At 39.3% G+C, this 143,057-nt stretch overlaps 9 protein-coding genes, 1 long non-coding RNA gene and 1 pseudogene across 17 annotated transcripts in view; 4 read left to right on the forward strand and 7 right to left on the reverse strand.

The window, feature by feature from the left end:
• Nucleotides 1–13,208: 13,208 nt before the first annotated feature.
• LOC104439623 (cytosolic sulfotransferase 5) lies at nt 13,209–15,561 on the forward strand. The gene is made up of 2 exons (XM_039309686.1): nt 13,209–13,433; nt 14,455–15,561. Exons 1-2 carry the CDS (start codon nt 13,209–13,211, stop codon nt 15,358–15,360), a joined length of 1,131 nt encoding a protein of 376 aa, XP_039165620.1. The 3' UTR covers nt 15,361–15,561.
• Nucleotides 15,562–18,802: 3,241 nt separating this feature from the next.
• Nucleotides 18,803–19,633, forward strand: LOC120291347. The gene is made up of 3 exons (XR_005549350.1): nt 18,803–18,876; nt 19,379–19,440; nt 19,552–19,633. It is a non-coding gene; the product is annotated as an uncharacterized LOC120291347 (long non-coding RNA).
• Nucleotides 19,634–45,721: 26,088 nt separating this feature from the next.
• LOC104437510 lies at nt 45,722–55,396 on the forward strand (annotated as a pseudogene).
• A 4,396-nt stretch (nt 55,397–59,792) lies between these two features.
• On the reverse strand, nt 59,793–62,439 carry LOC108958191 (TMV resistance protein N-like). Its single transcript, XM_039309687.1, has 5 exons — nt 61,922–62,439; nt 61,261–61,669; nt 60,944–61,130; nt 60,104–60,132; nt 59,793–60,020 (listed from the first exon to the last, which is right to left on the reverse strand). The coding sequence occupies exons 1-5, from the start codon at nt 62,437–62,439 to the stop codon at nt 59,793–59,795; spliced, it is 1,371 nt and encodes a 456-aa protein (XP_039165621.1).
• Nucleotides 62,440–74,864: 12,425 nt separating this feature from the next.
• On the reverse strand, nt 74,865–87,716 carry LOC104437517 (disease resistance protein RPV1-like). 5 transcript variants are annotated; one of them, XR_005549796.1, is made up of 8 exons: nt 87,183–87,716; nt 84,989–86,090; nt 84,532–84,810; nt 84,164–84,443; nt 82,599–83,563; nt 78,485–78,957; nt 76,975–77,003; nt 74,865–76,899 (listed from the first exon to the last, which is right to left on the reverse strand). XR_005549796.1 is itself a non-coding variant. In XM_039310084.1 (6 exons), exons 2-6 carry the CDS (start codon nt 86,075–86,077, stop codon nt 80,765–80,767), a joined length of 2,685 nt encoding a protein of 894 aa, XP_039166018.1. In that variant the 5' UTR covers nt 86,078–86,090; nt 87,183–87,716; the 3' UTR covers nt 80,558–80,764. The 5 variants fall into 5 exon arrangements, 3 of the variants coding, with proteins under 3 accessions (XP_039166018.1, XP_039166017.1, XP_010048789.2); XR_005549795.1 differs by having other exon boundaries at nt 76,975–77,937; XM_039310084.1 differs by lacking the exons at nt 74,865–76,899; nt 76,975–77,003; nt 78,485–78,957 and adding an exon at nt 80,558–80,836.
• LOC104439789 (TMV resistance protein N-like) lies at nt 87,179–87,714 on the reverse strand. The gene is made up of 2 exons (XM_039309688.1): nt 87,512–87,714; nt 87,179–87,422 (listed from the first exon to the last, which is right to left on the reverse strand). Exons 1-2 carry the CDS (start codon nt 87,712–87,714, stop codon nt 87,179–87,181), a joined length of 447 nt encoding a protein of 148 aa, XP_039165622.1.
• A 6,785-nt stretch (nt 87,717–94,501) lies between the features above and the next one.
• LOC104439787 (disease resistance protein RPV1-like) lies at nt 94,502–100,787 on the reverse strand. 2 transcript variants are annotated; one of them, XM_039307930.1, is made up of 7 exons: nt 100,217–100,787; nt 98,575–99,674; nt 98,154–98,435; nt 96,130–98,057; nt 95,302–95,479; nt 94,847–95,206; nt 94,502–94,758 (listed from the first exon to the last, which is right to left on the reverse strand). In XM_039307930.1, the coding sequence occupies exons 2-4, from the start codon at nt 98,944–98,946 to the stop codon at nt 96,573–96,575; spliced, it is 2,139 nt and encodes a 712-aa protein (XP_039163864.1). In that variant the 5' UTR covers nt 98,947–99,674; nt 100,217–100,787; the 3' UTR covers nt 94,502–94,758; nt 94,847–95,206; nt 95,302–95,479; nt 96,130–96,572. The 2 variants fall into 2 exon arrangements, with proteins under 2 accessions (XP_039163864.1, XP_010051103.2); XM_010052801.3 differs by having other exon boundaries at nt 98,575–99,678.
• LOC120291892 (disease resistance protein RPV1-like) lies at nt 98,981–100,725 on the reverse strand. The gene is made up of 3 exons (XM_039309689.1): nt 100,217–100,725; nt 99,170–99,678; nt 98,981–99,027 (listed from the first exon to the last, which is right to left on the reverse strand). Exons 1-3 carry the CDS (start codon nt 100,723–100,725, stop codon nt 98,981–98,983), a joined length of 1,065 nt encoding a protein of 354 aa, XP_039165623.1.
• A 644-nt stretch (nt 100,788–101,431) lies between the features above and the next one.
• On the forward strand, nt 101,432–106,736 carry LOC104454827. Its single transcript, XM_039309690.1, has 4 exons — nt 101,432–102,715; nt 103,156–103,880; nt 103,966–104,633; nt 106,345–106,736. Exons 1-4 carry the CDS (start codon nt 101,432–101,434, stop codon nt 106,734–106,736), a joined length of 3,069 nt encoding a protein of 1,022 aa, XP_039165624.1.
• A 17,443-nt stretch (nt 106,737–124,179) lies between these two features.
• On the reverse strand, nt 124,180–131,893 carry LOC104437587 (disease resistance protein RPV1-like). 3 transcript variants are annotated; one of them, XM_039310197.1, is made up of 4 exons: nt 131,171–131,893; nt 128,958–130,059; nt 128,506–128,783; nt 127,196–127,315 (listed from the first exon to the last, which is right to left on the reverse strand). In XM_039310197.1, the coding sequence occupies exons 1-3, from the start codon at nt 131,701–131,703 to the stop codon at nt 128,565–128,567; spliced, it is 1,854 nt and encodes a 617-aa protein (XP_039166131.1). In that variant the 5' UTR covers nt 131,704–131,893; the 3' UTR covers nt 127,196–127,315; nt 128,506–128,564. The 3 variants fall into 3 exon arrangements, with proteins under 3 accessions (XP_039166129.1, XP_039166131.1, XP_039166130.1); XM_039310196.1 differs by lacking the exon at nt 127,196–127,315 and adding an exon at nt 128,276–128,417; XM_039310195.1 differs by lacking the exons at nt 128,958–130,059; nt 131,171–131,893 and adding an exon at nt 124,180–124,459 and having other exon boundaries at nt 126,573–128,417; nt 128,506–128,709.
• Nucleotides 131,894–137,902: 6,009 nt separating this feature from the next.
• LOC120291893 (disease resistance protein RUN1-like) overlaps nt 137,903–143,057 on the reverse strand; it is a 6,953-nt gene continuing 1,798 nt past the window's right edge. The window contains exons 2-7 of the mRNA XM_039309691.1: nt 139,935–140,454; nt 139,276–139,422; nt 138,815–139,102; nt 138,513–138,727; nt 138,276–138,347; nt 137,903–138,131 (exon numbers count right to left, since the gene is read on the reverse strand). Coding sequence (XP_039165625.1) covers nt 137,903–138,131; nt 138,276–138,347; nt 138,513–138,727; nt 138,815–139,102; nt 139,276–139,422; nt 139,935–140,454 — 1,471 coding nt within the window. The remainder of the gene's footprint in view (nt 138,132–138,275; nt 138,348–138,512; nt 138,728–138,814; nt 139,103–139,275; nt 139,423–139,934; nt 140,455–143,057) is intronic.

The following is a 143,057-nucleotide window of genomic DNA, read 5'->3' on the forward strand; positions in this document are numbered from 1 at the left end:
GCTTAGAAGTGGTGCCGCTTCTTACGAAAGTTAGGGTTGCTTTCTAGAGAACTCATGAAACAAGATCAAGCACAAGGCCATAATAGTGCGGAGTAATATAGAATTTCTCGCTGAAACAAGAGGTTAGTGTATGTGCGGTATGTCCGGTTCCATTACATAAAAGTACAAGTTTAAAGCCGAGCTACTTGTCACTTCGATAGAGTTTTGAGATGCTTGCACTAAGTAAAGGTTTAACTCGAAAGAGACCTTTATGTATGTATATTAATCTCACAGAAATTTTGGCTGTATATTTCTAACGTTTTATTTATTATTTTTGTTTTATAAACAAAAATGGGGGATTGTTGGTAATTTGTTTATAAAAAAAAATTGAGAGGTGCCTTGTCCCACATCGAAAAGATGTGAGTGCGCACGTGGACGAGATTTGGTACTAACGACGATCATTAATTTTATTTATTAAAAAAAATTCGGATTTATTTTTATTAAAATTAACTATAGAGTCTTGTTAAAACAGTACGATTGTTCATGAAAAGTTTCGATTATTTTTTATTTATTTAATTCCGAATTTTTTTATGTCTTTTCAACGTAACTTTTGAGACGTATTTGTTCATGAAAGATTGTCTTTGTTCTTTTGCAACCTTTTCAAGGGTTGTCTCTATTCAAAAGACAGATAAGTACGTTTGTTTTGAGATCAAACATATATCTTCTTCTATTTTTTCGTTTTCTTTCGAGAGAAACTACAGCCATTGTTTGTAATTGTTTCCCATGAAAGACCCTGGAGAAATACTAGAATTGATATCTAGTATTTTCACTTGAGACTTTGTTGTATCCTGGAGGAAATTTGCCGGTTAGCAACGTGGGGCAAATAAATCTTTAAAGAAAGTGATATCACGCCTCAAAGTCCGACTTGAGTACTCTAAAGATCCGACTTCATTATTCTACCCAATTCAAAACCATATTTTACCAATACACCCTACTCTGCTTCTTGAAATTTTTAGGATTTTCTCGATGAACAATTGCCCGTCCCAAGTCTCTCAATCGGTCATGCATCCAAAATTTGTCGTTATCCTTTATCTTTATCAAAGACATTTCAACAAGGACATCAATTTCCGAGGTAGGATCAAATCCACAAGCCTCCCACATGTATTTGGCATTGATCATATCCTCATTGATGAAAAAGCATGCGACATCAAGAAAAATTTCGCGCTGACGATAGTTTAGGGCCTCATAGCTAATCATCAACTTCTCTTGTACACGTTTATGGGGCATTTTCTTTAACTGGTTTAATGTATCCTCCCATTTCGCTTTGGGCTTTCCAAAAAGTAATGAACCTATAACTTCTAGAGCCAAAGGCAGACCCCAGTAGTATTAACAATATCTTTTGAGAGGCTGTCAAAATCCTTTGCCTTAGAGTTATCAACAGATGCATGCCTCTTGAAAAGTTGGAGTGCGTCGTCAAAATCCATCCCCTTCATTTCATAAGGCTAAATACGAAGTGCATGGTCAGAATTCATCTGCTTCCTTTCACGAGCCATTCTTTGCTCAATAATCTCCAATATGCTTGTGTTCCTAGTGGTGATAATTACTCTTGTCCTAGGATGCAACCAATGTTGTCCAATTAGATTCTTGATTTGTTCTTCTTCATCAACATCATCAAGAACAATGAGAACTTTCTTCCTGCCAAGTGTTACCTCTATCCTCACCCTTCCATAATCAACATCATCAATAATTTCTGCTGCTTTAGAACTAACAATTTCTGTTAGTAAGTTTTTCTGTAACCTGAGTAAACCCTCCTTCTTTGATGTTTCTCGAACATCAGCAAGGAAGGCGCAACACTTTTCAAAGTGAGAATGAAGTTTATTGTAGATGACCTTAGCTAGAGTGGTTTTACTGATGCCCCCATCCATAAATTCTGAGGAGCCTCACATCACTATAGTTAACATTTAACTGTTTTAGTACTTCTCTTACTAAACTGTCAAGTCCAACTAAATCTTTAGTCACAATCTTAGATTTTCTCTTCAGCTCATGCAAAACCTCTCGAACTGCCAACTTCATAAGTTCTGCTTTGCTGCCACAAATAGAAGCCAGTTCATTAGTTACAAAAGCTATTTCGATCATGTAAATTAACATGTATGCCTCCAAATCCAAAAAAAGGTTTACTCCTTTTATTTATCCTTAATAACCCTTGCGCATGATTTTACCTGTATTTTTTTTTCAAAGATGTGAAGATTTGTTAATTTGTTTATCTCACGACGACCCTTGTATACGATGGGCTTGATTCTAAAGCCAGAAAGGTCAGGGATCTTTAGAGCTTACCTTTTACATTTTGTCAACTCCTAGCCCTTGATTTTATCGATCTTCTGAAGAGCGCCCTCCCAAGATTCTCCTTCCCAGTATTCTCCCAGGAAACTTCTTCTTGTGCTCCTCCTTGTGCTTCTCTATGGCTGTTGTGTATAATGAGGTCTTCAGGTCAACATCATTTGGCTCCACATCGTAAAAAATGGGTAGGATTTTTTTCTCCTGTGACCTAGATATGTTATTTACCATCCTCACGAGCTCACGGAGACACCATTTGCTACTAGCATAATTTCTTGAGAAGATGGATATGTAGATCTAGGAGTTGTCAATTGCTTGCAAGAGCTCTCCACCAATTTCTTCGCCAACTAGAAGCTCTTCATCATCTGTGAAGACATGAATACCATTCTCTACCAACTCTTGATAAAGGAAGTCGATGAATCCATTTCGAGTATCTCGGCCACAGAAATTTAAGAATACTTGATACTTGCCTCCTCCTGCATTGCTGCCGCTCGTTCCAGCATTTGAATTTGCCATGGCAATTTCACTTTGCAAATTAAGGTCTCTCTCGATCTCTCTCTCAACGTTCGCCGTTAAAATCAAGTAAAACGAAATGTACAGAGTACTTGTTGACAACTCGCTGATCTTTATCTAGTCGTCATGGATCCTCTTTTCAACGACTTTTCTTGGAGAAAAAAATCTGGGTAACCAGCGCGTGGGTGTGTGCTAGTGCGCGTGAGTAGTCAGCGAAGAGAGAGTGTGGCAGCGGGGAACAGACGCGCACAGGGTCAGACGAAAAGCGAAGCTTGAAAAGAGTGGCTTCGCGAGAATTAATTAGATAAAAATATATCTAGTTTTACAAGGAACTCCCTTTATATCAATAAAGGGATATAAATTAAATCGAAAACAAAGTACTTGGGTAGGGGTGAGCAGCGGTTTAGGGTCGACCCTGAACCGACCCCGGACCGGCCCAACCCTGCCGGTCCTGGTCTGGTTCCCAAGGGGACTGGGTCGGTCCTTGGTCCTGAAATTCTAGGACCAACACTGTGCGGGTTGGTCCTCGGTCCTAAGAGTTTTGGGTCGGTCCAACCCTGGACCAACCCTGTATATTATATTATATTATTTATAATTCTTTTATATATTCAAACCTAAGTAAAATGTCTATTATATTATAATATATTGAGATATTCTATCAATAGCACTAATAGTAATTTCAATTTAAAACTTTTGTTAAGTATTAATTATGTGTCGTTTGTTTTGTTTTCAAGTGTTTAGAAGTTCAAGTGAATTAACAAGATGTGAAGTTATATATTCATGGTTTATATTAAGTATTTTGAACTTTTTATGATTAATTTGTATTTTACTAATGAATTTCAGCTGCACTTTGCTTTTCAATTTGTGTCAAATGATAGAAGTTTTTGAAGAGTAGAGTAGTACTGCAGTTGCTACGGTGATTTGCTAGTCAAGTGGTGTAAAGCTCATTTTTTGGTTGAGTAGACTCTACATGATTAAATACTAGTCAAGTGGTGCGAAGCTCATTTTTTGGTTGAGTGGACTCTACATGATCAGAAAAACGCTTTTGCATATGGTGTTATAAATATTAAAGATAGATGATTACAAGAATTTTCTATCTTGTCCCATATCTCGATGAGCAGTTAGCGGATATGAAATTTCTATTATTGTGTCATCTTAAATTTGCTAAATATGTATTGGTATTTTATAGTTTAGTTGCACAATACCGTATTGTTGATGGATGTGTAATTTGAATTTGTAGGTTTACTTTTTTAGGAAGTATAAAAAATAAGACGAAAAAAATTATCGATCGGTCCTGGGTTGACCCTGGAACCGGACCGAACCCATTGCGTCGGTCCGGTCCTTGGTCCCAGCTCAATAGGGTCGGTCCTCGGTCCTAAAATTGAGGACCGACACTGTACGGGTTGGTCCTAGGGTTAGGGGGTGGCCTGGACCAACCCGGACCATGCTCACCCCTAGTACTGGGTCCATAAAGTATCCCCATTCTAATAAAGTTGAAAAAAAAAAAAAGAAAATTCAAATTTTCACTCAAGGCTTCCTTTATTTTATAAAAATAAATAATATTTAAATATATTTGTAAAAATGATTTATAGTTTATAAAAGTGAATGAATTAAAAATAGTTTCATCATACGTAACAATGTTTAACTGAATTCTCCGTACATGAAAGCTATTTCTTGTGATTACAACTGCTAGAGAAAAAGGAAAATAAAATTTTAAAGAACGAGAGGACACAAGCATGGCGCCTAATGAGTCAGCCATTATCTTTGTGGAGTAAGCTTTTTAAGGGCCTTTATTTCCATTCTTCTACATTTTTACAAGCTAACAAAGGCTCTCGCCCATCATGGGGCTGGCAGAGCCTACTTTGCGGAAGAAACTCAATTGTTCCACACGTTAGTTGGTCTGTGGGAGATGGAAAAAGCATCAAGATAAGAGAAGACATATGGCTTCCTATGGGTATTCTAGCTGGACCTAAAGCCCCTGAAGAACCTACACTAGTAGCTGATCTTATTGACCCCACTACCAGTTCATGGAGAGTTGATTTATTATCCAGGTTTTTTGATATGCCAATCATTCAACAGATCACAAACATCCAACTTCGACCAAATTTCACCATAGATGCACTTATCTGGACAGCAACCAAGCAAGGCACATTTATAGTCAAGTCGGCATATCATGCACTTACTCACTCACAATCAGATATCTCAACCTTAAGTGTATCATCTTCACACCAAATTCCTACCTGGTTATGGCGTTCTATCTGGAAAATGCCTGCTGCTCCCAAAATCCGTGCCTTCCTCTGGTCCATCTGCAATAATGCCTTGGCGACGAGAGAGAACCTGTATCAAAGACACATATTAGACAGTCCTTGTTGTACCTTATGTAAAAAAAAAGACTCCAGAAACTTTAGAGCACTTACTCTTACTCTGCTCGTGGACTCAAAAGGTCTGGACTCATCCCCACATTCGGGTTTCAATCGATCCCATCAACATCCATCGTCTGGATTCATGGATCACCTCTACGATCGAGACAGGAATCGATTACCTCGGCTGGCCTTAATCTCTCATACTCTGTGGCAGATCTGGCGGGCTCGGAATGCTTTCGTCTTCCGAGGTACCAATCCTAATCCATATCAGGTGGTAGAAACAGCACTGACTGGCGCCCAAGCAGATCGATTATCTTCACCCTCGAACCTGCATCAGAACAGATCGGTCACAAACAGATCCCATCTATGGCGTCCTCCAGATCTCGGGGTTTTGAAAGTTAACGTCGATGGCTCTTATCATCAAGGCAGTAATAAAGGAACGATAGCTTGTATTTGTCGGGACCATCAAGGCCGGCTTACCGATGGGTTTTCCTTAGGAGTAGTGGCCGCCTCTGCTCTTCAGGTTGAGATCCAAGCTTTATCATTATCGCTTCGCCATCTTCTGCATCAAGGCCTTCAAACTGCAACAATCGTGGTTGAAACTGACAACCTCTCTCTGGTCAAAACCTTGAACAGTCACTCACAGCCGCCATGGTCGGATCGCTCTCTATTTGCTGAAGCTGCTTTCCTCCTAACCCTATTTCCCAATCTCACGCTAGGGTTCTGCCGAAGAGAAGCGAATTCCGTCGCTGACTGGGCTTGCAAGGCCCATAATCGTACCTCTTTGTCTTGTAATTGGGCCCTCAATCCCCCCCTGCTCTCTTGAACTTGCTATGCGCGGACGCTCTAGCCGCGGGTTGTATGTGCTTTTCATCTTAATGCGATGAGGGTTTCTGTTAAAAAAAAAAAAAAAGTTGATTTTCAGCTTTTATTCATAATTAGTTTGTCCACGACGAATAGCAATAAAGACAAATTTACGGAAGTCCTAACCAAGTCTTCCGTTAAGGTTTCAATTTTTTTTTTCCTCACCTTGGAAAACGAGGTTTGGTTCCTTACAGTTATAGAGAACACAAATTCAAATTTGCACTATCCGAACACATATTTTATTACAATATTTCAAACCAAATAATGTCCAGCCTTTATTGATAATACCCTTAACCAAAGTTTCAAGATATCTTTATGTTTGTGCATTTAACACGTGTAGTCGTCTTACATTAAAACAATCAGGCGAAAATTATAAAATATTATTAAATCATTTTTAAGCAAAATGCTAGGATTTGTTCCTCAATTATCATGTCCTTGTTAAATGTTGCTTCTTTTTCATGGTGACAAATGGCGATTATATGTCTTGTAATCCTCTTGCATACGAGTATAACATAGAGTCCGACAAATATTTGTGATTATATATTGATCTCGCCTGCAATTGTTATTTTTACTTGTAAATTTCTCTCAAATTCGTGAAAATAATGGAAAGTTAAGATCAAGACCATGATCATGACGAATTTCTCGCACTCTTTGAAGATCTCATGGGTGACCAACGGCACCATCCTTCCTATTTCTTCGCTCCACCTTCTCGGACAAACATAATGACTCAATCAATTAGTCAAATAGTCAACAACTCAAGGGCAAATGGAAACTTGCTATTAGGATCAAAAACCGTACTGATACAAATTTTGTTCCAATGTTATTATAAAGGACAAAGCAAAGTGCAAGGGAAATATAAGAGGGTGCATGTATGACGTACAAAGTGAGAATTTCTTAATGTCATTAAGGCAAAGAAAAATAACAAAAGCTATTTTGTCTTTCTCCGAACGCTGTGGTAGTCATTTCGGCTCTTCAAATAAAAACAATTTCCCCGCAGATGAGAGAATCAATTGAAAATATAAAACTTTGACCCCCATTATTGGAGGTGGATAATTATAGCGCACGTAATTTCCGCGACATTTCAAGGAAGGTGCGTGGAACCCAACGAGTAATACTCTCATTTTCACATGCAATATTGACACATACTTGATTTACATTTTTTATTAATATAAAAAGAAGTAAAGTTTAAAATCACGAAGAATCCCAAATTGATATATATATATAAATAATTCTCCAGTAGTTTCCATCAAATGATTGGTTAGATAACACACGATAATTAATGAATATATGAATTTGAGGTTTTATACTATATTTATCACGTGTGTACTAGTTTGTAATTTTACATAAAAAATATCTAAATGGAAAGTCAATTTATCATAAATATATTAATTTATGATTTTTTATAGTCTAAAAATTAATTTGTAATAAGTTTGAGTTTAGTTTAGTCTGAGATAAATTTATTATAGGCATATCGGTTTAATTTTTTTCTGGTAATATTAATTCAATAAATAAAAGAGAAAACCAACGTGTATTGTAGATGCTCCCTACTCAAGTGGGTATCTCCATATTCTCCACCAAAATTTCGATCAAAGTATAGATTGCCACAATGCGTAGTCAGTCTCGACTCATGTACAATTGTGCGTGGTCAGTTGCTGTCCCATCCCATTTGTAATAATATCACCAGGGTAATAAAAACCGGTCCTCTTCCCTAGGGGTGATCGGGTCCAGGGTGGGTAGGGTCTAGACTTGGACCCTGTTCCCGACCCTATTATAACCGGGTCTCTTTTTTTGGACCCTGTTCCCTACCCTGTTTGCATTGGACCCTGTTCCCGACCCACCTTGTTTTTCCGGTCCGGGAACAGGGTCAACCCTGTTTATATTGGAACCTGTTTTGCAAAAATTTTCTGAACGTGCACATTTCACATCTTGCTAGTAAATTGCAATAAGCAAACTTCACCAGCTGTATCAAGTTTAACATATGGCTCAAGAAAGGATTTTAGTTCGCTCATAACTAGTAAAGATCGAGAAAGACTTCAAAGACCTACGATTTGATTTTCCCTTTCCGTTTTTCTCCGCATACAATCTAACTTTCCTTGAAGAAGTAAAGGACGAAATACACAAAGGAAAACTCCAAAATTTTACTCAACCTAATGCTATACAAGGAACTCTGTTCTTCACTTCTCGGTCATCTAAATTGATCCCATCTTCAATCTCGTGCTCAACATCATCACTTCATGAGCTTGGAGTCTATGCTGAAGCCATTTACACGTAGGCATGTACTCAGTAGCTATTACTGACGTATCAATTGAGCTAACTCCATTATAAACCATAAATCTCCGTCTTAACATCTCATCCTGCTGCACAACAGATCTTATTAAGTTACAGCAAGACCAAACCAACTTCAAACCATACTCCATGTTTAAAAAAATTTAGGGCGAACCTTTCGATTAAGAATGAGAAAGCTACAACAAACGATGATCAAAATGCTTCAGCAGTTGACCCCATTTTCATGGAATATGAAAATGAACAAGACTTAACCTACCATGCTCTAACACCCTACCTTGTATTAGTCATCAAAAGATCTCCTTTGACATAGTCTTATATACTAATAGCACGAGACAACTAAAAAAGAACCATTCAGAAACAGCCCAGAGAAGAAAAGGGAAATATAGTGGACTTCAGATCTTATTAAGTTACAGCAAGACCAAATCAACTTCAAACCATACTCCATGTTTAAAAATTTTTTAGGGCGAACCTTTCGATTAAGAATGAGAAAGCTACAACAAACGATGATCGAAATGCTTCAAATAGTTGACCCCCATTTTCATGGAAAACGAAAATGAACCAGACTTAACCTACCATGCTACAATACATCATTCTACAAGCAACATAATCTAATGTTATTGGTATTATCTTTAGCTTGCTCATGCTTCAACGAATCTAACAATGCAGGGGAATAAAACTCTAAACAACCAAAGAAACAACAAGAGCTTTCAAAACTCTCCAGCACTTTTTAATTGCAGAAAGATGTCATCCAAATAACAGAAACAGCTATAGAGAAGCTTCATTTCAGGCAAAGAGAGAGGTAAACCTCGGAGCAGATCTGTCGGGCGTCGAGCAGAGGAGGACCCAGCAGCAAGGGCAGCAGTGGCTTTGCAGGGGAGGGCAGCGCAGGCGAGGCGCTGCAGCAGGGGGCTCGGTGGGACGCGGCGACGTTGGGTCGACGCAGATCAGCTCGCAGTGGCTTCGACAGCCGCGGTATCGCGGCCGGTGAGGGCGGCAAGGATCGACGCGGCTTTAGCCGGTGTCGCGAGCGAAGCGGGAGGGCGTTGTTCGGGCGGCGGTAGATCGGTAGCGAGGGGAGATTTGCGGACGCGAGATTTGCGGGTCGGGGCGTCGGCGAGGCAACAACAACAGCGGTGGAATGAGGCGATCGAACGGAGGCGGCGTCGGTGCTCAGGTGCGAGCTCGGCGGGGGTCAGCGGCTCAGCGGAGCTTCAGATGACCGGCGGAATGGCGGCGGTGGTGCGAGCGCGAGGGGGCTGACGACTGACGAGAGCGGTAGAGGCGGCATCGGTGCTTGGGTGCTTTGCGATTTCAGGATTTCGGCAGAGATAGAAAGGAAAGGAGAAAGACACAGACATATTAGGTTTTGCTCGTGCATTTTGGGGGCTTCAAACCGGTTCTCCAACTGGTTCCCAAACCGGTCCGGTCGATCCGGTTCCCGGGTGGGTAATCACTCGGAACCGGTTCCCGGACCGGTTCAAACAGGGTCTAATATTTGGGAACCGGTTCCCGGACCGGTTTCAACCGGAACCGGTTCCCGACCCTGTTTTCCGAGTGGGCCGATCCGGGAACCGGTTGACCGGACGATTGCACACCCCTACTCTTCCCGAAGTTGCACCATCCGAGTCCAACTAGATCTTTTTTCTTTTTTTTTGTCAAAAACTAGATCTTTCAATCGTAACATGTTGCAAGGAGGCTTCTTGGAGAAGCAATGTATCTCCTCAGTCCTAAAACCCTTAAACCCAAATTGCACGGCGTTCTTGCCATCCAACGGTCCAAGACTCTTTGTGCCGATCGAACGGCTGCTACGCGTGCTGCATGGAAAGCGCAAAATAAGTGCCCGAAGTGATTCCCTGCAGCACTAATATGCAGGGCGGAAGGTGCGTGGAAAGGACCTCTGCGGGGCCTTTTTGACTTGACTTGCTTTTTCCAATTAATAAACAAAACAGAAAAGACAACCAACGAGCAATGCTCCTTGTTTTATGACGGAGGGAGAAGGTGAAGAAAAAGGAAAAGAGAGGACAATTTTTCTTTTCTTTTTTCTTTTTTTTCTTTTTATTCTTCCTTTCTTCCTCTTCACTCAATCACCATGCCTCGCAGAAGCGAGGATGGGCAAGGGCAAGCGTCACCGGTGTAAGGCAAGGTTGTGCTCAATGGCTAGAGGAGTAACAAGGAAAGGAAAAAGAAATTAAAAAATAATAAAATATTATTAAAAATCATTTATATCAAAGCTAGTTATTTTATATGTAAAGGTCGGCATTTATGTCAGTGATTTCTGATAAGATATGAAAAGTTCATAATTGAATTGAAAAAATTAAAAAAATTAGAATTGAATTTATTAGAATAAATTTAGGACGCAACCAACTCTATTATGCGTGCTTGAACAATGCTGCACTCTTACGATCCAACGGTCCAAGACTCTTTATGCTAATCAGACCGCTGCAATGCATGCCACACGGAAAGTGCAGATAATGGCACGCGTACTTTCCTGCAGCAGTCGGATGCGGGACGGGAGGTGCGAGGAAAAGAAGCTCTGTGAGTTAGGAACTGATATATTCTTCACAAATACTTTTCTATTGCAGCTGAGATGTCCGTTCATTGCTTCTGACTCTGCATTTTGAAAGAATTTATCCTTTATGAAGCCCCAGAGTGAAATTTGTGGATTTCCTGATTTGCCATCGAAGCGTGTCGGTTAATCTTCTAAGTTCTAACATAAGCTTAAATGACGTCCTAGAGTGATTTTGTAGAAGACTTCCCATAACAATGAGAAATCACGAAAACAAATTGCATGAAATGCAATAACTTTTAATGGATTGTTATTTTAAATCAAGTGTAATTTGATTATAGCTTATTGTGTTAAGTGGGTACATCACACTACAATGGTTTACTTGATTTAATTATTGAGTAAAGTGAAAGATGAAAAAAAAAATATTTGTCACTTAAAAAATACCTGCCCTTCTTGCAATATTCAGATCCACTTAATGTAAATTCACAATGAATCAAATAGCGAAAATATTGAAAAAACACGCACAATTATATACTAATTGCGTTCCATGAAAACAATCTTGTGAAAGTCATAAAATACCCTAAGCAAAAGGGTTTGTTCCTCGATTATTGTGTTATCATTTACTTTTGCTTCTTTTTTACTGTAGCAATTATTCGTCTCATAATCCTGTTGCTTATGAGTATAACACAGAGTCCGATGAATGCTGATGATTATGTATTGATCTCACTTATATCTATTATTTTTACTCATAAATTTCTCTCAAATTTGTGAAAATAATGGAAGGCTAAGATCATGATCATGAAGAATTCCTCACTCTTTGACGACGTCATGCTTCATTATCTACACTCCTTTTATAATAGCTTTGCTCGCACAACAACCAACTGCACCATGCTTCTACTTCTCCACTCCACCTTCTCAGACAAACACAATGACTCCGATCAATCCATCAATAGTCATGGCTAACAACTCTAATGGACAAAGGCAAATGGACACTTGCTATTCAGGTAAAAAAATGTACCGATACAAATGGTGTGCCAATGTTACCATAAAGGACAAAACAAAGTGTGAGAGGAATATTATAGCATACACATATGAAGTGGAAAATAAGAATTTCTTAATTTAAATAAAGGAAAAGAAGAATAACAAAAATGGCATTTCAAGAGCTAGTTTGTCTTCTCCCAACCACTATGGGCCTGTTTGGCAACGTGCCAAACAGTGCTTGCATTTCTAATTTTTTGTTCCCCGAATCGCTTTGGGACGAGAATCGCGTTTGGTAAATTTTTTGTTCCCGGGAACGATTTTGGACAAGATTTGAGAATAAATAAAAATTTGATTCTACGTCCGAGAATTAGAAAAAGAATCAAAATGTAAAACCCTTGGTTGCCATCCGCCATCGCCCGCCGCCGTCCGCCACCGCCCGCCGGTCGCCGGTCCGGCGAGGTCGCCGGAGGCTCACCGAGCCGGGCGAGGAGCCTCGGCGAGGTCGGCCTAGCCACCGGCGGGGCTGGGTGAGCCTCGCCGGGCCAGGTGAGCCTCGCCGGCAGTGGCGAGGCTCGACCTCGCCCGAATCGGGCGAGGTCGAGCCTCGCCGATGGCTGGGCGAGCCTCGCCCAGCTGCTGGTGAGGCTCGCCCGGCCACCGGCGAGGCTCGCCCGCCCGCCGGTGGCCAAGCCGGCCTCGCCGAGGCCGGGCGAGGCCAGCCCGCCATCGGCGAGGCCGGGCGAGCCTCGCCACTGCCCGGCGAGGCTCGGTCGACGAAGGCCGACCTCGCCGAGGGTCGGCGACACTCCGTGAGCGTCGCCGGCCCTCGTCTGGCCGGTCGCCGGTCCGGCGACCGGCCAAATGAAGAAGAAGAAGAAGAATAGAAAAAAAGGGAAAAAAAGAAAAAAAGTAAAAAGTAAAGAAATTATTTAAAATTTATTTAAAAATCAAAAGAAATTAATTTGGAACATAATCAATTAATACGGTACCAAACGCAATTCTATTCCGTAATCAAAAAATTTAAATAGTTACCAAACGCGTTTTTACTTAGAATCGGTTCCCTGGAACAATCAAAATAATCATTTCTAGTCGAATTAGCTCTCGGGAACAAAATCGTTGCCAAACGTTCCCTATTTTTTTTCGTTTTGGCTCCTCAAATGACAACAATTTCCCAGCAAATAGGTAAATCAATTGAAAATATAAAAGTTTGACCCCCATTATTGGAGGGGAATAATTGTTGCCTATATTGCACATATACATTACACGTGCTTCCATGTCGTGTCCAATATATGTCGGAATGTTGGACACGTCAACACGCATGTCTGATTTATTGACATGTGGTCAACTTTTGTGGATACATTTCGACACGTGTCCAAAATACAATGGAGGGTGTAGGCGAGGGCAAGAGAGCAGGGATGAGGCCGCGAGCAAAGGTGAGCCCGCGACGGCGAGAGACAGCCAGAGAAAGGGCAGAGATTGAGGCGAGGGCCGTGAACAGGAACTTCACGAGGGAGGCGCTCGTGAGGGAGGGCGGCATTGTCGAGTGGGGCGGCAAAGGGGACGAGGAGGAGGAGTTCGTGGCGGTGTGCAGCCTGCCGGCGCAGAGGGTTAGCGCGTTCCATCCCTGCTAAGCAGAGATCGAGAGGAAGAGGAGAAGAAAGGCGTCGTGCGGCGAGGAGGAGGAGAAGAAGGCGCTGCTAAGGTTCTGAGAAGGAAAATAAAAGAATATAAAACGGACTTGGCGTGTTGGAGGGAGGGGGAAGTGACAGGAGCTGTTTCTCCTGTGCATCATCACTGTCAGGGAGTTAATGAGCCTCTCCACAATTGGACATCGAGCTTTTCTGAAGCCCTCAACTGAGCACCTACCAGCACTGTGCGGAACACAGGTGGCGTGCTTCGCAGGCGGGTTGGACAGTAAGTTAACCATTCAATGAGAGGTCATTCACCCAAAAGCAATAACTGGAGTTGTCAAAATAATGTTAAAGATGGAGAGAAGGAAGATGGAGAAGGGAGGGGGAAGTGACGGGCTGATAGCCTGTCAGGTGGAGGGAAAAAATGTGAAAAAAATTTGGGGGTGGGGAAGGAGACGAGGGAAAAAGGCGGTTTGGGTATCGCGGGGGCTCGAGGGGTGGGGTTGGGGTGGACCATGGAAAAATTATTAAATAAATTAAAAAGTAATTTAAAAAAATAAAAATATTATATGTTAAATGATTAGTGTAAATTTATTATAAGTTTTTTAATAATTAATTAAATTAATTAAAAATAAAAATATTCATTTAATATATAACATATCGAAATTTTTAATTTTAAAAAATGATGTATCGTATCGTGTCGTGTTACGTATTTGTGTTGCGTGTAGGTGCTGCCTAGATGAGGACCATCTCCATTTAATGTATAAATTATAAGAGACATCCAGCACCATTTTCATGTTCTTTATTTAGACACCCAATCATTCACTCCAACCAGCCTCCTCCTCCACCTACACCACCACTAGCACCACCATCACCATACGCCACGGCCGTTGCCGCCACCATGCAACCCTCTCAACCTACTCCTCTCAATGAAAATTACTTGCGAGACGACGTCAAGTCGCCAGAATGCGAAGACTTGCTCTCCTCTCTCCCTTAGGAAGAGGGCTGGTTCCAAACCTCTCTCCGCTTGTACCAGGGCTCCTGGTTGCCCTCTGGGCACTTGAACGGCGTCGTCGCTTGCCAAAATCACTTCCAAGCTCACCCCTCTGACATCCTCCTCGTCACCAGCCCGAAATGTGGCACCACTTGGCTAAAGGCCATCCTCTTTGCTCTCTTGAACCGTGCCGAGTACTCTGACCCCAACCCACAACAACGGCACCCTCTCCTAACACAAAACCCCCACGACCTCGTGCCCTTCTTGGAGATCAGGCTCTATCTCCAGAATAAAAATCCTGATCTCACTGCTTTTACATCCCCGAGGCTCTTGGCCACCCACTTGCCTTATTCCTTGCTTCCACGGTCGGTGAGGGACTCCAATTGCAAGCTGGTTTACCTATGTAGGAACCCTAAAGACACTTTCATCTCGATGTGGCACCACTTCAACAAGTTGAGGCCCGAAGAGAGGGGCCAGCTTCCACTCCTGGAGGGGCTCGACAAGTTCTGCCGAGGCGTGAGCGGGTATGGGCCTTATTGGGACCATGTGCTGGGTTACCACAAGGCGAGCTCGGAGATGCCCGAGAAGGTGTTGTTTGTGAAGTATGAGGAGATGAAAGCGGACCCGAGCGTTCAAGTGAGGAGGTTGGCCGATTTCATTGGGCGTCCATTCAACGAAGAAGAATTGAGAAACGGGACCGTGGAGGGAATACTGAGGATGTGTAGCTTTGACAATTTAAGCGCATTGGAGGTGAATAGGAGCGGCAAGTTGCCGAGTGGAATAGAGAATAAGTGGTTCTTCAGGAAAGGCGAGGTTGGAGATTGGGTGAATTACATGAGCGCTGAGATGGGAGAGAGAATTGACGGTGTCATGGAAGAGAAGTGGCATGTTTCTGGTTTGAAGTTTTAGGACATATGAACCACTCGTTCAACAATTTCCGGGTGTTACGTTTTAGTTTTGAAGATGTTTGGTTTGATGGTGGAGAAGAAAAACGTGTAAAAAAAGAACAAAAAAGAAGCAGACACGATTCGACTATTCGCACTTTTGGGGGGTCAAAGTCTGGTTGGCCAATGCAAGCGTGTTTCTCATGCTATAGGAGGAAAGATTTTCAGTGGCTCGGGGCTTCGTAAAAGGCTGCCTTGCTACTCCCTGGGAGCCTATGTATGTATCTTCTGTTATTCTTTTTAATTCCTTTTTTTTTTCTCTTGGCTGTGTGAAGATTCGTGGCATACGGTATTAATGCAAAAGCAGTTATTTAGTTAGGTTAAACTACAGATTATATTTGTTAGATGGAAAATAAATTTGTTATTAAGCTTATCGGTCCAGTTTAATTTGTCGGTTTTCGAAGTCATAAACTAAAACCAAACGAAAAACCAAAGAAAAAAAAAAATCCTAAACCAAAATTAAAACTCTAAACTGCTAAACTGAGCTTATCAATTTTGTTCGGCTCGGTTAATCGTTTTATCTGTTTTTCATGAACAATCCAACCAGCATAGATCCTTGCCGAAGCTGGCTATGGTTGGGCTGTGGTCATACCCATGCGGTTTATTCTTTAAAAAAAAAAAAAACTTTCTTTCATTTTATTTTTTTAAGAATTCATTAATTTTCAATTGTTCCTCTTGTTTTTGGCTCTTTTAAGTGTTTTGATAAACCAGCTTGTAGTTTGGTTGACCACCTTTTTATAATGTATTAATGAGAATAAAAAATTAATTGTCATGTCCTTTAATTTACTTTGCCACTTTATTTACGAACCCATTTTCCTTTTTTAGAGGCTTCTGTCGAGATTTTATGAATCATGTATAGATAAAATTTAAAAATATACGATGAAAACAAAGATGATATATTTTAGGCTGCGATGCAATGCTGCAGGGAAAGCGCAAATAATCGCGCGGAATTCCCGCAGCAGCAGCATGCGGGAGGCGCGTGGAAAAGAGCCTTTGGAAGAGACAGAGGACTTTTTGACTTGGACTTGCCTTTTTCTAGTGATGAAGAAAACAGAAAAGAAAATAGAACCAACACTCAATATCTACCACTAAGTAATTCAATAAAAATATTAGATTCTCTCTTTTTTGCTGGATGGCATTGTCCGGTCCAGTTTATTATAATATCACAAAGGTCCCCGCCGGTGCATGTTTGCGCCTAATGATGATGGTACGTGTGTTGATTGTTGAATTAATTAAATTAAAATAATTCCTATGCGGGACATTAAATGAAAATGCATTTATCTTGTAGGAATTTACGAGTAATGACTTTTTATTGACTAAATGAGTTGTTTTTTTTTTTTTCATGTCGTCAATAAGTCATGCTCATAGCACGAGTTAGAAACAGTTGTAATGAAGTGCGCCTCTCGTAATCATTCATTTACTTTTTCACTATTAATTCAAATTTTTGGTGAATCAAATGACTTTTTTTTTTGGTAATCAAATAAATTTTATGTATTAAAAATTGAGAAATAAAAAGAAAATTTAAATTTTCACTAAGGTTCTGTTATTTTCGCGGAAAATAATTTTCAGAAATTTTTCATAAAGGAAAAAAATCTTTTCGAATAAGGGAAAATGTTTTCTACTTTTCAATTAAAGGAAAACATTTTCCTCACTCACTCTATCTTATCTCACACCTCTATTAGCCTCAACTTTTTTATTATTTTTTAAATTTTTTTTTTGTGATGGAGGAACCGCTTTGATCGACAACCACCACGTAAACCTCCAGATGATGTTAGCGGGGAAAACACCACCTTGGCGCCACGCGTCAATCATCTAATAGCCCACCAGCCCCCCTACAACTTGCGGCTTCGAACTCTTGACCTTCCGTCAAATGATCAAGCCTACCCAGCGGAACCACCACGGCCGATAGTATTATTATTATTATTATTATTATTATTATTATTATTACTATTATTATTACTACTACTACTACTACTACTCTTGTCATTCATTCTTTTCTTTCCGCTTATGAACAAATTTAAATAAGGGCTCTAAGTACCATCATTTTCTCAAATAATTGCCTAAAGTAGATTTTATTCAAGTAAGGGCTTAAAATAGTTATGATCATTTCAAATAAGGGTCTAAAGTAATCATGGTCGTGCTACTACTAATATGAACAAATTTAAATAAGGGCTCTAAGTACCATCATTTTCTCAAATAATTGCCTAAAGTAGATTTTATTCAAGTAAGGGCTTAAAATAGTTATGATCATTTCAAATAAGGGTCTAAAGTAATCATGGTCGTGCTACTACTAATATGAACAAATTTAAATAAGGGCTCTAAGTACCATCATTTTCTCAAATAATTGCCTAAAGTAGATTTTATTCAAGTAAGGGCTTAAAATAGTTATGATCATTTCAAATAAGGGTCTAAAGTAATCATGGTCGTTTCAAATAAGGGCTTAACTTCGCCACTCACCAGCTGTTAAATATTCCGATCGATCAGGGGCGTTTTTGTCCAATTACAATTTTAATCTTAAATTATTTTTTATTCTTTTCTTTTCTTTCCTTTTTTTCACCTTTTTTTTAGGCAAGGGCCAGTAGTAGTCGATGAAGGCTTGGTGACCTTCGTTGATTGTTGACGAGGCAATCCTCACCTAAGTTTGGCAAGGGGTGGCCTCACCAATGGCTGAAAGAGTGACCTCCCTCAAGGCAAGGGTCGCCAACGACAAATGAGGGTTGTCTAGGGGTGTGCAATCGGACCGGGTAAATCCGATTCCTAGACCGGTCCACCTGGAAAATAGGGTCGGGAACCGGTTCCGAGGGATTACCCACCCGGGAACTAAATCGATTGAACCGGTTCGAGAATCGATTTGTAAGCCAACCCAAAAGTCCAAAACCCTAATTTGTTTCCCTGTTCCTTTGTTGCGCCATCGCCAGCTCCCTCTCGTGCCATGGACAGATCCAGCTCCCCGTTGCGCTGCTTCCTCATCTGCGTTCATCTGCTTCCTCATCGCACCATCGCCAGCTCCCTATCACTCTATTTCATCCATCGCATGCAGAACTCTCACATATTTTTGAAAGACTATCATATGGTTTTTCTATGAAGTTTTGGATGGTGGAAGTGAGAATATCTGAAATATTGCTTTGGTTAAATTGATTGTTGTTATGGCGATAGATATGCAAATTATTATGCTTAATGTTTCACATTTTGGGACCATAGGCCCACAACCGACTGGTTAGGGGTGGACTGAGTCCCTGCTCCATGGAATGGAAAGGAAACCTAACATTAATGAAAATAAATCATGGAGAAATATCCACTAGCATTTTGTGCTGTTTACCTCTGCATCAGTCATGTCTGTTTAATTTTATCTCTTTATTTTGTTGTACCTGAGCATTATCATCTAAGACTGTCGGACTGTTTCCTCCCAGGTGTACATTATTGACTACTGACTTGCTAAAAAATACAGGGATCTTCAACCACACAAGCACATTCCATACAGGTATTGGAGATGCATACGTTTAAATTTGACAAATACTGTTTATATCTACATCCAGACAAGTGTATGCTTGTCGGTTTCATGCACATAAGCTAAGCTGGGACTTGGAACTGTAACTACCTCTGATGTTTTGTTCTTCATTAAATTTGTTATGCTAGTTATGCATACAGATGATATCTTCTTTCCAGGAGAATGTGCACTTATCGGGTAAAACTAAAAATTAGTTGGGTATCTGAGGAAGTAAAACAGTCTTGGTTGCAAAGACAGTTGAACTTTCTGCATTTGTTTGGTGCCTTAGTGCTGTTCAAAGTATCTCTTGCTTCTGTCCGTCTAACGCATCAAAGTCTATTGACTTCTTTTTTATGCTTTCAACTGTTTCTGTCTTTTCACTGAAGTGGCAATACACATGCCTGAAATTGTTTTCCCTGTTTTAAAACTTTCCTGTTCTCTTCAACAAGTCCATAGGCGGGAATCATTGATTACATATTTTATCTTCCTTTTGCAGGGAAAACAAGAATCTTACAGGAACAGCTCGCTATGCAATTGTCAACACTCATCTTGGAGTTGGTCAGTGTATATTTTGCATCCAACAAAGGCATTTTTAAATTTTGCGAGCTGTTTAGACAAATTTCAAACATTATGATTGTGTAGAGTGACGTGTTTTTATTTTTTATGCAGAACAAAGTAGGAGAGATGATTTGGAATCTCTTGGTTATGTGCTTATGTACTTTCTTCGAGGAAGGTTGACAGCAAACTGAGATGCTTGTTTCACCTAAACTGTTATTCAAGTTATACTTTGACACTTCTTTTGTTTTCCATCTTAGCCTTGCATGGCAGGGCTTGAAAGCAGGCACTGAAAAGCAGAAATATGACAAGATTAGTGCTTAATGTTTCAATATAAATTAGAAGAATTATATTGTTTTCTCGCGTATTAATATAAAACTCGAAGTCGTATAGGATGGGCAGTTGCAAAACAGGTTCCAATATAAACAGGGTTAACCTTGGAACCGGACTGAAAAAATAGGATGGATCGGGTACATGGTCCAATGTAAATAGGGTCAAGTATAGGGTCCAAAAAATGGAAATTTATTATAATAGGATTGGGTACAGGGTCTAGCTCTGGAACCTACCCACCTTGGACCCGATCACTCCTAGGGTTGTTAAGCTCCTAGGCGAGGGTAGCCTTGCCGACAGCTGGTGAAGGTTGGTTGGCCCTCACCAATCTTTACTAGCGGTTGGCGAAGGTGGGCCTCATTAGATCAAGCAAGGGCGACCCTCACCTAGCCCTTTTTGGCATCGCCCGTGGCTGGCTACTGGTGATGAAGAAAGCAAAAACAGAAAAAGGAAATAAAGGATAGAAAAAAGGAAAAAAATGAAAAACTTAAAAAAAAAAGAAGGTAAATGACTAAATTGCCATTGACCAATCAAAATGTCGCTTTTATTTAAAATAGACATAGTAATTTTAGGACCTTATTTGAAACAAGATCCATTTCAGGCCATTATTTAAGAAAATGAAGTACTTTAGGCCATTATTTGAAAATTTCCCTTATTATTATAAAATTCAAATTTTCTTTTTCTTTCTTTTCTTTCTTTCTTTCTTTCTTTTTGCTTTTCTTCTTTTTCAACACACAAGAGAGCTTAGGCTTGCGAATCTAGCAAGGCCCGAGACTAGCGAGCGAGAGCCTTTGGAGGCCTAAGGCTTGCCTAATTAGCGAGCGTGAGCCTCACCACAAGCTCGAGCTCGCTAGCCTCAAGCCTCGCAGAGGCTCTCACTCGCCAATTAGGTGAGCCTTGAGCTCGATGCTCTAGTCGCTATCCATCATCATAGTTGATGATTGACTGAAAAAGAAGTTGGGGAAAAGAAAACATAAAATAGAAAATAAAAACAATCAAAAGAAAAAAATCGATTTTTAGAAAAATAAAAAATAAAATAAGGAAAATAATTTTTTTATTAAAATAAGTACAGGGAGGAAAATCGAATAAATTTTTTCATACTAAACGGTGGAAATTTTTTTTGTTGATTTTCAAGTTTTAGTCAAATATTGAAAAATATTTTCATTTTCTTTGTCGCAACTTGAACTCCTCGAGCGCCCCAAGATGAAGGAGAGAAAAAAAGGTCAAGTTTAGGGGTAATTGACCACAAGAGTTCTCTCACGGTTCGCATCCATAAAGGCATAATTACCTTGTTTTTCGGGATGAACCATTTGTGAGTTCTCTCATGCGTGATCACGAGCTTTCCCAAGCTTGTACCTCGCATGATAAATGAAATGCGTCGTGATTCGTATCCACACGAGCGACACACCTCAAAGAAGGAGGTTGAGTGTGAATATTGAGTTTTGGAGTACCTTTACCACAATAGTCCTTCCAATAGTACTCTTTTTTTCCAAAGATGACATCACTTCATCCATTAGGAAATCTCCCCAATGGGTACGCTAAACTATGGTGAGTCTCTTCGAGACTCATACCCCTCGCGACGAGTTTAGTTTACCATTCGATCTAATTGTCTATAACAACCTAATAAGAACATGAGTTGCCACTAACCTCATTTTTTAGGGTTGACTAGAAAACCCAATTAAGGTTGAGAGTTGTCTCTCAATTTTTACACAATTATATATCTAGGTTTAGGGACTCGAGTTACGCTAATATTTCTATTAGCGCTCTTTCAACACCTAACAGTGTGTCTTGTTACCTAAGGTGATCATGTGTGTCCTTTTTAATTTTTTTTTTCGAGTTAATGAATCTAAACTAAAGTGATCGTGCATGAATAGGTATTTACATACAATTCTATTCCTATGAAAAAGAAAGAAATCACACAACTGAATTTACAGACAAATCGAAAGATAAACAATCAAGTGAACAACTAATGAAAAACAATAAATTTAAATGAAAGACAAAACTATAGCAAAAGAAATAAAACCTGCACATCGTCGGGTGTTTATATAGATAAGGAAAACCCAAAGCATATATAGGGAAAAATAGGTACAAGAATATGGCCAGAATGGACATCAACCTTCCACCATCTTTATATTTTGATGAACTACCACCTCCCAAGACCTAATCTAATTCTAAAATAAGAAATAAAACTAGGTACATGCGGTATGAAAGAAACAATCATTCAAGACAAAACAATCAAAGCATAGGAAACAACCAAGATCAATCAAGCAAATGATATCATATGCATAAATGAACAAATGGAGCCTCGGTGTCGGCTTTTGCAATTCATGCATCAGTTCCTCTAGATGCTTACCTAAATAATTTTTTGTGAGTTATAGCCATTAATGATCATTTGTGTTCTTGCATGGCTCTTAACGCCTCTAAGTCTGTAGGACACGTAGTAGGTGAATCCAAAGCTATACCCACGAAATCAGGCATCGCACCTAACATATATCAAGAATTCACATGCATTGCGAGAAATAAATATGCAGCAGGCTCTTGAGTCTTATTTCTCAAACAATCAATCAATTTGAGTGAACCGTCGGTGGTTCACTTATTTATTTGACAGGCGCCAATAGCAATTACGAGAATTTTTAATAAATGGAATGGTTTCAGGCATGTATGTGGTTCATGTGATGCTTCAAAAGATTTAAATGTATTTTGAAACATTGAGAAAGGAAAACTTTGGACAAAAGAACGTCTTAGCTATAGAGCATATTTAATTTCCAAGGCTAGTTTGGGGCTCGCATATCATGCACTCACAGAAGTCATGGACATTTCAATTGTGGTCCAAACCTTGACAATCTCAATGTCAAATCAAGCATTTCAAAGGTTCTAAAAATTAATGTCAGAAGCATTACATGTACCAAATTCGCTTTGATATGCAAGATTGAAATTTCAAACCAATTTTAAGAAAATATGATCAAAAGATCATTTTACTTATTGAAATTTTTTTATAATGAAGATCCAAAAATTTGGAATGAAGGTGATGAATTATAATTCCACATGCAAATCATCCTAAAAAAAAACTAATAGAAAATCATAACAAGGATTTACAACAGAACATTACAGACAAGAAAAATAGAATCAACAAAATTGAAAGGAGCAATTGATCATTTGTCCTTAAGAAAATCACACAATGTATGTGACATCACAAGGAAAAAACTTTGTTGAGAAATTTTTCTAAAAAAAAGGTGCACATGAATTTTACAAAAATTCAACAATGCATATCATTGTATTGGGAAATTGACAAAATAGCAGGACATCATGGTATTACAACTGAGATTTGTCCTATAAAAGAAGCTCTAAAAAATGTGAAATTTCACCATAAGATAGACCAAAGAGGGACAATCAAAGTTTATTAAAGGTCAAACTCAAGAATTTCTACCAAAAAAATCACACAAAAATAGCAAAAGATTAACTAAACAGGGATAAAATAGGGGTTCTGAATTTAACCCAAGTCAGAATTCTAACCTAGCTTGATAAAAATGGAAAATGGATCAGATGATAAGAAAATTGCATGAAATTAGCAGTGTTTTAGAAATCTAGATGAGTCTTATGACTTCTTAGACGGGTCCGAGTTCAATTGAGGTTCAACTTAAGGTAAAAATCGACGTTTGTAAACGCGCGCATGTCAGCCGTTAACAAGACAAAACATGATGTGTGCTCATGAGTTCAAAAAGATCATTTAAACAATGCATAAACGGCATGAAATTCGCATAGAACAAAGAATTAGATGCGATAATAATTTGGGTAAAATATCTAACCCTAGTCAATGCGAAAAAATCATACAGTCATTGACATCACAAAAGGATTTAAAATGACGTGCTTGATAATTTTCAAATGCAACTAGCCCAATTAATGCATGATATTAACATATCAAATGATGTTTGATTATGATATATGATATGTGAAGCGAAACTTGTAATGTGCACTTCTAATGTCGAGAAGGCATTGATACAAGATTTGATCTTTAAGACACCCAAATGAATGTGTTTAAGTGACTTCATGATAAGCCACTAAACTAATACAAACGTCACAGAACATGCTTGATTTTTATTACCTAATGATGTTTGAAAAATCTAACGAAAAATTCTATATGCAGAACGTGAAATGATGGACATTTTTTGTTGAGACTTCAAAACCTAATTGATATCACGCAAATCTAGGTGAAAATAGCAAAACAGATGCATGTTAAGGAATGTCCTAATTGCAGCAGTACCTAAATACATTTAAGCATGCAATTAGCGTACCAAAAAATGATCAGTTTGCATGAATCTTACTTTTTTAGAATCCTTACAATATATATTTTAGGTCTCATGAAGGTCACGAGGTCAAATGAACTCATCTACAAGCTCAATTTCACACAAATGCAATTCGGATTAGGTGGAGGGCAGAACAACATATGGTCGGTTTTAAAATATTTTGACTGACAAAAACACGTTTAAAAAATCTACAAAAAAATGTATGTCATAGACAAGACAATTTTGAACAGATCTCGTGAAGGAAATTTTTTCAGAAACTGATCATAAAAATCAATACAAAAATAAGAAAATAAAAAATCAGAACAAAAACGGAACACAAAACCGACCTAAACTACTGCAGAATCGACTGTTTTCCGAGGTATTTTTCGATGACCGAACGTCATCCCTTTGGGACGTGCAACCTATCAAATTGAAGGTCTTAAAGTCAATTTTCTAAGTCTAGAAGGACTAGATTTCAAATAAGCTAATCTAATACCTCATTTCAGCCCAAACAATAAGCTACTCACAGAGGTACAACATTTGCAGGCTAACACTAATCACATTCAAACAATCTCAGGTTCATCTTCAATGGACGTCAAACCTCCACAAATCATCAAGCACATTCATCAACATCATATCTAAGTATATTATATGATCTAACCTTGAATCCTAACTTTGATTGGATAAGCCGATCTCGCCTCATTGGATTTGAGTTTGAGATGTTTACCTTTTTGCGTTTTTCTTCGAAAAGAAGCGCAATCGGACGAAATCACCTTCGTCAGAACTTGATTGGCCGAGGGATAGATCGGATTGTTGCGGATTGCCAAGGGATCGGCTAGACTGCTTGTTTGATCTGGAACAGGAACCAATTCAATCAGACTGGCCTTGGGTACATCGGAGAAATTAGGCCATCGGAGTTAATCTGATGGCTGATCTGTTGATCCCCGACCACAACAAAGTTGGGGATGGAGCTGGGGAGAGATCAATGGTGGCTGCTCCACTAATTAGGGCAGTTGGACCGGCGATCAAGCTGGTTAATGCAAAAAAAGGCTTGATCGGCGGTTTCCTCAACCGGGGAGGATCCACCGATTCGAGCTGATCGAGCGGCTGTCGAGGGGAGCACAAGCCATTGAAGGATCGATGAAGAGGGAGAGGATCACCAGAGGGCTAGGTGGGAATCGGTGGATTGCCGACATGAGGCCGGTGAGCGGCGGCAAGGGCCGAACCGGCGAGGGGTGGTTGGGGAGAGAGAAAAGGGCGGGAAAAGAGAGAGAGAGTTTTTGGTTTTGAGATAGAAAATTTTCTGCAAAATGAGCCCTCGTGAAAATTGGAAGGAATTTTTTTTTTTTTTTATACCAGGTCCTAATCGATGAATCTTGGCCGTTGGTCCAATCCGACAATTAAAAACTTGCTTTAATGGCCAAATTAAAATTTTAAAAGGCTAATCACACTTAAGATGTGTCACATGACCGATCGAATAGATCTTATTCGCAAAAATAGGGATTTAAATCGGAAATTGAACTTAGGACCTAATTAGGGGCTAAATTGAAAATTCCCAAAATTCAAGGGTTGTTTTGCAAAATCTATGAAATGTAAGGGCATGAAGACAAAATATATTCAGCGAGAATCCTAGAACCAATCAATGGAGTTTCAGAATTGGCTAGCAAGGGGCTGAACCGGCCTACCTCACTAGCGGCTAGTCGAACCGATTAGACTAGTTCACGCTGGTTTAACCAGTTCTTGACCGATTCTAGCCAGTTTTCAGCTAGGTAGTCTGTCACGCCCCGATCCTCGAGCGCATGCTCATCCCTCTTTGGTCGATAAAACTATGCGACTTCCCAGGACGAGTCGCCGACCCTTTTTTTTTATTGCACATGCGGAAGCAATTAACAAATCCCCTGACAGTAACTATCTCGGGATAGAAAAGCAAGACATCACATTCACAAACAAACCACACTTCATAAACATACCGAGTCTTTTACACAAGTCTATAACCAAAAGACTAGTTCTCAAAAAGAGGTGTTCTATCGACCTACTCTTCAGTCACCTCGCTCTCGCTCCAAGTCCTCCCTCTAGGGTCCTGAAAATTTTAAGCCCACGACGGGGTGAGATATAAATCTCAGCAAGTTTACGGTCTAAGCCCCGATTAGGAGGAAATACACCTAGAAGTGTCCTAACCACACAACCACTCAATTGGCACAGAGGACTTACCTTGCCTCAGTTTCCTTTCCTGCACGTCAGTATAGTTCATATCGCAATGCATATAATCAATGCATATAACAACTGGAACACCTCATCAATTCAATTAATCACCGGGGTCCTGATTATAAGGCCAAACCGTTATGACACGTCCCATTCCATGTCACACAGTTTTGGTCTCATAATCGGGTGCATCAAACTCAATAATCATGCGTTCCAATTGTTAATTACACCCCTCAAGGGTACGGCCAACTCTATTGGCGGTCTTCTGGCATTGCCAGGCGTCGTCTCACCCCTTTGAGCACGGCAACGTCTCTCAATTAGACGGCTTCCCCGAAGGGGCGTAGGTCCAGAATCTACTGCGACCCGAGTCCCAATGAATGAGTAACATCCGGCTTAATAGCCCAGGATGGTTTCTCTTAACCAACACACGACCAATCAATCTCGGCTCAGGACACTGTGCATTGCACTCAAATGTCTAAGTTAAAATAGTGAACCTGACCTATTTTCTTCGTATTAGAAATACACGATAAAATAGTCGTGTGTGGGTACACGGTCAATTCACACTAGAAAAACTGATATCCTCCAATTTAAAATCCCACTGGTTTATATAGTATATAAAACCATTTTCGGTGTTAAAACCCGATACCCGGGATTTTCTGAATAAATAATGAATTTCACAAATTTTGGAATTAAATACTCAAAATTCCAATCAGCACTCAATTTGCACAAATTAACATCCAGTTGCAGAAATCGAACACACCATTGCAATCAGCACAAAATTCCGGTCACCGGCTATCCCGGCCTAATTTCCGGAAAATAATTAATAATTAAATAAATTATAAAAAATTAAATAAATTACAAAATAAATAAATTTAAAGCATTTAATTGAATTAACCTAAATTAACTAAACTAAATAATCTAACTAACAATTAAATCTAACCATCCTATTTAATTTAATCTAAGTGCACTAACTAAATAAACTAACTAATTCCTAACTAATCCACCTAACTAAACTAATTACACTAACTAAATACTAACTATATGCTTAATCTAACTAAGCCATCCTAAACCTAATCAACATAATTAATCCACAAATTAGCTAACTAACACACCTCTAAGTGTCATTAGCCCACTAATAAAGGATTAGAACGCAACTCACCGGTTAAGCCCGAAAATCGGCTCACGGCGACGGCGGAGCAACGGCGGCCGAGACTCGAACTCACGGCGAGACCAAGGGACGCTCGGATCGAGTGAAAACGGCCAACGAACTTGTTGTTCGGGCTAAGAAAACCGGCACAGAAACTGCTGGATTCGGTCTTGAATCATGAGGGGTTGAAGCGGGTCTTCGAGTGGTTGGCTTCGGATGGGCTTGGGCCGCACGAAGGAGGGAGAGGCGAGCGGCTTGCGGTCAACACTGGGAGCTCCTGCTATGGGGAAATCGACCGAGCAAAGCCGAGACACCGAATGGGCGGAGATGGCTTCGGTGAGATGAAGAAAGGACAAAAAGTGGGGGACGAATTAAAGTTGCAGGCGTTGAAGAAATCCGGTCAACAAAAACTTGAAGAAGGAGAATTCGGTGGGTTGCTGTAAGGGAAATGAAAGCAAAACCAGAATGAAGGAAGCATGGGCTTTGGCCTTCGGTGGGAGGAAGCAGCTCAACCGCTGCTGGTCGTGAGACGCACGAAGGAAAGAAGACGCGTGGAGTGGACGGCTCGTGCGTGGATGAAGAGGAATCAACAGCAAATCTCGCTAGTTGACTGGATGAAGACAAGGCTGGGTGGAGAACGGGGGCTGTTCGATGAAGATGGATGCAAGAAGAGTATTCGGGAAAAATGAAAGTAAGACAGAAGCAGAAGATGTCGCGCGAAGGGAGAGAGGCGGTGGTCAGGCGACGTGGAGGGATCGGCTCCGCGGAAAAAATGAAAGAGGAGCTCCGCCCGAGGAGAGCAGCTGGCCTGGGGGAAAAGAAGTCAACATGCTTATCTTCTCCATTAAATCCTTGTCCCCCTAATTCTTTCTAACCAACATAATCTAAGAATCAACTAAATTGATGCCAAAAATCAACCCTCAAATCATAGCTCCGAATTTCACTGATTTTAGAATTCAATTTCATCCTCAAATTCTCAATTTCGAAGTCCAATTTTGTCGAAGAAAAATCCCACGAAATTCCACAATTTCCCATCACTCAATAGCTCGGCTTGCACATCAAAATTTCCTTCAAATGAGCCCGTCCGAATTCCCGTTCATTTCCGAATCGATTTTCCGTAAAAATCTCTGGAATCTCCGAAAAAATTTCGAAAAGAGAGTCGACGTTCCTAAATGAATCGTGACACGGCAAAACTTTCAATTTCCGAAATCGAGCTCAATTTCGCGGTTAATTTCAAATTCGACGTGATTTTAGTGCGTCCCACCTACTGAGTAGCTTTTAGAAACTTTTAATACAATTGACCCGTGGGTTCGACACATTGGCAACTCTCGATTGTCGTGAAAATCTCGAGATTTCAAATACGGACACATGGTACAAAAACGACAGAAAAATCGGTCTAGTGCCATTCGACAGAAATTTTGCAATTAGGTGGAATCACCCATGCACTAATCACATATTTCTATCGAATCGACCTATCTCCGGTCTCTGATTCATTTTGATGGTGCCGTAATGACCCATGCAGATTAGCACGGTCGAGCAGTCGATTCCTGGTCGAATTCTCATGTCTATTGTATTTAGATTCCTTAACGGCTTTACCTAATAGGATAGTTAACTCGTGAGTAGCCAACTCAGAGAAAAATGCTATAGACACGTCGATGAAAAACCCTACTCGTCTTATCGAAATCAGACTCGAAAATCAGGATGTCACATAGTCCCTATTGTTCGAAGTTTGTGCAATTTGGTCCCTTAAGGACCAAATTGAAAAGAAAACTTGTCCGATTTAAGGAGAAATTGTCCGATTTTGATCAAATTAAGCCAATTAAACTCTGCAGAGTGGTTTTACCAATGCCCCATGCCATAAATTCCAAGCAACCTCACTTCATCACTACTGTTAACGTCTAACTTTTTCAATACTTTTGCCACTCGATCATAAAGTCCAACTAAATCTTTAGTCACAGACCTATGTCTTATCTTCAGCTCCTGCAAAACCTTTTCGACTACCGAGTCCACAAGTTCCGCTTGGCTACCACAAATAGAAGCAAGTTCATTAGTTACAAAAGCAAGTTCATAAAACCCTTGACCCAAAATGCATGGCGTTCTTGCCATCCTATGGTCCAAGACTCTTCGTGACGATCGAACGGCTGCTAGGCACGTTGCACGGAAAAGTGCAAAATAATTGCCCGTGTGATTCCCCACAGCATCGGTATACGGGACGGGAGTTGCGTGAAAAAGAGCCTCTATAGGGGGAGGAGCTTTTTTGACTCTTTTTTTTTTGGGACTAATAAGCTGAATTCATTACTAACTGAGATTCCGAGCAAATACAACATGAGCTTAGTACAAAGCAAATCTAAAAGAGCAGAGGGGGGATTGGTAATCCAGTTCCTAGGTAGACAGCCCATACGATGGGTTTTGGCTAACCAATTGTCGCGACCCGATCTCGTCGCCCCCTTGAAATGGTATCCAAGGATGGGAAAGGTCGGGTTTAGGGGTACTTGATCTCGAGATCACGAACTCTCCCAAGCTCGTACCGCGTGACGGGTTGTCGCGATCCATACCCACATAAGCGACACACCTAAAAAAGGGAGTCGAATGTGAATATCGAATTTAAGGGTACTTTTACCATGGTAGCCCTCTCGATAGTACGCTCCACCCATTAGGATGGCATCACTTCATCCTTTGGGCTACCCCCACATCGAGTATGCTAAACCATAGTGAGTTTTATCGAAACTCATACCCCGCGTGACAACGGATTTATTTATATGATCTAGGTATTTAACAACCTAAAAAATATACAGAGTCGCCACTAGCCTCAACTTTGGGGGTCGGCTAGAAACCCAATCGAGGGCCTGGGTGTTCCTCGATTCCTACGCAACCGCATATCTAGGTTCGGGGACTTGGGTTACGCTAATATTGCTATTAGCGCCCTTTCGGTACCTTACCTAAACAAGGTATGTTGTGCTTTTCCTAACATGTCCATGCGTTTCTTTTTATATTTTCGGGATCATCAATTCCTAGGCTAAGTGATCATGCGTGGTTGATCATTTTCATGCTATTCTATTTCTTAAAAAATAAAATAAAAAGGAAAACAACCAATGAAATTGAAATTACAAAACATGAAGTAAACAATCAAGAAAAGCAATTAAACCTATCAGGGCAGTCTAAAAAATAAAAGAGAAAACAAACGAGAAAGAAAGGAAACCCGCAACTCGTCGGGTTTTATACAATGCATAGAACCCGAGACATATGTCGGGAAAACAAAAAGTACATGACAATGGTCGGAATGGACATCGACCTCCACCATCTTCACGCCTTACACCTTCTCCATCTTCGGGGTCCTAATCTAAACCTAGCTTAGGAAACCTCTAGCTAAATGCATACAATGGAAAGAGACGAGCAAACGCATCAAAACAATCAAAAGCAAGACATTTTTTATATTCAAAAAGAGTGACTAAAGTCACAAGGTCTCTGGATCAAATTCTAGGTGATATCCCAAGATTCATCATTATTATATGTCACATCTAAATTCTTCATCACGAAACTAGACACTCAACATAGGCTCAATAAAAACGCAATCAATGGCTATCTCATTCTAAAATTTCTATGGCGGGTGAATCAAAGCATATGAGGAACAAACTTCATGAAGAAACATTCTAAAATTCTAGGCACGTGAATTTATAACATCCTGGAAGAGATCAAGGTCAATCAAAAGTAGAACAGAGCGGCAAAGCAAACATACAACTCTTTTTTTTTTAATTTTTATGTGAAGGACAACTTTCATGAAGGACCTAATCCCAAACTTCTCGCAAAAAATTCATACCAAATTCACAAGTATTTGAAGCTATAAAAACAAAGCATGTGTTCTAAATCAAGAGTATTTCCAAATTTCAATATCAGCAAATTCACGCATGAACAACAAATATCAATTGCAATTAGCCAAATGGGTGCATGATATTCACATCAAACGGGGTTCAAATATGATAATGACTCTCATGAAAGATTCAACTCCAGCAAAACATGTTTACTAACTCAAATTTGAACACATGCATCAGGTCTCAAACAGGACAGATTCTGGACTGAACTTTGGACATGTGAAAATCATATCAAATGAGATTCAATCAGGGCATTCTATAGCTCATTGGAAAGATTTTCGAACCATCTTCGACTTGCATGAAGACTTCGAACACAGAAAACCACAACAACCAGCTCATATTAAGTCATTTGCACAGAAGGTCAGATCAGCAAAAGAAACAGAATATCAGAGCAGAATCAACAGACTTTGTAAGTGGTTTTCAGCAAGCAAACGACGTCAATTATGGGCATGTGACATATCAAATCGAAGCTTGAGAAGTCTATTTTATATGTCTAGAAGGGCTCGAAATCAAAAAGACTCGTCTAACACCTAGTTTTAGTCAAAACAGTAAGTGACAGATCAGGTATACGAAATTGCAGATCAAGACAAATCAAGCTCAATCAATCTCAAGTTCATGATCATTGACTATCAATTCACAGAAAATCATCCAATATCGTTGTATAGAAGCAATGAACCAAAGGAAGCACTCACAAGAGAGGCAAAGTCAGCAAACATAACCTCTGTTCAAGTATACTTGGAGTTTCCTCAATCAAGCATGTCAATCACTGTTAACGATATAAAAGACTCATTCACTACCATCCAATTTTCATTAAAGCAGAACCATCAATATATTTGAAATGGATATACAGTTGATGAATCAATTAGTAACACGGCGCACCCAAATGAATGTGTACATGACGACTAGAGCAGCAACTTAATGCTCTCACAGCATGTATTCGGTATTTGAGATGGTAGCATTCGCTCAATATGCTTGTGATCTCAACATGTATAAAGAACCAACCCAGTAACATTTTTTATAATATGTTTGCAGTTGGACACAGTAAACATAGATCGATATATTGTGAGGCATAAGAAGGGAATGTGCATGGATCAATTCATTTTCGTTCAAGATGCTATTGGTCTAAGTTCTGGAATACTTAGATATCAGATTTATTTCAAGTACACGTTGGATATGCACCTAATCCAAGAATTTCAGTAACAAATCCTAAAAATGAATAGCTACTAAACTCTGAAACAAAAAGAAACGAAATCTGAGTAAAGTCTATACGACAAAACTAATGTATCAATCAAGCAAAGTGAAGCTCTCAATCAGAATCTGAATTGAAACACACATTGATCTAATTCATGAATTTTATCAAACAGATGGTAGATATTTCCGTCAAATGAGCTAGATGCAGAAATTAGAGAGGCGTCTTATCACAAAGAGGCAATGCAGCATGCTCAAGGTCATTAGGAAAACCTCACACGTGACTAGATTTCGCTGGTGGAATTGAGTATTCGGTTTTTACCTTTAGCAGAAACAGAGCATGTGGATTTACCTTGACGAAGAGTAATATCTGACCACGATTGGAGAATGGAGGTCCTAAACACGTCGGCACCTGTAGCTTGAGCGAAAGATCGGAAACCGTCGCTCTAGTAGACGCTGTCGCCGTTGGCTTCAGAGCTCAATCCCTGGAATCGAATGGATTCCTCTGAACTCAGCGAAGTATCGAAAACTATCACTCTCCGAGCTCCTCGATTGGCTGTTCCGTCCTCTAGGGTTTGAGAGAGCTCGGATCTGCAACTTCAACGGCGGCATCAAAGAACGGCACTCGGATTCGGAGATCCGCTAGGCTGAACATCAGGTCTGGGCCGAAGTTTCGGAGACGGGGCTGCGACGGATTCGATGCGCTCAACCACTGAAATCGAGTGTCTGCAGCAGATCCCTAAAGCGAGAGCGAGAGGGAGAGGGAGCGTCCGTCGCCATCGTTGCTATCACCGCCACCATCTTCGTCGTTGTCGCTGCGATGAGGAAAAAAAAACCCTCGCGAATCTCCGGTGATAATCCTCACTGATCGAGCTCAGATCCCCCCCGAACTCCCTCAAACCAAAAGCGATCAAGAAGTAGAAACCGATTCCAGAAAGAACCCCCTTTCGAGAGAGAATCCTCCGCGTCCTCAGATCCAGAGAGAGAGTTTTTTTTTCGAGGAGCTAGAGAGAGCTCGCGGGCGTAGAGAGCTTCCGAGTGAGAGAGCCCGTGGACAGAGAGCGCCTGTGAGGAGAGAGAGTCCTTCCGAGGAGAGAGAGTGCGTCCGTGGAGAGAGAGAGAGAGTGTGCGAGAGTTTTCCCCCCTTTTTTCCTTTTTTTCCTTTTTTTCTTTTATTCTTTTCATCCCTCCTTTTTCTTGTTTTCTTTTTTTTTTCATTTTCAGTTTTTTTCTTTTGCTTTTCATTTCGTTTCATTTTTGTTTTGTTTTCATTTTCATTTCATTTTTTTAATCTTTTGGGCTCTTTATTCTTTTTTTTTTCCTCTTTATTCTTTTCTTCTTTTTCCTTATTTCTAATTTTTTTTCATTTCAAACAATTTTTTAAACTTTTGCGAATTGAATGTTTAAAATGTCGACAAAATTTCGGGTGTCAACACCAATCAACCACTTTGTTGGTGGCGCAATTAGAGTGGGCTAAACTAAGTCCCGAAATATTCGCCATTTTAAGCTTCGCTCGGTCCACTAGAGGTTGCACAGCCCAACTTAACAGAGCTGAGGAGAGAACACTCTCCACCAGTGTACAACAATCAGACTGAAGCAAAAATTCTTTTTCTATACTATTCGGGTGTTGACACCTAATTTTGGAAAAATAAAATTGCATTTTGAAAATAAAAAATAAAAAAGGGGAAAATTGATTTGATTGATTATGCATGGAAGTTTGAAATTCTGATGAGTATTCAAATTTTGATAAATGTAGAAAGAATTGAAAAATCAGGCGAACAAAGGGCAAGATTTTGACAATATGGAAAGAATGGACACTCACTCCAATATTGGGCGTTCATGCGCAAGTGAATGAATCTGGACACATTCACGGCAATATAAGTGAATCAGAAAAGGAAAAGATTGCGAAAGAAGATGAGGGACGCATACTTGAGAGATTTACGGTGACAAATCGGGGTTAAGATTTGGCAATCCCCACGATCAAAGGAGCACTGATTCTGACTTTCCAGTGTTAAGTGGAAGTCTTATGCTATAAAAAGAGACATGTCGAGTCATGAAAAAAAGAGAGAGGGAGAGACACACCCTCAAACATCTCATGTCCACTATCCCGAGAATTCGCCGAATTGGACTATGGCGTTGGTAGTCCTCTCAACGTGCCGCGTTCATCTCGCTTTGTGGATATTGACGACAAGCATAAAGCTAAGTCAAGCTTTTTTTTAGTTTGATCACTTGAAATTCTGTTTCGCTATTTAAACCTTTTAACTCATTTATTTTCGTGTTTTTCACTTGCTGTCTAGGTTTAATTTCTCGGTCACCGTGGGCTTTCACGCCTAATCTACATCAACATCTCACTGCCATTCTTTTTTACTCTGCGAGAATTCATGCACAAGTCCACACTTGGGACACCGCAGAGAGGGGGACCGAGGAAATTTGAGAGAAAAATTCAAGAGCGGAGAGCAAAAAGGAGGAGGCCACATTTATTGAATACACGGCCACGATTGAGAGCATAGAGAGAGAAGAAAGCGTGAGAAAGAGAGCGGTGGTCGGCCAGCCCTGGATAGGTGACAAAATCCTGAAGAAAGAGATTTTGGATGCTCATCTCGCAGACACGAAGGTCACCCGCAAAGAGAAGAACGGCCCGGCTTGTCGCCGAAACGGTTCCCGTCAACGGACCTCCTGGGCTTAAATTAAGCGAAGGCTAAATTTTCTAGCGACGTCTTTGCATCGCGTGTTGAGGCAACGACGTGTGGTTTCCTCGTTCGATCCGCGGCATCACTACGTGTGCTTGCTTCGAACTTGCTACGACTTGCTGTCCCCGAGTCCACTTCGAGCAACCAGAACCGACGTCCCAGCTTTCAGACAACGTCCAACCGTTGCATCCCAAAACGCCACCACCACCATTCTTGGTGTGCCGTTAGTCCTTCAATTGAGAAAGCAAGTTTTGGGGCATCGATATGCAATACGAAGCCAAGTAAAGAACGTGATCATGGGGGTTCAGTAAGTCAAAGCTTGGGAATTAGTGAGGAGACCGAAGGGAGCGGATTTGTTCCTTGGGTCAAAGTGAAACTGAAGCGGAGCACCTGGACAACCGGGCAAGCACTCAAGCACGCCCACTTCTCAGCGCACGGTCAAGGAAAAGATGGACACCTGGAGAAAAGGATATAACATGCAACTCAGCAGAAATTCTCTTTAATCTCCCTCGGCGCCACGAAGAATCCAAGCATTATTGCTTTTGTTTCGATTTCTATTATTGCAGGTCTTTCTGGTGAGACATCACCGCGAAGTAGTCCTTTCTCAGTCGCATATCACCCTGAATCGCCGGTCATTGCTGTCCGAATCATCGATCGTGATCCGCTACCCTATTTGAATTTGGAAATCATATCCTTCGGGTTAGGTGAAATTCTCATCCCAAATTGATTTGAGTATCTCATTGTCTATTTGATGCTGTTGATATCTAATTAAATATATTCGAGTGATAGACATTCTCATTTAGGATTTATTTCATGATTCGCAACCGCACCTGAATTTTTATTTCATCTATAAGGTGTTAGATGAAATAATTAATTAAGCGGGAATAAAATTGATATTTTTGATTTTTAAGGCTTAAGATCAATTTATTGATTTTACTAGCGAAATATTATCCCTCGATCTGAAGAATGTAGGATATCTTTGGTTTGGTTTGTCTTGATTGCTTTGTTTATTTTGAAATATGTTTGAATTAGAATATTGCATGATTTAGGGTTATCTTGCATGCTTAGGATAGGAGTTTTATTATTTCGAAATTAAAAAAAAATAAAAACAAAAAAAATCATCATGCATATGTCGTGTAGAATTATGGCATATCATTGCATATTAGGGTAAAATTGCACTTAATTTAGTTTTAGATAATACTTTTCTTAATTCATTATAAGTTTAAGTATTTTCTTGAATAGATTGCATTTTAAGATTATTTGGATTAAGATAATATTTTAGTTTAAATTAGGATTTATCTTTACCTAATTCCTAATGCAAATTAAATAGAATCTTAATCTAGTTAAGTAATTTTCACATTTCACCAAATTTCGAATTTCATGAAAAAATACAAAAAAATGTCATAGAATAAATGAGTTTCAATCTTTAGGATACATTGTATTCTTTTAAGAAAAAGAAAATAAAAAATGTCATGTGCATGTCATTAGGATTAGGTTCATGAAATGCATGCCATTTAGTGGTTGTTGCTAGGTCCTTTCAATTAGAAATTGCATTGCATTAGAACTAGGTCATTTAGTTAATATTGCATTGCATATTGCATGATTCTCATTAAACAAGTGAAAACATTAAAAAGAGAAATTGCTTGTTAATTAAAAATCATATCTAGGGTTGATGATGTGAATTCTGATCTAATGACGCAAATGCTTTCGTTGCTACAGGGTAAGTCTTATAATTTATTCATTGCTTTCTTGGGTGTTAAATTGATGGATTGCGTAACCGCATGATCAACCTCACATATTAGGGAAATAAATTTAAAATCAATTTAAGCTGCCTGCCAAAAAAAAAAAAATTTCAAAATAAAAGAATGGCACCGAAAGGGCATTAGAAAAATCTAGTGTAACCAAGTCCCCGTACCCATAATCTCTGGTTCGCAGGAGTAAAATAATTCTCCCTTATTTTACTTGGGTTTCTAATTGACCCACCAAAAATAGATTAGTGGCGACTCTTAGATAAAATCCATTTGCATGTTAAAAACTTGAACCTTAAGTCGCGAATTGGTATGGGCTTGGGAGAGCCCGAGTTAAGTCTAGGCTTAACAATCCATTAGCCAAAACCTAGGTGGTCACACCCGAAAAATTGGTCGCGACATCGGGGAAAGCTTAGAAGAAATAAAGTCTAGGTTTCAACCAAAACTACGGGCCTTTTTGACTTGACTTGCTTTCTTCTATTAAGGGAAAATGTCACAAATGGTTCATGAATTTTCATCTAATGTTCAATTTCATCCATGAACTTTTAATTTGCTCAATTTGGTTCCCGAACTATTAACAAATGTTCCATCTAGTCCCGACCATTTGAAAATTAACCAATTTCGTCATTCAATTAGTTAAAGTTAACGGAATTGGCGTACATGGCTTTTAGTCTCTTTTAGTCTCTTAAATATAAAATAAAAAAGGACATGTGGAATATTCACGTGGAAATTACCTTTAAAACAAGTCAAATTGTGGTCACCATCCAAAAAAAGATACAAAACCACTTATTCTCGATGCTTTTGTGATCGTACTCTTATCTCTAGTTGACCCCTAATTTGTTTTCCTTTTTAAAGATATATATTGACTCATAATTTTAGTAATCCAACTTAGTTCCACGTCATCATTTAACGATTTGAACAAACGGAAGGACTAGATGTAACATTTGTTAATAATTCAGGGACCAAATTAAGCAAAGCGAAATTCAGGAACGAAATTGAATATTAGATGAAAGTTCATGAATCAAATTAAGTAAAGCGAAAGCTTGTGGATGAAATTGAACATTAAATTAAAGTTCATGGACCATTTTTGATATTTTCTCTTCTATTAATAAAGAAAACAGAAAAGACAACCAGCAAGCAAATGCTCCTCATTTAATGATGGAGGGAACCACCGGGGGTTAGCCCTAGTGGCTACCCTTTTAACTTGGAAGAAGGAGGTGGGGGATTCAAATCCTCACATTCTCATGGGGGATTAGGGTGGGGACGATTTTATTTCAAGAGTGGGTTTCGCGCTCCCCCGGCAAGGGAGCGGGGACAAAAGTCTAAGAGTGAGTGTTAGAGTGGGATTCGAGTAGGACCGACCAAAAAAAAAAAAAATGATGAAGGGAAAAAAAATGAAAAAAAGAAGAAAAAGTACCCTTCCTTTTCCTTCTTCCTCTCTAGCTGGCAGCCAAAGGTAGGGGTCAGCAAGAGCAAGCGTTGCTAGTGGCAAGGTGAGGCGCGTACAAGGCAAGTGAGGTTGTCCTTGCTGGCTACAAGGAAGAAGAATGAAAGGAAATAAAATTACCGGCCATGGTGGCTCTGTTGGATAAGAGCTCCATTGATCCTTCCCCAAAGGTGAGGGGTTCAAAAGCCAGTAAAAATATTTGGTGTCTTAAGTGTGGCGCCGAGGTGGTGGGTCCTCCGCTAGCGTCGCCGCAGGATTTGCTCTCTGACTACCGGATGTATGGGCTTCCCTAGGTCATCAAAAAAATAAATAAATTCGAAGAAATGTTATTGAAAATTGTAATCATGTCATGTTAAACGGTTAACATCCACTTAACTTTTGATCAAACTTGATTGTATAGATTCAATTAAGAAAATATGAAAATATTTATAATTTAATTGGTAAAATTAAAATTTTAAAATTGAATTGATAGTAAATTTAAGGCTTTTTAGATTTTTTTTTTTCTTGACACAAAATGCACTCTACTGTACATGCTTGAACAATGCTGTGTTTTTGCCATCCAACGGTCCAAGACACTTCATGCGATTGAATCGCTGCGATGCATAGGCCGCGCACGTTTCCTTGCAGCAGCACTACGTGGGAGGTGGATGAAAAAGCAGCTTTGCTGGGATAGGGGCCTTTTTCACTAAACCCGTATTTTCTATTAATAAAGAAAATAGAAAATAATTGATTGAATTAATTAAATTAAATTAAGTCAATTCCTTTGCGGGACATTACATGAAAATGCATTCATCTTGTAGGAATTTCTGAGTAATTTTTTCTTTTTTGTCGTCAATAAGATATTTCCATTGCATGAAGTAAGGATCGGACGTAATGAAGTGCAACTCCCATGATTATTCATTCATTTTTTCACTATTAATTCAAAATTCTTGGTGAATCAAATAACAATTCCTTTTTAGTGAATCAAATAAATTTAATGTAATAAAGTTGAGAAATAAAAAGAAAATTCAAAATTTCACTAAGAGTTTAAAAGAAAAAGTTCTCTCGTTACTTTGCAAAATGCGATTGGTTTAATCGCCAGAGGATCCTTTTTCCTGACTTTTCTTGGGCCCCATCTACAAACGAGTAGAATAGTCAAGGACATCCCTCGCGCGCGTGGGTGTGTGCGGTGGGTGGGGAGACAAATGGTTGGCGGGAAACTCGAAGAAGAAGCTGGACATCATAGCGCAGTATTGGCAGCTGAATGCTCGTCCCGACGATCCTCGCTCCGGCGACTATGGTTACTCCTAGTCTGATATGCTCCGATTCGGGACTGATTTGGATCGCGGTGTTTACAAAGCCATCGAAGATGCCGCTGATCGGAATGTCACTATCAGGTAATTGCGGATAGTGCTTGCTCATGCCCTTTGCATATGCTGATTTGTTGGTGTACAGCTGCTTTGGTAGCAATTGGAGCTTCGTGTTTGGATATTTGCAAAATGGGCGATCGAGGCTACCTTGATTTTTATATCTGGTAGCTTGCATAGTTTTGTCTCTCTTGATCTTTAACCAAACTTTCTGTTAATGTGTCAAATGTCTTCTTATTTCAAGTTTCTGACACGTGTTAAGTAATTTGCTTAATGTGTTCTCTTGAGTAAACCCGAAAACGGTCTATCTTGGAGAACTGCGCGAATTCTAAGTGATGCAATTACATTTGACTTCGAGATAGTAGAAGTTCCTTCATTGGAGAACCCTGCTCCTCCAAAAGCCCCAAGGAAGCCTCAGGAAGGATATTAATCCGACGGATGAAGATATTGAGCGACTGTAGTGCCAGTATTAATTACCAAAGCAGTGAATAAATCATTACTTTTAGAGAAGCTTGACGTCCGATGTTAAGTTATGTAGGAATTAGAGCAAAATGTCTATGCTGCATTAGCCCGGACTCATCTTCTTTGGGGCTTCTGCTTTCATATATACCGTGTCTATTACAGATTTTCTTATTTACTTCTTGCGAACATCAGCCCTCCTCTGAAAGATATTAAACTTCACCAGGCTTTTACAGCACTCACAAAAAAACAAATGACCTTGCTTCAGGAAGGACAAACGTCAAGTCTCTTACTCTGTTATTTGCCAAATGTTGGGGCTCAGGCATAGTTCATGCGAAAGTGTGGAACAATGATTGGAAGTCCCTTTCTCCGGTACTCGCTTCACCTAAGAAGTCCCTTCCTCAGGGATATAGTATAGCCTTTTCTCCATTGATTGTTGGTGAGGATATCGATCGACTGGGCTAAATAAATTTTGACTGAACAAAAGAAAGGTGTGTGTTCTCAGCTATAAGCGTGTCCCATTCTTGTTGGCAAGTAAGATTGTAGAAGATTTTGCCACATTTACACCATTATAAGACATAACACCTATTTTTCATCTCTTCAACCTGTATAGATTTGTTTGTGCATTCGAGCCATATAGAAGAATTATAATGGTAAAATCTTTACAGGTGAAGGAATTTGGGATATACCTTGTTAATTGTCCCAAAATAGCAAAGAAGGTTCAATCCTACAACGACAACCCATGGAAACTTTCCTCTCTCAATGCTTCGGCTTACGCAAAGAATGTCTCGGATCAACAAAGGCAGATCACCAGAAAAGTCCCCTGTTGATCACATTTGCTTGAATCCGAAGAGCAATGCAAGTATGACAAAAACATCCATATTGCACTTTTTCTTGTGCCTCTTTTGCCTGCATAATTTGAGACTTTGTGAATCGTTATGCGCTTCTTATTTTTTCCCCCAGGCATTTGGTTGTATTGTTCATATTCTTTGTTTCTTTGGGTGATAGAAAAGTTCATTGTCATTTCATAAAGCATGTCTCTCCTCCACGGGATTTTCTGTTGTTTCACCTTTAGTCAAGGAATATTCTTTTCTGGTCTTTCAACCATCAGAGGAATTATAGGCTCACGTTTGAAACTCCTGAGGTTATGCTGATAGACAAGTGATTCTGCTATTTGTTAAGATTGTTTTTGGTGCTGCAGCTTAGAGATTCTAATGGATTTTTTATTTTCATCTTTGTTAGAGTTCTTTCCAAATGGTTATGAAAATAACAACAAACCAAGTCTTATCCCACTACATTGGATCAGCTATAAATGCTTGCCAAATGCATCTTAAAAACTTTTTCCTGGCGTTTGCTACTAATTTTTCAGTTATGTTTTCTCCTAGATGATTGAATGATGTGAGCAAAGAGAAAGCAGAACAGTTCTTATGTATTGTAAATAGCTTTTAAAAGAAGAAAAGTAGAGATACCGGATTGAAAGTAAGAGATTGGATATTATTTTCAAATTGCTCATTTTGGAAATGCTGTTCTGTGGGACTGATGAGTAAGCAGAAATTCTCCATGCATGGTACATAGCCTTTAAAAGAAGAAAGGAGTTTCTAAAATAAGAAACAGACAAGATTTGCTCTCTTGAGGACTTCTAGTTGGATGCCTGTCTATAACTGGACAGACATGGCTTACTCTAGTTTGGCAACTCCGACGCTTAGAATTGGTCGCAGGCTTCTGTCAAAAAGCTAATCTCAAATTTAAAAGCAGCAGCTTATTCTTGGTCTGATATTAGCCAGTGATGTGTTGTTGTGACCATTCGATCAGTTTGGTGCTCCACTGAATGGGTTTGCGCTTGATTTGCTTTCAGTTCACTTGCCATCATAATGATCCGGTGAAGGTTAATGTTAACATTTTCCGAGTCCACTCATTGTTGTCAGCAAATATGTCATGGCAGGTCACCTTTTCCTTGATTCGTGGAGGTTCCTCATGTAGCAGGCTGTCCAGTCTTGTCACATCCTCACATGTTTCGTCTTCCATTAGATACTCCTGGACGTAATATACATCTTCACTATCTCAACTTAGCTATCTTTCTTTTGCTCTACCTGAGGTAACTTGTCCAAAACCTATCTATTTGACATTTTTTAATTTTGTCTTAATATAGAAACTAAGAAATGCATATGGACATCATCAAAATATTAGCCATTACAGGTTAGACTCGTTTCATCCCATTACAGGTTAGTCTTAATATAGAAACTAAGAATGAATGGTTGCATTTTAAAATGAATTTAAGTTTGTTGATTTGCGATATCAGAGTGCTGGTTTGTGTGTTCAATTAAAATTTGACTAATTGACCCAGTTCAGTTGTCTATTATTTTCTATCCGATATCTTTTTTTTTTCATTTCTATCCGATATCTTAGCAAGTAAACTTTTTCAGTATGGATTCCATTATGACTAGTGAGGTTGCTCAACTTTTAAGTTGGTTTGAATCACATTACGATTGCTCTACTGGTCCTTTTGGAGGATCCGCTCAGTTTTATATTTCAAGCTTCTATCTTTAACAGACAATATACTGCCATTGCAGCTGTCATTTGGCAAGTTCTAGGCTGATGAACAGGCTTGGGTTGACACAATAAAATCAGTTGGAAGTGGAGGCACCGTTAGGATCAGCACGATGGACTGGCTTGGTCAATCACAATATGTTGAGAAACTGTTTATTGGTCATCCATTTCTTCTGCTGTGTCAGAGGTATGCTCCTTTCTTCAACAGTTGCTGCCTTGTTTGTACATGCAAATCCAAATCATCTGATGCAAGTCTATATGATGTACATTTAGAAGCATTGCAGTCTTGCATCTACCAGATTCCATATTCTTTTATGGAGATGGACTGTGACTTGCAGGAACATTCAAAGATTGAACCAACGAAGCATTTAGTGGCACCACAAATACTGAAGTTTGATCACCGTCGTTGGCTTCTTGTTCTTCAGAGTTGTCTGCTTGGAACAGAAAAATGACAATGCTTTGAGCTTATCATAGGCAGTAGTATTTTCCTGCTATCATCATGTGCCACTTTGGTTTCTAAATGATTGAAGGAAAATGGGTAAAGCCTTTGCTGTGATGAACTGCTTACTGACAAAATGGTTAATGACACAGGCTCTTTGTGATTTATCTCTTTTGACCAACTTTGTTCCTCCCATATGTTGTTACTGGGAACATGTTTTCTGAGGTGACAAATAATTTTCAGGTTGTCACCCACCCCACCGTGGGCGTGTTGGTTTGGGCCTTTCCCCCTCTAATTGCGGAAAGGGGAGGTTTGAGTCACCCCGTGCGCATTAAAGCGCGACTTAAGCGGAGCACCGTAGGAGGTGGATCCCTGCGCCAGTGCTCCCCAAGGGTTTACGCTGAGCGCCCGCTGTGAGGCGGTTCCTCCAGTTCCCAAAAAAATAAAAATTTCAGGTTGTCTTTTCCAAGCATGCCAAAGTGAAGATATTGGTAGCACATTGGGCGCAATTCATAAACAGCACTGACGTTTACCTGAAATCTCTCCTCTATTCCAATGTCCTCTGCTCCTCTTTGAAATACAACGATTGTTCTGGCAAAGTCGAGATCAAGTACTAATGGTGCTGGGTTTTACGCGACTGGAGCTGCGATCAGCAATGGACCAGCACTGGGAATAAGTATCCTGGTGACACCTCAACCATGGGAATTATGCTGTCAGCGATGTGGGCTGAGAGCCCACATCGGAACGAGCAACCTCATATGGGACGTATGACCAGGACATAATTTCTCAGCTTCAAGAAGTCTTCGATGCTGATTGGGATTCACCTTAAGCTGTTCCTGTGGGAGAGTCCAAGGAAGAGCTATCATTTTCGAGCTGACTAGTTCCTACACATGAGGTATGGACTGGCTACAGTTAACACAGAGAGGGGCACGGCGACAAATCAAATGAAGTCTTCTAACGCAATGGGAACGGCCAATAGAGTAGCGCTGCATCTTGAGACGAGGACATTGTTTGGACTTAATTTCACCAGAATGATTCGTTTGTAGATAATCAATGCAATAAAGCATTTCTTTCCACTGTTTAAACTCAGACTTCTCCTTGACGATTACAACAGGAAAAGAACCAGCTTCATTGCTTTTGTATACACTATCTTAAGACGGCATTTCTTGAAGCTACACCAACATCATCAACACGAGATGAAAGCGTGTAGAACTTATTAAGAACATAAAGTTGACTCTACCTTAATGTTAAATGCTGGAAGACAAGCATGAATTTGCAGAAAAATTAGAGGGGAAAAAAACTCAAGGACTCATAATTTGGTAATAGGACTAAATAAAAATCCATGAGATAATGACATAAGATTCTTGAACTTTAATGCAATGTGAACTTTAGTCTAATGTATGATATTGTTCCTTAATTTTTTTATTTGTTCAATATGATCCTTAAAATTTTGATATATGTTTAATCTAATCCTTGAACTATAAGAAAATATCCAATGTTGTCCCAAAACTTGAACCGATGGAAGAATGACGTTGAACATATTAATATAGTTCAGTGACTAAATTAAAAATATATCATAATTTTAGAGACATTAAAAAAATTAAAAGTTGAGGAACAACATTGGACATTAAGATTAAGTTCATGGAGTATTTATGTCATTTTTCCAAAATTCAAGGAGGAGTTATTGTTGTGGGAGCTAGGCGTTACGGTCCAAATCTTAGACTGGATCAGACCGGTCCATATAAGCCCAGATGACAAAAAGGCCAATCTTAGCCGGAGAATATATATATATTTATTAGAAATAGTTTTTTTCTATATCTACTCCAGAAATAATTTTTGAGTAAAATAAGGTTTTTGATAACTACATAAAATTTTTATTCTTGAAATAGAAAAATAATAGAAATGCATATGGTACGAAACAATTTCTTTTTTGTATTTATTCGTTTTTTATTTTTGTTCACGAATCACCGACCGGCGACCGTCACTAGCAGTCAGCGGCAGCGGTAGCGGTCGGCGACAGTGGCAGCGGTTAGCGGTGGCTCCAGCCGTTTGGAGGTGGCCGCGGCAAGAGAGAGGAACAATAGAAAAATAAAAAAGAAAATTGGCTTATTTCTAGAAATTGTTTTTGAGAATAAGAACCTACTTTTGTTTTTCTTATTTTTGTTCCAAATCTATTTCCGGGCTACTTTTCTATCTCGAAGAATAGAAAAATAAGTTGGCGTTACCAAACGGATTTATGTTCTTCTGTTTCTCGCCCGGAGAATAGAAAAATAAGTTGGCATTACCAAATGGATTTATGTTCTTTTTTTATTCCGAGAAACAAAAGAACGTAAATCGGGAGGAACAAAAAGGTTATCATATGCAGGCCCTAACCTTCCCGAATGGCCGCTTGATCTTTGTTCTGCTCTGTCCTCTATCTTTGCCTTCCTAGCGTATCACGTTCACTTTCAGCGTTCAGCCGTTCGCTTCTCGTTTTGATGGGGGAGGCTGGAGCGACGGGTTCAGGCATTGCTCCGGAGAAAACGCCCTTCGAAAACCCTTTTATAGAACGTTCTAACAACTGCAAGTGAAGGAAGGAGAAAGAGAGAGATGCATAGCTTGAAGGCTTTGGTGAGAGCCAGGCATTCACTTCCCAAGCTCGGCGCTGTACCTCACTGGAGAAGTTTCTCTGCTCAGCCCCATTACGCTAGCTACTACGAAGTCCAAGACCAGGTATGTGTTTCGGTTTGTTGTTTGATGCAACTTGTCCAGGCAGTCAAAATTTGATTCGTTCAGGAACTTGATGGTGTCGAGCCGCAGTGTCTACTTTGGGGATAGCAAAGGGCGGGTTTGTTTAGATTGGGAGCTTACATTTCGATTTCTGTATGTTTTTGGCGTCAGGTTTTGGTGGATGGAAGAGCCAACTGAAGAACTGCGATATTCAACCGGCGATCTGCTCTTAATACTCTCACTACCTCATTGGTTTGGTTCTTCTCCTTTCTCCCCAACTCGACATAATTCCTCACTGACCCTCACCGACCCCAATCAGAACGAAAAGCCGTTTCATTTTTCGTCTTTCCTGGTACCCCGTTCGATTATCTTTTCTAGAATAATTAAAGCTTGAAATTTTATGCTGATATTTTCTACAGGTGGCCAGGCTAAAGAGGCTTTATGAATCATGGGAAGAGAATCCAAACATCTGGTTCGTGTTGATGAAGGTGCTGATAGTTTTGAATGGATCCTGGTTTTGTTTTGTCTAGAGTCTATACAGAAGGAGAAATGGATTCACATTTCACGCATTCCTTTTATTATTGTCAGGGTTCGCAATCTTTGAATTGACATTAACTTTTTTGTCTGATCTGAAGGGTAGGGGCAAAGCTTTCTGCTCCAGTGGAGATGTCGTTACCCTTTATCATCTGCTCAATGAAGGTTGGTCGGTGATTGTTATTATTTGGCTTTCTAATTCTAAACATTTTTTTCTCTGATTGTTATTTTGTTCTTTTTCTTTGCTATTTATTTAATTAGTTATTAGAAGTAGAGGATTGGTTCAAGGGCAAGAATATCATATAGGTGACAATGTTGAGGTGTTAAATATCAACATGTGAAAGTAATTTTATAACTGGAGACAATACCCAATAGGGGATTTGTGGCTGTAGAAGAAAGGTCCGATTAGGAACTAGTGTGTTTGAGTGAAACTAAATATTGAGTCGGGTGGGATATTATGGATAGATTAAGGTGGAAGGTGTGAAATAATGGCCTTCAAGTGCTGTTCAAAGAGCACACAACTTTGCTATCAATCTGCTTTTGTTCCCTTGATTATGATCTTTTGGTTCCTTTACTTTTGTATCCTAATTGTTGTTTCTAATCAAAAAGTCAAAATATATGCAGGGAACATTGAGTAGTGCAATTTTTTTTTTTTTTATGCTTTAATAAGTTCGTTTACCTGCAAAACATATTTGAAACCACATGTAAGTACCTCATTTTAAAGTTTATAAACTGTTAGCTCTTTTGAGATGTAGTATCAGTCTACTGTGCAATGGATAATTGCAGGGCTTAGATATTCCTCTGAATTTCTCTTAGTTTGTGTACAATATATTATTGGCCAGACATCATAGAGTAGGGTATGATTTCTCCTGGCTGGCTGAGAACAGAACTTTCACCCTAGATTCCTATGATTTTGATAAATTATATAGTTGATAGTATAAGAATCTCATATTATAGTTTTGCATTGATGCTTCAAGTTTTGTGAATAAGTGGTTGAAATATATTTGAAAGTTAAGGGCGCGCTTGGCAACCAGTCAAATAATAAAAATTTCTATTCTTTTGTTCTCGAGAGTAGATTTGGAACAGAAATCCGTTTAGTAAATTTTTGTTTCTGGGAATAAATTTCTATCATTTTGTTCCCAAAAATAGATTTAGAACGGAATTAAAAAGTAAAAAAAAGTTAATTCTTTCTTCCCGAGAACAATTCTAGAAGCTAACTCATATTTTCTTTTTCTTTTTCTTTTCTTCTTTCCTTCTTGTTTTTATTTCTTTTCTCTTCTTCCACCATCACCACTACCACCACCGCCGCCCACCGTTGCCAGTAGCCGGCGACTGGTTGGGAGAAGTTCGACGAGCTCGCCGGAGACTCGCCCAGCCACCGGCGAGCCTCCCCTGGCCAAGTGAGGCTCAGCCGACAAATCACGGCCTTGTCGGGGGCCGGCAACCCTCTGGCAAGGTCGCCGGCCCTCATTCGGTTGGTTGCCAGTCATTCTAAGGAGGGTGACTGGCTAAGGAAGAAGAGAAAAAAAAAGTAATAAAATTATTAAAAAATTTTTAAAAAAATCTCCGGCAAGATTGCCGGCCCTCAATTGGCCCATTCGGTCATCCCAAGGAAGGCGACCGGGCCGAGGAAGAAGAGAAAAAGTAATAAAATTATTAAAATATTAAAAGAAAATGATTTAAAGTATAAATTTTGAGGACAAGACAAACGCAATTCTATTCTCGAATAGAAATTTTAGACAATTACCAAACACCTTAAAATGCTAAGAAATTGTTTTCGGAAATAGCATAAAAAAGAATTATTTCGATCGAAATTGGTATTATTAAACGTGCCCTTAGTTTTCTTGTCATGGATGAAAAGCTTGAATCTCACATCTTGCGGTATTACTGGATTTTAGTGATGTAAGATTGCTAATATCCCTGCAAACTATAACGTATGTACACATGCTGATATAAGATATCCTTACATTGTCGATCGCTAAAATTGGCAATTTGAACAATAACCAGTTTTCTATATAATTAGAAAGTCTTTACATGAACTTTTGAAATCTTGGAAATAACTAGGATGAATGATTATAGTAAAATCCTTACCCAAAAAAAAAAAAAAAAATTTGATTTTAGTAAAATCAAATTAAATGTTTCTCTAAACTCGTAATCATCCGACAAAAAGTGGCAAAAGAAACTTTCTTTGTTACAAAGTGAGTGATGGTGGATGAATCCTTGGAGCTCTATAATGATCTAAATTATTGAAATTAATGAACTTACTAGTTGGATATTGTGCTTCTTGACATGTGATCTAGTCCATTTTGCTTCGGCACCAGTTTCCATAGCATAAGCAATCCAGGTCACTAAGGTGGACATACTTTGTTACAGATGAATCTTTAAGTAGATGAGATACCTCCGCATTGGTGGCATGATCAGTAAAACAATCTTTGACTAATGATCTGCATGACCACGATCTTTATGTGTAATTATGGTGAGATGAGAGGAGAAAGTAAGTCCTTGCGATTCTTGACATGATTCTTCTCTATGCTTAATTAAGTAAGAGAAACAATTAAAAATCATTTACATTTTCCCTCTTTGTCCCTCGAGTCAAATGTAAAGTGACATTTACTGCAATTGGTTTGTAGTAGTCATCTTATCGGCCCAATTTCTTCCATGTCAAGCGGGATTCCATTTCTAAAATTAATTGCATGATGTACTCCGAGTTGCTTTCGTTATTTATTATTTGGCATTTAATATTCAATCAAAGTGTTTGGACATCAACTTGTAGACCCATTTTCACAGTAAAAACTGCAAGCAATAACCATTTAGTAGGTGTAATATTCAATTTCTAGGATTTAATTTTTAGTCAATCGAAGTTGTTTGAATGTCTCAGCAGTTGTGTTAGTTTCAACTTATGAGGCGGTCACTTTTTATTTACTTCATTCTTGGGCAGCTAGCTATCCTGGACAGTGCCGCTATGGCAAGTGGAGCTGGGATTTCTCTCCCTGGAATGTTTTGATTAGCAACTGATAAATCTGTATGTGGCTTTCCCTAAATACTGATATAGATGTTAACTGCTTTCATATATGTGCTCACTGGGGTTGTGTTTATTCAACTTCCTTTGCCAACTTATTTCTTATCCTAGTGTAAAGTGAGATTCAATGCCATTGGCTGTCATTATCTGTGAATTTGTTTTTGAGCTGGAACATAGGTTTCTGCCGAAACCAGTGAGCTAATTTGTCATGGGATTGGTATCAACACAGATTTTGTATATGGGATAATGATATGGGAGGTCCTTGGACCTTTTCAACTTGCATTGTCATCCCTCAACTTTTTTTTTTTGGGCGCTATCAAGTCCTTTGAACTATGTGTTTGTTTGTTCAAGTTAGTCCTTCCATCAAACAGCTAGTCTGAATGCTGATATGCCCATCCACATCATCATTCTTCTTGAGCAAATTTCTGAGGAGAAATGAAAAAAATAAAGCAAAGCCTAGAGAGGGAGAAAGAGAGGATGGGGAAGGTCAGGGTAAGGGTGACTGTTCTTTTCCGTGGTGGGTGTGGCCTGCCGGTGGAGGCGGTGTTGCCCAGCCATAGCCAGGGTCATGGTGACGGGGCACTTGCCGCCATCGCCTTTGAATGCCGCATGCAACAGAGAGACATAGCAAGTGTGTAAGAGAGCGTTGACCTTGTGTTTGCACAGCATGAAATCTTCTAGAAAAGAGGAATCAAATAACTGGGTCCACAAACATGAAATAGCAGAAGTCTTGAAACAGGAAGCCAGAACTAGTGGTAACAATGAAACTTGCATAACCATCGACCCAAATCGAGGAAGCTTAATAAAGCATAAACAAAAATAGCATGAAGGAAATACCGAATTCTTTTCTTTAAGGTGGTTGACTCATTTTGAGCCCACTACAGAAGAACAAGAATATGTGGCTACAATGGCAACGAGCTCTCAAGCAGTGCTCTCTGAATCATAGACCATAATTAAAAAGAGAGAAGAAAAAAGAAGGGTATTCTTGAATCCTCTAAATCACAAAGCACTTATGGTTTACTCAATCCTTGTCATCTACTTTTTGTTATTTATTGACAAAGGTTTGGCAATGTTAAAAAATTTTGGGATTTGTGTGCTACGGAAGCATGGTTTTGGTATTAATTATAGTTTTTTGTTTGTGATGTGTGCAAGTGTATGGTATAATTTGTGGAGGATGGACAAGGGATAAACTAGGATAATTGAAGAACAAATAACATAGGATATGGGAAATAGTTTCATTAGTTGGAAAAAGTAATTTTACAATAATTGAAGGAAGTGTTGGTGAAGGAGTTTCAAGATATGGAGTATTATCTCATGCTCCTCTCACACTCTTACATTTGTTGTTCTACTATGCTCTTCCCTCTTTCCTATTTATAGGATGCTCTACCAACATTCTAGATTTGTATAGAATGTTGTCCACTTTGGCTTAATCTAGAGAGTTCTAGATTGTAGTTTATCCTCTCTTCTTCTAGAGAGATCTACACATGTGCTTCTACATTTTTCTCTTTCTTCCAAAAACTTCATCTAGGGAATTCTGGAAGTTTAGCAACTCTAGGAAATTCTAGAAAATGGATCACCATTTCCAACACTCCCCCTTGATCTATTTTCGGGATACTTCGGACATTGTATCATAAAGTCGCCGACATACCTTGAAACCTCTCTTCTAATTTGTCCCATGTCTTTTGTGTTGTCTTTGTTCCACAATCCCTTGCATTCTCTTGTCGAACCACTTGCACTTGCCTTTGAACATGCATGACTTTTCTTCAACGATGTCCCATATGTCTTGGGGCATCAAAATGCTCTTAGTTGTAGTTGTTAGCTCGGGCTCTAGCTCTGACTCTCGTAGGCTCTGGCACTGGCTCCAGCTTTGGTTCTGGCTCCGGCTTTGGCTCTGTTGGCTATCGCTTGGGCTCTGGCTTTTGATTTTGGCTCTGGCTCCGGCTCTGTTGGCTCTCGTTCGAGCTCTGGCCTTTTTAGTTGAGGATGGTTAGGACAAATGCCCATAACCATCCCATATACCTGGCTTTGATACCATGTTGAAAATTTTGGATGTGTGCGCAGAAGCATAGTTTTGATATTAGATATAGTTTTTGGTTAGTGATGTTGTGTGCAAGTGTATGGTGTAGTTTATAGATGATGGACAAGGGATCAACAAGGATAACTATAGTTTGTCTCATGTCTTTTAGTTCGTCTTTTTTTTTTATGGGGGAAAATAATTTCATTAGTTGAAGGAAATAGTTTGATGGAGATTGGTGGAGGTCTAAGACCTCTCACGGTGGAGGGTTTTCCACCATACACAAGGTGGAGGGTTTACCTCTCACACCTTTACCTTTGTTGTTCTACTATGCTCTTCCCTCTTTCCTATTTATAGGGTGCTCTACCAACATTCTAGATTTGTGTAGAATGTTGTCCACTTTGGCTTAATCTAGAGAGTTCTAGATTGTAGTTTATCTCTCTTCTTCTACACATGTGCTTCTACATTTTTCTCTTTCTTCCAAAAACTTCATCTAGGGAATTCTAGAAGTTTAGCAACTCTAGGAAATTCTAGAAAATGGATCACCGGTTCCAACAGGCAACAAGTGAATGATTTGAACGTGTGAAATTCTGCTTCGTCTTTCTCGGACCAATTCAAATCCCTGCAGAACCACTGCAGTCTGATGTGAGGCCATGACCCTTGCCTAGATCTGTTGTGAGGGCTGTGGCCCTTGCCGCTGTGTGCTGACTGCTGAGGGAGGCCGAGGACCAGGACTGCTTTTCCCTCGTACCTCTCTCTCCGGGTGTGTACCTCTGTGATGGATGGGGGCTGCACCATGCCTTAGCTCCATGAAGGTCTGGCCACCCTTGCCGGTGGCCATCAGTGCGTGACTGCCCTCTATTTGCTAGAGCAAGCTGAAGATGGTTTTCCTTTTTTTTCATTTTTTCAATTTTCTTTTTAAAACCACTACTTTTTTTCTTTTCTTTTTTTATTTTAACTGTGTAATAGCCACGTGGACCCTACGTTGCTGTGTAGATGCCAAGGTGGCATGTTATAGCCTTGTGACATCGACTTCGCCATTTTTGTTTAGTTGTTTAATGGGAGGACTAACTCGAACAAACAAAACATATAATGCACCTGGTTTCACTTCTATGCAGCAATTCCGCAAAGTAAATTCTTGAGCTAATGCTTTTGATTGCAGGTTTTTTCCCATCCAGGGGTTCAAATAGGATTTCATCCAGATGCAGGAGCTTCCTTCCACCTTTCCCGTTTACCTGGCTATCTAGGTACATTGTCTATGCAAACAAAAGGGAGGTCTTGGCTAAACTGTGTAATGAAATAAAAAGATCATTCACCAAATTAAAAATAGGTCAGAAGGGTTGGATAATATTAGGCCTCAAATGTTCTGTTGGTGTCTGTAAACTGGAAGTTCTTCAAAGATTTAATCTTTACAGCATGTTTGAATGTTTTACTGTATCCACTAGTTGCCTTCTGGCATGCAGAAATGTTGAAGACCATCCAATGCATTGCACTAAAGGGAAGCCTTTGTCTGCAAAGTATACTTTATTATTGAAACCATGAAGAGATCATATAGTTGTTTTGTCCTTATGTTTTTAATGAAAAGCTCATATAGTTTCCACAGTATTTTCTTTGCACGGTTTAGTACTATTCCTCTTTGAATACCAAGTTGTCAATAACTAGCGTTAGGATACTGTCTTAGAATGTGGCCTTCATCTTCCAGGGAATACCTGGCTCTCACAGGGGATAAGCTTAATGGTGTTGAAATGGTTGCCTGCCTCTTGGCTACTCACTATTCACTAAATGCGGTTTGTTTTCAATGCACCTTTGACTGCTGCTTCAGTGTTTTTACACTTCATACCTTGATAATCTCTTCTGAGTTATGACTAATGACCTTGACAGAGATTGGCTTTGATTGAAGAACATCTTGGAAGACTGATTACTGATTATTTATATGTTATGGAGACATCCTTTTCACAATATGGTGATCTTGTTTATCCCGACAGGAGAAGTATCATTCGTAAGTGACGTTCAACTCTAATCTACTGCTTCTGGGATCTTTGTGGCATGATTTTTTACTTTTATCCTACTCTGTGTGAATGATTATATTTTGGATATATACAGTATCACTTTACGTTATACACCTGTCCAGGGAACAGACTAAAGAAGTTTGTGATGTAGCTAATAAACGATGTACATTGCGAGTAGATTGCGTTCTACCACACATAACTATAGCTTTCTTACTTTTTGGTGCAGTTGACTATTAGGCAAATAGAATTATTATACGTTTAGAATTTTTGTACCAGCTATTTTCACACTTTATGTGGTTGATTATGTTTTATTCAAACCTGAGTAGAAATATGAATATGTCATTCTAAACACTTAATTAGTAATTAGTTATAACATGTTGTTAGTTGTTGTGCATATTAGAACTGTGCAAGGGACAAGTAAATATTCCACATAGCATAGTGATTGCTGCTTTTATGGAAAAAAGTTTCTTCCTTCTCTGTACAAGTATATTTCTTTTCACCTTTATTAAAGAATGAACCTGCACCTTCTGCTTTACTTACTACCAGGAAGTCTTTTGTTTTCTAATCTCTCCAGTTTTTATTTGTTGCAACTATTGAAGTTTGTATCGAATAATTTTTTAAATGGAGTATCTTTGTCTTGTTCACTTACATTATTGTAGTGTCGACTTAGGATTGAAGTGATCGATAAATGCTTTAGCCATGACACGGTCAAGGAATTATTCATGCACCTTTATTAAAGAATGAACCTGCAACTTTTGTTTTACTTACTACCAGGAAGTCTTTTGTTTTCTAATCTCTCCAGTTTTATTTGTTGCAGCTATTGAAGTGTGTATCGAATATTTTTTTAAATGGAGTATATTTGTCTTGTTCACTTACATTATTTTAGTGTTGACTTAGGATTGAAGTGATCGATAAATGCTTTAGCCATGACACGGTCGAGGAAATTATTCATGCACTGGTAAGTTGGACGAGAGACCCTGAAAAGGACTCTTATGTTTATTGTTGGAAAGTCCATAATGCTTGACATCATACTGGTTTTTGAGATGGTATCACTAATGTTTTATTTTGCCAGATGACATGATGGTAGAATTGGGACTAATTAACTGAGAAATGCAATGAGTCAACATAGTTAATATCCTAAGTGTTCTATTATTACCATCTTATTAGATTGGTGTTGCCTAGGAAATTGAAGCAGCTGACTTTTATGATGAATGCTGTGCTATGACCCTCAAAAAACTAAAGGAAGCTTATCCACTGAGCTTAAAAGTCACCTTAAGATCTGTGAGTTACCATTCTTTTGATTTTCTTTGTTGGACATAGATTCCTTCTCTCAGACATTGACTTGGTTATAATTATTATTTTCAGATTCGTGAAGGCAGATTCCAGACTCTTGATCAATGTTTAACTTGGGAATACCGAATATCCCTTCGTGGAATCTTCTGGAGAAGTTTCCAAAGACTTTTGTGAGGTACGCAAATCTTGGACATCCACAGCTAATTGTATGATTGAATCTTGTGGTTTTTTTTTTCTCTCTCTTAACTGTCAGATGATTGTACATTTTGCCATCTGTGGGGTTGCAAAGATAGTTTATGTTCTGATTAATAGTGCTCTTTGCCATCTGTAGGGTGTTCGGGCACGGTTAGTGGATGAGGACTTTGCTCCAAAGGTAAAATTGAGCCCAATTTTTCCAACCTTACACATTTTCTCAACTTACATGACTGAAATGATGGTGGGTTTTTCAAATAATGTGCAGTGGGATCCTCCAAGTTTGGAAGAAGTAACCAAGGAGATGGTCGACTTTTATGTCTCTCCACTTATATCTGAGCCTAAGCTAGAACTACCCACTGCCTCACGAGAACCCTCTGTATGACAGATGTATGAATGCTGATGAATTTTTCAGCATCTTCAGTTTTGTTGGTTAGGTATTAAACTGTATGATTTAATTTTATCTTGGTTCTTGCATACCCTCGACAGTTCAATATCTGTCAATCATGTTTTCTTTGTATGTTAAATCATTCTCCCAGAAATTCCAGATACAAAGCACCAGCACAATAAGATAAGCATTTCTATCTTAATCACCAGCTCTCTCTCTCTCTCTCTCTCTCTCTGGTTTGTCGGTTATTTGTTTATGCACTGCTAGAGCATATATCAATCTTGCCATGATTGTTTGAAATTACAAGCCACCTAGCATTTTAGCGTATATTCTTCTTCGCTGCTTCATTAAAGCTGGTGCTGAGAAAATTTTATGTAGTTTTCGATGTGTAAATCAGAAGGCATATCTATGGGATGAGGCGACTACCAGAATTATAAAGGGGAAAGCCACGGGAAAAGGATCCAAAAGTACAAAAACTGCAAATCCTCCGATGGTAGTGAAATGCTAAATTACTATCTCAATATGACCTTCAGAAATTCAAAGATCTGCATGGTTGGTGGAGGGAAATTCATTCAAATTAGTCTTGCAAATAAGTCTTAATTTCCTTGTGAAAAGGTTTCAAACCTGTACAAGATCTATATTGCCTGGTGGGAGGGAAATACATCCCAACCTGCAAAGTTAGGCTAGAATTAATATTTCCAATGCACATTTATTCACATGACATGATAGTACGTTATGAATAACCACAGTGATTTCATAAGAGAGTTTAAATCTTCCTATTTTGGCTAAGTTGTTCTTGGTATCCAAGTGGGAACGAGCCAAGAGAAAGCTTGATATCCTTTCTCTGGGCTTGCTTGCTACGACCAAGCAATTCATGAGTACTTCAGCAGATATCGAAGAACTACCAGATTATCAACTTGGGAGGACAATTAACAACGAAAAGTGCACACTTGATGATGCAAAATGACTTATGTACAAAATGGGTGAGGTTCGTTATTTGGGAAGTCGCTGCATTCAATATCAGCCAAGTTTTATTAAATCTCGGCTAATGAATGTCAACAAAGATAACAACCAGCCACCTATCATTGAATGGAAATGTATCTCAGCACCAATCAGCTGCCTTTCGATGCATCGGTTGTTTTATCACATGCCATCCAAGGTTGAAGAAACTGTCATACACAAGCCAAATATTAGAAAATACTTTGTTTGTTGAACCATATGGAAATCGGGTACTACACTTGGAGAAAAACTTACCTTGGACAAATGGATAATGAATTCTTGAGGCAGAGGAATATCCTATGCAACATGAGTTCTTGTTTATGGAAAACTTGTCCCTCGACTGTAGTTGCCTTTGAGTTTGATCAAGAGGAGTCTGAAAGTTATCTTTCATAGCCATCACTTAGTTCTTCAATCTACCAAAATGACCGAGACTTGAATTGGTTCTCCATCTCCACGGATTCTGAATTGTCCTTCATATGCTTCCTGTCTCGCACTTCAAGGAATTTCAGCTTTAACGCTAGGAAAGTCGTGATTGCAAACACATTCCAATATGCTCGCTAAGCATGTCTTGAACCTATCACAAAATGTTCTTGGTGGAGCAAGTTCATCAAGACCTGCAAAAACAGGTTGTGGTTAAGTTCAATATATACTTCTTCAGTCTGTGTGACATGATAATATTAGATTGAAATAGAGACAATAGTGGTGGAAATACTTAAAGGGTTCGAGTCTTGCTCCGTCATTTTACTTTGATTTGAGTCTTGCTCCCTTGACTGATTTCAGGCGGAGTCCTTCTCTGACATTGTCAATGGGAGGCTTCGTTAATTTCTGCTAACTTCATGATCCGAAGAACTCGGGGATACGGAGAATAGGCTAAAGGGTTCGAATCTATCGGGCTTTCGGCATCTCCTCAACGGGAGGCCATTTTGATTCTGAGAACTTGCAATGGATGGAGCCTCCTCCTACCTCTGAAAAAAAAAATAAGATTTTCTTTAGCCACTATACTAGGATGAGAAAATGCAGTTGTCATGAAATTAATTTTTTTCTTAACATTGGTTTTTTTTCTTAAACAATGGTACAGCAAACTTGGCTTTTATCTGCAAGACATTTTATGCTGCTAAATGATGATTCAGTAATCCATGTAGTGTAATATCTCCCCTTTCTTCCTTCAAAGTTGGTTTTACTTTTCCAAATTAAGTTCCTCTACAAAACACATTATGACCTTCTATATCCCTCAGAATGTCAGAAGTGAAAATCTCTAACCTTGAATTTCTTACATTCATTTATGACTTAAACTTGTATGTATTATGAAAAAAGCAAAATAAATGGAAAAAGTCAGTATTCTGTCACTGCACAGGAAATTAAAATAATATGCATTATATTGGAACATGACATCTATATTCAGTCTACGAGTTGAAATTCCATTTTAATGTCTGTATGAACATAAATTGTAGATAAAGTCAATGAATTGAGGAATATGACCAAAGAGAGGGGACAAAAGAAAATGGAAAGGAAAGCCTGGTGCCATTGCCCGTATAAGATATCTCCTCTCATATGGCGACTTTTGGTTTGTTATGGTAGGGAAAATTTGAGGATCCTAAAAATTTGCAAGTGAAAGGTGATTCAATAGACTGGTTGAAGGCTGTGATAATTTTTGGTAAATTTACGTTATTGATTCAATTCTTGAACATTCTATAATTTTATCTTATCTGAAATATGATAGAAATGTGCAATGGCATGCTTCCAACTACTTATGTTAGAATAAGTTTTTAAAAAAGAAATTTACATCTACCCGCATTTTAGGTGAAATTCTTTGATGTTACGATAAAATCCTTGTTGAGGCTCACCTTGTTTGTCTTTGGTTGAGGAGCACCTTGTGGAGCCATCTCTTTGTAATGCTTGAAACGTATATAACCTTCTAGTGAAGAGTCGAGCCACTTCCTGCACTGTTTAACTTTTATTAGGCACCTCTCCGATATTTTCGAGTTCGATCTGTCAAGCAATGTTTCCAGTGAAGGACAACATTGGACATCCAAGTTCTTAAAAACTCTAGTTCGTCAAGGCCCTCAACAAACCGCAGCTCAGGAACAACCACTGATGACAAAATCAGAAGGTTCTTCAAGTTCGATACATTGCTCAACTTTTCCATAGCATGACACCCATAAATGGTGATGTCTTGCAATGAGGACAATGTACCGATGACTTGAATCTCAAGTATGTTTTTGCAGTGTCAATCTAAGTTTTTTGAGTTTCTTTAAGGCATTGGGAAGTACTCCCAGTGAACAATAGGTCGACTCCATTAAAGAAGACTCTGATTGATTGAGGAGCCCAAGAGATCCTACCTCACTACATAATACTATCCTTTGAAATGACTTGCAACTGTGAATTATTAATTCCTCCAGTGATGCCGACGTACCAAGAAACTGAATCTCAATCATATCATGGCATTTATATACTTCCAATCCCCTTAAGCTAGATGGTAGGGATAACCTATGAAAGTTACAAAACCCCAACTTTAACTTCTTCAATTGCAAAAGTCCATCAAGTTGAATTTCTTGCCTTTGTGAGAAATAAAGCGTCAAATTTGACAGAATTTTCAAGTTGGATAGCATGATCCTGTCAAGCTGAAATGGTTAAGTTCTAAGGAAAGTAAAGAAGGCGGTAGCTTCCAACACAAATCAAAGAAGATTTCTGGATGAGAAATGGGACCTGACTCTATAGGTATGACGGCAATGTTGACAAGATACAGCTCTAACTTCTCTAGTTTTGATAGCCTTTCAATCCACCTCAAGTCACACATGTGCTTTGACGAACTACAAAAGTCAAGCTTAAAAAAGTCAGGGCCAGAGCCATCAGATAGGAACAACTCTATCAGATTGGTAAGCTCTGAGAGATTTGGGACTACTTGCAATGAGTGAGATTTAACACGTAAACAGACTAAACTTGTTGGTAGCTTAGGCAACTTTGTAATCTTATCACACTCTCTTAAGTCAAGTGTCGAGAGGCAAGTAAGCCTGATGATTGTGCTTGGAACTCCACATATTCTAGTCCCGCATAAATCTAAGACTCTTAGATAGGATAGACATCCTATTTCATCGGGAATTTCGCCAACCAACTCTTTGCGACCATAAAGAGAAAGCTCCTCTAGTTTGTCCAACTTTCCAATAGCTTTGGGTAACTTCCATGGATCTATATATTCTTCAGTCTTACTTAGTGAAAGATCCAAAGTGCGCAATGATATTAATTTTCCAATGGAGTTTGGAAGTCTCTAATCTTAGTGTTTTTTAGACAAAGATGTTGCAATTCCACCAACCCTTCAATTGTTTTGGAAGTTCAGTGATTCCTAAGTTTAGTAGGTTGAGATCTGACAAATGCCCTAGCTTTCCTATGGAATCCGGCAAGCTTGTAATTCCAGTCATTGAAAGGTCCAACTTCCTTAATGATGCTAAGTTGCCGATGGAGGTGGGGAGTCCACCTACTTTGAGCATCTCTTCAAAGAGAAGTGCTCAAGCTTCTTTAGCTTCCAATATCATTAGGCACAAATCAACGAGCCCACAATGGGTAATATTCAAGTCAAGCAAGCACGTTAGCATTGTAATGGAGTTGTCGATTTCTTTCAAGCTCCTACAATCATCAAAAGTCAACCTCTCTAAAGCCAAGCATTTAGACAAGTCTGGAGTTCTAGTAATGCCATGACATTTTACAAGAGCTAGACTTTTAAGTTTGATTGCCATCTGCAAAAAGGAAGTATAAACATTACAAAAAGAAGCCAAATAATTTACGAGACAATTGTTATAAATTGAGATGTAAACCATACCTTAAGTGAGTCCCATACTTTCGAATCATCTGCGAAGTGATTATCAAAAAGTTCAAGAATGACTAAATTCTTTGAATGCATACTTCTCCACACTACAATCCCGTTGGGGAGAAGACCAGGAAATCCATTTCAACATTGGTAGACAATCGGTAAAATTCCCATGCAAGGTCCCATTAGATAATCTCAAGAACCTCAGACTTTCAAACCTTTCAATTTCTTCATTTTTAATTGAGATATCAGAACTCCTTCCTCGTAGATCAAGTGCTTCAACATTTTTCTTCCTCTGCCAATAAATAATTGGAGTGATTAGTTGAAGTTTGTTGGTAACTAGTAATTTTATTTACGATTTGAATGAATGAAATGGAAGAAAAGATCACGAGCAGAAAGTTGAATTCTCAAATGCAGAATGTCACTTTTTTTTATTTGAACCATAGTTGTCTTACCAATTTGGTTCTTACTAAATCAAGGACCTCCTCGCTAGTCCACAGCCTACTACGCTTCCCGAGATTTCTAGGACTTTCTTGACAAACAATTTCCCGTCCCAAGTCTCTCAATTGGTCATGCATCCAAAATTTGTTATCCTTTATATTTATCAAGGACATTTCAACAAGGATATCAATTTCTACATTAGGATAAAATCCACAAGCCTCCCACATGTAATTGGCATTTGTCTTATCCTCATTGATGAAAAAGCATGCGATATCAAGAAAAATTTCGCTGGCGATAGTTTAGCTCCTCATAGCTAATCATCAACGTCTTTTGTACATCTTTATGTGGTATTTTCCTCAATTGTTTTAATGTATCTCCCATTTCGTTTGGGCTTTCCATGAAGTAATGAACCTATAACTTCAAGAGCCAAAGGTAGGCCTCCAGTAGTATTGACAATATCCACTGAGAGGTTATCAAAATCCTCTATCGGAGAACCTCCATGAAACGCATGCCTCTTGAAAAGTTCGATCGCATGGCAAGATTCCATTTCTTTCATTTCATAAGTCGGAATTTGGAGTGCACGGTCAGAATCAATCTCCTTCATAAAATCCACTCTTTGCTCAATAAACTCCAGTACACTTGTGTTCCTAGTGGTGATAATTACTCTTGTTCCAGGATGCAATCGAACATTGTCCAATTAGATTCTTGATTTGTTCTTCATCACCAACGTCATCAAGAACAACAAGAACCTTCTTACCGCCAAGTATTTCCCCTATCTTCTTCCTTCCGTCATCAACATCATTAATACTTTCTGCTGCACTGGAACTACCAATTTCTGTTAGTAACTTCTTCTGCAACGAGACAAAATCCTCCTTCTTTGATGTTTCTCGAATATCAGCAAGGAAGGCGCAACACTTTCCAAAGCGAGAATGAAGTTCATTGTAGACTGACCTTGCTAGAGTGGTTTTACCGATGCCCCCCATTCCATAAATTCCAAGCAGCCTCACTTGATCCAACAATTCCAGTACCTTTGCCACTCGATGATCAAGTCCAACTAAATCTTTGGTCACAGACTTATATTTTATCTTCAGCTCCTGCAAAACCTCTTCAACTATCTTGTCCACAAATTCCGCTTGGCTGCCACAAATAGAAGCAAATTCATTAGTTACAAAAGCTATGTCGATCATACAGATTAACATGTATGCCTCTAAATCCAAAAAACAGTGTACTCCTTTTATTTATCCTTAATAACCCTTGCATATTATTGTACTTGTATATTTTTAAACATGTGAAGATTTGCTAATTTATTTATCTCCCGACGTCCCTTGTATAGGACGGGCCTGATTCTAGAGCCAGAAAGGTCAGGGATCTCTAGAGCTTACCTTTTGCCTTTTCGCAGCTCCCAGCCCTTGATTCCAACAACCTTCGAGAGCCTCCTCCCAGGATTCTCCCTCCCAGGATTCTCGCTCGTGAGGCAACTTCTCTTGTTGCTTCTTCTCGTGCTCCTCCTTGTGGTCTCCTATGGCCTTTCTGTATGATTCGGTTTCAAGATGATTTGGCTCCACGTAGAAAAAAATGGGTCGGATTTGTTTCTCCTTTGACTTGGATATGTTGTCTACCATCCTTATGAGCTCACGGAGACACCATTTGCTACTGGCATAATTTTCTGAGAAGATGGGTATGTAGATCTGGGAGTCGTCGATTGCTTGCAGGAGCTCTCCCCCAATTTCTTCGCCAACTCGAAGTTCTTCGTCATCCATGAAGGCATGAATACCATTCTTTCTCAAGTCTTGATAAAGGAAGCTGGTGAATCCATCTCGAGTATCTTGGCCACAGAAATTCAAGAATACTTGATACTTGCCTCCTCCTGCATTGCCGCTACTCGTTCCAGCATCTGAATTCGCCATGGCAGCTTTACTTTGCAAATTAAGGTCTCTCTCGATCTCTCTCTGAACGTTCCTCGCTAAAATCAAGTAAAACGAAAGATAGAGTACTTGCTGAAAACTCGTTGATCTTTATCTAGTCGTCATGGATCCTCTTTTCAATGACTTCTCTTGGAGAAAAGAATTTGGGTAGCCGGCGCGTGGGTGTGTGCTAGCGCGCGCGAGTAGTCAGCGAAGAGAGAGAGTGGCAGCGAGGAACAGGCGCAGAGGGTCAGGATGAAAAGCAAAGCTGAAAAAGAGTGGCTCCACGAGAATTGAATTAGATAAAAATATATTTGGTTTTACAATGGAACTCCATTTATATCGATAAAGAGATATAAATTAAACCGAAAACAATGTACTGGCCTATAAAGTGATTCCCATTCTAATAAAGTTGAAAACCGGGAAGAAAATCAAATTTTTCACTTGAGGCTCCCCCTTTATTTTATAAAATAAATAATATTATGAATATATTTCTAAAAATAATTATTTATATCATTTATAAAATTAATGAATTAAAAATATGTCTATCGTTAGCGGCAATATTTAATTGAATCCTTTGTACATGAAAGCTATTTCTTCGCATGAGTGTAACCACAACACTGGCAGAGAAAAAGGGAAAAAAGATTTAAAGAACGGGAGGACACACTCCTTGCTGAAAGAAGTTGATTTTCGGGTTTAATTCATAATTAGTTTCTCCATGCCGAATAGCAATAAAGACAAATTTATGGAAGTCGCAACCAAGTCCTCCGTTTAGGTTTCAATTTTTTTCCCTCACCTTGTAAAACGAGGATTGATTCCTTACAATAGTGGACACAAATATGAATTTGCACTTTCCAAACACATATATCTTACTACAATATTTCAAACCAAAGAATGTCCAGCTTTCATCCATAATACCCTTGACTCGTTGTGTTCAAGAAATCTATATGTTTGTGCTTTTAACACTTACAACTGTATACTAGTTGTGTTACATTAAAACAATCCTACGAAAATCATGAAATATTGTTAAATCATTTTTAAGCAAAATGCTAGGATTTGTTCCTCGATTATCATGTCCTCGTTTCAATTTTGCTTCTTTTCTATAGTGGCAAATGGCAATTATATGTTTCGTAATTCTCTTGTATACAAATATAACAGAGAGTCCATTGAATGTTTGTGATTATGCATTGGTCTTGCCTGCGGCTATATCCTTTACTTGTAAATTTCTCTCAAACCCCGGAAAAATAATGAAAGGCTAAGATCAAGTCACGATCGATGAACTCCTTGCGCCTTTTAAAAATGTCATGCTTCATTATCTACGCTCTTCTTTGAAAAGCTTCATTCGCATGACAAGACCAACTGCACCATGCTTCTACTTCTTCACTCCACCTTTTTGGACAAACACAATGTCTCCATTGGTTCATCAAATAGTCATGACCAGCGACTCTAAAGGATAAAGGCAAATGGAAACTTGCTCTTAGGATGGTAAAATGTACCAATACAAATTTTGTTCCAGTGTTACTATAAAGGACAAAGCAAAGTGCAAAGGGCGTATCATAGTGTGTAAATATGAAGTGCCAAGCGAGAATTTCTTAATGTCATAAAAGAAAAGAGAGATGACAAAAATCGCAGTTCAAGAGCTATTTTGCCTTCTCCCCAGCCATTGCGTTATTCGTTTTGGCTCCTCGAATAAAAAACAATTTCCCCACCAATGTGAGTCAATTGAAAATATAAAAATCTGACTCCCATTATTGGATGAGGATAATTGTTGCGCGTGTAATTTCCGTGGCATTGCGCGGAAGGTGTGTGGAACCTAACGAGCAATACTCACGTTCTCCACATGCAATACTAACACGTACTCGGTTTGCCTTTTCTATTAGTATAAAAATAAATAAAACTCAGTATTACTAAGAATCCAAAACTGTTTAGTTTCTTACGACACACAACGATTAATAAGTATATCGATTTGAGGTTTTGCCCTTCTCTCAATTTGTGATTTTTCGTAATAATAATTTAAATGGAGAGTAAATTTATCACAAATATATCAATTATGAATTTTTAGTAGTTTAAAATTAATTTGAGATAAATTTATTATGAATTAATTTAGATTTTTTAATTAAAAATTAATTTTAGATAAATTTATTATAATATATTAATTTGTTTTTCTTGTGATATTATCTTAATAAATAAAATAGAGAACCACCGTGCAATACAGATGCTCTGTACTCGAGTGGGTAAGCATATTCTGCACCAACTAATTTCGATTAAAAGATAGATTGCAATAATGCCTTGGTCTCTTTTTACAGGATGCATGTGCATGGTGATCGGTCGCTGTCCCATCTCATTTATAAGAATATCGCGAGGGCAATAAAAATTGGACCCGCGTCTGAATTTGCATCGTCCGAGTCCGACCAGATCTTTCAATTGGAAATGTTGCCAGACGCAATGAATCTTCTCAGTCAAAAGACCCTGAACCCAAATTGCACCGCGTTCTCGCCATCCAACGGTCCAAGACTTTTCATGCCGATCGAACGGCTGCTAGGCATGATGTACGGAAAGCACAAAATAATTGCGAGCGTGATTCCCTACAGCAACAGTATGCGGGACGGGAGTTGCGTGGAAAAAGACCTCTGCAGGTCCTTTTTGGACTTGACTTGCCTTTTTCTTTTAATAAAGGAAACAGAAAAGACAACCAACGGGCACGCTCTAGTTTGATGATGGAGGGAGCAGATAAAAGCAAAAAAAGGAAAGGAAGGGTACTTTTTTTTTTTATAAAAAAGTTCTTTATTTCAACGCTAATTATGCTATACCGGTGGCAGATGACTATTTAAAATATGAAAAAACTTTATAATTTTTTTTTTTTTTGCAAGGCGAGAATCTTGCTCGTTAGAGGAAGAAAAAGAAATTAAAGAAATTAAAAATATATATTATAAAAAATTATCAATATCGTCTTAATAATATTATATGGAATATTTAAAAAATAAAATATTTATAATTCAATTGATAAATTGATAAATTTAAAAATTTAAAAATTAAATTGAGTTGATAAAAGTATAATAAATTTAGGTATTGTTAATTTTTCTTTCCCACAAGGCACTCTATTGAGCATACTTGAACGATGCTGCATTCTTGCCATCCAATGGTCCAAGACTTTTTATGCCAATCGAACCGCCGCGATGCATGCCGCACAGAAAGCATTGAAATAAATGCCCGTGTGATTCCCTGCAGCTTCCCCAGCTGGATGCGGGAGGTGCAGGACAGGGGCCTTTTTGACTTGACCCGCATTTTCTATTAATAAAGAAAACAGAAAAATAATTAATTGAATTAATTAAATTAAATTAATTCTTTTACGGGACATTACATGAAAATACATTCATCTTGTAGGAATTTTTGAAGAATGATATTTTTTATTGATTAAATTAGTTCTTTTTCTGTTGCCAAAAGTCATCACCACTTTGAAAAAACGCGGTTGATTTTATCGGCACGGTTCCATTTTACTGGCTTTTCTTGATTGTTCTTCGAGCTTTTTCACTATTAATTCAAATTTTTAAAAAGCCAAAAAATAACATTTATTAAAAAGAAAAGAGGGGATCATATAAAAAGAAAATGTTCACAAGGACAAAAAAAAATTATGAAATAAGGTTGAGAAAGAGAGATAAAAGAAAATTCAAAAATAGTGAAGATAAAAGATAATTACAATTCTTCACGTGATGCAATTTAATTTTCTGAAATTTTCTCTAATTTTGTCTTGACGTTCCTCATCATTATCATTTCTTGACTTCATCATCTATTTTATTAGATGGAGCAATTTTCTAATCTAATTCAATCAATCCTTCATCACCTATGTCTTCGTAAAAGATATTGGATGTGTTCCCATTTGCTAAACTTTCTCTACCCACTTTGTCAGCCGTGCATGTCTTGTTCAAATCTTTTTCCTACTTCATTTTCCCATTCTTCATCATCATTATAATATTCAACACATACTTATTTACCTTTTATATCATTATCATGATAAAAGTATCTTAAATCATCTTTCAAGCTTTTTCCAAGATCATGATAGTGCATTTTTCTATTTTATTTATACTGTATTATATCAATATACGACGGCCTCTTCCAAAGAAAACAATAGTATTCATTTTCAAAATTATTTACATGTTGGTGCTAACATAGCAGATAACGATGTCTACAGTGTTATCTCCCATGCTGACCCTACATCCAAGAAAAAAAAACTTTTGGAATCACAATATAAAAAGGACAACAACTTTACATGAAAGTCCTACGATCGCACCTAATTAATTAAACAAGACATAGCAGTGATTGTTTAGCACACAAAAAAAAAAAAAACAAAACTAGCAATGAATTGAGAAGACAAATCGAGGACTGCACAATGACAATTTCACTGTTTCGCAATTCCTTCTCTAGCAAGAAGTCAAAATTTTCCTTCCCATACCTAATTTTGGTTTAGAAGCCCTAATTTTTCTCTCCAATTGAGCAACTCAGAGAAAGATGAGGAAATGAGTTAAGGAGTAACAGAAACGGCTGAACGGCAACTGACGGAGTGTGATGTGGTCAGCCAGTTGAAAGACAATCTACCCCCATTATTTTTTTGTATATTAATTTAATTTAATAAAAATAATGAAAATAAAATTTTCATCAATTATTTTTAATTAAAATATAAATGGAGATGACGCCTGAGTCTCTTTTTGCAGGATGCATGTGCATGGTCGGTCGCTGTCCCATTCCATTTGTATCACATCACAAGGGCAATAAAAGTTGGACCCGCTTCTGAATTTGCACCGGCCGAGTCCCGCCAGATCTTTGAATCGTAAATGTGGCCAGAAGCAATTTACATCTTCTCAGCCACAAAACCCTCGAGCGAAATTGCACTGCATTCTTGCCATGCATCGGTCCGAGACTCTTCATGCCGATCGACTGGCCATGACGGTCCACCAGAAAACTCTTCCTCATGGCTAGAAGAAGAAGGAAAGTTTTAAAAAAAGGAAAAATAAAAAATTCAAAAAAATATTGAGATCTTATTAAAAATCGTTCATGTTAACGTAGGCTACACCATATAGAATGCCCAGCATTCATATTAGTGATTTTTGATTAAAATTAATTGACTATACTCAATTGATACAATGCAAAAATATTTATAAAAATGTTTAAAATTGAATTTTTGAAATTTTTTTTTTGACACACAATGCACTCTATTGTGCATGCTTGAACAATGTTGCCCTCTTAACGGTCCAAGACCCTTCATGCTAATCGAACTGCTATGATGCATGCTGCACCCAAAGCGCAAAATAATTGCACGCCTAATTCCTTGCAGCAGCCGCGCAAGGGAGGTGCGTGGAAAGGAAGCTTTGCAGGGACAGGGCTTTTTTCACTTGACCCGCCTTTTCTATTAATAACGGAGATAGAAAATTATTGATTGAATTTATTAAATTAAATTAAATCAATTCTTTTACGGGACATTACATGAAAATGCATTCTAGAAATTTTCGAGTAGTGATTTTTTTATTAAATTAATTTTTTTTTGTGTTACTAATAAGTCATGCCCACAGTGCAAGTTAGGAACAGTGGTTATGAATTGGGTGACTCCCATGACTATTCATTCGTTTTTTCACTAAATTTAAATTTTTTTCACGTAACAACTTGGATTTTCAATCAAATAAATTTTTGGCCCAATAAAGTTGAGTAGAATGTTCAAGAGGAAATTCTTTCACGTGGGCGTGGGCGTGGGCAAAAGTAGAAACAAAAAGTTCAGCGCGTGAAGAGAAAAAAAACGTCAGGTCACGAGGATTGATCCTTTTTAGGACGAAGGACAATTATAAAAGTAGAGAGGGCATGATGGGTGACAAACGCGATGTGATGGGGATAAGGTTAAAAAGGAGAAAAAAAGATAAGAGTCGCCGACAAGAATTTGATAAATCAAGAACACTAGTTTTATGATGAACTCGCATTCCAATAAAAATAAATGATTGCAATTCTCCACATGGTACAATTTATTTTTTATGAAATTTTTTCGGCTTTTGTCTCGGCTGTACGAATTTCTCATCATCATCGTCAGTCGAGTAATTTATATTTAACGAAATTTCGTAATCTAATTTACTGAAATTGAACAACCTTCTAACCTAATTAAATCAAATCTTCATCGCCTATGTCTTCATCAAGGATTCTAAGGCATGTTCTCGTTTATTGAATTTTCTCTAACACAATCACTCATGTATTGCCTCCCTCTCTTGTATTCTCCTTTCTCTAAAGTAAATCTATCTTCAACTTTAGAATTCTGCTCAATACCATTTCTTACTTCTCATACTTGAGTGCTATTATCATCTTCACTATTACCGAAATATTCAACATACACTTATAATGATAAAAAAATATTCTTTATACCATTATCTTCATGGAAGAATCTTAAACCCTTTTTCAAGCTTTTTTCAGGATCACAATAGTGCATTTTTTCTATTTCACATTATAACTGTTATGCTATATTTCTCACAAAATTAATATATGATGTCCTCTTTACAGCAATAATGACACCGATAGCACATTCATTTCCATCAGCGTGTTCCTACTCATTGATGCCAAAAACAGACAATGATGTCTATAGTGCTATCTCCCGCACCCAAGAAGAAAAAGCTTTTGGAATCACGATGCAAAAAAGAGGATAACTTCACATTGAGGTCTCATGATTGCACCTAATTGATTAAACAGTGACTTAGCAATTATCATTTAGCATACGTAAATGACAAAACTAACACCGAATTGAGAAGACAAATTGAGGACCATGCAATGGCAATTTCATTATTGCGCAATTCCCTTTCTAGCACTGTCGTCCCATGGTTGGCCAAGAACCCTAAATTTTCCTTTCCATACCTAATTTTGGCTTAGAAGCCCTAATTTTTCCTTTGAATTGAGCAACTCTGAGAAAGATGACAAGCTTGAATGAGTGAGAGTAATAAAAACGACGGGCAACGGCAAGTAATAGGGAGAGCAATGTGATGGTCAGTCAACATTGAAGATTATCTCGCCGACTAGCCCTATAACCTTCCTTGTGTGTTATATTGTTTTTGCTTGGTTGGATTGAGCGACGTCATTTTGCACGTTCACATGGTCTGGATTTCTTTAATAAAATACCAACTCATTTTCATTTTTTTAATTATAAATGTTATATAATCATTTTCGCCATAAATTTCCATCAAAGGCTCTTTCTTTTTTTGTGTTTTTTGGTTGAAGACAACTTTTATTCATTTACTCACAAGAGTTCCGAAGTTTAAGAGAATACGATTCAAACATAACATAACATATTTCAGAGGGTTTGGGAGGCTTAATAAATCAATTAGAAGGGAGATTCATTATTCAGTGGGTTTTAACAATTTAATCCATGACTCAATTGACTTTTCATGAGAGGATGTTCTCTACTTGGGCATGAAGGTTCTTGCGATACACAAAACTTTAGATGACCCATGGTCGGTCGCGGTCCCATTCCATTTGTAGTAGTATCATGAGGGCAATAAGAAATTGAAACCACTTCTGAATTCGCAACTGCTCGACCGGGTCCGATTAGATTTTTTAATCGTAAATGTCGCTAGAAGCAATGCATATTCTTAGTCATAAAACCCTAAAACCCAAATTGCACCGCGCTCTCGCCATCCGACGGCCCAAGACTCTTCGTGACGATCGAACGGCTGCTGGGCATGCTGCATGCAAAGCGCAAAATAATTGCGCGCCTGATTCCGTACATCAACAACAGTACGCGGGACGGGAGGCGCGGGGAAAAGGATCTCACCTCTGTAGGGGACTTTTTGACTTGACTTGCGTTTCTCTATTAATAAAGAAAACAGAAAAGACAATCAACCAGCATCCTCTTTGTTTAATGATGGAGGGAGCAGGTGAAGAAAAAGGAAAAGAGAAAAATCTTTTTCTTTTTATCTTCCTTTTTTTCCTTTTTATTCTTCCTTTCTTCCTCCTTCAGCCGTTCATCAGGCCTTGATGACCAAGCAAGCCTCCGGCAGTGTAAGGCGAGGTTAGAAGAGACAGAAAAAAAGGAATTTTTTTTTAAAAAAATTAAATATTTTTAAAAATTATTTACATCAACGTGAATTATATTATATAAGATGGCTGGTATCTCCATTGATGATTTTTTTTTATCAAAATTGATTGAATAGATTCAAGTGATTAAATGTGAAAATATTTATAATTTAATTAAAATAAATTTAATTTAATTTAAATTAACAAAAAACAATAAATTTGAGACACAGCCAACTCTATTGTGCTTGAACATTGCTGCGTTCCTGCCATCCAAAGGTCCAAGACTCTTCAAATCGAACCGCTACTATGCATGCTACACGGAAAGCGCAAATAATTGCACGTGGAATTCCCTGCAGCAGCTGTACGTGGGACAGGAGGTGTGTGGAAAAGAAGCTTTGTAGGACAGGTGCCTTCTTGACTTGACCTGCCTATTCTATTAACAAAGAAAAAGAAAATAATTGATTGAATTAATTAAATCAAATTTAATTTCTTTTGCAGGACATTACATGAAAGTACATTAATCTTGTAGGAACTTTCGAGTAATGATTTCTTTTATCGATTAAATTAATTTTTTTGTGTAACTGATGTAACGAAAGTTAAGAACACTTGTAACGAAGTGATTAATCAATCAATATTTTTTCATTATCAATTGAAATTTTTAGTGAATCAGACAACAGTTCCTTTTCAGTGAATCAAATAAATTTTATGTAATAAAGTTGAGAAATAAAAAGAAAAATAAAAGTTTCACTTAAAAGTAAAAAAAAAAAAAGTTGCCTCACTACTTTGAGAAACGTGGTTGGTTTAAAGTTTAAAGTTTAATCGCCATTGGATCCTTTTTACCGGCTTTTCTTGAGCCCAATCGACAAGCGAGCAGAACATTCAAGTATATCGCGCGCGTGGGCGTGTGCAAAAGTGGAGAACATAAAAAGTAGCGAGCAAAAGAGAGAGAGATGTCAGGTCACGGGGAGGAGGACGAAGGACAATTATAAAAAGTAGAGACCGACGGACACGGCAATGGCAATTTCACTGTTGTGCGATTCCTCCGCTAGCATCATCGGCCCCACAACTGACCAGGAACTCTAATTTTTCCTTTCTAAAGCTAATTTTTACTTTCCAACCCTAATTATGGCTTAGAAGCCCTAATTTTACCCTCCAATTGACAACTCAGATAAATATGACGAATTTGAGTGAGCGAGAGCAATAGAAATGACGAGCAATGACAAGTGACCGGGAGAGTTAGTGTGATGGTGAACCAGCGTTGAAGACATTCTAGCCCTATAGCCTTCCTTGTGTGCCACGTCATTTTTGCTTGGTTGGATTGACCAACATTGTTTATGTCATTTTTGCTTGGTTGGATTGACCCATTGTTTATGCTATCGCATTGGATCGATGTCGTTTTGCACATGCATGTGATATGGATTTTCTTTAAAAATATACCTACTCATTTTTTTTAAATGCCATATAATTATTTTAATTAGAAATTCTGGTTGAAGGTGCTTTTTTCTTTTGATCGAAGATAACTTTTATTCATTCATCTACTAGAGTTTCAAAGCTCAAGAGAACAAGATTCAAAGCATAACGCATCCCAAAGAGGTTAGGGGGCTTAGTAAGCCAATTAGAAGGGAAATTCACTATTCTGTGGGGTTTAGCAATTGAATCCATGACTTGACTGGCTTCTTGTGCGTAATGTGATTGAGGACGTTCTCCACTTGGGCATGGAGGTTCTTGCAATCTACAAATAAGCTTTGGATGACCCATGGGCTTTTTGAGATATCTTCAAGGCACTTATATGCAGATAAACTATCACTTAATAACTCTACCTTTTGATAAGTTCCTGTAAATTATTGTTTTTTATTTAATTTGACACTTAAGTAATATGACAAAAATTTTAACATTAAAGTGAGCATCGTATAAATTTTTTTGTACTTCTATTGTCATTCTGTCAAAAAATTAGTAATATGTGAAAGTGCTTTTTGCATATAAGAAATATTCTTTTTGAGCTTCACTGCTTTTAGGCGTCTGTGTTTTTCACCTATTAATATAGTTAAATAGCATCGATACATTATCTGTTTTTCATTCTTCGATTTTAATTTCTTCTTCAATTGGATAAGAGAGACTGAACCTGTAATGAATTCATTTGCACGTTAATTGATGAGCGGTGTTTTTCACTTTTGCAGGTAAAGACATGTATGGACGGCTAATTTCAGAGGACGAACTGAATGCCAAGATGCCAAACTGTCTAGGCAAAGGTTTTTCCTAAGAAAATATAATAAAATAAATTGATCTGAAACGGAATCATGAAACTCACAATGCACATTAAAAACACCATGTATTCTTTTGTATCTTTAGAATATATCTTAATACGTAATAGTTTTTCTGAAGAGAGTAATTTTCAAGAAAACTAATCACATAAATTTATGAATTAATTGTTAAGTAAAATTAAGGAAAACATTGAACTTAATCAGCTTTTGAACACAATTCTATAGTTAAAAACTTTTATCTTTATTGTACATATCACCGCCAAAGCTCTTTTCTGATAGCTGTGCACATGAAGAGATGATCGGAAGCAACAAAAACGAGCCCTATAAACCCCAATTACTTTCCCCATTACGAAATAGGTTTCAAACTTGCACACAAATCTATATAGTTGGTGTGGAAAATATATCCAAACTTGCAAAGTTAGACTATAATTAATATGTTCAATGCACTTTTATCGGTATGATGACATGATGGTAGATTCAAAAGTAGTAGCAGTGATCTCTTAAAGAGTTTGAATCTTCCTATTTCGGTGGAGTTGTTCTTGGTTCCCACGCGGGAATGAGCCAAGAGAGCTTGATATTTAGGTCCTTAGAACTCATGGCCACAAGTGAAATCCTTTCTCTGGCTTGCTTGCTATGACCAAGCAATTCATGAGCAACTTAACAGAAGTGCATGTTAGATGATGAAGACTGAGTAATATACAAAATGCGTTTAAGTTCAGCTTTTTGGAAGTTGCAGGCAACTTCTATTAAATATTGGCCAAGGGATGTTGACATAGATTACTGCTAATCAGACCACCTAAGCATTGGCTGAAAATGTATATCAATGCCAATTAGCTGCCTGTTGGTGCGTCGGTTGGTTTATCACATGCTGTCGATGGTTAAAGAAACTGTCATAAGCAAGCCAAATATTGGAAAATACTTTGTTAGTTGAACCATACGGAAATCAGTTTGTATTCCACCAGGAGATAAGACTTGCCTCTGACAAATGGATAATGAATCCCCAGTGCAGAGGAAAATCCTATGCAACATGAGTTTTTGTTTCTGGAGCACTTCTCCCTCATTTGCAGTTGCCTTTGAGGTTGATCAAGAGGTGTCTGAAAGTTATCCATCACTTAGCTCTTCAATCAATTAAAATGACGAGACTTGACTTGGTCTTTCCATCTCCATGATTTCTGAATTATCCTTCAAATGCCTTTTTTTTTTTTTGGGTTTCGAACTCAAAGAATTGCAGTTTTAAAGCTAGGAAAGTCATGGTTGCAGACACATTCCAATATGCTCACTAAGCATGCCTTGAACCTATCAGAAATGTTATTGGTGGAGCAAATTCATCAAGACCTGCAAAATTAGGTTGTGGTTGAATTCAATATACACTTCTTCAATCTGCGTGACACTACATCAATTGATCAAAATATAGACTATAGTGGTGAAATACTTTTGAGGGTTTGAGTCTGGCTGACTTGCCTGATTTGATTTTTCCAGGCGGAGTCCCTTCTCTGACATTGTCAAGGGGAGGCTCTCTGCTAATGTCATTGCCATGATCCAGAGAACTTTCAGATGGATGGAACTAAAGCTGAAGCTTGATGTTGGGCTCTTCAGCATCCCCTTCCACTTTAACCTCCTACATGAAAAATAAGATTTTCTCACTAGGATGAGAAAATGCAGATGTCATCAAACAAAGATTTATCTTAACATTGATTTTGCCTTTTTCACAAACAAGGGTACAGCAAACTCATGGCTCCTATTTGCAAGACATCATGAATCTATACAGTGGTGCATCATAATTCAGGAGTCCATGTAGTGTAAAATTTCCCCTTTTCTTCCTTCAAAGTCAGTTTACTTTTCCAAATTGAGTTCCTTCCTGTACGAAGCATATTATGACCTTCCATATCCCTCAGAATGTCCAGATGTGAAAATCTATAACCTTGAATTTCTTCCATTTAGGTGATTGAACTTGAATGTATTGATGAAAGAGGCAAAAGGAAAAGACAGTATTACTACAGGAATCTAAAATAAATGTGCATTATATGGAACAAGACATCTATCCTTACAGAGAGTGAGGAACTATAAATTTTTTCATTTAATCTACTATAATCAATTAGGTTAGTGTCAGAAATCCAGTCCATGAAAGTTCCATTTTCATGTCTGTATGAACAAATTTTGTAGATAAAGTCAATGAATGGAAGATTATGACCAAAGAGAGAAGACTAAAGAAAATGGAAAGGAAAGAACGATGCCATTGCCTATTATCAAATAGTCCATGGAGGAGGCATATCTTTTCAGTCTCCAATTCAGAGTTCTTGGTCTCTGATTTGGCTTCTGCTGTTACTTGAAGAACCACCTCTCCATAGTGCTCAAATAAGATGTTGTCTTTGTCTGGACTGGATTCAAGTAACTTCCCGCAGTTACTAAAACATAATTGGCATTCATCTGGTTTTTTGGGGAGCACACACCTGTCGGCCTTTCAGTGAATAACACCCGTAGAAACTCAACTCATCCGGAATCTCTAATTGGTTTAGTCCCTTGACAACCCTTAATCCAGAACACCTCCCGATGGCTAAATGGTGCAGATTCTTGTGTTTGGCAGACCGCCTTCCCTTTTCATAGCATGGCAATTGTAAAGAAGAAAGTACTCCAATGATTCCAACATACCGACAACTTGAATTTTGAGTATCTTTTCACAACTTACAAAACTGCATTCTTTAGCTTCTTTAGGGTGGTTGATTGAATGGGCACTCTCTCCCACAAAGGTCAACTCACTCGAAGACTATTTCACTGGGAATTTAGCATTTAACCTTTGTACAGACTGCCAATCCTTGATTGACAAGTACTGCAGTGATTTTATCACACCAGCTTTGAGCATTTTCACATCCGGGCTTGGATAACGTTCCTTAAACTTGACAGAATGAACAATCTCTCTAGGAGTTTACACCACTCCACAGTCATATTTGTTGACTGTGGAAGCTCTCATGGAGCTGTATTTCTTTCACTTGAGAGCCCTAAAGCACTAACATCGACAAACTTTTCAAGTTGGATGATAGTGATCTGGTCGAGTTGAAGTTATCAAGCCGCAACTCCAACATGGAAGACGGAAGCTGCAGGAGAGGCTGCAGGTCCAGACTGGACAAAGTAAGTTCTTCCATGAGAGAAAGTGAGCTTAACTCTGTAGGCGGTGCAAGGTTGTTCCAGAGGCACAGTTCCAACTTGTTCATTTTGGATAACCTCACAATCCACGATAAATCAGAAGTCTGCAGTAGATCTGATTTGTTTGTATATCTGGAGCCAGCAGAAACGAACAATTCCTCCAAATTAGTCAAGTTCAGGAGATTATGGACCAACAGTAGTGAGTGAGATTTGACACGTAAACAAATCAAGCTCGTGGAAGCTCTGGCAAATCTTGAATCTCGTGACATCTACTTAAGTCCATCTTTGGAGACTAGGAAGCATGATTATGCTAGGAAATGTGTCTATTCGTGTACCTGATTAGGTCAGGATTCTGAACAAAAGCAAGTTTCCAACTCATTAGGAATTTTGCCTTCCAATTCTTTACAGCGGTCACAGCATGTATCTCCTCAGGATTCTCCAACATACCAGTAGCACTAAGTAACTTCCGCCCTTTTCCAGTTGAGATAGGTGTCATCTTACACGAAAAACCAACACACTCAGTGATTTCAGCTTTCCGATGGAGATAGGAAACTCTCTAATCTTAGTGTTAATCAGAGAGAGAGAGACTCGAGCTTCATTAGCACACTTCTGGAAGTTCAGTGATTGACATTCTTGATACATGGAGAGTGCACAAACATTTTAATCTACAAATTGAATCAGGTAAGCTTGTAACTCTCATGTTTGGTAGATACAACTCTGTCAAAGATGCTAATTTCCCAATTTAGTCGGGAAGTTTGCTCCCCCTAAAGCAATCTGTCAAAGAGACATGCTTTAGTTTCACTAGCCCTCTGATTTCTTTAGGCCAAGACGCAAGCAGTTGTTTATATTCAGTCAATCAGGCACTTCAGTCTTCCAATTGAACAGTCAATTTCCCGTCAAGTTGCGCATCTTTCAAGAGTCAAAGTCTCTAACATCAAGCACTTAGAGAAGTCTGGAGTTTTGGAAATACCGAAACACTTTTTGAGAGCTAGAACCTTTAATCTGGTTGCCATCTATACACGATAATCTGTTTGAAGGGCAAAACCATCAGACATTGATATGAGGAGAAAATAAGAGTAGATGTGATAAACACGTGAGATACCTTGATTAAGCTCCACACCTATGAATCACCTGTAAAGTGATTGTCAGAAAGTTCAAGTAGAATATATTGGTTGAATGCATATTGACTGCCCCAAAAATTTGAGGAAGAGAATGCCAAGTAAAAGTAATCCATCTTATCTTTGGAAGACAATCCGAGAAGCCTCCGACTAAGGTTATGTTAGATAACTTTAGGAAACTTGAACTTCCAAACCTTTCAAGCTATTCATTTGTGATCAAGATGGGAGTATTATTCATCTAGATCAAATGGTTGAACCTTCTTACTTTGCCAACTATTTGCGAGTAAACTTTCATTGATCATTAACTATGTTCATTTTATCACATATAAAGAAATGTTTCTTGGTAGAAAACGAAATTCTCAATACTGGAATTTCTAATTTTCTACTTGCAAACTAGTAACTGTTCTTACTTTACCAATTTCGTTCTTAATATTTCGAGGATCTGTTTGCTTATCCAGGGTCCTCAAACTTTCTATACGAACAATTTCCCTTCTAAATATATCTTAGTTAGTCATGCATCCATAATTTATTAGTATTTAATATATTTATCAAGGACATCCTAATAGGTGTATGTATACATAAGCTATTTCTCTGGTCATCCTCATGCCATCATTAGAATAAGTAATTCTTCTTGTTGCTCTAGAATTAACTATGTCCAATAGTAATTTCTTTTGCAACTTGACTAAGCCATCCTTCATCGACACTTTTTGAATATCTTCAAGGAGCTGCATCGCTTTCCAAAGTGTGAACATAGTTGGTTGAAGATGACCTTGGCTGGTGCCGTTTTTCCTATTCCACCCATTCCATGAATTCTGATGAGATGCACATCACCAGAATTGATGTCTTGCAACTTCATGACTTCTAACTGATCAGTGAGTCCAACTAAAAATGCTCAGTCACAAGTTTACGCTTTATTTTCAACAACCAATTTGATAAGTTGTCTCTGGCTGTCAAAAAGAAAACCCTTCTGTTTCATTAATGACAAAAAAACGGTAATAAAATTTCAGGATGGAAATAGATTTTTAAAAAAACTATATGCAAATAATCTGATTAGAGTTCAAGCCGGATGCAATGTTTTTTCGTTTTTCCTGCAACTTTCTGGATTTGTGATTTGAATATGTTTAGATAAATAAATATATCGGTCTTTTAATCATTTTTTCACAGAAAATCACATAATTGCAGCACAAGACAAAGCAATATTGATCATGTAGAACAACTCTATATAAGGAAAAACATCACTGAGACGGAATTAACAATGGTTAATCATTGGTATTCTCCAAACATGAAAGTTAAAAGAGTAATGAAATCCTCAGAATCTGGTACTAGGACTTCTTTGAAAATATTAAAGAAAGTACAGTTGTTTCCTCTGAAAATGTATTTTCATGATCGAGTAAAACTTCTATTAAAAAATGAAAATAAAACCAAACAGTGACATGAGATTGTGTTCTTCTTTCCCCCCCAAATAAAAAAATGAGTTTAAGGAACGGAGTTTACCCTTTATCCCTCTGCAGGTTCCATCCCTTGATTTCATTCGCCTGCACAAGAGCCTTCCGCGACGCCTTCACTTCAGGGAACTTCTTCTCGTGTTCGAAGAGGGCATCACTATACAACGATGTATTAAGCTTGATATCAGCAGGTTCCATATCAGAAAAGCTCAAGGAGGCGCCATTTATTAGTAGCATAAATTCGAGAAAAGATAAGTTTGTAGGGTATGGAGTTGTTGATAGCCCGAAGCAGCTCTCTACCAATCACTTCCCTTACACGGAGTTCATCTTCATATCTGAAGACACGAATGCTTGCATCCACCAAGGCGTGATAGATGGAGCCGGTGAATCCATAAGGAGTGTTGGTTCCTCTAAAACTCAAGAACACTTGATATTCACCTCCCGGTGCACCACCATGCTTGTTCCAGCCCCTAGGCTTGCCATGGGAGCTTATTTTACCATCTCCCCCTCTCTCTGATGTCCCTGTAGAAAAATTATGGGTGTGTATATCTAAGCTTAGAGCCAGAGATTCTAAATATATGCAGCCAAGTGAAAGTCACCATTATAATAGTCGAAGCATTAATGCAGACAAACTTGTTTGGTTTGCTTAATCAAGATTATAATATTACTGATTTTCCAGCAGTAAACAATATTTTAAGACCGGCGTTGGCAGCACAGCAACCGTTCAAGGGGTTCATCGGTGATTATGCTCGTGTTCAGGGAAAGTGGTTTATACATAGAGTCGACGACTTAGAATAAAGTGGTCGGTCTTTGAAAATTGTAATGACTCCTTGGAAGACCATGAACTTTAAAGGCAGTTAGTGCTTTTCAAGAATCCAATGAGGAGACGGTAAGGCCTGTGTCTCAGTCATTCGCTTCTTTCCCATGCGACCTTGTCCTTTTGTCTCCGGTGTCGTCAATTTCTATGAGTTTCTTCACATGAGGAGGAGGTATAATATAACTTGAGTATCATAGATCTTGCAAGAGCGAACTAAATTCTGCTTTTGGCAAAAGATGAAAAGAAATATTTTTGGCTGGGAGTTCGACGTTGAGGAAAAAATTACTGTCATCAAAAATATATTTGTATCCTTGAATCTGCTCATCTATGTACTAGATACAAGATGATGCCTACTAAAATTCAACATTTTAGAACTACCGGAAGTGCAGGAATTGAGTCTGCACTTATTTTTTCCTGGTGGACTAGGGTAGGAGGTGAAGTCTCTTCTATGGCATCCAAAATGGAATTACAAGGGCAGGCTCATGTTCTTAAGAAAATTATGATGAATGAATCAAAGGCAAAACTCATGTTGGGTTATGTAGGTGGGTTTTCGTTACTACACATGCGAGAACACTCAATTAGTGAGCTATTCCGCACTATTTAAAGGGTGGCTGAGGTGTGAATGTGATGATTGATTTCATGTTGGATAAAAATTGGGCTCATAAATTGACGAGTTGGAGTCATTGAGTGAAATTCAGCCCACCTAGGAATTTCAAGAGTTCAAATTTGAGCTCCCATTGTGATCTCCCATCACAAGATGTCGAACAGCTGAGACTGAACACTCATCGACATTATGAGCTTGGAACCCCCATTTGACTCAACACACGAGTATCAATGACGAGAGGAAAGACAACAAATCCACCTTAGTCAAAAGCAGATCAGATTTCAGGAGAAAGACTGATAAAACTGAAGACGCCCCCCATCTCCTTAACTATTGCGCTTCTACATGTGTCATGTGCCATCAGTCATGTGCTTGTAATTCCGAATAGAAACTTGATTTTAAGAAATCGACACTCAGTAATTAGTCATTAATTTCATTGAGTGCAAAGCATTGGCCTTACTTGCAGTATGTAACTAGCATGTTGAAGCTTGAATCTAATCATAACAAGCCCAAAGGCTGAGCGACTCTAATGATATTACTTTCAGACGCTTGACACTGGATGAAGGAAAAATTGACTGGGAAAAATAAGTCACGAAACTGGTTATGAGTTTTCAAAATCAAAGGTAGTGAACAGAAACATGACCAGTGGAACGAACTTTGGTATCTGCAATGGCAAAATGTACCTTTAGAGTATGACAAAGTCATTTACCAAAGTATTCTTTCAATATATGGATGGACTTACAATTTCAGTATTTCAGACACATATTAGAGCACATTGAAAACAGAAGCAAAACAAAATTGAAGCTTCCATGGACTCCTCATGAAGGGCTACACTACGGGACCTACTACACTAATAATAAAAAGGAATAGATACTTAAACCAATGGAGAATGGAACCAGTGAGATGATTCCTCATCCTCCTCGGAGCAATGACTGTATCTCCTTGAGATATAAGAGACAGCATAGGAATCTATACCATGGATGCTGCAACAAATAAATTATAAGAAATAAGTAACAGTCTATGGTTTTACCGTCATACATAAAGAAAAATGGGGTTGTGGAAGTTTTGCATAAATCTAAGCATAAGCAACATTGGAGAATTTTTGCGTTCACATCCCAGGTAATTAGAATTGTTAGATAATTTATTTTGGTAACTGCTTAAATTAAATTCCTCTGAAAAGACACAAAAGATTGGTGTTAGCACATTCACACTAATGTAGCATAAATGCTATTAAGAGATTCTAAGAGCTAAACATTTTCTCTGGGTCCTTAAACTTAAAACCTTAAAAGAAGGCATCCAATAGAAGCCTGCTTTCAAAGGCCAGGTCCTTAGAGTGTCAGAAAAATCTTGAGAAACACAATTTGTGATCAAAGAAGTAGTGACAGCCAATAGTTGCACATAAAAAGCTTGTAACAAATGAAGCACAATTATCTCTTAGCATCCTCAGATTGTCAGTTCTATGAAAACAAGCCCAAATCTTTTACTTCACTGCTTGAGGAATTGTCCTTCAGTGAGAAGCCTGTGTCAAATTAGTTTATCAGCACTTCTTTGCTTCGAACACTAATAGGTGGTTTTAACTAAACCCAACAGAGGAGATGGCAAAAATATAATAAACTCTAAATGGGATTTTCTGTTCAGATTGGTGTGCAAGCGCTTATTCGACTGCAAATGAGGTTACAGAGTCAGCTGTTGTTTCAAAAGGATTCTACCTTCCTCAAAATGTTGTCTCTAATTCAGCAGTACGCAAATGAGGCTACAGACAAATGACTAGCAGAATTAGTTGTCAACTGGAGACTCTCCCTCTATAATCAAATTTGAATGGTCAGAGTTTCGCCTTGGGCTGGTGGGTTGGCGGGTTAAACTTGTGGGGCAGTTTCCCTGAAATGACGCTGGTGATTGCCATGGATTTATGTTAGCTCTATCGTTACTTCTTCCTCTGTACGAGCAGAATCATGGGTTTCCCATTTTCATTTTTTTCATATGGTAGGAACAACAGACTGCAAAGTTGATTCAACATGCCTACTAGACCTTCCTTCAAACAATTAGCAAGTCAGAAGCAGGGCAGATGCGAAAGCAATCCATCTGCAGATTGATTAGCTAACCTTGCTTCTAATCAATATGTCCATTTTAAAAAATAAATTAACTTTTCTGAAATGATAAAGACATAATATCACATTTGTCTAAAGAAATGCATTGAGAAATGAAGGTTCTTCATACTTTAATTTTTATTGACAACAGTTTCTTTACAGTTGGATTTCTGTGGCTCATTAAATATAGCTGAGACATCCTATTAATTATGTAGTACATATGATATCCCCATTCATGAAACGTAAAGTAATTTGTGTGTGGTAAGAGTGAATAGATTGTCATGGTAAACTAATGTCTCTATGTTGTCCAAAAAAAGGTAATGTCTTACAAACAGAATGCGAGATGAAATTGTTTTATTTTACGTGCACCACAACATGGTACAAGTGTCTTGATTTTCCTATTACAGTTATTCTCCGATTACCCACCACAGCACACGAGAAATGGTATCAGTTAAACACCCAATAAACATAACAGTTAAAAGTAAAGTACCTTAACCAACAATTGATATCAGAACACAAAAAATGCTCTCTTAAGTGTTACCAGAGTAAAATACTCTACAGAAAAATAAATATGATACGTGGAAGAAATGACAGGTATAGGGGAAAGGGCGAGTTGCACTTGCAACGAAGAAACATAAGCCAGGAAGAGAAGGTGCACCTGGTTTGGTCCAAGAAGAATCCTCTCTCTGTAGAGATTGAATAAGATGCACTCAATTTTACGTGGACAAATCTCACTTACTGAACCACTGCAATCCCAAATTAACATCTCGCATTCATCTGGAATTTTTGCACTCGATACATCAATCCACCTTTCCAATGATCCATAACCACCAACAAGCAATTTACACAAGCACTCCAAATGAGCGAGGCCCTCAACAGCTTGAAGAGCACCGCATTCTCTCATACTTAACAACTTGAGGTTCTTCAAGTTTGATAAACCACCTAATCTTTCCATAGCCAGACACCCATCCACAGAAAATATCTCCAATAATTCCAGAATACCGACAACTTGAATCTCAACTAGCTTTGGGCATTCTACAACACTGAATTCTTTGAGCTTCTTAAAGGCGCTTGATAGAAGGGACAATCTCCCCTCACAAAATGTTAGCTCATCACATCCTTGCTCCGGCAGAAAACTTAAACTTTCAAAAGATTCACACCTCTCAATACCCAATCTCTCAAGCGATTCCAAAACTCCTGGAAAATGAATCTCAACTAGCTTTGGGCAACCAATAACAGAAATTTCATTTATGTTTGATGGAAAGGATAGCCTCTCTAGGAGTTCACAGTCCAAGACAGTCAAACTTGCCAATTGATGAAGCCCATCAAGATGAATTTCCATCATCTCTGATCGTGAGAGTCTGAAAGTTGACAAGTTTCTCAAGCTGGACATGGGTAATTCTGCTGAGTTGAAACTGTGGACTCGTAAGTTCAACAGAGATGATGGCAGCTCCTTGAGGGATTGCAGGTCTAGTCCATACAAATTAAGTTTTTCCAGAAAAGAAAGGGAGCCCAGTTCTGTAGGCGGTGCAGGGATATTTAACAGGCATAAGTTCAATTCATTCAATTTGGATAAACTCCGTAACCATCGCATGTCACAAGGTTGTCTTATGCTTGTTGTGCCTGAAACCATAGATGCATCAGAGAGGACCAATGTAACCAAGTTAGTAAGGTTTGAGAGATCAGGGACAAATCGCAGAGAACGGGATTCCAGAGCTAGATTGGTCAAACTAGAGGGAAGCTCTGGCAATTCTTGAATCTCATTACACACATATAAGTTCAGCATTTGCAGGAGAGGAAGCATGACAATTGTCCTTGGCACGCTAACTATTCTAGTATAACTCAAATCTAAGATTCTCAGCATGGACAACTCTCCAATTTCGGTAGGGATTTCACCTTCCAATTCACAACGACAGGCATGTAGCTCTTCAAGATTCTTCAATGTTCCAAGAGCACGAGGAAACTTATTTATTGGGTTAAAACCCACCCGTATCACTTTTAACATTTTTAGATTTCCGATTGATTCAGGTAATTCAATGATTTCTGCAGATGACAAATCCAACTCGAGCAATAATGCCCAGTTAAGAATAGGTTTTGGGAGTTCCTTTATCTTTGTGAAATTTATGGACAGAAACTCAAGTTTCGGCAGCCCTCCAACAGAATTTGGAAGTTCATTAATCGAGGTATTCGAAATGTCAAAAGTTAATAGGCATCTTAGCTTACCAATAGACTCAGGGAGTTTCCTCAGCCCAAAACAGGTCTTTAAAGAGAAGCGCTTAAGAGTCACCAGCCCTCCAATTTCATCAGGCAACTCTTTGAGGTAGCGGCAGCTAATATCCAAATCAACCAGGCACTTTAACATCCCAATGGAGCAGTCAATTGTCATCAAATTATCACATGACTGAAGAGTCAACCTCTCTAAAGTAGAACATCCAGAGAAGTTTGGAGTTCTTGTTATGCTAGGACAATCTTGAAGAGATAGAACTTTCAATTTGCATGCCATCTGCCAAAATAAATGAAGCTTCCAAATGACAAGTCATCTAATGATTTTGAGAAGAGACAATTAGAGTAGAAGTAAACATATAGCATACCTTGATTAGGCTCCATACATCCAAATCATTGAAGTGATTGTTAAAAAGTTTAAGAACAACTACATTCTGTAGATACATATTGGCCACCCTAATATCTGGAGGAGGAGAATCCCAAGATAACCATCTTAGCTTTGTACAGCAATTCACAAAGTCCCCAACAAAGGTTCCATTGCATAATTTAAGAAACCTTAATTGTGGGAACCTTTCAAACTCGTCATTTGCAAGTAAGATCTGAGTATGCCTTCCATCTAGATCAAGTCCTTGAACATGTCCCTTCCTCTGCCCATAAAGACTTAGGATGATGAGTAGAAGTTTTGTTGACAAATGACTATTCTGTTTCACAGCTTAAATAAAAGGAACAGGGGAAAGAAAGAAAGCTACTAAGCGGACAAGTGAATTTCTAATAACAGGGAATATAATTTTTCATTTCCAAAGGTACTAGTTATTCTCACTTTACCTCTTTTGACCTTATGACATCGAGTATCTCTTCTTTGATCCATAACCTGCTACGCTTCTCAGGCTCTATCGGATTTTCTTGACGAACAATTTCCCTTCCAAGGTCTCTTAACTGATCATGCATCCAAAGTTTATTGTTCTTTAATATCTTTATCAAGGACATATTGATAAGGACTTTGATCCCACTTTGTGGGAAAAATCTACAGTCCGTCCACATGTAAATGGGATCGGTAATATCCTCACTAACAAAAAAGCATGCAATATCAAGAAAAATATGCCGTTGAAACTCATCAAGGACATCGAAGCTTATCTTCAACTTCTTTTGGACCTCCTCCTCTGGTATGCTTCTTAGCTTTTCCAATGTCTCTATCCATATTACTTCCTCTTTACAGTAAAGTAATGAGCCTATAACTTCAAGAGCCAGAGGAAGTCCTCCCGTGACATGGACAATTTCTGTTGAAAGGTGGTTGTTATCATCTGGCGGTGAGTCTCCACAGAATGCATGCCGACTGAAAAGCTGAAGTGCATCCTTAGAATTCATCTCCCGCATTTCATAAGCTAGAATTTCATACTTAAATTCCCTAATCTGCATCAAACTTCTATTCCTTGTTGTGATAATTATTCTAGTTCCTGAATATAAAGAACTTCCAATCAATTTCTCGATTTGTTCGCTCTTATCCACGTCATCAAGAATAATCAGAGCCTTCTTATTGCAAAGTGTTTCTTTGATCCTCTTCATTCCATAACCAACGTCATCAATTTTGCCTATAACTCTAGAATTAACAATGTCGGATATTAATTTGGCTTGCAGCTTGACTAACCCATCCTTCTTTGACTCTTCTCGGATATCATTAAGGAAACTTCTGCAGTTTCCAAATTCAGAAGACAGTTGATTGAAGATGACCTTGGCAAGGGTTGTTTTACCTATACCACCCATCCCATGAATCCCAACAAGCCGTACACCACCAGCGTGGATGTCTAATGATTTTTTTATGGCTGCTACTCGGTCATCCATTCCAATTAGATGTTCAGTCACATATCTGTGTTTAGTCTTGAGCTCATCCAACACCTCCTCGACAACCAGTTTCATAAGCTCTCCTTGGCTGTCAACAAGAAAACATGTTTTTTAGTGAGAAAGAATGATATATGCAAGTTCTTGTAACCTACAAGCATGTGTATGACAGGACCGAATGCAATCGGATTTTAACATTATGTGTCTCTGATGAGGATTCGAGGAAGAAGTCTGAATATGATACTGGCAATCTTAACCAACAAATAAACAAGAAAATAAATAGACAGAGGGAGAAATTGCTATCATTTCTCCCTCTGTGGTATGGCCATCGGCCAGCATCCACAGGCAAATGAACATAGAATTCATTATCAAATTCAGAGTATGCGAGTAAAAGAACTCACGATACCTTAATACATATGAACTCTCTGTAATAACAAAGAGAACTTTCATATCAGAAATCAAAAAAGGAATACAAAATTAGTTCGACTAGGCCCTCCGCTTTCATCACTAAACTCATGACAATATCCCATCGGGTTGCCTAAAAATTTATCGGACAGGGTAGGCCTTGTCATTCCTTACTAATCTTTAAATGGTCCAATTAAACCGAGTACAGGTTGAGATATGTCCCTAAAGCAACACCAACCCCGCTTTGGAGTGACATTATTGTATCAGGGGAACTATAACCAAATGGAAATTTGTTACTCTTGCTGATCCTACAAAGGAACCGAGACGTATGAGACAAATCAGCAAGCTTACAGAACCCACCAAAACTAGTTTCACAACCTCCTGTAACTTTATAATTGCAAAAACAATGTGTAAGACCAGATGGTGGTTTCCTTTGTTAATTGAGCTGAAGAACTGTAGGTCCGGAGTCAAGTGCAGGTCAGTGTCCTTCATTGAACTTGCGAAATTAGGATGGCTTATACATTCATAAATGCATAACACAACTTCCCGGGACATAATTTGACAATGCAAGATAACTCATAAGACTCGGAATCAAACCAAAGAGCAAATTCGCCAAATGTCAATGTTTCTTAAGAGAAAGTTTGAATTAACAATATGGGATAAGACAAGAACGAAACTTCATTCCTTTAGACATCCCATTTGCACACACATGGAGATTAGTCTATGAATTCATCATAGAGATGATGCAAAAGAAAGTTAAAGGATCTGCAGAGTTTACCCTCCAAAATTTTTCAAGCTCCATCCTTTAATTTTACCAACCTCTACAAGAGCCTCTCGCCACGCGTTCACTTCATCGGGAAATTTCTTCTGATGCCCCACCAAAGCATCGCTGTACAGAGAGGTCTTAAGCTTCACATCGTCGGGTTCGACGTCGAAGAAAATGGGCAGTATCTTCTTGCTCCCCTTCGATCTAGACGTGTCCTCCACGATCCGCGCAAGCTCGCGGAGGCACCATTTGCTGGAAGCATACCAACTGGAGAAGATGGGAATGTACAGCCTGGAGTCGTCGATCGCCCGCAGAAGCGCTCCCCCGATCGTCTCGCCGACGCGGAGCTCGTCGCGTCTCTGAAGACGCGGACCCCGGCGTCGACCAAGGCGTGGTAGAGGGTGTCGGTGAACCCGCCGCGAGTGTCGAGCCCTCGGAAGCTCAGGAACGCCTGGAAGCCGGCTCCTAGCGCGGTGGCGCCGCCGCTCGTTCCGGCCGCCGAGGTGGGCATCGGAGGTTCTTGGTCAACAGCCACAGACGTCATCAGTATTCGGCCCCTCTCTCCTATCTCTCTCCTTGTTGTCACCCAACGAGAGGATGGTGGGTTCGCTTGCCCACGCTCGGAGCTGACACGAGCTTCGACAAAATCAAGGGAAAGCTGAAACCAACAGGGCTTCTCTTCTTCGTACAAGCTACCGGACAGGAAGCGAAAGTCTTCTTCTGTCACTTTCTTGTCTTTGCCATGGCCAGAGGCAGAGAATCCCAGTTTAATGACGTGTGCTTTGCTTACGAGCTAACGACTAAAGAAAGTGGACCAAAATTCCCGAGTCCTTACGACTAAAATTGAAAGAGTCACCTTGTTTGGCAATACGACTGATTTGGATTGATTTTATCGTTCATCTTGTATCAAACTTAAATTCTGTTATTTAAGTTTCGTTTAATTTGTAAATAATTAATGATTTGAAAAATAACTTTTTCTAACACAATTGCTCGTATATCTTAAAATTTTCTAAAATGGAGGAATTATGGTATCTAACAAAACAAAACAAAAAAGAACTTTTTGATCCATTTGATCAATTATTTGATAATCATTAACCCGGTTTTAGTATTTATCATTGGTATCGATATCAATCCAATGCTCAATATTGTTGTCTCGAAGATAAAAATTGAAAAATTCTCCAAGTTTACAAAAAAAAAAAATGAATGAAAATATCCATGAAATTATTTAGATATAAGTTATTGGCGATAACAAAAATATTTTCATTGACTAATTATTTCAAATGATACAAGTAATTATTTTTAAAAATAATTTCAAATCATTTATTTCCATAAAGAATCTAATTAGATCTTTAATCGAAGCTAAAAAGAAAGAAACACAAATATTTTCCCAACGCTAATTAAGAACCTTTTGCTTGCGTAGCAAAAGAGACGTTAATATCATTGTACAAGATTTTGATTTTGTCTTCTTCTTTTTTTACAAGGCAATTTTTGAATTCGGCTACCCCAAATTGTGAAGAAAGCCACACTAGGAACTAACCATAGGGGTCAACCATCGGGATATATACAATTCAGATTATATCTATAGCCCTACTAGGAAAGAAATATATTTCAAGTGCCAAAACTTATTATGAATAAATACATAAGTGCCAAAATTTCCAAGAGGTACAATTAGGTGTCACTTTTAAAAAAAAAAATTAGATAGTTGAGTGCCAACTCTGGCGAGACTTGCTGGAAATCCGATGTGGCATTATTCTATTTATAAAACTGTTTATGTGACTTGCCGGAATGTCCATTCAATAACAAAATGACGCCGTTTTATCCTAAATTTTGATTTTTAATACAAATACTAATTAAATGAAATTAAAAATACTATTTTTTTAATAATAAAAAAAAGGAAATCAATGAAGGTCTCCACGACCCTCGTTGTCATCACCCCACCGTCCTCCCCGAAAGGGTTTAGTAACGGTGGGGCGAGCCGACAATGATGGCCGACCTTAGGTGAAGCCCTGCATGCCCTTGCCTAGATCTTTTAAGTATGGGGAAGGGGAAGAAAGCTTTGTCTATGTGGCGTACAAGAATATCCACTTGGTAATCATTGTCCCAAAACAACATCATTTTGCCCCCAAATTTGATTTTTAATATAAATTAAACTAAATTGAAAAGCCATTTTTTAAAAAGGAAATCGGGAGGGCCTCCACAACACTTGCCACCCTCGCCCCACCCTCGCTAGAAAGGGCTAGCAATGTTAGGGAAATCCCTTATGATGTTTTGAAGATGACAAAATAAATCAAAGGCTACTAACATGTTTGATGGTTGAGTAATAGACCATGAAGATGTTAGAACGTGTAGATGATATTATCAAAGTCAAAGACGACCCAGAAGACTGAACGGAACACATGTCCAAAATATATTACAAGATTTCCCGGACTTCGTGTCAAAGTCGAAGACCGCTAGACTCAAGACTCAAAGTCTCGAAGACCGCGGACTTTAGTGTCAAAGTCATTTTTACATCGTAAGTCGATCATTCCGACAAATTCCGGACCGAACGTGAATGATGAACCGGAAGAGCCGAGACTCTATCTTTGAAGTTCGAACCGTCGTGACCCTTGAAGCTAAATCTGTTTAGAAGCGAGATATGTTCAGACCCATTGTAAAGTCTGATTTCAGTTGTAAAGTCTATTGCTCTCGGACTTTACATCCGGACCTCGTAACGTAACTCAAGCCCAATCATATAATGGCTAGTGATCGGTTTGGATTCCACATCAAGATTGATTTGATTGACTCAATCTAATTGATTGACAATTGGATGTTGAAGACAAGATCTTTCTATACGAAGAAGCTTTACTTATGGAAACCAAGATTTCGTTTGTATGGGCGATCGGAATCAATTTGGGATTCTACCTTTGTCACTCAACGGCTACCAAATCTTCTAGATACGGAGAGCTGTCCAATGGGTATATTGGAAGACGATTCTCCGGATACTTGTCCAACGGGTAGTTTGGAAGTGGAGGAGTATTTAAGGAGATGAAGGACCGATGAGCAAGTAAGAGACGGAGCGTAGAATTTATAATTCCAAAGTCGAGCGACTTTCGATCATATACTTGTCTCTTGAGAGCTTAAACGTTTGTAATCGTGAGAGAAATACCAAAAGAGTGACTTAGTGAGATAGTGTGATCTACTACTAAGTGTTTGCACTCAGTTGTAATCTCTTGTTGATTGCATAGTGGAATCCAGCCAAGAAGGTGTTAGCGTGGGAGAGTGGACGTAGGCTTGGATTAAGCCGAACCACTATAAATCTTGTGTTCTTATTCTCTTCCCTAACTCATTTATTTTGTTCATACTAGCACTCTCAGGTTGATGGTCGATCGGGGTTGCCAAGCCCTGGCCAGTGCTTGGCAATCATAGCCGATTACAAAGCAAGGCCCTGCACAATTGAAATCATGGAAGAGGGCCCAACGCTAATTGTGATCGAACTACCATTGCCGGAAGAAAATGAAGTGATACTTTTAGAGTCTCCTCCTAAGTTTGATGCTAAAGTAGTACCCTGGACTACGAAACGAATGAAGTGGATGTTGTCACTCATTTAGGTCGCTACTACGCACCTATCAGAGGAATTGAAAAGGAAGTCATGAATGAGGAAGATGCGAAACAGTTCCCAACCATGGTAAAAACAAGTGAGTTCAATGTAATAAACCAATTACAAAAAATGTTGGCCCAAATCTCCTTGCTAGAGCTATTTAAGTCCTCAAAAAAGCACAAGAACACCTTGTTGAAGGTCCTTAACGAGGTGCACATTCCAAAAAAATCAACGACACCCAATTAGAGGAATTCGTGGGGACCATCTTGTTGAAAGATTAGATTTCCTTCGCTGACGAAGACTTCCCTATGATGGTCATAACCATATAAAGGCACTACATATTTCTACGAAACATGATGGTACTATTGTCTCTAGAGCATTAATTGATAACGGTTTACGCTGAATATATGCTCATTGGCTATGCTCCACCACCTAGGTGTTGAGATGGAGAGAATTTGCAATGCTAAGTCAACCGTTTACAAGTTCAATGGGATGAGAAAGGAAGTGATTGGAGAAATCGAGTTGAAATTACTGATTGGTCCTATGCTATTCCCGGTACTATTTTAGGTTTTAGATATATCAAGTGCCTTCAATTTCCTATTAAGGAGGATTCATACTGTGGTTGCTATCCCCTCTAGCCTCCATTGGAAGGTACGGTTTGTGGCCAATGGTAGGCTTATTACTGTGCACAAGGAAAAAGACTTCAAGGTCTACGATGAAACAATCATCTCGGATGTGGAGCCTAAATGCAAAGGGGAATCAAACTTTCGGATCCTTGAGCTACTGTCTACAATCCATATTCCCATAAGCTCTTTTATGGGTACTCTTGAATTATCCAATTCATCTCTAGTGGTTGGAAAGATTATGCGGGCAAATGGTACAACTCCGTAGATGACCTTGGGCTGTATGGACAAGGGATTTGAAAGCCCATGAAAGCTCAAAGAGACTCGAAGAGAAGAGACTGGAGCATGGACAGAGAGCATGGAGCGCGAGGGCTAAAAGTTATTGTTTCCATCAAATAAAAAATTTAAAAAATCCTAATTTATTTAGGCTGTCAGTGTCATCTTAAAGGTTAGGGAGGGTCCATGTAACACTCTTTCGGAATTCTCCACGTGGCCACAAAGGATATTGGCAGTGTGCTTTTAAAGATAGGGACAAGGCAGATTAGGAAAAATGAAATGTCACAAAATCACTATGGTGTTAATGAAGAATTTTGGAATAAAAAAGATCTTATCAAATATGACCAATCTGCTCGCGTTAAACAAAAATGAGCTAAATCAAGGCAAATTTGTGACTACATCATAGAGAGATTGAAGCAAAGAAGAATATGACGAGATACGCAAGTGATAAAGAAAAGCAAAAGGTGCTCAATTATGCAACTACTGCATTTTTGTTCGATCATTCTTTCATAGTTTTGCAATGCCTTTCAATTTTAGCTTCAACTTTTGAGCATTATTTATTTATAATTTTAAATCCATTTTCAATTCCAATGTTATTTATATCTCAAGTACGTTAGTTTCAAGTCTCCCATTTCATTTACCTTTAGGTTCTGCACCACTTTGATCTCCTTTGGTTTTCTTGCCCAAAGCTCTTGCTTTCCATCTAATTTCCCCCTCTCCCACTTTTATTTCTGATTAACTTTATTCCTCTTGATGTTTAAATCGATTTTCATCCATTCCATTCACACTTTATTCAAATATATGGGGCACCTCAAGATCGAAGGTATCTTATCACATCACTTTTTTTTTTTCATAATTCTTCATAGCAATTCAATTTTACCAAGCATTACTCGAAACAACTAGCTAATCTCCAATGTCCTAGTCGCAAGACCCAAGCGATCAACTCTTGGTTTGTGTAGCCCCAACAATCGCCTAATTTTGACATTATGATGTCACAGCCGACAAAGACTCAATGGCCCTTGTCGGCACACAAGCGGCGCACCAGCATCGCCACCTGCCCTTGCAGCCTTCCCTTTCTTCTCTCTCTCTCTTTTATTTTATTTTTCTCTCAGGGAATTACATATAAATACCAACTTGTCCAGTCAATATCAATGTGGCAGCAATGTGTCAATCCATGCCAGCATTTAGTTTTCATTTTAACGATGAACTTGAACAAAAATAAAACATATACTTTAAGGATCCAGTTGCAAGGAAAAATTCAGAAACCCCTTTACCAAAAAAAAAAAAAATTCAGAAACCCGATTAAACAAGTTGGAAAAGTTTAAGGGCCTACAGTGAAATCAAGAAAGATTGTGGTTATATTCGGGTCCCTTCTTCACCATCGCTTACAATGGGAATCTCTTCATCCTGAGAACTCGTGGATGAAAGAAATTGAAGTCAGAGCTCAGTATCGGGCTCGAGAGAAGTCACAATCGGAGGTGAGCTATTATCGTCAGAGCTGTCTCTATCCACCTCCAGATCTTACCCTTCATCGTCCGTTCCATCTTCATCCTACAAGAAATGCAAATTTTATGTAGTGAACCATAACTAATCTATATCATACTTGCTTGTATTATTTGGCTTTCCATGTTTTGAGTTTTTCCTGACATATTCAACGAAGAACAGTAATATTATGCGAATGTGGAATAAGTAAACAAGTTAGATCTTTTAGTCTTCAAGACCAGACTAGTTACGTTATTATAGAGGATAACAAAAAAAGGGCAAGGGCTATGCTACTACTTATGAAGAAGAAAAAGGATACCTCGTCTGATGTCTCTAACGGGAGCGACTCTGTAGGAGAGTTTGCTGTTGTGACAGTCATGTCCTTGTAATCCCTATAAGGAAGGCCCTCGACATTAGGATAGCCACGGCTTTGTAATTTCCGACACTTCCTAATTGTTATTAGGCATTCATCAGGAAACTTGTTCAGAGGGAGTGCTTGCTTAGGGGTGATACATTATGGAAAAGATTGTTGATGGTGATACATTATGGATGATACATTATGGATGCATGACCAGCTTGATCGTTAATGGTGATACATTATTAGGCATTCATCAGGCAACTTGATTGATTCAATCAAATCCTTTCACTAACTCTATTCAATTATACTAATGAAAAATGCTGACTCATTTTATTTTATTACTTTTTAAAGACACGTGACGACCATACAATACCTAGCAAGCGCCATGCCAGATAAATATTCAAAATTTTATTAAACACAAACCCCCACCAAGGCTGGCAAGGGGCCGTTGCTGGTAGCTGCTACCACTAGAAAGGACTAATGGAGGTCGCCAGAGCCTCAAATATGGTCAGCGACTTGTCCGGGCCCTGAGCGAGGCCTCGTCAGCCCGCGGAGAGGGCCTGCTAGCACATGCCAGGAGGCATGACCCTTTCCCCAAATTTAAGGGTTGTTGGCCTTGCTTAGGGGTGGGCAATGCTCGCCTGGCCCTAGGCTCATGTGCCATTCACATGGCCATTTTATATGCATTTATAATATTTTATTATTGACTTAGGATTAGCGCGATCAATCCTAGGTCAATATAAAGATAAGAGCCTGGTGTCCGCCACCTAGTCCAACTTTCTAGTGGATGAATAATTTCTTCGCCTATGTTATTGCTAAAGCATTTCATTAGAGAGTTTCAATTTTCCTATGTTGGCTAAGTTGTTCTTCGTTCTAACGTGGGAACAAGCCAAAAGAAAGCTTGATACCAGGGTCCTTGCACACGAGTGAAATCCTTTCTCTGGATTTCTTGCTATGACCAAGCAATTCATGGGCAACTCAGAAGGCATTGAAGAACTTCCAAATTATCTAACTCTGTAGAACGATTCCCTCATCAATCTAAAGGTGAATACAAGATGAAAACTGACATATACAAAATGTGTCTTAAGTCCAATTTTTAGGAAGACAATGCTTCCAATATTAGGCAACTTCTATTAAATCTTGGCCAATGAATATTGATAGAGATTACAACTAACCAACCACCTAATCTTTGGTTGAAAATGTATATCAGTGCTGTTCAGCTGCCTGTCATGCGTTCGTTGGTTTATCCCATGCCGTCAATGATTGAAGAAACTGTCATGAGCAATCCAAATATTAGAAAATACTTTGTTAGTTGAACCATGTGGAAATCAATTTGTACTCCACTAGGAGATAGATTTACCTCAGACAAATGGATAATGAATCCCCAACGCAGAGGAAAATCCTATGCAACATGAGTTCTTGTTTCTGGAGCACTTGTCCCTTGACTGTAGTCGCCCTTGAGGTTGATCAAGAGGAGTCCGAAAGTTTTCTTTCGATGCCATCACTTAGCTCTTCAATCAACCAAAATGGCAAGACTTGACTTCGTCTTCCGTCTCCACTTATTCTGAATTATCCTTCATATGCTTCTTCTGTTATGACCTTCAAAGAATTTCACCTTTAAATCTAGGAAAGTCACGGTTGCAGATACATTCCAATATGCTCACTAAGCATGTCTTGAACCTATCAGAAAATGTTCTTGGTGGAGCAAGTTCATCTAGACCTGGAAAAAAAGGTTGCGATTAAGTTCAATACATACATTTAATCTGTATGACATGATAACAGTAGATCCAAACATGGACAATAGCAGTGAAATACTTATAGGGTTCGAGTCTTGCTCCGTGGTCTGGTTTTGCTCTCCAGGCGAAGTCCTTTCTCTGACATGGTCAACGGGAGGCTCTTCGATAATTTCATGATCCCGAGAACTTGTAGATGGTTGGAACTGTAGCTGAAGCTCAGTCTCGTGCTCTTCGGCATCCCCTTTCATTTTAGCCTCCTACAGGAAAAATACGATTATTTTTAGCCAGTATTCTGGGATGAGAAAATGCAGGTGTCATCAAATAAATTATTTCTTCACATTGGTTTTGCCTGTTTCCCAAACAAGGGTGCAGCAAACTCATGTTTCCTATTTGCAAGACATCATGAGTCTATATAGTAGTCAAAGTAGTGTAGAATCTCCCCCTTTTTCTTCCTTCAATGTCAGTTTTACTTGGCCAAATTAAGTTCCTCTATGAAGCACATTATGACCTTTCAAATCACTCAGAATGTCCAGAAGTGAAAATCTCTAACCCTGAATTTCTTACATTCCGGTGACTGAACTGGAATTATTGATGAAAGAAGCAAAAGGAAATGACATTGTTACTACAGGAATTTGAGATTAATGTGTACAATATGGAACAAAACATCTATCACTGCAGACAGTGAAGTGAGCAACGATTTATCTTTCAATTTAATATAACATCAATTAGTTACATTAGGGTCAGAAATTCGGTCTACTAGTTGGAAGTTCCGTTTTCATGTTTGTATAAACAGATCGTGTGGATAAGGTCAATCAATGGAAGAACATGACCAAAACGAGGGGGCCAAAGAAAAAGGAAAGAAAGCGCGTTACCATTGCCTACTATCAAATAATCAAAGGAGGCATACCTTTTCAGTCTCCAATTCAGAGTTCTTGGTCTCTGATTGGGTGTCTGCTGTTCCCCGAAGAATCATCTCTTTATAACGCTCGAACGGGACATTGTTGTCTCCGACTGGATCAGAGTCCAGTAACTCCCCGCAGTTAGTAAAATATATACGGCACTCATCTGGTATTTTTGTGGTCCACGCATCTATCAGCCTTTCCAGTGAATAACATCCAAAAATATTCAACTCATCCAGTATCTCTAATTTGTCGAGTCCCTCGACAACCCTTAATTGAGAACACATCCCGATGGCTAAATGGCGCAGGTTCTTTATGTTTGCCAGACCACCTAGCCTTGTTATAGCATGGCAATGGTAAAGGAGAAAGTATTCCAATGATTCCAACATACCAACAACTTGAATTTCGAGTAGCTTTCCGCAACTTACCAAACTGCATTCTTTCAGTTTCTTTAGGGCGGTTGATAGAATGGAAACTCTCTCCCCAAAAAAGCCAACTCACTCGTAGACTCTAAATCGTTGGAGACTTCAGCATGTAACCTTTCGACAGACTCACAATCCTCAATTGACAAGTACTGCAGCGATTCCATCACACCATGGAATTGAATGTCAACCAGCTGTGAGCATTTGCACACCCGGATATAAATCAGGTTCTTTAAGCTTGATAGGATGGACAATCTTTCTAGGAGTTCACAACACTCCACGGTCAAATTTCTCAATTGTAGAAGCCCATGGAGTTGTATTTCTTTCACTCGAGAGCCACAGAGCACTAATATCGACAAACTTCTCAAGTTGGATGATAGTGATCTGGTTGAGTTGAAGTTATCAAGCCGCAACTCCAACAAGGAAGATGGAAGCTGCTCGAGAGGTTGCAGGTCCAGACTAGACAAAGTAAGTTCTTCCAGGAGAATAAGGGAGCTTAACTCTGTGGGCGGGGTGGGGTTGTTCCAGAGGCGCAGTTCCAACTTGTTTAATTTGGATAACCTCCCAATCCACGACAAGTCAGAAGTCTGCATTAAATCTGATCCGTTCATATATCTAGAGCCATCAGAAAGAAGCAATTCCTCCAAATTAGTCAAGTTCGACAGATTTGGGACCAACAGTAGCGAGCGAGATTCAACACGTAAACAGATCAAGCTTGTGGGAAGCTTTGGCAACTCTTTAATCTCATGACATCTACTTAAGTCCAGTTCTTGGAGGCGAGGAAGCATGCTGATTGTGCTAGGCACGGCATCTATTCGTGTATCTGATAAATCTAGGATTCTCAACAATAGCAAGTTTCCAACTTCATCAGGAATTTTGCCTTCCAATTCTTCACAGCGCTCAGCATGTATCTCTTCAAGATTCTCCAACATTCCAATAGCATTAGGAAGCTTCCACCTTTTTCCAGTTAATATAGGTATCATCTTACATGAAAAATCCAACACATGCAATGATTTCAGCTTTCCGATGGAGATAGGAAGCTCTCTGATCTCAGTGCTAATCAGAGACAAAGACTTGAGTTTCACAAGTGCTGCAATAGAGTCTGGAAGTTCGGTGATTGGCATTCTTGATACATAGAGACTTGACAGATATTTTAGTCTACAGATTGAATCAGGTAAGCTTGTAACTCTCATATTTGATAGAAACAACTCCGTCAAGGATGCTAATTTCCCAATTGAGTCGGGAAGTTTGCTCACCCTATAGCAATCTGTCAAAGAGAAGCGCTTAAGGTTCTCTAGCCCTCCAGCTTCTTTAGGCAACTCTTCAAGACGTGAGCAGCCGTTTATATTCAAGTCAATCAGGCACCTCAATCTTCCAATTGAACAGTCAATTTCTGTCAAATTGTCACATCTTTCAAGAGTCAACCTCTCTAGCATCAAGCACTTGGAGATGTCTGGAGTTCTGGTAATGCCGAAACACTTTTTGAGAGTTAGAACCTTTAATTTGGTTGCCATCTACAGAAAGTAATAATATTCCAGATGGAAAAGCTATCAGACATATATACAAGGAGAAAGTTACAGCAGAAGTGATAAACACATAAGAGAAGATACCTTCATTAAGCTCCACACATTTGAATCATCTGTAAAGTGATTGTCAGAAAGTTCAAGAACAACTATATTTCTTGAATGCATATTGACCGCCCAAAAACTTGTTGGAGGAGAATGCCAACAAAACCATCTTATCTTTGAAAGACAATCTGAGAAATCTCCAATAAAGGTTACATCACATAACTTTAGAAATCTTAAACTTCGAAACCTTTCAAGCTGTTTATCTGTGATCAAGATCAGAGTATACTTTCCATCTAGATCAAATGCTTGAACCTTCTTCTTGCTCTGCCAACAAATAATTACAATTGTAAGTAGACATTCATTAATCATCAACTAAGTTTATTTTATCTCAGCGGAAAAGGCAATTCTCAGCACTAGCATGTCTAGTTTTCTATTTGCAAACCAGTCATTGTTGTTACTTTACCTCCTTCGTTCTTAATATTTCGTGGATCTCTTCGCTTATCCACAATCTACTACGCTCTCCAGGGTCTGTCAGGCTTTCTTTATGAACAATTTCCCTTCCAAGATCTCTTAGTTGATCATGCATCCAAAATCTTCTGTTATCTAATATCTTTATCAAGGACATGCTAATAAGGACATCGATTCCGCCTTCAGGAAAAAACTGACACTCAGTCCACATGTAAATTGCATTAGTCGTATCCTCATTAATGAAAAAGCATGCAATGTCAAGAAAAATCTGTTGCTGATAATCATCTAGCGCATCATAGCTAATCTTCAACTTCCTTTGGACCTCATTCTCAGGTATTTCTCTTGACTTCTCCAATGTCTCCTCCATATTGCTCTCGGCTTTCGATAGAGGAGTGAACCTATCACTTCAAGAGCCAAAGGAAGCCCTCCGGTAGTAGAGACAATTTCCCTAGCAAGGATACGATGATCATGTGAAGGAGAGTCTCCACCAAATGCATGCCTTTCGAAAAGCTGGAGTGCATGATTAAAGTTTAGCTCCTCCATCTGATAAGGTAGAACTGTATACTTAAATCCCTTTATCTGCAGCACACCCGTATTCCTAGTCGTAACAATTATCCTAGTTCCTGGATACAGAGAGTATTTTCCTAGTAGTTTCTCGATTTGTTCGCCCTTGTCAACGTCATCAAGAACTATGAGAACCATCTTATTGCAAAGAATTTCTCCGGTCCTCCTCATGCCATAATCAGCATCAGGAATTCTTTCTATTACTTTAGAATTAATAATTTCGGACAGCAATTTCTCCTGCAACTTGACTAAGCTATCCTTCCTCGACTCTTCGCGAATGTCTTCAAGGAAGCTGCGTCGCTTTCCAAAGTGCGAAGATAGTTGGTTGAAGATGATCTTGGCTAGCGTTGTTTTACCAATACCACCCATTCCATGAATTCCAATTAGCCGCACATCACCAGAGTTGATGTCTAGTAATTTCATGACATCTACTACCCGATCAGGGAGTCCAACTAAATGTTCAGTCACAGGTTTATGCTTTATCTTCAAATTATCCAGAACCTCTTCAACAACCAACTTGATAAGATGTCCCTGGCTACCAAAAAGAAAAGCCCTTCTATTTAATTAATCAGAAATAAACGATACTGAGATGTTCAGGATGTAATTTGACATTACTAAATGCAAATGCATCTGATTAGAGTTCAAGCCTGATGCAATGTTTTCCCGCTTTTCCTACAACTTTGTGGATTTGTGATTTGATATGTTTAGATATATTAATCCGTCATTCTTCCGATCATTAATTTGCAGAAAATCACATAATTGCAGCACAAGACAAAGCAATATAGATCACAAACTGTATTAAGGAAAAACAACATTATTTGAGATGGAATTAAAAACGGTTATTCATTGGACTTCCCCAAACATAAAATTGAAGAGTTTGAATTCCTCAGGATCGGATACGAGAACTTGTTCAAAGATATTGAAGAAGTACAGTTATTTCCTCTGAAAGTCTGTTTTCATGATCAAGTTATATTAACGACTGAAAATAAGACCAAACAGCGAGATGAGTTTGTGCTCTTTTCTTCACCTCAAATGAAAAAAAAAAGAGTTTAAGGATGTTAAACGGAGTTTACCCTTCATCCTTGTTCAGATTCCACCCCTTGATTTCATCTACCTGCACAAGAGCCTTTCGCCATGCCTTGACTTCCTCAGGGACCTTCTTCTCATGCTCCAGCAGGGCATCACTATACGATGACGTTTTAAGCTTCACATCTTCAGGTTCCACGTCGAAGAAAATGGGAAGTATCTTCTTCTTAATCCCCTCAGATCTATTAGAGGCGTCTGTGTTCTCCACTATCCTAGTGAGCTCTCGGAGGCACCATTTACTAGTAGCGTAGCTTTGAGAAAAGATAGGTATGTAGAGTATGGAGTTGTCGATGGTCCGAAGCAACTCTCCACCAATCACTTCCCCAACACGGAGTTCATCATCGTCCCTGAAGACGCGGATTCCTGCATCTACCAAGGCGTGATAGAGACAGTTGGTGAATCCATGACGAGTGTCCGGTCCTCTAAAACTCAGGAACACTTGATACTCCCCTCCTACTGCACCATCGCTGCTCATTCCGGCCTCTAGGTTCGTCATGGGAGCCTATTTTACCAGATCTATCTCTCTTTCTTAGATGTCCCTATAGAAAAATTAAGGGTGTGCGGAGGGCCAAAATGCACGCGAGGGTACTGTTCATCACCCTCTCTTCCTCTGTTTTCTGACCTAATTCTCGTTGGCTTCCTCTGCTCGATCCGGCCGATCCAAACCTCCGTTTGGCGTGAAATTTGGGGGTTCAACTCCTCTGGTAAGCCCCTTGTTCCTCACCGAACGGATTCGGGTTTCTTCCTCTTTGGGGCGAGATCTGAGCTGCCCTTCTTCACGAGAATCGCCCTGCTGCTGCGCTGCTCGATCCCTCGAGGTGCGGTTGCTGGAGCGACTCGGGCCTGATCGTAGTGGTTGGTAGGCGTCCCAGCACCCTCAAGTAAGCCTGCTGTGCCTCGGCCCTGCTCCTGATCAACTGCTGGAGCGTCTGTAGTCCCGACCCCGCTGTGCTGCGCCATTCTCCAAATGACTGCTGGTGCATCACCGAATCTCGAGAGGTTGTGCTATAGCCCTGGACGAGGGTCTTCATCCCTTCTAGTAGGAGCTGGTCAGTCCGTTCAAAACGCCCGGTTAGTCTCTCGCTCTCTTGATGGCTGCTGTGTAGAGGGTTCGGGTTTAGCTGGCCGGGTATTATTGTAGTTATGGCTGCTCCATCTGCGTGGTTGGTGAGCCGAGTATTGCGGCCCGCTTGAGAGCTGGAATGGAGAAGGCTTCTAGCCCTCTCAATCGAAACAAGGAGGCCCGGCCCTCCTTGCTCACGGGCAAGGTTTCTGCATCAGCGGAGACCTCAAACCATGGTCCTCCCAAGGATGCAGCCCGTGATAGGCGTTTGAGAGGACGAAGCAGAGTGAGGTCGGCTTCCAAACGGCCCCAGGCCTTGCAAAAGCAAGGAAGGAAAACAGACGCCCCGGCTGTCCGGACGTGGGCAAATGTTGCGAAACTTGCAGCGAAAGGGTATGACCTTACCATTGTTCCGCCCTCGTTTGAGGATGATACCCCAGTGGTGGATCTCCCTGATGAAGTGCTAGATGCGGTGGATCCCAAGTGGCATGAGTGCTTGGTTGGGTATTATGTAGGAAGGAGTTTGCCGTTCCAGCTCACGAAGAACACGCTCAAGCTATGTTGGGGACCGAAGCTTGTTGAGGTTTTTGCCGATGACCAGGGCTTCTTTTTCTTCCGCATCCCTGACCCCGAGTTCCGAAGGAAGATTTTGGAAGATGGTCATATAACGGTTGCAAGGGTTGCACTTGTTTTGCAACAATGGAAGCCTCTCCTAGAGTTGAAGAGGGAGAAGCAAACCACGGTGCCGATGTGGATTCGCTTAAAGAACCTACCTCTTGACCTCTGGACAGCCCCGGCAATTAGCGCCATCGCGAGCACTGTTGGCAAGCCTTTGTTTGTTGATCAACGCACGGAGCAAACTCAAAGGATCTCTTTCGCAAGACTTTGCGTGGAGCTTCAAGTTAATCAACCAAGGTTCTCCTCGACCAAGGTAAGACTAAATGGAGTTGCTCGGTCCATTGCCATCGAGTATGAGTGGAAGCCAGCAGAATGCTTGAAGTGTGGCTCCTTTTGGCACAATTGTGCAGCCTCTTTAGCTGGTCAGAAGGCGGTGCAAGGCCACAAGCAGGCTCAGCCCATCCCCTCCCCTTCAGTGGAGGCCCGCCCCCCTGAGACTTCCCCGGTGTTGGTGGTAGATCTGAATGAGGCTAAATTGGGGTGGAAGCAAGTCAAGGGAAAGAAGAAGAAATCTCCCCCTCCTAAGGAGACGTGCTTAGACCGTCCGGTCAGCTCTGGAGAAGAGGAACCATCCCTCAAACAGACAACAGTAACTCTTAAAAGCTTGCCATCAACCTCTACCCGGAAGGCTCAGAGTGGGCTTCGAGCCCTAATCAAGGTGGATGCCCCCACCTCGACAATGGAGGAAGACCCCATTAGCCATCCGGATGCGGGCATGGGGAGTGGAGCGGAGTTGAATGAGACTGTCAACCACCTAGATAGCTCAAGATGATGATCTTCTCTCGCCTTGTCTATCGCCAAAGGCTCCTCTATGTCTATCGCCGAAGGCTCCTCCAACTAGAAGAAGCGAGGAGACTACCCAGGACAAGCCCTTGGCGCTCTCCCTAGACTCACCTCCTCCGTCGGCTCGAGCGGCTCCCCCTCCGAGCCGTTGTAAGCCTCCGAGAAGGAGGTAACCCTTCCTCTTTTCCTCTTTGTACATATGTATATAGGATGCTGGAATATTAGAGGCATGGTTGAACCGACTAGGCAAGCGGAGATTCGTAACTTTATTATTTCGAACTACTTGTACTGTATTGGTTTGGTGGAAACTAAGGTGCCACAGGATCGATTTAACTCCATATCTGAAGTTCTATTGAGGGATTGGTGTTGGATTGCAAACTATGATTTCTTCCCCAGGGGTAGAATTTGGGTCGGTTGGGACTCCGTGAGAGTTACCCCGTGAGAGTTAAGTTTGAAGCCTTCTCACTTACCAAGCAAGCGATTCATGGGAACCTTGAGAGCTTGGACTCTAGGGTGGCTTGTTGTGTTTCTTTTATTTATGGAGATCACTCTTTTTCGCTGAGGAGACCATTGTGGGAGGATATCATTCTGAAAAGCACCCATCTCCGGGACACTCCTTGGCTTGTCTTGGGGGATTTCAACGCTATTAAGGATCCATCGGACCATGTAGGTGGCTCCGAAGATTGGCTCCCTTGCTTTGATGAGTTTGGACAGTGCTTGGAGCAAGCCGAGTTGGAAGACTTGAGGTTCGTTGGTTTTAGATACACTTGGACTACGTCTTCAGGGCCTTCTAGGAAAGCAAGAAAGATTGACAGGGTTCTAGTGAACGCCAAGTGGAGCTTGGATCTCTCTTACTCGGAAGCCTCCTTTCTTGCTCCGGGAATCTCGGATCACTCGCCTATGGTGGTGAAGGTGCTTAATTCGACCCATAGGAGGAAGCCCTTCAAGTTCTTCGACTTCTGGATGAAGCACCCGGAGTTCAATGAGATTGTCTCGCAAGTGTGGGATGCGCCGGGGAGTGGTGTTCCCATGTATAGGCTTGTTTCTAAGCTCAAGGCTCTTAAATGTCGGCTCAAGCAGCTCAATAGAGATTCCTTCTCTAATATCTCTGCCAGAACTCTTGATGCGTGAAAGATGATGGAGGCCACTCAAGCAGAATTACAGCTAAATCCCTTTTTCTGTTGACCTTGCTGAGGTCGAAAAGAACCAAAGGTGTATCTTTGCAGAGTTGCGCTCCTCGGAGGAGTCATTCTTCAGGCGAAGTCCCGGTCGAGATGGCTCGGGGGGAGACCGAAATACCAATTTCTTCCACCAATATGTCAACAAAAGACAGTTGAGGAACAGAGTCCTTTTCATCCTCGACTCTTCGGGGAACCAAGTGACGGAGCCATGGCTGGTGCAACGACGATTTGTAGAGTTCTTTGAGGACCTCTTGGTGCCGCAAGGGGAGATTGTTAGACCTTCGTTAGAGGACTTGAGGGATGTTATCCACCATCCACTCTCGCTTGATCAGGCTGCGCTTCTTGCTCGGCCAGTTACAGAGTTGGAGATCCGGGACACTATCTTCTCTTTGCCTAAGGGAAAGGCTCTTGGGCCGGATGGCTTCATAGCGGAGTTCTTCAAAGAAAACTGGGACAATGTTGGTCCTTTAGTAACAATTGCAGTGTTGGATTTCTTCACTTCCCGAAAACTCTTGAGGGAGATTAACAATACCATCTTGGTAATGGTTCCTAAAGTGCTCAACGCCACTTCTGTGGAGGATTATAGGCCTATCGCCTGTTGCAACACTATCTACAAATGTATTACAAAGGTGCTAGCTAATCGGGTGGCCCTAGCTTTGAAGAGCACGATAGGCCCATTTCAGACTGCTTTTGTAAAAGGTAGGCTGTCACGCCCCGATCCTCCGAGCGCGCGAACATCCCACTTTGGTCGATACAAATGCGACTTCTCAGGACACGTCGCCGACCCATTCAATTTTATTATGCATGCGGAAGCGAAACAAATCCCCTGACAACATTTAACTTGGGATAGAAAAGCAGGCAATCAATCACAACCAAACAAGCTTTCTTATAAACACATAGGTTTATATACAACACTGGATTGTCTACAAAATAGATAGGCTCAACAACTAGGGAACTGTCCTATGACCAACTTATCAGACACGTTCGCCGATTCTTCAGCCTCCACCTTCCGAACTCCATGACTTCCGGTCCTCCACGACCGACATCTAGGGACCTAAAATATTATCCCACAATCGGGATGAGACTACATCTCGCCGAGTCCTACCCTCTAAAACTCAATTAGGAAGAAAATACGCCTCATGGCGCTCTAGCCACACAAATATGATAGTGGGCTTACCTCGCCTCAGTCCCTTTCCTGCACGTCAGTACAATTCATATTCAAGCAATGCTCGCACAAGCTGAAACTACCGACATACCCATCGGTCTATCAATTCAGTCAATCCAATTGATATCATACGATCCACACATCTATCAATTCATACCATCTATTAGACCATACCATCTATTCATCCATCAATACATTCACGGCTCACACAAGCTGAAATGGATGCAATGCTCTCACAAGCCGATATAGATGGTAGCTCGCACAAGCCGATATATACATAGATGGTAGCTCACACAAGCCGATAGATAGATCGTGCTCGCACAAGCTGATAAAATGATCTTAGCTCACCAGAAACTGCCGCAATATTCAATATAGTATACTATAGCTCACCGTAAGCTGCCATATATATATATATATATATATATATATATATATATATATATATATGTGCATATCATAATTGCTCGCCCAAGCTGATACATATATATAAACCAATGCTCGCCAAAGCTTATCATTCAATAATAAACTAACTCATATCTCAATTCAATCAATCAATCAATCCAATCAATTCAAACCGGTCATACAAACCAATTACGGTGCTAAAAGCCAACACCGGTATTTTCAAGTTAAATACCACAACTTCATCAATTTCACACAATTCCACACTTTTGGAATTATTAACCATAATCATCAATCACTCAATTTCTCAATTTAAACATACAATTAACACAAACCGACCGCACCGCTTGCAATCAACGCGAAATTCTAACAACCTACCATCCCGGCATAATTTTCGAAATTATTAAATAATTAAATTTTATTCCGAAAATTAAATAATTAAATATTATTTTATAATAATATAATTTAATAAAATAATATTTATAAATTCGAAATAATTATTTAATTAAAAAACAATTAATTAGGGCTTAAACTAGATTACACTAATTTAAACATACAATTAGCCCTAACTAAACATTCATTAAACTAATCATACAACTAATCTAATTTACATTAAAATAATATAATTTAATCACATAAACCTAATTAGACTAATCTAAGCACCCCTTAAGCGTCATTAACTCACTAAGCAAGAATTAGAGGATAAACTCACCCGATTAACGAGCCGAACGGCTCAAAACGACGAGGACGACGCGAGGGTCGATAGTCTCCAAGGCGGGCCTAGCTTCCGGGGTCGGGAAGCTGACCAAAACGGGCCAAACCTTCGCTGCGATACCCATTTTCTAGCTCTCGCACGCTGGTTTAAGGCCGAAAGGGCGGATCCGGGGCCGGTTGGGGTCGGGAATGGGCGGAGGAGCCGAACCGAACCTAGGCGGGACTTCATGGTGGCCGGAGGTGAGCTGGACGGCTCCGCCGAGCTTCCCAGATCTGGAATGGCTGCTGGACTCGCGGAACCGAGCGGGGACGAGCGAGCTTGCTGCGCGAGGACAGCGGGGTGTCGCGAGCGGCGGACGGCGGGCAAGCGAGTGCGCGACGGCGGTGAGGCCTCAACGGCGAGCTGGCTTCGTCGGTCTTCAACTTGCAGGGCGTCGAACAGCAAGGGGACGGAGGAGAGAGACGGAGATGCGCGGGGTAGAGCGATGGCGTCGTGGCGGCGAGCGAAGACGAGCGCTAGCTAGTGGTCTTGCTGCCCGACCGCTAGCTGCGACGGAAGAGGGAGTCTGCTGGCGGTCTTCTTCGTTCTTTGGGCTTCCGAAGAAGAAGATGAAGATGGAGAGAGGAGGAAACGCTCGCACGGCAAGGAGAGGGAGGAGAGAGGCAACGGAAGAGAGAGGGAGAAGAGAGAGAAGGAAGATGGGACCACTTTCTTTCATTTTCTTTTCTTTTTCCTTAATCCCTCACACATGGCCCACCATGACCTAGGATGACCTCACAATCCACTCACCCAATTCTCCACAACCTCTTCCAATGGTTGCAATTTCATTTTCCGCCGGGGTCCAATTCTTGTACACTTAATTTAATCAATTTTCAATCAATTCCATTCAATTGAAGCTCAATTAAATTAACCCATGTGTCCTCGACCTTCTCATGACATTTCCCCATCAAATGATCCAACTTGCATCCCGAAGATTCGATTAAAAATGGCCCTCTAACAATCCCGAACATAAACGGCCTTACTTTGCTTTTTCCGCCAGAAATCTCGGTTTGTAGAAAAATCTTCCTGAGATGAGTCGACATTCCTAAAATGAATTGTAACTTGACAAAACTTCCAATTTCTGTCGTAATCGGGTTCAATTTCACGGTTAAATTCAATCGGCGCGACTTTTAGCGCGTCCTAATCTACCGGGTAGCTTTTAGGAATTTTCTGTGCAATTGACCTGTGGTTGATTATTCTCAAGCCACAAAGTGCATCTTCGACACCTTAGCGACTCTCGATTGTCGTAGAAATCTCGAGGTTTCGATTACAGACACAGGGTACCCAAAATGACAGAAGAATCGGTCTAGTGCCGGTCGACGAGGATATTGCGATCAGGTGGAATCACCCACACTCTAATCACATATCTCAGTCGAATTGACATATTACTAATCTCTGTTCGATTCTGACGGTGTCGTAATGATCCTTGCAGATTAATACGGTCGAGTAGCCGATTCATGGTCAAATTCTCAAGTCTATTGCGTTTAGATTCCTTAACGGCTTAACCTGATAAACTAGTTATCTCGTGAGTGGCCAACTCAGAGAAGAAAGCTATAGACGCGAAGATGAAATGCCCGACTTATTTAATTGAAACCAGAATTGGAAAATCGGGATGTCACATAGGTGGATCAGGGACAATATATTGCTGGCTCAGGAGCTATTCTCTAGCTTCCACCTTGAGCCTTATCTCCCTAAATGTGCGATAAAGGTGGACTTTAGGAAAGCATATGATACTGTGGATTGGGACTTCCTTGAAAGTGTGTTGTTGGCCTTTGGCTTCCCTCAGTCTGTGACTAGACTTATTATGACTTGTGTACGCACTCCTAAATTCTCAATTGCTTTAAATGGAGAGCTCCACGGTTTTTTTGCGAGCGGTCGAGGTCTTCGCCAAGGTGATCCCATCTCTCCTTACCTCTTCACTATGGTCATGGAAGTACTTTCAGGGATCATTCTCAGGTACTCTTCAAGACCTGATTTCAAGTTCTTTTGGAGGTGTAAGGCAGTGGGTCTTTCACATCTCTTTTTTGCGGACGATGTCTTCCTTTTTTGTGAGGCGAATCTTCCTACGGCGACTCTCCTTAAGGAAGGTCTTAATATCTTTTCCTCTTGGAGTGGCCTTTGTCCTAACCCGTGCAAGAGTGAAATTTTTTTGGCGGGTGGCAATCCCTCCTTAAGGAATAATATTCTCTTGGAGTTGGGCTTTCGAGAAGGAAGCTTGCCAGTTCGGTACCTGGGGGTTCCCATAATCACTTCGAGGATCAACAAAGCAGATTGTTGTACCCTGGTCAATCGTATCACTGCAAGGGTTCAGTCTTGGACCCACCGATTCCTCTCTATTGCTGGTCGGATTCAGCTTATCAAGTCAATTCTTCATGCTATACAAGCCTACTGGGCTAGTGTTTTTGTTTTACCTATAGCTGTGATGGAACATATAGAGAAAATATTTAGACAATTCCTGTGGAAAGTTCTGGACCTAGGCAGGGGTGGTGCTAAGGTAGCCTGGGATGAAGTTTGCCTTCCAAAGGATGAAGGAGGACTAGGTATTAGGAGGCTCCAAGATTGCAATAAAGCTGCCATGCTAAAGCATATTTGGCTCTTGTTCTCTGACAATGAAGCGCTATGGTGTAGATGTGTCCATTCCACCTTCTTAAAAAATAAGAACTTTTGGGTTGCTAGGAAGCCAATATCTGGATCATGGGCCTGGAAGAGCTTGTTGATCCTAAGAAGGGATTTCAGGATGGCCTTCTACTGGAAAATTGGCGATGGACAAACAACCTCTCTGTGGTTTGACAATTGGCACCCTAGAGGGCCCTTGAACCTGATCTTCTCAGATTCTCTTATCTACAGCTCAGGGCTCTCTAGACAAGCTTGTGTTGCTGACCTCTTCTCGATATGCGGCCAAGCTCTCGGGTTGGTGTTGGAAACGTGGGGTCATCCTCCGATCTCGACGAGTGTCCCGAATCGTTGCTTTGTTGGCGAAAAGCTCTTCGGGACAGTTCACTATGGCATCGGCGTGGAACTTCATCGGGAAGAAGAGGACGCGGTCCATTGGTACTCTTTCATATGGGACAACGCCATAGTGCCTCGATATCAGCTCAATCTTTGGCTCATGGCCAAACGTAGGCTTCCAACCCAGGATCTCCTTCTGTCCTATGGTATAATTGGAAGTGCTGCCTATGCGTTTTGCAAGAACATTCCTGACTCTCTTGACCACCTGTTTTTTGACTGCTGTATCACGGCTAGCGTTGCTTTCATTTGGGCTTCCGGATGCAATTTACCCCCGGCGTAACGAGCTTGGGGGAGAACTTCCGATGGGCAGCTACCTATTTGATGGGAAAAGATTTCTATAAGTGCATAGCCCGTTTTTCCTTTGGCGCGCTTTGTCATATCATTTGGAAAAACAGGAATAACATCATCTTTAGAGACCAGCCTCTCTCGGTTCCGGCCATGAAGAACCACCTCTTTAAAGTGGTCCGAGACAAGGCTATCACCTTTAGGAACGTCGAAGACAATTTCAGAAACAGAAGGTTGCAGAGAAGTTGGAGCCTTGACCCAATTATTTTCACTGGGGACCCGTAGGTCCTCGAACTGATGGTGGCCTCCTCCTTGCTTTTGTCTCTGTTTGGGCGTCGGTCGACCTAGCCGTGCTTAGTTTGGCCTTGTTGTTGTAGTTGTTGCGCCGTCTTTGCGGCTTTTGCATCTCGTCACCCTTCCACTTCTTTTGTTCCTACATTTGGAGTGCAAGTTCCTGGTGTCGAGCTCTTTTGTACATTTGGCCTTTCCTTAATATACTTCTTACCTTTTACCAAAAAAAAAAAAAAAAAAATTAAGGGTGTGCGGGCACCGAAGCTAAGAGAGAGATTTTCAACATAGACAGCCAAGGAAAAGTCACCAGTATAATAGTTGAAGCACTGATACAAACAAAAGCGGGGTAATTATTAGGGGTGAGTATGGTCCGGGTTGGTCCGGGCCACCCCTAACCTTAGGACCAACCCGTTCAGTGTCGATCCTCAATTTTTAGGACCGAGGACCAACCCTATTGAACTTGGGACCAAGGACCGGACCGACCCAATGGGTTCGGTCCGGTTCCAGGGTCAACCTAGGACCGATCGATAATTTTTTTCGTCTTATTTTTTATACTCCTTAAAAAAACAAACCTACAAATTCAAATTATACATCCATTGACAATGTAACATTATGCAACTAAACTATAAATACTAATACATATTTAGCAAATTTAAGATGACATAATAATAGAAATTTCGTACTTGCTAACCACTCATCGAGATATGGGAAAAGATGGAAAGTTCTTGTAATAATCTATCTTTAATATTCATAACACCATATGCAAAAGCGTTTTCTTGCATTTGATCATGTAGAGTCCACTCAACCAAAAAATAAGCTTCACACCACTTAACTAGCAAATCACCGTAACAACTGCAGTACTACTCTACTCTTCAAAAACTTTTACCATTTGATACAAATTGAAAAGCAAAGTACAATTGAAATTCATTAGTAAAATACAATTAAACCATAAAAAGTTCAAAATATTTAATATAAACCATAAATATATAATTTCACATCTTGTTAATTCACTTGAACTTTTGAACACTTGAAAACAAACAAACGACACATAATTAATACTCAACAAAAGTTTTAAATTGAAATTACTATTAGTGTTATTGATATAACATCTCAATATAATATAATATAACAGACATTTTACTTAGGTTTGAATACATAAAAGAATTATAAATAATATAATATAATATACACGGTTGATTCGGGGTTGGATCGATCCAAAACTCTTAGGACCGAGGACCAACCCGTACATGTGTTGGTCCTGGAATTTCATGACCAAGGACCGTCCTAGTCTTCTTGGGAACCGGACCAGGACTGGTAGGGTTGGGCCGGTCCAGGGTCAACCCTAGACGGCTGCTCACCCCTAGTAATTATAGGCGTCATCGAAAATGAGCTAAACTCTCCCTTTTACAAAATATGAGAAAGAAATATATTTAGCAGGAGTTTTTTTTTTTTTTTGAACAGTATTTAGCAGGAGTTGGACATGAGTTTCTGCTAGCCTGTGCACTAAATTTAATATGTTGCCCACTAAATTTGACATTTTAGATCTACCCAAATTGTAGGTATTGAGTTTCTACGGTTCGATGGTTTGTCACACTATACTCTACATAGCCCTTCTTGACACTCCAATAAATTTCATAACCCTCTATAAAGACACATACTGACAATCACGGCTCTACATTCGAGTTAGCAAATTCAATTAGCTGATCTGTAATTTTACCAAACTTCTCCGTTAACCCCTGCAAACCGTTGGTTTTCTTATTATCCTAAGTAACATTAGGCATCGTAGAAAACTTCAGGACGTCGCACCAAACATCTTTAGTCCTTTAAAGGGACGGCCTCCAACTATCTGTCATGTATTCACAGTAAATATTCACACTCCACGCAGGCAACGTGACTGGCTGGGCAAATACACGATGTTACGTTGGTAGACTCCCAGTCTCACTTGAATCCCTGAAGTCTTCGTACAACTACTTCCCTTTATATTTTCTGGAAAGGTCACATCAATCACAATCAAGGGTCGGGTGGCAAAGTCGCAACACTGGTCTAAAGCCTTCAAACCCGGCCAGAAGTACGAAGCGTGCCGCTTTGAGGTCACCAACAAAATCAAAGCAATAATGGGGATCCAAGGGATAACTCCCTTGTTGCAGTGTTTTTATCACTATCATGAACAAATGAACGATCAAAAGCCTACAACGACCTTTCGTATACCATCACGGTTAAAATGTTATTCGAAATGTGAAAAATTATATGCGAATTTATATGTTAAGATTTCAATGCTGTAAGAGCTTCGGATATTTGAAAGTTGTGTGTCTAGGGAATTTAAATTAGAAAAATAGTAATATGTGAAGGTACTTTTTGAGTATAAGACGTGTTTTTTGCAGTTTCGCTGCTCTTTGGCATCAAGAACAGATATTTGGGAGGAGCAGATTCTTGGATAGACGATGCGTATAGACGGCAAATTTCAGAGGATACATCGATTGCCAAGATGCCAAATAGTCTAGCTAAATGTTATTCCTAAGAACATAAAATGAAAACAAAATCGATCTAAGATGGAACCGCGAAACACGCAAACATGTAGCGTGGGAGAGGAAGTTAGGCCATGTGCAATCACCATGCACATCAAAAGCACATTGTGTCCCTTTTGTATCTTCTGTTTATATCTCTATCAACATAGCTTTGTCGAAGGGAGAGATTTTCAAGAAAAATAATTGTTTTCAGGTCGTCGAGTAAATTTGTGGATTAATTATTAAGTATAATTAAGAAAAATAACTTGTACTTACCATTACCAAACTCTTTCCTGTTAGTTATCTTTGATATACACATAAAGAGATTACGGGATGCAATAAAATCGAGGCCCCTTTAAAGAATTTCAAGAATAAAACCCTAAATACTTTTCCTGTTATGAAGTAGATCTCAAACCTGCACAAAGATCTATAGAGTTGGTGTGGGGAAATTTATCCAGACCTGCTAAGTTAGGCTAGAATTAATACGTTCAATGCACTTCTATCAGTATGACGTGATGGTAGGTTCAAAAGTAGCAACAGTGATCCCCTAAGAGAGTTTAAATCTTCCTATTTCGGCCAAAGTTGTTTCTGGTTCCGACGTGGGAACGAGCCAAGAGAAAGCTTGAAACTAGGGTCCCTAGAACTCATGGCACAAGTGAAATCCTTTCTCAGGGCGGGCTTGCTATGACCAAGCAATTCAAAAGTAACTTAGTAGATATCGAAGAACTACCATATTATCAAACTTCAGAGAATGATTCCCTTATCCATCGAAAGTGCATATAATGCAAAATGCGTAAAGTCCAGTTTCTAGGAAGTCGTTGCTTCCAATATCAAGCAACTTCTATTAAATCTCAGTCAATGAATGTTCACAGAGATTATTGCTAACCGACCACCTAATCATTGGCCGAAAATGTATACAAGCGCCAATCAGCTGCCTTTAGGTGCATTGGTTGGTTTATCCCATGTCAATGGTTGAAGAAACTGTCATAAGCAAGCCAAATATTGAAAACTACCTTGTCAGTTAAACCATATGGAAATCAATTTGTACTCCACCAGCAGATAGACTTACCTTGGACAAATGGACAATTAATCCTCTGCGCAGAGGAAAATCCTATGCAACATGAGTTCTTGCCCTTGGAGGACTTGTGCCTCAACTGTAATTGCCTTTGAGATTGATCAATAGGAGTCTAAAGTTATCTTTTGATGTCATCACTTAGCTCTTCAATCAATTAAAATGGCGAGGCTTGACTTGGTCTTTCCATCTCCATGATTTCTGAATTATTCTTCATTTGCTTTTTCTGTTCCGTACTCAATGAATTTCCGCTTTAATGCTAGGAAAGTCATGGCTGCAGGCACCTTCCGATATACTCACCAATCATGCCTTGAACCTGTCAGAAAAAGTTCTTGGAGGAGCAAGTTCATATAGACCTGCAAAAATAGGTTTTGATTAAGTTTTTTTTTTTTTTTTTTTTTTTTTTTTTTAGGTTTTTATTAAGTTCAATACATTCTTTTTCAGTCTATGTGACATGAGAACAGTTGATTGAAACATGGAGGATAGTGGTTAAATACTTTGAGGGTTCGAGTCTCGCTGCCTTGTCCGATTTTTATTTCCAGGCGGAGTCCCTTCTTTGACATTGTCAATGGGAGGTTCGTTGCTAAGGTCATGATTCTGAGAACTTGCAGATGGATGGAAATGACGCTGAAGCTTGGTGTCGGGCTGTTCGCCATCCCCTTCCATTTTAGCCTTCTTCTACATGAAAAATAAGATTTTCTTTAGCCAGTACTCTAGGATGAGAAAATGCAGATGTCATCAAACAAATATTTTTCTTAACATTGGTTTTGCCTTTTTCACAACCATGGGTACAGCAAACTCATGGCTCCTATCTGCAAGACATCATGAGTCTATACATAACTGAATGATGATTCAGTAGTCCATATACGGAAAATTTCCCTTTTCTTCCTTCAAAGTTGGTTTTGCTTTTCCAAATTAAGTTCCTTCCTCTATGAAGCACATTTTGACCTTCTATATCCCTCAGAATGTCCAGAAGTGAAAATCTCTAACCTTAAATTTCTTATAGTCAGGTGACTGAACTTGAATGTATTGATGAAAGAGGCAAAAGGAAAAGACAGTATTACAACATGAATCTAAAATAAATATGCATTATATGGAAATCTACCATAATCAGTTACCTTAGTGTCAGAAATCCAGTCCATGAGTTGGAAGTTCCATTTTTATGTCTATATGAACAAATTTTGTAGATGAAGTCAATGAATGGAAGATTATGACCAATGAGAGAAGACCAGAGAAATTGGAAAGGAAAGAACGATGCCATTGCCTATTATCAAATAGTCCAAGGAGGAGGCATACATTTTCAGTCTCCAATCCAGAGTTCATCTCTGATTTGTTTTCTGCTGTTGCTTGAAGAACCACCTCTCCATAGTGCTCGAATCAGATGTCTTTGTCTTTGTCTGGACTGGATTAAAGTAACTCCCTGCAGTTACTAAAACATATTTGGCACTCATCTGGTTTTTTGGGGCGCACGCATCTGTCGGCCTTTCCAGTCTACAACACCCATGATTACGCAACTTATACAAAATCTCTAATTGGTAGAGTCCCTTGACAACCCTTAATCCAGAACACCTCCCAATGACTAAATGGTGCAGATTGTTGTGTTTGGCGGACTGCCGAGCCTTTGCATAGCATAGCAATTGTGAAGAAGAAAGTACTCCAATGATTCCAACATATCGGCAACCTGAATCTTGAGTAGCTTTCCACAACTTACTAAACTGCATTCCTTTAGCTTCTTTAGGGCGGTTGATTGAACGGACACTCTCTCCCCCACAAAAGGTGAACTCACTCAAAGACACTAAATCGTTGGGACTTCAGCACCTAACCTTTGTACAGACTGCCAATCCTTGATTGACAAGTACTGCAGTGATTTTATCACACCAGCTTTGAGCATTTTCACATCCGGGCTTGGATCACGTTCCCTAAACTTGATAGAATGAACAATCTCTCTAGGAGGTCAGACCACTCCAGAGTCATATTTGTTGACTGTGGAAGCTCATGGAGTTGTATTTCTTTCACTTGCGAGCCCTAGAGCACTAACATCGGCAAACTTCTCAAGTTGGATGATAGTGATCTTGTCAAGTTGAAGTTATCAAGTCGCAACTCCAACAACGAAGGCGGAAGCTGCACGAGAGGTTGCAGGTCCAGACAGGACAAAATAAGTTCTTCCATGAGAGAAAATGAGCTTAACTCTGTACTCGGTGCAAGGTTGCTCCTGAGGCACAGTTCCAACTTGTTCAATTTGGATAACCTCACAATCCACGATAAATTAGAAGTCTGCATTAGATCCGATTTGTTTGTATATCTGGAGCCTTCAGAAAGGAACAATTCCTCCAAATTATTCAACTTCAAGAGATTAGGGACCAGCAGTAGCGAGCCAGATTCGACATGTAAACAGATCAAGATTGTGGGAAGCTTCGGCAACTCTTGAATCTCATGACATCTACTTAAGTCCAGCTTTGGAAGAGAGGAAGCATACTGATTATACTAGGCATGGTGTCTATTTGTGTACCTGATAAATTTAGGATTCTGAACAGGAGCAAGTTTCCAACTTCATTAGGAATTTCACCTTCCAACTCTTTACAACACTCAGTAGCATTAGGTGACTTCCAACTTTTTCCAGTTGATATAGGTATCATCTTAGACGGAAACCAACCCATTCATTGATTTCAGCTTTCCGATGGACATTGGAAACTCTCCAATCTATGTTTATCAGAAAGAGAGGCTTGATCTTCACTAACGCACTTCTGGAAGTTCGGTGATTAACGTTCTTGATACATGGAGAGTGGACAAATATTTTTAGTCTACAAATTGAATCAGGTAAACTTGTAGCACTCATGTTTGATGAAAACAACTCCATGAAGGATGCTAAGGATCTGTTTAGTAACGCTTTTGGTCCGGGGAACAATTTATTTTTAGAAGTGGTCTTTTTCTATTTCTATTCCCCGGGACAATTTCTCAATAAAAAAACACGTTTTATAACTATATAAAATTTCTATTTTTGGAATGAAAAAAATAATATGAATGCGTTTGATACGATTTACAAATTTTTTTTGAAATGTAAAATTTCTTTCAATTTTTTTTTATTCTTTCTTACCGCCGTCGACCGTTAGGTGTCAAAATGGGCCATGGACCCATTTTTGGACTCATATTTTATTTATATGGGTTGTACATGAGTCATTGGCTTTTAAAAACCCAACTAAAAATGGATCAAAAAGTGAGTCTGATTTAAATGGGTTAGAATTTATGACCCATTTTCGACCCATTTAAAATATTAAGTAAGTTAGAACCTTAGAACCCATTTCTAAATTTCCAACCCAAGCCCCACACAATCTTTCCCTCTTTAACTTTATAAAAAAAAAATAAAAAATTGAAATTATAATTATTTTTCATATTTCAATTTTCTTTCTTTCTTTTTTCTTTCTTTTTCCTCCTTCCTTAGCCTGTGGCCGGCATGGCGATGGCCAGCAACATGCGAGGTGAGGCTCGAGCTCACTGGCATGCGAGCTCGTGGTCGATGACAATTGGCGAGACTCGAGCCTCATCGGATCTCGTAAGACTCGAGCTCGCCAGCGTCGAGCGAGGCCTCGGCCTCGCCAAATCGGCAAGATCGAGCCTTGCTCGACGCTAGTAGCACCTCGGCCTCGCCGAATCTAGCGCGACTCGAGCTCATCGGTGTCAAGCGGGGCCTCGGCCTTGCTAGATTGGCAAGATTGAGCCTCACTTGACACTGGCGAGGACGATTGGCAAGGCTCAAGCCTCGCCGGATTTGGCAAGACTCAAGCTTGCCGGCATTAGGTGAGCTCGAGTCTTGCCAAATCCGATGAGGCCAAGACCTCGTTGGCATCAAGTGAGGCTCAAGCTCACTGTGGCCGGTTGCCGGCTGTCTTGGTGGTCAGCAATCGGCAAAAGAAGAAAAAGAAAAGAGAAAGAAAAATAATAATTAAAATTTATATTAAAAAATAAAAAAATAAAAATTTAAAATTTAAAATTTAAAAAAAAATTAAAATCTTGATTTTAAAAAAATATATATTTTAAAAATAATTATAAAAACTTATTATTAAATTTGTATTGCATAAAAGTGTTTTAGCAATATTTTTTTAATAAAAAATATAATAAAAATAAGCTTTCTTAGATTTAAGTGAAGATTTTTTATGTTACGCTTTTCAATTACTCAATACTATGTTCACTTCAAACAATAGAAGCATGTGCATGGTCTAATTCTTTATAAATATTTCAATTTTTTAGGTTTTTTTGACTTTTTTTTTTTATTTACTATTTTTAATTTAATTTGAAGTTTTAATCCAATTAACATATAGTAGGTGTGAGTTTTCCTAGAATATTAATAGGTTTTAGTACTACGGGTCGAACTCGGTATAGATCACTAGATTTACATTACATGAATATGAGTCAAAACGGGTTAAATGGGTCAAATATGGGTCGACTCATTTTCGACCCGACCCAAACCCAACTCGACCCACCCATTTGACGGGTGACTCGCCGCTCGCCACCAACCCTAGTTGCTAAAGATCGTTGATGACATCGACTGTCGCTCGTCACCAACCACCGTGGCGTTGGCCCTGGCGATGGGTGGCGACATGGGCGGTAGTCGGCATTGTTGGTGGTCATCAGCGGCTAGGGTTGGCGGCGACAATAGCGATCATCGACGAGCGATGGCGGTGGCAATAGTCAGTTGCCAGCGACAGTTGGTAAGCCAGCCGAAGGGCAGCAACAACGACGGTTTGGCAACGGTGGCAATCGGCCGTGGATAGGCAGCAAAGGGGGGTGATAGCCGACAAATAAGAAGAAAAGAAAAAAAGAAGAAGAAAATAACTTATTTCTAGAAAGGGAAAAAACCACAAAAAAAAACCTCAAACTTTGCCTAAAGTGACAAATTTATCCCAAACTTTTTTGTGACGTGAAAAACCCTAAACTTTTGTCATGTTACACATTTACCTTAAATTATAGGGCATTTTAGTTGTTTTACTTTTTCAATTTTTACTTTTTTTTTCTCTCTTCCCTCCGCCGGCCATGGCGGAGCCGGCGGAGGGAAGCCGGCGTTCGGTGAGGGTTGCCCTCGCCGGCGTCAAGCGAGGTCACCCTCGCGCCGGCGAGGGCAACCCTTGCCTGGGCTAGCTAGGGCAGCCCTCGCCGGTGTTAGGCAAGGGCCTCCCTTGCGCCCTAGCCCAGACCTAGCGAGGGAAGCCCTCGCTCGACGTCGGCGAGGGCACCCTTTGGCCAATGCAAGCGAGGGCGGCCCTCATTAGCATCGGGCAAGGGCCTCCCTCGTTGGTGTCGGGCGAGGGCCTCCTCGCCGCCGGCGAAGGGTGCCTGATGCCGGCGAGGGTGGCCCTAGCTAGCCTAGGCGAGGGCGATCCTCGCCAGACACCAACTTCCCTCCGCCAGCTCTGCCATGGCTAGCGAAGGGAAGAAGAAGAAAAAAAGAAAGAGAAAAACAAAAAGGAAAAACAAAAACAATAAGACAAAAATGCTATTGATGGGGTAAATGTGTCACAGTTTGAAAAATTTTGTATTTTTCACATAAAAAAAAAAGTTTGGAGTAAATTTATCACTTTTGGCAAAATTTGAGATTTTTGGTAGTCTTTTTCCTTCTATAAATTGTTCCCGAGAACAAGAATATACTTTTTTCTACTTGTTTCTTTTCCAAATTTATTCCCTAACCATTTTTACTAAACAAATTTATGTTCTTTTTTTGTTCCGAAGAACAAAATAACAGAAATTGGGAGAAACATAAATGTTATCAAACAGAACCTAAGGCCCTGTTTGGTAACCATCCAAACAGGGCCAAATTCTGATTCTTTGTTCCCGGAATCAGTTTCGGCCTAGAATCGCGTTTGGTAAAATTTTTGTTCCCGGGAACAGATTGGGAATAGAATCAAGAACAAAAAAAAGTTGATTTTTGCTCCGGGAACAAATTTGAGAATCAAAATCAAGAATTTTTCTTCTTCCCTTCAGCCATCTCGCGACTGCCGTCCACCACCGCCCACCACCGTTCGCCGCCCGCTACCGCCGTCCACCGCCGCCCGCCCGCCAGCCGTCGTCCGCCGCTGCCGACCGCCGGTCCGGCGAGCTCGCTGGAGGCTCGCCGGACCAAGGTGAGGTTTGGCGAGCTCGCCGAGGCAAGCCCAGCCATCGGCGAGGCTCAACCTCCCCGAGATCCGGCGAGGCCAAGCCTCGCCGATGGCCCCGTAGGCTTCACCCGGCCCCGCGAGGCCGAGCCCCGCCGGGCCAGCCTAGCCACCGGCGGGGCTCGGCCTCGCCAGATCTAGCGAGGCCAAGCCTCGGCGGGGCTAGGCGAGCCTCGCCCGCCTTGCCGGCGAGGGTCGGCCTCGCCGAGGGCCGCGACGCTCCGGTGAGGTCGCCGGCCCTCGTTTGGCGATCGGCCGGTCCGGCGATCGGCCAAAAGAGGAAGAAGAAGATGAGAAAAAGGAAAAAGGAAAAGAAAAAGGAAAAAAAAAAAAAAAAAAAAAAAATGAAAAAAAAATGAAAAAAGAAAAGAAAAAAAGGAAAAAGTAAAAAAAAAATTATATAAAAATTAAAAGAAATTAATTTGGAACAGAATTAATGAGCACGGTACCAAGCGCAATTCTATTCCGAATAAGAAATTTTGGACAGATTACCAAACGGCTTAAAATGCTTAGAATCGGTGCCCGGAACAATAAAAAAGAATCGGTTACGATCGAATCTACTCCTGAACAGAATTGTTACCAAACGCGCCCTAATTTTCCATTTGAGTTGGGAAGTTTGCTCTCCCCAAAGCAATCCGTTGAAGAGGCGCTTAAGTTTCACTAGCCCTCTGATCTCTTTAGGCAACTCTTCAAGCGGCAAGCAGTTGTTCATACTCAAGGCAATCAGGCACTTCAGTCTTCCAATTGAACTATCAATTTCCGTCAAATTGCACATCTTTCAAGAGTCAGCTTCTCTAACGTCAAGAACTTAGGGAAGTCTAGAGTACTGGAAATGCCGAGACACTTTTTGAGACCTAGAACCTTTAATCAGGTTGCCATCTCCAGACGGTATTCTGTTTCAAATGCAAAACTTTCAGACATAAATACAAGGGAAAATAAGTTAAGATACCTTGATTAAGCTCCACACCTCCAAATCATCTGTAAAGTGATTTTCAGAAATTTCAAGAACAAAATATTGGTTAAATGCATATTGACTGACTCAAAAATTTGAGGAGAATGCCAAGTAATCCATCTTATTTTGGAAGACAGTCTGAGAAGTCTCTAATAAAGGTTACGTTAGATACGTTTAGGAACCTTCAACTTCCATACCTTTCAAGCTATTATTTGTGATCAAGATGGGAGTATATTTTCCATCTAGATCAAATGCTTGAACCTTCTTACTCTACCAACTAATTGTAAGTAAATGATCATTAATCATCAAATATGTTTATTTGATCACATATAAAGAAATGTTTCTCGGTAGAAAAGGCAATTCTCAATACTAGAATGTCTAATTTCTACTTGCAAACTAGTGATTGTTCTTACTTTACCCTCTTTCGTTCTAAATATTTCGAGGATTTGTTCACTTATCCACAACCTACTATGCTTTCTAGGGTCTGTCAAAATTTTTATATGAACAATTTCCCTTTCAAAAATATCTTAGTTGGACATGCATCCATAAATTATTATTATCTAATATCTTTATCAATGACATCCAAATAGGAGTATGTATTCGTAAGCTATTTCTCTGGTTATCCTCAGATCATCGTTAGAATCAGTAAGTCTTCCTATTGCTCTAGGATTAACCATGTCCAACAATAATTTCTTTTGCAACTTGACTAAGCCATCATTCGTCTACTCTTTTCAAATGTCTTCAAGGAAGCTGCATCGCTTTGCAAAGTGTGGACATAGTTGGTTGAAGACAACCTTGGCTGCTGTCATTTTTCCTATTCCACCCATTATGAATTTTGATGAGTTGCACATCACCAGAATCGATGTCTTGTAACTTCATGACTTCTACCCGACCAGTGAGTCCAACTAAATGCCCAGTCACAAGTTTATGCTTTATCTTCAACTTGTCCATGGCCGTCAAAAAGAGAACCCTTCTATTTCATTAATGACAAAAAAGTGATAATAAAAATTTAGGATGGAAATAGATCTTACTATATGTAGATAATCTGATTAGAGTTCAAGCAAGATGCAATGTTTTTTCGTTTTTCCTGCAACTTTGTGGATTTGTGATTTGATCTGTTTAGATAAATTAATATATGGGTCTTGCAATCATTTTCCACAGAAAATCACATAATTGCAGCACAAGAGAAAGCAATATCGATCATGTAGAACTCTATATAAGAAAAACATCATTGAGACGGAATTAACAATGCTTAATCATTGGTATTCTCCAAATATAAAAGTTAAAGAGTAATGAATTCCTCAGAATCTGGTACAAAAAACTTACTTCGAAAATATTAAATAAAGTACAGTTATTTCCTCTGAAAAATATTTTCATGATCAAGTAAACTTATATTAAAAAATGAAAATAAAACCAAACAGTGACATGAAATCGTGTTCTTATTTTCCCTCGAATGAAAAAAATGAGTTTAAGGAATAGAGTTTACCCTTTATCCTTCGGGAGGTTCCATCTGTTGATTTCATTTGAGCCTTCTGCCACGCCTTCACTTCAGGGAACTTCTTCTCGTGTTCGAAGAGGGTATCACTATACAAGGATGTTTTAAGCTTGATATCAGCAGGTTCTATATCAAAATAAAAATAAAAATGGGAGTATCATAGCGAGCTTGAGGAGGTACCATTTATTGACAGCATAATTTCGAGAAAAGATAACTTTGTAGAGTATGGGGTTATTGATAGCCTGAAGCAGCTCTCTACCAATCACTTCCCCTACATGGAGTTCATCTTTGTCTCTGAAGATGTGAACTCTTGCCACTACCAACGCGAGGTAGACGGAGTCGGTGAATCCATAAGGTGAGTTCCTCTAAAACTTACGAACACTGGATATTCACCTCCCAGTGCACCACCACTGCTCGTTCTGGCCTCTAGGTTCGCCATGGAGCTTATTTTATCTCACTCCCTCCCTCCCTCCTCTCTCTCTCTCTCTGTGATGTCCCTATAGAAAAATTAGGGGTGTGTATTCCTAGGCTTAGAGCTAGAGATTCTCAATACATGCAGCCTAGTGAAAGTCACCATTATGATAGTTGAAGCACTAACGCAGACAAACTTGTTTGGTTTGCTTAATCAAGACTATAATATTACTGTTTTTCCAGCAGTATTCAATATTTTAAGACTGGCGCTGGCAGCACGGCAACCGTTCAAGGGGTTCGTCAGTAATTATTCTCGTGTTCAGGAAAAGTGGTTTATACATAGAATCAATGGCTTTGAATAAAGTGGGTCGGTCTTTGAAAATTATAATGGCTCTTGGAAGACGATAAAATTCAAAGGCAATTGGTGCTTTCCAAGAATCCAATGGGGAGACGATAAGGCCTGTCTCTCAGTCATTCCCTTCTTTCCCATGCGACCTTGTTCTTTTGTCTCTGTTGTCCGTCAATTTCTATGAGTATTATAGATCTTGCAAGAACGAACTGAATTCTCCTTTTGGCAAAAGATGAGAAAAAAAAATGGCCAGGCGTTCAACATCGAGAAAAAATTTAGCATCTTTAAATATATTCGTATCTTTGAATCTGCTCATCTATATACTAGATTCAAGATGATGCCCACTGAATTCAACATTTTAGAACTACCAGAAGTGAAGAAGAAATTGAGTCCGCAATTATATTTTTCTCTTCTATAGCATCCTCAATCGAATTACAACGGGATGCTCATGTTCTTGAGAAATTTATGATGAAGAAGGCAAAACTCATGTTGGGTTCTGTAGGTGGGTCTTCGTTACTACACATGCATGAAGTGTGAATGCAGTTAATAATTTCGCAGTGGATATAAAATTGGGCCGATTGACATATTTGGTTGGCTCATAACCCAACGAGTTGGAGTCATTGGGTGAAAGTCCACCTAGGCAATTCAAGAGTTTGAGCTCCTCTTGTGATCTCCCATCCAAGGTGTTGAACAGCTGAGACCGAACATTCATTGAAAGAATCTCCGTATGAATCTGAGTAAGGACATTATGAGTTTGGAACCCTCATTTGACTCAAAGTTAAAGGAACCCTCATTTGACTCAAAGTTAACACCAGAGTCCTGCAGAGATATTAAGTACTTGACAGATTCTTTAGTTGATAGCCGCAGCTTCTACAATACGCGACTACTGATGATGAAAGGAAAGGCAACAAATCTAAGTCAAATATGCAGCAAATCAGATTTCGAGAGAAAGCAGACCGATAAAAATGAAGACGCCCATCATCTTCTTAACTATTGTGCTTCTACATGTGTTGTGCCATCAGTCTTGTGCTTGTAATTCCGAGTAAAAACTTGATTTTCTTTGCCACCATAAGAAATCGACACTCAGTAATTAGCACGTAACCGTCGTCCTTCTAGTTAATAGACTTGGGATCAAAACAGTTTGCAGAGAATTAGACATGGCGACAGACATAATTATCTCTAGCATGTTGAAACTAGAAACTTTAGTCTAATCATAATTAGCCCATAAGTTGAGTGACTAATGATATCACTTTCAAACGCTTGACACTTGATGAAGGAAAAATCGACAGAGAAAAAGAAGTCACGAAAACTGGTTATGAGTTTCAGAAAACAAGAGTTGTGAACAGAAACATGACCAGTGGAACAAAATTTTGTATCCATAATGGCAAAATGCACCTATAAATTATAACAAAGTTATTGCCAAAGTATTCATTCAATATTTGGGTGAACATACAATTTCAGTACTATGGACACATATTAGAGCACATTGAAAACAGAAGCGAAACAAAATTGAGGCTTCCATGGACTCTTTATCAAGAGTTACACTACAGGACCTACTACACTGATAAAAAAAGGAAAAGATACTTAAACCATTGGAGCATGGAATTAGTGACATGACTCCTCTTCCTCCTCGGATCAATAACAATATCTCCTAGAGCTATAAGAGACAGCATAGGAATCTATACCATGGACGCTGCAACAACAAAAAAATTATAAGAAATAAATAACAGTCCAAGGATTTACTGTCATAAATAAAGCAAAAATAGGATTGTGAAATTTTCACATGAAATTAAGCATAAGCAAAATTGGAGAATTTTTGCATTCACAACCCAGGTAATTAGAGTTGTTAAATGATTTATTTTGGTAACTGCTTCGAAGTCAAATTCTCTGAAAAGATTGGCGTTAGCACATTCACCCTAATGTAGCATAGACATGCTTTTGAGATTATAAGAGATAAACATTTTCTTTCTTTGGGTCCATAAACTTAAACCCTTAAAGAAGGCATCCAATAGATGCCTGCTTTCAAAGCCAGGTCCTTAAGAATGTCGGAAAAATCTTGGGGCTGGTTGCACGTAAAAAGCTTCTAACAAATGAAGCACAATTTGAGAGAAACTCTCAGCATCCTTAGATTGTCAGTTCTACCAAAACAAGCTTGAATCTTTACTTCACTGCTTGAGGAATTGTCCTTCAGTGAGAAGCCTGTGTCAAGTTAGTTTATGTGCACTTCTTTGCTTCAAACCCTAACCGGTGGTTTTAACTAAACCCAATAAGAGGGGATGGCAAAATATTATCGTCTCTGAATGGGACTTTCTGTTAGGAAATTGGGTGCAAGCTCTTATTTGATTGCAAATGAGGTTGCGGAATAAGCTGTTGTTTCAAAAGGATTCTACCTTCTTCAAGATGTTGTCTCTAAATTCAGCAGTATGCAAATGAGGTTACAGACAAATGAGTGGCAGAATAGGCTGTCAACTAGAGACTCTCCCTCTCTAATCCAATTTGGATGGTCAGAGTTTTGCCTTGGGCTGGGGGGTTAAACTTGTGGGGCAGTTTCCCTGCAATGAAGCTGGTGATTGCCTAGTATTTATGTCAGCTCTATAGTTACTTCTTCCTCTGTATGAGTAGAATCATGGGTTTCCTTTTAAAAAATTTTCATGTGATTAGGAACAACAGATGGCAAAGTTGATTCAACATGCCTCATAAACCTTCCTTCAAACAAGAAGCAAGTCAGAAGCAGGGCAGATGCGAAAGCAATCTGTCTGCAGATCAATTAGCTAACCTTGCTTCAAATCAATAAGTCCACTATAAAAAGGGTTAATCCCACAAAAAACCTCAAATTGATGCACATGTGACAATTTACCCAAAACTAATTTTTTGACCACAAAAATCTCAAACTGATACACCTTTGACAAATTTACCTTAAACTAGTACATTTGTGAAAAATTTATGTCTATGCTAGTTTCTGTTAAATTTTACTATCAAATTACTGAGTTGGATAACATGTGACGGTTGACTAGTATACCAATTCGGGATTTTACTATCCCTTTGTCAAAATACCAGTTTTGTGGTTTTTAATGGTATTAATTCAATTTAACGGAAGATACATTTGTTATAAATTTACCAGTTTGAGGTTTTTTGTAGTATTAATCCAATTTAATGGAAGGTATATTTGTCATTTTCTGAAATGATAAAGACGTTATACTGCATGTTCTAAGAAATATCTACCATCTGAAAAAATGAAAAAATGGAGTCTTTGTCTAATGAAATGCATTGAGAAATGATGTTTCTTCATACTATAATTTTTACTGAGAACAGTTTCTATACAGTTGGATTTGTATGGCTCATAAAATATCACCAATTCATGTTATTAATTATGGAGTACACAGAATATGCTCATTCATGCAACGTTAAGTACTCTGTGTGTGGTAAGAGTGAATAGATTGTCATGGTAAAGTAATGTCTCCGTGTTATCCTAAAAAAGGTAATGTCTTACAGTGTGTGAGATGAAATATTTTATTTTACGTGCACCACAATATGGTACAAGTATGTCTTGATTTTCCTATTACAATTATTCTTCAATTACAACCAGTGTATGAGAAATGGTATCAGTTAGACACCCAATAAATGTAACTGTTAAATTAAAAAACCATAACCAACAATTGATCAGAACACAAAATACTCTCTAAATGCTACCAGAGGAAAATACTCTACAGAAAATACTACAATACATGGAAGAAATAAACAGGCAGAGGGGAAAGGGCAAGTTGCACTTGCAATGTAGAAACATAAGGCAGGAAGAGAGGGCGCACCTGGTTTGGTCCAAGAGGAATCATCTCTCTGTAGCGATTGAATGGGATGCACTCAATTTTACGTGGACAAAACTCACTTAATGAACCCCTGCAATCCCAAATTAACATCTCGCACTCATCTGGTATTTTTGCATTCGATAAATCAATCCACCTTTCCAATAATCCATAATCACCAACAAGCAATCGACACAAGCACTCTAATTGATCGAGGCCCTCAACAGCTCGAAGAGCACCACACTCTCTCATACTTAACGACTTGAGGTTCTTCAAGTTTGATAGACCACCTAATCTTTCCATAGCCAAACACCCATCCACTGAAAATATCTCCAGTAATTCCATAATACCCACGACTTGAATCTCAACCAGCTTTGGGCACTCTACAACACTGAATTCTTTGAGCTTCTTAAAGGTGCTTGATAGAAGGGACAATCTCCCCCCACAAAATGTCAGCTCATCAGATTCTTGCTCCAGCAGACAACTTAACCTATCAAAGGATTCGCACCTCTCAATACCCAATCTTTCAAGTGATTCCAAAACACCTGGAAAATGAATCTCAACTAGCTTTGGGCAACCAATAACAGAAATTTCATTTACACTTGATGGAAAGGATAACCTCTCCAGGAGTTTACAGTCTGAGACACTCAAACTTGCCAATTCGTGAAGCCCATGGAGCTGAATTTCCTTCAGCTCTGACCGCGAGAGTCTGAAAGTTGACAAGTTTCTCAAGTTGGACATGGGTAACCCTGCTGCATTGAAATTATGGACTCGTAAGTACAACAGAGATGATGGAAGCTCTGTGAGGGATTGCAGGTCTAGTCCATAGAAAGTAAGTTTTTCCAGAAAAGAAAGGGAGCCCAGTTCTGTAGGTGGTGCAGGGATATTTAACAGGCATAAGTTCAATTCATTCAGTTTGGATAAATTCCGTAACCATCGCATGTCACAAGTTTGTCTTAAGCTTGTTGTGCCTCTAACCAGAGACCCATCAGAGAGGACCAATCTAACTAAGTTAGTAAGGTTTGAGAGATCAGGGACAAATTGCAGTGAACGGGACTCCAGCACTAGATCGGTCAAACTAGAGGGAAGCTGCGGCAATTCTTGAATCTCACTACATGTATTTAAGTCCAGCATTTGCAAGAGAGGAAGCATAACAATTGTCCTTGGAACAATAACTCTTTCATTAAACCTCAAAACTAAGATTCTCAGCTTGGACAACGCTCCAATTTCAGCAGGGATTTCACCTTCCAATTTACAATCAGGGGCATGTAGCTCTTCAAGATTCTTCAATCTTCCAAGAGCATGAGGAAACTTCTTTATTGGATTATAACCCACCTGAATCACTTTCAACATTTTTAGATTTCCGATCGATTCAGGTAATTCAATGATTTCTGCAAATGACAAATCCAACTCAAGCAATAATGCCCAGCTAAGAATAGATTTTGGGAGTTCCTTTATCTTTGTTGATGCCATGGACAGAAACTCAAGTTTCGGCAGCCCTCCAACAGAATTTGGAAGTTCATTAATCAAGGTAGATGAAATGTCAAAAGTTGACAGGCATCTTAGGTTACCAATAGACTCGGGGAGTTTCCTCAGCCTAATACAGCCTTTTAAAGAGAAGCGCTTAAGAGTCACCAGCCCTCCAATTTCATCAGGCAACTCTTCAAGGGGGCAGCCGTTAATATCCAAGTCAACCAAGCACTTTAACATCCCAATGGAGCTGTCAATTGTCATCAAATTATCACATACCCAAAGAGTCAGCCTCTCTAAAGTAGAACATACAGAGACGTTTGGAGTTCTTGTTATGCTAGGACAATCTTGAAGAGATAGAACTTTCAATTTGCATGCCATCTGCCAAAATAAATGAAGCTTCCAAATGACGGAACATCTAATGATTTTGAGAAGAGAATATTAGAGTACAAGTAAACATATAGCATACCTTGATTAGGCTCCATATATCTAGATCATTGATGTGATTGGTAGACAGTTTAAGAACAACTACATATTGTAGATGCATATTGCCCACCTAATATCTGGAGGAGGGGAATCCCAAGATATCCATCTTAGCTTTGTATGGCAATTCACAAAGTCCCCAACAAAGGTTCCATTGCATAATTTAAGAAACCTTAAATGTGGGAACCTTTCAAACTTGTCATTTGTAAGTAAGATCTGAGTATGCCTTCCATCTAGATCAAGTCCTTGAACCTTTCCCTTCCTCTGCCCATAAAGACTTAGGATGATGAGTAGGAGTTTTGTTGACAAATAACTATTCTGTTTCACAGCTTAAATAAAAGGTTAAGGGAAAAGAAAGCTACTAAGCAGACAATTGAATTTCTAATAACAGGGAATATAATATTTCATTTCCAAAGGTACTAGTTATTCTCACTTTACCTCTTTTGACCTTATGACATCGAGTATCTCTTCTTTGATCCATAACCTGCTACGCTTCTCAGGCTCTATCGGATTTTCTTGACGAACAATTTCCCTTCCAAGGTCTCTTAACTGATCATGCATCCAAAGTTTATTGTTCTTTAATATCTTTATCAAGGACATATTGATAAGGACTTTAATCCCACTTTGTGGGAAAAATTTACAGTCCGTCCACATGTAAATGGGATCGGTAATATCCTCACTAACAAAAAAGCATGCAATATCAAGAAAAATATGCCGTTGAAACTCATCAAGGACATCGAAGCTTATCTTCAACTTCTTCTGGACCTCCTCCTCTGGTATGCTTCTTAACTTTTCCAATGTCTCTATCCATATTACTTCCTCTTTAGAGTAAAGTAATGAGCCTATAACTTCAAGAGCCAGAGGAAGTCCTCCCGTGACATGGACAATTTCTGTTGAAAGGTGGTTGTAATCATCTGGTGGTGAGTCTCCACAGAATGCATGCCGACTGAAAAGCTGAAGTGCATCCTTAGAATTCATCTCCCGCATTTCATAAGCTAGAATTTCATACTTGAATCCCCTAATCTGCAGCAAACTTCTATTCCTTGTTGTGATAATTATTCTAGTTCCTGAATATAAAGAACTTCCAATCAATTTCTCGATTTGTTCGCTCTTATCCACGTCATCAAGAATAATCAAAGCCTTCTTATTGCAAAGTGTTTCTTCAATCCTCTTTATTCCATATCCAACGTCATCAATCTTTCCTATAACTCTAGAATTAACAATGTCGGATATTAATTTGGCTTGCAGCTTGACTAACCCATCCTTCTTTGACTCTTCTCGGATATCATTAAGGAAACTTCCGCAGTTTCCAAATTCAGAAGACAGTTGATTGAAGATGACCTTGGCAAGGGTTGTTTTACCTATACCACCCATCCCGTGAATCCCAACAAGCCGTACGCCACCAGCATGGATGTCTAATGATTTTTTTATGGCTGCTACTCGGTCATCCATTCCAATTAGATGTTCGGTCACATATCTGTGTTTAGTCTTGAGCTCATCCAACACCTCCTCAACAACCAGTTTCGTAAGCTCTCCTTGGCTGTCAACAAGAAAACATGTTTTTTAGTGAGAAAGAATGATATATGCAAGTTCTTGTAACCTCCAAGCATGTGTATGACAGGACTGGATGCAATCGGATTTCAGCATTATGTGTCTTTGATGAGGATTCGAGGAAGAAGTCTGAATATGATACTGGCAATCTTAACCAACAAATAAACAAGAAAATAAATAGACAGAGGGAGAAATTGCTATCAGAACCTCTGTGGTATGGCCATCGGCCTGCATCCACAGGCAAATGAGCATAGAATTCATTATCAAATTCAGAGTACATGAACAAAAGAACTCGCAATACCTTAATACATATGAACTCTCTGTAATAACAAAGAGAACTTTCATATCAGAAATCAAAAAAGGAATACAAAATTAGTTCGACTAGGCCCTCCGCTTTCATCACGAAACTCATGACAATATCCAATCGGGTTGCCTAAAAATTTATCGGACAGGGTAGGCCTTGTCATTCCTTACTAATCTTTAAATGGTCCAATTAAACTGAGTACAGGTTGAAATATGTCCCTAAAGCAACACCAACCCCGCTTTGGAGTGACATTATTGTACCAGGGGAACTATAACCAAATGGAAATTTATTACTCTTGCTGATCCTATAAAGGAACTGAGACGTATGAGACAAATCAGCAAGCTTACAGAACCCACCAAAGCTAGTTTCACAACCTCCTGTAACTTTATAATTGCAAAAACAATGTGTAAGATCAGATGTTGGTTTCCTTTGTTAATTGAGCTGAAGAACTGTAGGTCCTGAGTCAAGTGCAGGTTAGTGTCCTTCATTGAACTTGCGAAATTAGGATGGCTTATACATTCATAAATGCATAACACAACCTCCCGGGACATAATTTGACATTGCAAGATAACTCATAAGACTCGGAATCAAACCAAAGAGCAAATTCTCCAAGCTCATCAAGTCACTGGGAGCAAATTCACCAAATGTCAATGTTTCTTACCGGAAAGTTTGAATTAACAATACGGGAACGAAATTTCATTCCTTTAGACATCCCATTTGCACACACATCGAGATTAGTCTGTCAATTCATTATAGAGATGATGCAAAAGAAAGTTAAAGGATCTGCAGAGTTTACCCTCCATAATTTTTCAAGCTCCATCCTTTAATTTTACCAACCTCTACAAGAGACTCTCGCCACGCGTTCACTTCATCGGGAAATTTCTTTTGATGCTCCACCAAAGCATCACTGTACAAAGAGGTCTTAAGCTTCACATCGTCGGGTTCGACGTCGAAGAAAATGGGCAGTATCTTCTTGTTCCCCCTCGATCTAGATGTGTCGTCCACGATCCGCGCGAGTTCGCGGAGGCACCATTTGCTGGTAGCGTAGGATCTGGAGAAGATGGGGATGTACAGCTTGGAGTCGTCGATGGCCCGCAGAAGCGCTCCCCCGATTGTTTTGCCGACGCGGAGCTCGTCGTCGTCTCTGAAGACGCGGACCCCGGCGTCGACCAAGGCGTGGTAGAGGGTGTCGGTGAACCCGCGGCGAGTGTCGGGCCCTCGGAAGCTCAGGAACGCCTGGAAGCCGGCTCCTAGCGCGGTGGCGCCGCCGCTCGTTCCGGCCGCCGAGGTGGGCATTGGAGGTTCTTGGTCAGCAGCCACAGACGTCATCAGTTTTCGGCCCCTCTCTCCATCTCTCTCCTTGTTGTCACCCAACGAGAGGATGGTCGGTTCGCTTGCCCATGCTCGGAGCTGACACGAGCTTCGACAAAATCAAGGGAAAGCTGAAACCGACTGGGTTTCTCTTCTTCGTACAAGCCGCCGGACAGGAAGTGAAGGTCTTTCTTCTGTCAATTTCTTGTCTTTGGCAGAGAATCCCAGTTTAATGACGTGTGCTTTGCTTACGAGTTACGACTAAAGAAAGTGGACCGAAATTCCCGAGTCCGTAGGACTAAAAATCGAAAGAATCACCTTGTTTGGCAATACGACTGATTTGGATTGATTTTATCGTTCATCTTGTATCAAACTTAAATTCTGTTATTTAAGCTTAGTTTATTTTGTGAATAATAAATGATTTGAATAATTTTTTCTGCCACGACTGTTCATGTATCTTAAAATTTTCAAAATGGAGAAATTATGGTATCTAACAAAAAAAAAAAAGAGACATTTTTTTATCCATTTGATCAATTATTTGATAATCATTAACCTGGTTTTAGTATTTATCTTTGGTATCGATATCAATTCGAGGCTCAATATTGTCGTTTCTAAGATAAAAATCGAAAAATTCTCCAAGCTTACAAAAATAAATGAATGAAATTTTTTATCGTTTATGAAAATATTTAGATATAATTTATTGACAATAATAAAAATATTTTCATTAATTAATTATTTCAAATGATACAAGTGATCATTTAAAAAAATTCAAATAATTTATTTCCATGAAAAAATATAATTAGATCTTTAATCGAAGCTAAAAAAGAAGAAACACAAGATATTTTCCCAACGCTAATTAAGAACCTTTTGCTTGCTTAGCAAAAGAGACGTTATTATTGCCGTACAAGATTTTGATTTTGTCTTTTTTTTAGAACGGAATTTTTGTATTTGGCTACCCTAAATTGTGAAGAAAGTCATAGCAACCACTGGGAAATAATCATAGGAGTCAACCAACGGAATATATCTAATTCAGACTATATCTATAGCCTTACTGGGAAAGAAAGATATCTCAAGTGCCAAAACTTGGTATGAATAGACAAATAAGTGCCAAAATTTCCAAGAAGTACAATTAAATGTCACTTTTTTTTGAAAATTGGACAGTTGAGTGAGACTTGTTGGAAATTCGACACGGAGTTATTCTATTTATAAAACTATTTAAGTGACTTGTTGGAATGTCCATTCAATAATTCTTATTCCAAAATGATGCCATTTTGTCCTAAATTTTGATTTTTAATATAAATACTAATTAAATGAAATTAAAAGGACTAATTAAAAAAAAAAAAAAGAAATCAATGAAGGTCGCCATGACCCTCGTTGTCGCCGCCCCACTTGTCCTCGTTGAATGGGTCCGATGATGGTGGGGTGAGTCGGCAACCATGGCCGAGCATAAGTGAAGCGTTGCATGCCCTTGCCTAGATCTTTCAAGGATGGGGAAGGGGAAGAAAGCTTTGTCTATGTGGCTTGCACGAATGTCTACTTGGTAATTATTGTCCCAAAACGACATCATTTTGTCCCCAAATTTGATTTTTAATAATAATTAAATTAAATTAAAAAAGATTTTTTAAAAAAGGAAAAAAAGGAAGTTAGAGGCGGCCTCCACGACACTTGCCTCTATGCCCCACCCTCGTCGGGAAAGGGCTAGAAATAGTGGGGTGAGGGTTGGCTGGGGTTGCTGAGCCTGGCTAGTGCCCGACGACCCTAGCCGATTGCAAGCAAGGCCTTGCACAATTGAAATTGTGGAAGAGGGCCCAACGCCAATCGTGATCGAACTACCATTGCCAGAAGAAAATGAAGTGATACTTTTAGAGTTTGCTCGTAAGTTTGATGCTAAAGTAGTACCCTGGACTACAAAATGAATGAAGTGGATGTTGTCACTCAACTAGGTCACTACTATGCACCTATCGGAGGAATCGAAAAGGAAGTCATGAATGAGGAAGATGTGAAACAATTCCCGAGCATGGTAAAAACAAGTGAGTTCAATGTAGTAAATCAATTACGAAAAATGCCAGCCCAAATCTCCTTGCTAGAGCTATTTAAGTCCTCATAAAAGCACAAGAACACCTTGTTGAAGGTCCTTAACAAGGTGCACATTTCGAAAACAACCGACGATACCCAATTAGAGGAATTCGTGGGGACCATCTTGCTGAAAGATTAGATTTCCTTTGCCGACAAGAAGACTTCCCTGCCGATGGTCATAACCATATAAAGGCACTACATATTTTCTATGAAACATGATGGTACTATTGTCTCTAGAGCATTAATTGATAATGGTTTTGCATTGAATATATGTCTGTTGGCTATGCTCCGCCACCTAGGTGTTGAGATGGAGAGAATTCGCATTGCTAAGTCAACCGTTTACATGTTTAATGGGATGAGAAAGGAGGTGATAGGAGAAATCGAGTTGAAATTACTGATTGGTCATGTGCTATTCCTAGTACTATTTCAGGTTTTAGATATACCGAGTGCCTTCAATTTCCTATTGGGGAGGATTCATATTGCGGTTGCTGTCCCCTCTAGCCTCCATCAGAAGGTACGATTTATGGCCAATGGTAGGTTTATTATTGTGCATGAGGAAAAAGACTTCAAGGTTTACCATGAAACAATTATCCCGGATTGTGAAGCCTAAATGCAAAGGGGAATCAAACTCTCAGACCCTTGAGCTACTGTCTACAATCCATATTCTCATAAGCTCTTTTATGGGTACTCCTGAATTATCCAATTCAGTTGTAGCAGTTGGAAAGATTATGTCGGCAAATGGGTACAACTCCGTAGATGGCCTTGGGCTATATGGACAAGGGATTTGAAAGCCCATCAAAGCTCGAAGAGACTTGGAATATGACAAAGAGCATGGAGTGCGAGGCGAATGGGGAGGCCAAGGCAATCCGGGAGGTCGTAGTGAACATGGGACCGAGGCAACCGAGGTTGAAGCAAACGTGGAGGTAGCGACGAATGCGAAAGCCGACGGCGCTTCCCTTACAACGGTCTTGAAGCCATTCCTGACCAAAGGACAAGCTCCTTCAAATCTGAGTGGCAAGACAAAATTCTCTCTCTCTCTATCTCAAAGTGAGATGATGTGGAATAAGAGATAAGTTTGAGAACTCTCATCTCTCCTTTGCAAAGCTTACAGCACTTTCCTTACAACGGTCTTCTTTCCTTCACTTTCTGCCACTGGATCTCCTTCTAATCTCACGGTGGTGGATTGGTTTGTGGAGTTATAGCCGTTGGAATAAAGAGGGCTAAAAGTTACTGTTTCCGTCAAATAATTTTTTTAGAAAATCCTAATTTATTTAGGCTGTTAGTGTCATGTAACACTCTTTTGGAATTTTCCACGTGGCCACAGAGGATATAGGTGGTGTGCTTTTAAAGATAGGGACGAGGCAATGTAGGAAAAATGAAATGTCCCAAAATCACTATGGTATTAATGAAGAATTTGGAATAAAAAGATCTTATCAAATATGACCAATAAACAAAAAATCAGTAAATCAAGGCAAATTTGTGATTACACCATAGAGAGATTGAAGCAAAGAAGAATATGACAAGTGACAAAGAAAAGCAAAAGATGCTCAATTATGCAACTGCTGCATTTTTGTTCGATCATTCTTTCATAGTTTCACAATGCCTTTCAATTTTAGCTTCAACTTCTGAGCATTATTTACTTATAATTTTAAATCCAATTAATTCCAATGCTATTTATATCTCAAGTACGTTAATTGCAAGTCTCCATTTCATTTACCTTTAGATTCTACACCACTTTGATCTCCTTTGGTTTTCTTGCCCAAAACTCTTGCTTTCCATCTAATTTCCCCCTCTCCCACTTTTATTTCCGATTAACTTTATTCCTCATGATGTTTAAATCGATTTCCATCCATTCCATTCACACTTTATTCAAATATATGGGGCACCTCAAGATTGAAGGTATCTTAGCACATCACTTTTTTTTTTCATAATTCTTCATAGCAATTCAATTTTACTAAGCATTACTCGAAACAACTAGCTAATCTCCAATGTCCTAATCACAAGACCCAAGCGATCAACTCTTGGTTTGTGTAGCCCCAACAATCGCCTAATTTTGACATTATGATGTCACAGCTGACAAAGACTCAATGGCCCTTGTCGGCGCGCGAGCGGCGTACCAGCATGGCCACCTGCCCTTGCAGCCTTCCCTTTCTTCTCTCTCTTTTTTATTGTTTTTTCTCTCGGGGAATTACACATAAATACCAACTTGTCCAGTCAATGTCAATGTGGCACCAATATGACAATCCATGCCAGCATTTTAGTTTTCATTTTAATGAAAAGATGAACTTGAACAAAAATAAAACATATACTTTAAGGATCCAGTTGCAAGGAAAAATTCAGAAACCCAATTAAACAAGTTGGAAAAGTTTAAGGGCCTACAGTGAAATCGAGAAAGATTGTGGTTATATTCGGGTCCCTTCTTCACCATCGCTTATAATGGGAATCTCTTCATCCTGAGAACTCGCAGATGAAAGAAATCGAAGTTAGAGCTCAGTATCAGGCTTATGAGAAGTCACGATTGGAGGTGAGCTATTATCATTAGAGCTATCTCTATCTACCTCCAGATCTTACCCTTCATCGTCCATTCCATCTTCATCCAACAAGAAATGCAAATTTGCTGTAGTGAACCATAACTAATCTAAATCATACTTAATTGTATTATTTGGCTTTCCATGTTTTGAGTTTTTCCTGATAGATTCAACGAAGAGCAATAATATTATGCGAAGGTGGAATAAATAAACAAGTTAGATCTTTTAGTCTTCAAGACCAGACTAGTTATGTTATTATAGAGGATAACAAAAAAGGGGCAAGGGCTATGCTACTACTTATGAAGAAGAATAAGGATACCTCGTCTGATGTCTCTAACGGGAGTGACTCCGTAGGAGAGTTTGCTGTTGTGACAATTATGTCTTTGTAATCCCCGTAGGGAAGGCCCTCAACATTAGGATAGCCATGGCTTTGTATTCCGACACTTCCTAATTGTTATTAGGCATTCATCAGGCAACTTCATGTTTGATTTGTTCATCAGAGCTTCCAATTTCCGACAGCTAGAAACATAGAAATCGTGCAAAGATTCGAGCTCATCAATACCATCAATAGCTTGTAGCTCATGGTATCCGACGATTGACAGAGACTTCAGGATCTGTAAGTTTGATAACTCACATATTTTGCTAATAGGACACTTTTTAATGGTTAAAGTCTCCAATGATTCCAAAGCACCAAGACCTGGAATCTCAATCAGCTTCACACATCTTGAAACCTCCAAATGTGTAAGCTTCTCTAAGCTCGATGGAATAATTAGTTTCTCCAGTGAACTGCACTCATAAACGAGAAATGCATTCAAAGATTCTAACCCACTGAGGCCCTTAACAGCTTGGAGCTCATAGCAGTTTGATATAACTAAAAGCTTCAGCAACTTTAAGTTTGACAGGTCGTATAGCCTTTCAATGGAACCGCAGTACTGTACATTCATTTCTTCCAAGGACTCTAGGGCCTCCAGACCTTCAATCTCAACTAGTTTCGGACATTCCGATACCCACAACTCTTTAAGCTTCTTTAAGCTTGCTGAGATGAATAACCTCTTGAGGAGTTCATATTTAGTCACTGACAATACTCTCAGTTGTTCGAGTCCGCTGAGTTCAATTTCTTGATGCCGAGATTGAGAAAGTTGTAGCACAGACAAGTTTTTCAAGTTGGAAAAGATTGACCAAGATATTGTAGAGTTGAAATTAAGAAGTTGCCGCTCTGATAAGAAGGGAGGAAGCTTTGTGATACATCGCAGGTCTAGTCTAGATAAAATAAGCTCAGTTAGATGAGGAAGAGAACCAAACTCAGTTGGTGGTGCAGGGATATTAGAAAGGGACAATTCCAACTTCTTTAGTTTGGACAACCTCTTAATCCACACTAAGCTGGAACTTGGCAACAGTTCCAATGAAGCTTGAAGCATATCTTCAGAGCCATCAGATAAGAGCAAATCCACCAAATTAGTCAAGTTTGAGAGATCCAGAACCATCCGCAATGCCAATGATCGAAAATGCAGATATATCAGACTTTTTGGAAGCTCTGGCAATTCTTGAACCTCATTACAACTTGTCAAGTCCAGTCTTTCAAGGTGGGGAGTATGATTGATTGTTGTGGGCACTCAAGATATATGGGCATCTGACGACTCGAGGACTTTCAAAGAGGACAATGCGCCAATTTCCCTCGGAATTTCACCTCTTAATTCTTCACAATCACTGGCATGTAGCTCTTCCAGATTCTTTAACATTCCAATAGTACTAGGCAATTTCCTTATTGGAGTATTTTCCATCAATATCACTTTCAATTTCTTCAGATTTCCAATCGAATCTGGCAACTCAACAATTTTAGTACTAGATAGATTCAACTCTTGCAAAGACTCAAGTATCCCAATTGAGTCTGGTAGTTTTTTTTTAACTTAATGCACCCAGAGAGAGAGAGACTCAAGTTTCACAAGCTTCCCAATAGTCTCTGGAAGTATGCTAATTTGTGTGTACCTTAGAATAAGGACAGACAAGAGTTTCACAAGCTTCCCAATAGTCTCTGGAAGTATGCTAATTTGTGTGTACCTTAGAATAAGGACAGACAAAAACTTCTTATCACCAATAGAATCAGGAAGGCATTCAATTTGTATGTTTGATAGATCCAACTCCTTCAGTGATGTCAATTTTCCAAATGAATCCAGGAGTTTCTAAAAACATCCACTAGAAGCAAAGTGCTTCAAATTCGTAAACCTTCCAACTTCTTCAGGCAAATCCTTAAGAGAGAGGCACTCTTTAAGATTTAAGTAAATCAGGCGCTTTAGCTTCTCAATGGAGGGGTCAATCTTAACCAAGTTTATGCAATTATAGAAACTCAGCCTCTCTAGACTGAAGCATGCAAAGATGTCCGGTGTTCTAGTTATGCCTTCACATCCTTTGAGGTTTAGAACTTTCAGATTCTTTGCCATCTAACAAAAACGATTCACCATCAAGAGAAGAAAATAGTATATATTACATCATATGCCAATCAAAATTAGAGTGAATGCATATCATACCTTGATTAGGCTCCATGCGCTCCAGTCATCTGTGATGCTGCCTGCAATGATCTCAAAGACAACCAAATTCTTCATAGATAGATTGGCTACCTCAAGATCCAATGGCCTAGGAGAATACCAAGAAATCCATCTTAACTTCGAAAAATCATCCCCAAAGTCTCCGGCAAAGGTTCCCTCCTCTAATTCAAGGAACCTTAGGTTGGGCAACCGACTAAGCACGTCATCCATAATCACAAGTGGTTTATAATGACTTCTAGTTAATATGAGTGCCTGAACTTTTTTCTTTCTCTGACAAAACAAACACAAATGAGCAATCATGAATTTCACAAATATATACATTAGTAAGAATTTGACAAATATTCAGATTCTCGTTTGGGTAAAAGAATTGAGAGGCTTCTAAGTGGGTATGCGAACTCTTTTCTACACGTACCCAACTCATGAAAACTTTGAATTTTGTTTACCTGCTTTATTCTTACAATGTCCAGAGCTTCCTCACAAATCCACACCCTGCTATGCTCTCCCGGGTCATGTAAGCACTCCCTCTGAACAATTTGCCTCCCGAGATCTTTGAGATGGTCATGCATCCATAATGTATCACCATCAACAATCTTTACCAAAGACATTTGCATAAGAACCTGAATCACAATCTTGGGAAAAAAAATTGCAAGCTTCCCACATGTAAATTGCATTCGTCTTTTTTGTTTCGTTGACAAAAAACATGCAATGTCAAGAAATATCTCCTTTTCCTCATCTTCCAATGCTTCAAAACTGATCATCAATTGCTGTCGGACATCCTTATGAGGTATTCTTGCTAACCTCTCTACAGTCTCTTTCCATATCTCTTATGGTTGGCGATAAAGAAATGAGCCTATGACCTCAAGAGCCAAAGGAAGCCCTCCAATTGTGACAACAATTTCTGATGCAGGAAAATCATATTGATATAGTGGAGAGTCTTTTCTAAAAGTGTGTATATAGAAAAGCTTAAGAGCTTGATCATAATTGCAGGAGAATCATATTGATATGGTGGAGAGTCTTTTCTAAAAGTGTGTATATAGAAAAGCTAAAGAGCTTGATCATAATCCAGTTCCTTTAATTCATAAATTAAAATACCATCCAGTACTCTTAAAGTATTTTCATTCCTGGTTGTAATGATAATCCTACTTCCTGAACCAAGCCAATCTTGTGCCCCTGCTAGTTTCTCCAGTTGTTCTTCTTTATCCACATCATCCAAAACGATGAGGACCTTTTTGTTGCGAAATCTTGTCCCGATCTGGTTGATCTCATCACCAGTGTCATGAATGCTGTCCACGAATCTAGAGTCGAGAATGTCGGAATATATTTGCTTCTGCAAATTTACTAGGCCTTCTTTTTCAGATGATTCTCGAACATTGCCAAGAAAGCAGCAATCATCAAAGTGCGAACACAGTTGGTTGAACAAAACCTTAACAAGAGTTGTTTTACCAAAGCCGCCCATCCAGTGAATACTAACAAAACAAATGCCTTCACGGTCAACATCCAAGAGCTTCATTATGTCTTCAACACGATCATCCGCTCCAACCAATTGATTTGTCACATTCTTATGTTTTATCTTCAACTTAACCAAAACCTCTCGGATGATCAATTTAATAGCTTCCCCATGCCTACCACATATATGAGCTACCGCAGTTGAAAAGAGACGGTAACTAGAGATGTCATCATAACTTTCAAGTTGAAGCACAAATATCTGGATTTGCTCAACATAGATGATAATGAGATAGTTCAAGCAACAAATCATGGACACTATGTACAAAGGCAAAACTTTACAAACTAGATGGGCTTCCAATGTTCCACACCTTTTTCCCAACAAAATTAATTTTTCTTCATGCTTTCTCTATTTGAACTTTTCTATACTGCCAATGTGACTCAAGCTTAAAGTTCTTCGTGTGTAATGAATGATTTCCAAGCTAGATTGAGCAGATTATAATAATCACCTTACAAATTACAATCGTCAAAGTTATGCTATCTCATCTCAACCAAGAACGCTCTTCCTCCGGCAGTCTATGCATGAGCCAAAAGGGACTCAAAACAGAGTCGCTTGGCCATCATCAACGACACATTTTGAAAATGTACACATTGACTTTATGACAATCATATATTTTAGTCAGATACTTTCCCATTGGTCAATACAGATTATATCCTAAGATGACTAGGTTACATAATGTCACTTCAGTTAGATCGGTCAGAAAACCAACTACCTCTTGCTAATTCTCTTCTTTTAATGTGAGTTGACAATTTGGAAATTGCTAGTTTTGGCTCAAAAGCCTTTGCAATTTTGTTAACAAACACCTCAATATTCTGCCAAAGGCCTTATGACCTCAAAGTCTTTTGGCAAAGCTGTGTGAAACGCACTTATAAGCACCTCAAGTTTTTATAGGTTGTACATCAAAGGAATCCACACAATGACAGAGGAGGAAGTGTGCAATATCATCTCATTGCCAAGACTTTCTAGATATAATTGCTCATTATGATTTACTCCGAGATGTTTCCTGTTTGTTCTCCTTTTGAAGTTAGAAATTGCATTCTAGACTAGTCAGACGACTGAATTTTTTTTTCGAACTTCCTGATGTGGTTGACATATGAGTGAGCATGACCAAAACGGAAGTTAATCAACTCACTAGTTTACTGTTACCCCTGATGAAATGCCGATCGAAGTCAGGAACGGGACAAAGATTATTCAAACCCATTGATCTTGAAAGTTGGTTGTTGACTAAAAAATTGGGGTCTGCCAGATTTCATGTACATTCACACACACACACACACACACACACACACACACACACAAGTTGCATAGGAACAGAAAATTCGCTAAGTAGTTGTCGCGACCAAATTTTTGGCGCGCACACACACACACATATTATGACACAAATTGCATAGGAACAGAAAATTCGCTAAGTAGTTGTCGCGACCAAATTTTTGGCTAATGGATTGTTAAGCCTAGACTTAACTCGGGCTCTCCCAAGCCCATACCAATTCGCGGCTTTCGGTTCAAGTTCTTAACATGCAAATTGCATAGGAACAGAAAATTCGCTAAGTAGTTGTCGCGACCAAATTTTTGGCTAATAGATTGTTAAGCCTAGACTTAACTCGGGCTCTCCCAAGCCCATACCAATTCGCAGCTTTCGGTTCAAGTTCTTAACATGTAATTTTTTAATTAGGAGTCGCCACTAATCTATTTTTTGTGGGTCGATTAGAAACCCAAGTAAAGTAATGGGAGATTTACTTTACTCCTACGAACCAGAGATTATGGGTACGGAGACTTGGTTACACTAGATTTCTCTAATGCCCTTTCGGTACCATTCTTTTAATTTCAAAAATATTTTTGCAGGCAGTTTGGATTGATTTTAAGTCTATTTTCCTAACATATAAGGTGATCATGCGAGTACACAAACCACCAATTTAACACCCAGATAAACAATAAACAAATTACAAAAACTTACCTCAAAGCAACGAAAGCATCTGCAATATTAAATTAAAATCCACATCAACAACCTTAGATATGGTTTCTAATCAACACGCAATTTTTATTTTGTTTTTTGCTTAATTAATGAAAATCATGCAATATGCAATACATGCCACTAATTTAACATGAAATCATATGACATGGCAACATGACTTAGCTATACGACCTAAGCAATATGACATAAATAAGCATGTAGCCTATCCTAAGCATGAGATGGATTTATTCTAAATAATTTTTTGTATTTTTCATGAGATTCGAAATTAAAGAAATGCAGCACTTAAATAGCTAGATTAAGATTCTACTCAATTTGTATTAGGAATTAGGTTAAGCCAAATCCTAATTTAAACTAGAATCTTATCTTGACCAAGTAATCTCTAACCTAAAATGCAATCTATCTAAAAGGATCTATCCAAATAAAATTTAAACATGCAATCAACCTAATATGCAATGACGTGCCAAGGATGCCATAATTCTACATGATACATGCATGGTGATTTTTTTTTTTTTCTTTGTAAAATTCAAAATTTAAAATCACCAAATAATTAAACGTGCCATTTAAATTAAAGAAAACTAACATCCTAAATGAACGCATTTTTTTAGATTTTTTTATTTAAAAATTCAGAAATAAGATCGCAATTCTAAACATGCAAGATAACCCTAAGATTAGGAATATTCTAAAACGAACCTAATCCTAATTCAAATTTTTTTGATTTTTTTCTTTTTACAAAAACAAGATCGACTCAA

This window comes from Eucalyptus grandis, chromosome 3, assembly GCF_016545825.1.
Source record: "Eucalyptus grandis isolate ANBG69807.140 chromosome 3, ASM1654582v1, whole genome shotgun sequence".
NCBI lineage: Eukaryota > Viridiplantae > Streptophyta > Magnoliopsida > Myrtales > Myrtaceae > Eucalyptus > Eucalyptus grandis.

Excerpts from the sequence above, each read along its gene's own strand:
- LOC104437517 (XM_039310083.1), bottom strand. The coding sequence starts at position 86,077 with ATGAAACTGGTTGTCGAGGAGGTGTTGGATGAGCTCAAGACTAAACAC. Across the intron at positions 84,811-84,988 it reads ATGTCATAAGGTCAAAAGAG|AGGAAGGGACATGTTCAAGG; the intron begins GTAAAGTGAGAA and ends CTTTATGGGCAG. Across the intron at positions 83,564-84,163 it reads GAAACTCCCTGAGTCTATTG|GCACAACAAGCATAAGACAA; the intron begins GTAAGCTAAGAT and ends CTATGGTTTCAG.
- LOC104437587 (XM_039310195.1), bottom strand. The coding sequence starts at position 128,583 with ATGCATCTACAATATGTAGTTGTTCTTAAACTGTCTACCAATCACATC. Across the intron at positions 128,418-128,505 it reads ATATATGGAGCCTAATCAAG|ATGGCATGCAAATTGAAAGT; the intron begins GTATGCTATATG and ends TTATTTTGGCAG. Across the intron at positions 124,460-126,572 it reads TTCCTCTTGGACCAAACCAG|CGTCCATGGTATAGATTCCT; the intron begins GTGCGCCCTCTC and ends TTGTTGTTGCAG.
- LOC104454827 (XM_039309690.1), top strand. The coding sequence starts at position 101,432 with ATGGAGAAGGCTTCTAGCCCTCTCAATCGAAACAAGGAGGCCCGGCCC. Across the intron at positions 102,716-103,155 it reads GAGCGGAGTTGAATGAGACT|AATTTGGGTCGGTTGGGACT; the intron begins GTCAACCACCTA and ends CCCCAGGGGTAG. Across the intron at positions 104,634-106,344 it reads TCAGACTGCTTTTGTAAAAG|CTCTCGCACGCTGGTTTAAG; the intron begins GTAGGCTGTCAC and ends CCCATTTTCTAG.
- LOC108958191 (XM_039309687.1), bottom strand. The coding sequence starts at position 62,439 with ATGGCGAATTCAGATGCTGGAACGAGTAGCGGCAATGCAGGAGGAGGC. Across the intron at positions 60,133-60,943 it reads TTTGGCTCTTGAAGTTATAG|ATGATTCGAAAGTATGGGAC; the intron begins GTTCATTACTTC and ends ATCACTTCGCAG. Across the intron at positions 60,021-60,103 it reads AAGTATGGGACTCACTTAAG|ATGGCAATCAAACTTAAAAG; the intron begins GTATGGTTTACA and ends TCCTTTTTGCAG.
- LOC120291892 (XM_039309689.1), bottom strand. The coding sequence starts at position 100,725 with ATGACGAACCTAGAGGCCGGAATGAGCAGCGATGGTGCAGTAGGAGGG. Across the intron at positions 99,679-100,216 it reads AATCTGAACAAGGATGAAGG|CCAGGGACATCTTATCAAGT; the intron begins GTAAACTCCGTT and ends TCTTTTTGGTAG. Across the intron at positions 99,028-99,169 it reads TGTTACGACTAGGAATACGG|GGAAATTGTCTCTACTACCG; the intron begins GTGTGCTGCAGA and ends TATCCTTGCTAG.
- LOC104439787 (XM_039307930.1), bottom strand. The coding sequence starts at position 98,946 with ATGGAGGAGACATTGGAGAAGTCAAGAGAAATACCTGAGAATGAGGTC. Across the intron at positions 98,436-98,574 it reads AAATATTAAGAACGAAGGAG|AGCAAGAAGAAGGTTCAAGC; the intron begins GTAAAGTAACAA and ends ATTTGTTGGCAG. Across the intron at positions 98,058-98,153 it reads ATGTGTGGAGCTTAATGAAG|ATGGCAACCAAATTAAAGGT; the intron begins GTATCTTCTCTT and ends TACTTTCTGTAG.
- LOC104439623 (XM_039309686.1), top strand. The coding sequence starts at position 13,209 with ATGGAGGGTGTAGGCGAGGGCAAGAGAGCAGGGATGAGGCCGCGAGCA. Across the intron at positions 13,434-14,454 it reads GCAGCCTGCCGGCGCAGAGG|GAAGAGGGCTGGTTCCAAAC; the intron begins GTTAGCGCGTTC and ends TCTCTCCCTTAG.
- LOC104439789 (XM_039309688.1), bottom strand. The coding sequence starts at position 87,714 with ATGACGTCTGTGGCTGTTGACCAAGAACCTCCGATGCCCACCTCGGCG. Across the intron at positions 87,423-87,511 it reads AGAGACGCGACGAGCTCCGC|CAAATGGTGCCTCCGCGAGC; the intron begins GTCGGCGAGACG and ends GTATGCTTCCAG.